Source organism: Lissotriton vulgaris, chromosome 7 (assembly GCF_964263255.1).
Source record: "Lissotriton vulgaris chromosome 7, aLisVul1.2, whole genome shotgun sequence".
NCBI lineage: Eukaryota > Metazoa > Chordata > Amphibia > Caudata > Salamandridae > Lissotriton > Lissotriton vulgaris.
In genome coordinates, this window is record NC_141695.1 from 359,566,927 (window position 1) to 359,711,105 (window position 144,179).

General features: G+C 46.2%; 1 protein-coding gene across 4 annotated transcripts; it reads left to right on the forward strand.

The window, feature by feature from the left end:
• The first annotated feature begins 13,384 nt into the window (after positions 1–13,384).
• Positions 13,385–102,560, forward strand: CDC42EP5 (CDC42 effector protein 5). Of its 4 annotated transcripts, none has more exons than XM_086930258.1 (2): positions 13,385–14,118; positions 99,161–102,560. In XM_086930258.1, exon 2 carries the CDS (start codon positions 99,174–99,176, stop codon positions 100,089–100,091), a length of 918 nt encoding a protein of 305 aa, XP_086786384.1. In that variant the 5' UTR covers positions 13,385–14,118; positions 99,161–99,173; the 3' UTR covers positions 100,092–102,560. The 4 variants fall into 4 exon arrangements, with proteins under 4 accessions (XP_086786384.1, XP_086786383.1, XP_086786382.1 ...); XM_086930257.1 differs by having other exon boundaries at positions 13,387–13,565; XM_086930256.1 differs by lacking the exon at positions 13,385–14,118 and adding an exon at positions 24,792–24,897.
• The last annotated feature ends 41,619 nt before the right edge of the window (positions 102,561–144,179 follow it).

The window sequence follows — 144,179 nt, forward strand, 5'->3', positions numbered from 1 at the left end:
CTACAGGACAACATAGTACATCATTTTCTTACATTGCATTCATTTTACATTTGTTTTTAAGAACATAGTTCAGGTTCTCATTGCAAACAGGCTTTGGATTGTTGAAAAGGATTACCCACTTTATGGAGGCAGGTCTTTGAATTAAGTCAATCACTTGAAAGGGGGCTATTCATCCAGGATTCCTAGCTTCATATTTAACTCAGTACAGTCTTCTTTTCCCTCTGATTACCTTCCTAGTTCTAGCCCCAGATTAGCCCAAGTCTTGCTTGTGTGGCACCTGAGTTATTGATTCTGACACACAGTCGCTATTTCCAGTGACTTAGTTCGGTTAGTTTACCTCCTGGGGCTCTTCTTACACGTTTCCTGCTTCTGCTGAATGGGCCGATTACCTCATGTTACCACAGGGACCTTTGATGACTGCCCGGCCTCCCACACTTTCCCACTAACTTGACACTCGGAGGGTGTGCAGAAGGTCCCGGGGCCTTTGCCAGTCGGGGAATAGAAAGCCCCACCTTCCGCTGCCTTCCTCGGCAAAGAAGGGCCCTTAGCGACTGGCTCGCGGGGGGGGGTTCCGCCTACTCCGACTGGTTCTCCCTGCCCTTCCGCTCAGTCACAAAGGAGGAACCTCCCCTGTCTCTGGCCTCCGGCGAATTCGTCCCGCCTCCCTGTGCCCTTTCCTGACAGCGCTAGGCGGGACCTTCGCTCGATCGCGCTTCTGACCTCCCTTCAGGAAAACCGGGGATGCCTCTCCCTCCCGCGTCGAATCACCTCAGCGGGACAGGAGCTCCGGCAGCTTGCAGCCTCTCTCACACTCGCCGGACCAGAACCCAGGGCACCAGAGGATCCTGCACCCGGGTGTGGAACGGAACCTTCCCCTACCTCGATTGGGCGATGGCTCAGTACTGACTCTCTGGGCTCCGTTGATGATCCCACCGCGTCCCTGGCAACCCGGCATACTCCCCTTTCTCTTTCCATGCAGGAATCGGAAACGAGTGACGGCAAACCGGAAGTACCTGTCGCTGACCCCGGAAGTCCCGCCTATGGTCCCGGACCGGAACCCGGAAAAGGACGCCGCGGAGAAGGAGCAGAGTTCTTGACGGCGGACTCGTGGCAGGAGACAGCATACCAAGAACTGGAGGCGGTGGACGGAGATAGCGGAGACCAAGAAGAAGCGAAGACCGGAGGCGAGGAGGAAGAGATCTGGAGCGAGGACTGGTGGAGTCCCTAGGAGGTGGCTGGAGAGCGGCCGCAACTCGGAGAAGAGTTGCGGCGGGCCATGTGAGTACCCTGTCTCCTGAACTTCAGGTCGACTTGTATAGTAGTGTATATAGACCCTCCCCTCACCGTATAGCACTCCTAGGAGCACTGTATATACGAACACTCCCCGAGACACTGTACATAGAGAATTCCCACACCGGATCCCTCACTACTTCACCCTCTGCCTTCCGGCTTGTATTCCCTCCCGTCTTCGGCCCTTCCGAACCCTCCTCACTCTCTCCTTTCTCCCACCACAAACCGGGTGTTGGTGTCAACGGTCAGAATCCAACGACGAGGTCTAATCTGCCCTGTTTTGTCTCTCTTTAACTCCGAGGGCCACCGGATCCCCAAGCCTAGAAGAAGAAGACGTACCACGCAAGCTCATCCCGGATTATTCCTCCCTGACGACGACCTTCAAGGACCTTCCCTCTTCCATCCTTTGTTGCCTGTACCTCTACAACCCCTACATCTGTGTATAATAATAAAAACAGCTAAGACATAGCTCACTATATACGGCCTCCACGCCTGTTATTCCGGTCCGCCCATACCCAAAGCCCACACCGGGTAAGTCCAATTTCACCACAAGGCTACAAGCAGTCCTAAGGCAACCAGTTCAGGACCGCGTAAGTCAAGCCGGGGTCTAGGGCAGTCTCGGAACTTGCTGAGGAGGGCAAATTCTGAAGAGATTTTAATGAACAGTAAAGAGTCTGGAAATCGGAAGACTCCAGGGCAATCTCAGTGAGGGCGAAGAGGGGCAATAAAAGGAAACCCAGTCCCCTACAGGAGGACGTTGATCTCGCCTCACCTCTCGCCGGATGGTATGCCCTCTCACCCCAGGACCGGTTCAAGATTTCTCCCATAGGGGCTTGAAGGGGGGAGAGATGCGATCTCCCAATTTTAGAACAGCAGGGCCAGGTCTGCTCACAAGGGGAAGTATCGACAGCGAGGGGTAGCAGCCCCAGGGAACAGTTAAACCCTCCTACAGTGCACCAACCTCCCTGCTCAGCAGCCTCAACTCCTAACTGGACTCTCTCTATATCTAAAATGGCCGCCCTGGTACTGACCCTTTTATAGGCTAACCCCCAGGCTTCCAGAACCAGCTGGAAGGTTCTGGAGTTTTCCTATATTGTCCTATGGGTCCATTCCCTGAGGTAAACAGTTATGGCAGTTACTAGCCACCGTTTTGTGTGACTGAGTTTCCACCATTTTTAAGAGTCACCTAGGCCTAAAAAAAAACTATAGGGTCAAGGAGTACCTAACCCCTAGGACAACACTTAAAAATTCCAGTGGACATAAAAATAGAAGGAATTGAGAGGCAGAAAAAAGACGAAAATAAATAAATAATAGGAGGGACCACCCAAAGGGCTGACAGGTCTAACAGTCCTATAATACAAGATATGAAAGTGGTCTGAGGAACATGGTATTTTAGAGCCCTGCCAATTGGGTTTTCGTAGCAAGGTCGGTACCAATGAACAATACCTAAATAATAATCCAATTATTGGCAAATACATCATAACACGGGCTTCGTCAATCTATTTTGTCTTTATGGATTTGACCTCTGCTTTTGACCTTGTCTGTAGGTCAAAGCTCTGGTCTATCCTCTTGGTCTACATTTTGGATGAGCCCCTGGTGCATTTTTTGGCGCACTTTCATAAAGACCTTAAGGCCCGGGTCAGGATCAGTTGCGGGCGAAGTCACAGAATCTATTACGGTAGGCAGGGTTTTAGACAGGGTTGAGTTCTAGCCCCCCTCCTTTATCATCTACATGAACGGACTGAATAAAACATTAAAATCATTGACTCAAGATGTTCCAAAGATTAATGGAAAAACACTCCAAGTACTACTCTATGCGGAAGATGCGGTCTTTATGGGCCGCACTCCGAATTCCTTACGCACTCTAGTGCAGGGTTTTGTTAACCACGTGGACAGTTTGGACCTATGTACTAATTTTAAAAAGTCTTTTATAATGTTGTGTGGTCCTAGGAAACAACAACTTAGTTTTATATCTGTGGGTAATCAGAGGTTGACGAGTACTAGCACCTTCCCTTATCTTGGGGTGGTCTTTGCTGCAAACAGCTCCCGGACTGAGTATATGGCTCACTCCAGGAGCAAGTTCTCAAAGGCCACCAACTTGATTCTCAGTCCCCCACGCCCAAAGAAACAGGTGCCACTTTAGCTATTTTAAAAATGTTTAAATCGCAATGCATGCCAACAGCCACGCATGGCTCTAAGGTTTGGGGCATTGCCAAGAGTTCCTGTATCAAACAGGAAGAGAACAGATTCTGCAGGAAGCTATTATGTGTCCAAATTTAAACACCTCAATATATCTGCCATAGGGATCTTAAACTACATTTTATAGAAGCTTTTATTAGGGCCTGCCCTGCCCTCTTCTAGTTATCCATCTGGAAAATCCCAGCTGCATCCTTAACGAGAGAGACCATTAGCAATTGTATTGGATGCGAGAAAGGTTGGTTCAGGGGTGTATCGGAGCCTATGTAGCAATAACAAGGGAAGTATCTTCTTAAATCCTAGCACAGCAGTGACTATGCATAAAAACGAGCTTTGAGTGCGCTTTATTCGTTATAGAGAACAGAAAGGATTGAAAAGGAATTTTAAAAAAGCCTTGTCCTCAGCTATATAGCCATAGAATACCCTGCGTATCCGCTGGCTAACTACCTTACCCTGTCCATGAGCCATTGGGAGAGAAGCCTTTTATTTCTCCTAATGGCAGGCACTGTTAAATTTGTATTATGTTTTCCCCTCGGTCACCAATCTGACCTCGACCATTTACCCTGCCTGTGTGGCGGTCAGAGCGGTCAATCTATTCGACATTTTCAGTTTTTTTGTAGATACTATTTAAAGTATATTAAGTGGCTTTTAACCCTGTATTTTAAAAATTTTACGCCCATCAGTCTGGAAAATGCTTACCTGAGGTCACTTATTCTGGATGACAAAAAGTTGGTCTTTCACACAGGCACTTTTTTGAGAATTGTTGCTCGAGCAGGTCAGATGATGTCTAATCTTTGAGTCTTCACATTATCCCTATATTAATTTTTTATGAATTAGTAAGACTATTGTATATTGTATGCTGCTAATTGATTTTATTATGACTCTCTTGTATATTTTTTTATCTGTTTCGTTGATGTGCTTTTATGGATAAGACATTATCCAAATAAAGTGTCTCTGAACCTTGAACCTTACTGATTAATCACCAACCTCTGTCTACCTTCTAAAACCGTCAAAAAATGTGTCCCATCTCAACTTATCAATCACATTGAGAAATGCAACTTGCACGACACATTCAAATCTGGATTTAGGAAAGGCTGCAACACAGAGACTGCAATCCTGAGCATCATGGATGACCTTCACATATCCCTTGACAAGGGTGATGCCTTTTATCCTCATCCTCCTGGACCTCTCTACGTTTTTTGACACTGTCAACCACAACACTCTTCTCAACACCCTCGCACAACGGGGCAGGCAACAACAACACCATCCTACAATGGCATCTTACCTGAACAAAATATCGGACCTAATCAAAATAAACAAATCCACATTAACAATAACACCAGTCACCTAAGGAGTCGCCCAAGGATCAATCCTATTCCCTATTCTCTTCAACCTCTACATGGAGCCTCTTGCACGGATCCTGAAACAGCCACAATTGCCTACCATCTCTATGCTTATGACACCCAAATCCATTTCAAAATCGCTTCACTCAAAGACAACCAACATCTCAAACACTCTCTCCCTGATTCTCACCTTGCTCAACAACAACCACCTAAAAGTCCAAACAAAACTAAACTCCTCCTCTTCCAACCTAAAAAATTCCCACTCCATCAACCACTGGCTTGACAGTCTAACTGCAAACTTTCTTCATCGAACTACATCAATTCACTTGGGATTACACTGGACAAAAGCCTGAATAAAGAACATATCAATGCCGCTGCAAAAAGTTCCTTCTACACCCAGAAACACATGAAAAAAATCAAACCTTTTATCCCCTCTGAGAATTTGAAGACTGTAATCCAATCTCTTATCCTAATCAAGCTGGAGTACGGCAACACTACGATCATGGGCATTCCAAAACCCACCTTCTGTCAATGAGGTCCACACTCAAGGAAGAGACCAGACTGATCTCCGGAAAGGGACTACTCAACCAAATCACTCCCACCCTCAAGAAACTTAACTGGATACTAATCAAAGCAAAAAGTATATTCAAAACAGCCTGTGCTACACACAAAGCTCTGTACTCTGGTAATCCCACATACCTTGCTAACAAACTCACTAACACTGGATAAAAAAGGGCCCTACGAAGCTCCAACACCCTTCTCCTCATCCCTCCCAAATTCAAGAACACCAAAATCCTCACTCGATCCTTCTCTGGTAACACCCCAAAAAAATTGGAATGCCCTTCCTAAAGAACTGGGTGACAACCAATCCTACCTTCACTTCAAGAAATAGTTCAAACTTTCTCCTCAATAAATTTCTAAACTAATCCACCTAAGCTACCCTGCCTGACCTTCCAAGTATCCTGTTTAACAAACTCACTGATCACTTGAAACTCTATTTCAACCTCTCCTCTGGACACCCCACCACTGCCATATATTTGCTCCCCTCCTTTATCCTCACCGTGTAAACGAGCCCGATTTTAATGCTTGCTGCCCTATATTGTATGACTTTTCTCTCTCTATACTGTATAACACTTTGCAGTGCCTATTGCAAACGGTGTAAACGATGCACGTGCAATTCTTGTAAAGCTGTATCCTATGGTTATCGTTCTTGTAATCAATCTTTATGTAAGACTTGTAAATCGCTCTAAGGCCCTTGGGTCTAGTTCACACTACAAAAAACTTAAATAAAAATAAATAACATGTTTGGGTACTTGTGATTTGTTCCTGGAAAGACTAAACAATAATCTATTACAGTGGGAAAAAGATGACATGAGTCCAGTTTGCCACTAATCTCTCTACAGCTGCTGCTACATACTGTGCTGGTGAATGGCTATTAAAGAGTAATATTAAAACTGGCCCCGCCCTCGGGGCTTTGGGGCCTCTGCCTGCTTCTCTAGTTTCCTGTCTCTTGATTTCTGGGAGTCTATTCCTGTTGCATGTAGGATTCCATCTACTGCCTGCCCTGCAGATTTTCTGAGCTAGGATATTGAAGGAAAGTCACGAGTTTATTAAAGAGATGCAGGTGAATATTATGAGTCTTTTGTTTAGCCATAAAATATGATTCAAGGGTCCCAACCTTTTTCTTAGGAGCCCAAAGCTGGCGCGACCCACAGCTAGGGATTGCTGGGTATCAAGTCTTCCCAGGCTTGATGAAACCTCTTGCCTCTTTCTTCCACCACCCTACCCTCCATGCCTCTTTATCTCACGCCTGTAGATTATTTTTCAGTTGTGATTTCCCCTTTTAAACAGTTTTTCCTCTCTCGTCCCCTTTTCTGTCTTTCTCTTACTCTGGGTCATAGTCTGAGGATGAAAAATACCACCAGCACTGCCTCTCTCTAATAATAATAATAATAACAATAAATAATCAGGAGTCTTATAAAGCGCATAGCTATTTCAACAGGAGTGTCCCCGCTAGTGGATCAAGCTCCTAGCAAATTTAGTTTAAAAGTTGAAAAATAGGTAAACAGTGCAGGGGAGGGAGAGAAAACAAACGAAGGTGGCTAACACAGAGAATCAGAACAGCAGATGAATATTTTAAAATAAAAAATAAAAACGCAGTTCACTTTTTGATTGCTTTTGCTGCAGAGGGATACGAGTTCCATAACTTGGCCGCAACAAACCCAAAAGAGCTTTCGCCCATACAAATTTCCTTCACCCGAGGGACCTCAGCCAACAGCATCTGGGAAGACCTAGGATGTCTTAGAGGGGAGTACCGTGAAATGAGAGGATGCCGTTTTCCCGAAAGATTCTGTCAGAGGGAGCTTTAAACGCAAAGCGCTTCTTTACCAGAAGCCACAGATGGTTCAGAAGTGCTGAGCCCATAGAGGACCGCTTAGACATACTTAATAACAGCCGAGCTGCCGAATTCTGGACCCGGTGGAGCCTCATCAGCTGTGACCGAGAGACACCCAGATATATCCCAACCAATACTTTACCGACCAAGGCCACAGCTCCAGGCATCAATAACGTAGTAGACTCCCCGCTCACTTTGACCTTCAATAGAGTGACCAGAATTTTAAAGCCAAAAGCAGGGACATTTCACAAAAATAGAAGAGGGACTACCATATTACTTCAAGCATGAGAGCGCTCCTCAGCAGAGAATTACAGAACACGAAGTAAGAACATACATAAAATGCAATTTTTAAGCCCAGTAGCTTGCCTAATAATTAAATTGCTTTCTTGAAACAACTGCTAACTATCTCTGCTTTATAAAACATAAAAAACACCTCCCACCGTTTTCAGTCGACCCTCTCTAACAAGCATTTGCAATGCAATAGGTCTCGCATTATGAAAGTTTGAGCTATTGGTCTTGTAAATGACAATATTTTTATTTATGTGTTGGTTTTGAAAATAGCTAAATTAATAGCTTTGTCATTTACAATGCCAATAGTTATAACTTTCGCAAATGTGACACCTATAGCATTTGTAATGCAACATTTGTATTTACGTGACTTAGATGTATTGATATTACAAATAACAATGGCTTTTAATTTTTTTTAATACTTAATAAAAGTGATTGTAATTTATAATGGCAATAGCTTAAACTTTTGTAAATAACTTTTGTGAAGATTATGTTCAGTGTATTTTATTGTAACGAAATCCAAGAACAGAAGTGAAATATTAACATCTTTTTGTGACATTTGTAATAAAGCTTGAAACATTGAGAGAACATATTTGTGCTGTGGTGGTGCTGAGTGATGCTGTGGTGGTGCTGAATGGGGCTGTGGTGATGCTGAGTGATGCTGTGGTGGTGCTGAGTGGTGCTATGGTGGTGCTGTGGTGGTGCTGTGGTGGTGCTGTGGTGGTGCTGTGGTGGTGCTGAGTGATGCTGTGGTGGTGCTGAGTGGTGCTGTGGTGGTTCTGAGTGATAATGTGGTGGTGCTGAGTGACTGTACTCACTGTCACTCTGCACTCACTGTCACTCTGCACTCACTGTCACTCTGCACGCACTCTGCACTCACTGTCACTCTGCAAGCACTCTGCACGCACTCTGCACTCACTGTCACTTTGCACTCACTGTCACTCTGCACTCACTGTCACTCTGCACTCACTGTCACTCTGCACTCACTGTCACTCTGCACTCACTCTGCACTCACTGTCACTCTGCACTCATTCTGCACTCACTGTCACTCTGCACTCACCTTCACTCTGCACTCACTGTCACTCTGCACGCACTGTCACTCTGCACGCACTGTCACTCTGCACGCACTCTGCACTCACTGTCACTCTGCACTCACTCTGCACTCACTGTCACTCTGCACTCACTGTCACTCTGCACTCACTGTCACTCTGCACTCACTGTCACTCTGCACTCACTCTGCACTCACTGTCCCTCTGCACTCACTGTCACTCTGCACTCACTCTGTACTCACTGTCACTCTGCACTCACCCTGCACTCACTGTCACTCTGCATGCACTCTGCACTCACTGTTTCTGCACGCACTCTGCACTCACTGTCACTCTGCACTCACTGTTTCTGCACGCACTCTGCACTCACTGTCACTCTGCACTCACTGTCACTCTGCACTCACTGTCACTCTGCACTCACTGTCACTCCGCACTCACTGTCACTCCACACTCACTGCCACTCCGCACTCACTGTCACTGCACTCACTCTGCACTCACTGTCACTCTGCACTCACTGTCACTCTGCACTCACCCTGCACTCACTGTCACTCTGCACGCACTCTGCACTCACTGTCACTCTGCACTCACTGTCACTCTGCATTCACTCTGCACTCACTGTCACTCTGCACTCACTGTCACTCTGCACTCACTGTCACTCTGCATGCACTCTGCACTCACTGTCCCTTTGCACGCACTCTGCACTCACTGTCACTCTGCACTCACTGTCACTCTGCACTCACTCTGCACTCACTGTCACTCTGCACTCACTGTCACTCTGCACTCACTGTCACTCTGCACTCACTGTCACTCTGCACGCACTCTGCACTCACTGTCACTCTGCACGCACTCTGCACTCACTGTTTCTGCACGCACTCTGCACTCACTGTCACTCTGCACTCACTGTCACTCTGCACTCACATTTCTATTATGATATAATGCGATTTTAAGTGATATAGTGCCGGCTCATACTATCGATTCAGTATATTATAAAGCGATGAATACAACACTTTAGAATATTTCCGTTCCCCACGTGGCATGTCAAAAGCCTGGCATTTCTTGCCCACATCGATGCCGTGGCTGTCACAGCCTTCTGGGAAGCCAAACCTTTTGTTTCCCCGCCACAGAATGAGATCTGCATATTCAGTGGAATGCAGTCACATCACAGTTGCTGTTTTGGGGTGAGACGTGTTGCCAAACAGCTGCTGCTTTGTCTTGCTGTCCCAGAGGTTCCACGGGAGCGGGCCATTTTTCGGGTTGTGTTTTTTGGACACGCATGGGATACGCTGTGTAAAGGACGGATCTGAGGAGCGGCACGTACACGCGCAAAAATAAACAACATGGAGTGTAGGGGGGTTGGGAGTAGAGTGGGGGGTCGGTGTAAGTGGTGCTGGGTAATTAACATTGAGGAGGGTGCTAATAATGCAGGCTTTGAAGGGGACAAACGCAAACCAACAATCGCAAAAGTAGAAACTCTTCAGCAACACAAACCTCCCCAATACCCTCCTCAGGAAATAGAACGCTACTTAACATTTTGATGACCTGATCATTCTTACAGAGTGCAAGTATCCTTTTCTCTCACAATTACACTGCGATTACTATTCAACTGAATGATACTACTTTTATCAACCTCACAAGGGGGAATGGTTGAATCGGCTATGCTGAGATTCATACCAGTGGCCTACGTGCAACCCTATTATCTCGGAATCCAGTGTTTAATCCGGCAAATTATTGTACTGTGAAATTTTGCTACAAATATGATATCAATTTGTGGCACTACCGATATAAACTGCAATTCAACAGATGTTCTCTATTTTAAATGCACACTGCCTTCTGAGGCGTGCTTTAGGGACTAAATAAATGGAAGAAGATTCATACATGCGATTTTGGCCTCATTACTGAAAATATTGGGGGATGAAAAAAGACTAGCAGCGCACACGGCTATATAGCATAGGTGGTTACCATTTCCGGATGTTTACATTTTAGAGAGCGGTGTTGGCAACAATTAGAATTAACAATTGAAACCCAATAATTAACAAGCAGAACATGTGCCAGTTTACAAATAATACAATGTTCACAACTTCGCTTAAAAAGTGATTCTTTATACCTTCAGTTCTTATTCCCAAAAGAGCATCTAAAACTAAAGGTAGCAAATTTACTATCAGCTGTCCAGTCACCAGTGTACACAAAGACTTCACACGCTGGCAAATACACTTGGATGTCCGCTATCCCGAAGTCCCGTACCTGAAACTGCTTGATGGTCTTGAGCGGCTCTGTGCAATTGGATAGGGTGTCTTTAAGATCGTCTCCGTTAGCTACACCCAGGTCCTGCAGCCCGGAAAACATTCTACGCGTCCGAAGGGCTCCAGCACCCGTCCCGGTCAATTCACTTCCGAGGCTGCCCGTAAACCTTCTTTCAATGCACTGAGTTTAGATCGCCGCTCTCAAACAAGCGACTTCCGGTGTACACCAGACTAATTCTTCCCCTAACTCCTGATTCGAGCCCCAGGTTCCGGTTGTAGGTCTCCATAGGAAAGACTACGTTACATAAAATGAAAAGCTTTGTAATAGACGTGAACGAATCACGTAAATCTAAAGAACAAGTACATCTTTTAGGGCTGCCAACTTAATCTAATTACATTTTTCCCCACTTCAGTGCCTGAATAAAGTAATTGAGAACTGAAAAGTGTTGCATTACCTTTGCAGACAGTTACATGTGGAGACTGCGTTAGAACACCCAGTTCAGCAGTAGAATTCTCCTGCGACCAGGAAGTCAGGCAGGCCGGGGGCGGTACTGCCGGACACCTCTGTGACGTCATTCCCGGGCCGCGCTCTGATTGGCTGCTGGCCCGGGACCTGACGTGCAACCAGGAAGAGGGGCCGGCAGCAGGAAGTGGCGTGAGCATTGCGGCCCCGGGGCTCCCCTGACCAGGAAGGAGCCCTGGATACTGTTTCCCTTAAAGTCCCGGTCCCGAGATGGGGGACCGGGTGAAGACCCGCGGGGCGAAGCGGGCGCACTGAGGAGGCGGGGCTCCCATGTGGAGAGAGAGTCCCGCCGAGCGCTACCGCCGCCCGGCCACAGAGAAGCCTTCTGTCCAGCAGCGGGCCCCCGTGATGTGGGGAGAGCCTGCAGCTGCGGAGGAAGGGAAGGAGCCTGGAGACCCGGGGAGCGCCCGCCAGACACCGGTGAGTGGAGCCGGGAGGAGAGGGGCTGGTGTGTGTGGAGGGGTCTCTGTGTATGCGTGTAGGTGCGGCGGCGACGGGGGGTGTGCCTGTGTATGCGTGTGTATGTGCGCATGCGTGAGTGCTGTGTATGCGTGTGGCTGTGATGTGCGCATGCGTGAGTGTGGGTGCGCGTGCACGCAGCTGAATCCAGCCGGAGAGAAGCTCGTGACAGTTTCTTGTCCTTCATTCCCCCTGTCAGCTAGCTATAAGTCTCCAACCTGGACGCATCCTTCGGATGCGATTTCCAGGCGAGACCTAAAAACCGGGACGTGAGGTAAATTTCTTGAAATTTGCTGGGACAGCTGGTTAAAAACATGGACCATCCTGGCAAAACGGGGACGCCTGGTCACCCTACCTTCAAGCATGGTGGTTTTCTGTGTCCTCCTTCTCCCCTCACTGGATACATAAGTATTATGTCTTTGTGTTTGTCTTTATGCATCCTCATGTAGAGCGATGTTATGCAATTCTTTTTCTTTTCCTTTGTGTATGTAAAGCACTCTGATACCCACGGGTCTAGTTAGCGCTATATAAAACTTTATAAATAAAAATAATAAATAAATAAATTAAATATAAGATGTTGCAGTAATCTAACAGTGAGATGACTGGGGCCGCTGTCTTTCGAGCCGAAACTGGAAGAATGCCTAGGCTGCCATGTGCCACCCCCTCCCGCCTGTGGCTGCATGCTGAGGGTCAGCGTATCCTCTCCGCCCCCATCTGCTCCTTATGTGATAAGGATACCAATGTTCCCAGGTCCAAGCGTGAGTAGTTCACTTAGCCCAATATTGTATTTGCATTCCGCTACTTGTAATTCTGTTGCGCTCGCAAAAGAAGGAACTACAAGTACCAGAATGCCAAGGGAAAATGCGGACCTGGAAGGCTTGAGAGTTCTGATGTAGGTGGCATTCATCGGCCACAAGTGCCTGCTCAGACAAAACTGGATATACCGAGTTACTTGCGCCGGACACTGAGGCTGTGTGCCAGCCCCGGTTCTGCACTGCACACCCTACTTCCTACCTGCCTATTACCTCTTTGCCTCTAAGTGCATCACAAGGCACTTTATTAGCAAGTCAAGTCGGACAAGAGTTAACATTTTAAAAAGCGAAATACACGAAGTATAAGTCTACATGGTAATGGCTGTTTTAGTACCAAAGTAACATCGTAACGCTTTTGGTGACCAGCATAAACCTACTGGACGCATTCTGTGCCGTCCTTGTATACGGCATTTTTTCGGAGGGCTTACTAAAAAGAGTTCCTTTTCTCTCTGCCTCTATCTTTGCGCTTGTCCTCTGGCTGCACGCGTCTATTCCATGCCCTCTCTTCCTGTTTCAGGTAAAATGATCCCTTAGCCCCGCCCTCTGCTCATTCCGAGCCCCATGCCCCCAGGACTGGCGAGGACCCCTCGCTGCTCCTGCACCCAGGGTGAGAGGACCCCTACGGTGCCTGCCTGAAGGATCAGAGGGGCGCCGAGACGGGGGCGGACCCTCTGCAGACAGCGCTCTGCAGACCCCAGGGCAGTATCCCAAGGCTGCGACGGCCAGCTCCCCCGGCGGGAGGGGGAAGGGCAGGGGGTGGAGAGGGAGGTGAAGGGGAGGAGAAAAGGAGGAGGGGAGAGGAGATAGAGAAGGAAAACTGTATTCGGGCAGGACAGAGGAAGAGGAGGACACGGGAGTGCTACAGGCAGAGTCAGGGCAGGCTCCGAGCAGACCGAGGTCTGGCAGCTGCAGGAGGCAGGCTCCTGGAAGGGGAACGCGCCCCCACCCGCAGGAGAGCCGCGGCTTTCACCAGGTGAGCTGACCCGTTCCCAGCCCGAACGTGACCCCTTAGAGAAGATAACGCGTCCACGTGACGGGAGGCAGGCCCACTCCGGCCCCACGACATGCCGCCTCTCCGGTACCCATGGTGTGTGCGGGTCCTGGCAGCGCCCTATCCCCAGGAAACCAACCCACTGGACTGAGCTGCCCGGGATTGGAGGAGGCAGAGCCCATGCCATATATTGTTAAAATGCTATACTTCTTTGAGGCAACAGTAAAAGGGATTTTGAGCAACTCCACGTATATTTGTTGCGCAAAAGCTTCCTGGTTAAAAAATAGTGTTCTTTTGGACTTGTTGATTGTCTAGCAGGAGGCGGCGGGGCGCAGGGTGCCCTCTAGTTTTGGTTGCTTGCACTCTGTGCTCAGCGCTGGGAACTCTGCAGGCAGCAGGGGGGGGGGTTAATGATAATAAACGCTGACGTCAGCTACGCTCCCCCAGGCTCATCCTGCCGGCCCACTTCCTGCCTTCTATTGACACACAGACCGGCTCTACCGATGCTTTGAGGATTGGAGTCTCGGAGAGCGAGGTAAGTGCAGATACTCTACGAACAGCGCCCGTAGTGCGAGCAGGGAACGACTGCAAAGCATTAAATGTAGCGCGCGTGAGTACTCTCCTAGAGTACTCTCTGGTGGGTACTCCAGCACTCCTTGATTGGTGGTGCTCCCAAAATTGCTCAACTCGGGATGTGGAAATCTAGATTCCAATCCCAGCGTCCACACATAACAAAAGTGTGATTTGCTTCAAATTGCTCTCTTTCTCCACCTCTGATGTGTAATCATGGAAAATGTAGCTGTTTCGTCCCAATTTAAATGTTAACCCACGACTTCCTGCTTTTTATAATCCGAACGGCCTTCACGCCCTTTACAGTCCCAAGTACCTAAATGCACATATTGCAATAAAAAAATCTTTGAAAAGGTGCAGCTGTGCGTTTGGGGTTGGGCATGTGTTGCTACAAAACCAGCATTATGAAAAGTACTTGTTCAGGCGCTAAACATAGCTGTGTGGTGAGGGTCACTGATTTCCGGGTGTTTTCAGAGTACTGATTATTTTGAGTATAGAATCGTGGCCTCAGGATTGCTCGGTGTGGCTTTCATTTGTCTAAGAATACAAATTGGTACTGTTTGTATCCTTCTGTACTAATTAACGGTAATCAAACTGCAGAATACCGCATGATACCTATGCCGGGTATCAGGGCCAGCTTTAGCACCGGTGGCGGCCTGTGTGACAATGTTTGTTGGCGCCCCTCAATGACCACATTTACCACGGATTCCCTCACTACCACAATTTAAGTGCTCCTCAAGTCTATATAGCTACTCTCTCTGACTGATTTAGTTTTATAGCGCCACTTATACTAGTGTAAGCTACCACAGACCTTTAAGTCAAACACATTGGCACAATCATACGTTCGTAAATCAGTGTCTAGGAATGTTCTATAAGACACAGGCCTACAAGGTATGAGTCACATGTCATACATACTGGTAGGCAGTATAGTTTGAGTCCATGCACAAATTCAGAATTTGAAACAATATCATTCTTAGAGGTTCTCTTTAATAATATGAATTGATTTCTACCCAAATGAACCCTTTGCAAGTTAAGGATTATGAAAGACGGGGCATAAAGATATATAGCTCTAATACATATCTTGCAGTTTGCATGCAGCGCTTAGATGACAGTTGATAGCTCACTGTGCTTTATTAGGATGTTAACTCATAAACGGCAGGTAACAAAAGGATCCCTGGGACACAAGCAGTAACCCACTGACCTATTTACATGATATGCACTTTGTGATCTGCATGGCATACATTCTTTGCAACAGGCATAATAAACCGTGGCACTGCCTTAAAATGAGTTGAAACGTCCACTAGACAAACCTCGATCTCGCTCCAGCAGGAAGATTAATCACAGAGTCTTGACGTTTTTATTGATGGCTGAAAATTGCTGGCAGCAAGAAACTGGGCAGGAGGTGCTTTTAAAACGAAAGTATACTTGCAAACATCCCTAGTCCAGCGCCCGGTGCGGTGGTACCGATGTGCCCCGCCCGAGAGCCGGCCCTGCCGGGTATCTATTCATATCGATTACCTGGTACCATGGTATTCGTAATGAAGGCTATGAAGCCTGCTGCGGATTGGTAGGAGGTAAAGGGGAACGACTGGGGGGTACTGTTTGTTGAATACTGAAGGATATTGCTTGCAGGATGCTCATTGTTCACGTGTACGTCATGTGATATGTAGTTGGGTACTGACTGAAGGGTACCACCTGAAGGTTAATGATTGCTGGGTCGGTTGGTGCTAGACACCTTTCGTTGGGTGTGAATTGCTGGGTACCAGGAAGTACTAGTTGAAGGGCGCCGACGGGGAGGCAGTAAAAAGGGCACGGCACTGCTGGTGGCTTTGCAAGTTTGCCGTGCGTCGTTCTGTACTGCTGCGAGGTTGTGAACACAGGGTGCGTGTTCAGTGTGTTTTTTTTTTTTTTTTTTTTTTTTTTTTTTTTTTTTTTGGTACCAAGGCCTCTCACCAGTCAGCCAGCTGGTAATTGAAGGGTTGGGTGATGGCTGGTACGTGAGAGGGGCAGCTTGTGGGGTTCAGATGGTGCTGAATGCTGTTTTCGGGGCACTCTGGCTGTGCACTGACACTGGACATCAATGGCGCTGGGTGGAGGGTACTAGAGGTTTACTGATGAGCATGGGAGTGTATGCTGGTTGCCCAACAGTACTTGTTGGAGAGTACTGAAGGGAACTTGGTGAACGGTGTACTCGGGGGCAGTGTTTGCATGGTGCTGTGGAGAACTCACTGTTGGATACTAGGGTACTGGTGGATGCGTATTCCCGGGTGTCGATACCTAAGATTTTATTTCTTAAATTAACATGTACTGATTGGTACTCTTTGTGGGTACCTGATGCGTGCACTGCTAGCTGGGTTTTGAAGGGGTACCATTTCATTTCTGAGTGGTGCCTACAGGGTACTACTGTACGGTGCGTATTACTAGGTATAGAGGAGCACTCTTCGCTGGGCATAGGGTGGAACTGGTAGGTACTGAATGGTACTGAGAGCATGACAGAGAATGAATAAATAGCAAGTCTAGCCTGCACTCAAGGCAACTGATGGCATGGCACTGGCAGCTGTGGACGCCTTTGGGTCCTCGGAGTTTTGAATGTGCACTATCGATTACCCAGAGACCACTTCTGTGCACACGTGGGGACAGTTAAAAAGGAAAACGAAGGCATGTGATGGAGATGCAGGACACTGCGCTGCCTGTTTGAGGTGCAGGACTGTTCGGCAGTGCTTTACAAGGGCCGGTGCGTGGAGAGAACCGGCACTTCTCCGAGACAAGTACGTACTGTGTGGTACGGAGTACCTGCACGTCTATTTTCCCATTCCAAGCACTGCTTGTCGGTACTGTGGTGAGGGGCAGTTCTCCAGAACACCCCGCCCACTGCTTGTGACATCACTGATAACTAATGACCGGTTACTCACCGGTAATATTCATTACTCCGAGTCGTAGCCCTCCCCGTCCCAGTCCTAACTACATGAGCATAGCTCCTCCCACCAGAAACTCCCAAGCAACTTGAAACCCATCCCTTCCCTCCAGGCCACACCCATACCCTGAGGCATATAACCCTGTGACCTGCCAATCAACAACCTGTACCCAACAAGCACAAGAAGCCGAAACAGGGAGGGAGGGATGGGAACCTGGACTGGGACGGGGAGGGCTACGACTCGGAGTAATGAATATTACCGGTGAGTAACCGGTCATTACCTCCTCGTCAGCCCTCCCCGTCCCAGTCCTAACTACATGAGCAGATACCAAAGCAATAATCGGCTTCACTCAGTAGCAAAAAACAGACTTTATTAAAGCACAGAAAGTCACACCACCGGAGTAGAACGCAACACAGCGTCCCCAAACCCAGCAGAATCAGTCCCCCCAACCACCAAACGATAATGGGACATAAAGGTGTGCGGAGAACTCCAGGTAGCAGCTCTGCAGATTTCAGCCATGGAAGCCCCCTGAAAACAAGCCCAGGAAGCCGCCACCCCCCGAGTCGACCTTCCCTGAACAGACCCTGGAGCCAACACACCACAGGCCTCATACGCAGCACCCACAGCCCATCGTAGCCAACGACTGAGGGTAGCCCCAGAAGGCTTAAGACCCTGACCAGCCAGGCCAAAGGTCACAAAAAGGGATTCCACCTTACGAAACGGCCCAGTACGCAACAAATAGATCTCAAGAGCCCTCCGAACATCCAAACAGTGCAGCCGCACCTCAACCTCTGAAAGAGGATCAGGACATAAAACAGGCAAAACCAGATCCGCAGAGCAGTGAAAAGAGGAAGGGACCTTGGGAACAAAGGAAGGATCAGGCCGCAGTACCACCCGATCAGGAAAGAAACGTAAAAAAGGGGCCGAACGAAGCAAGGAGCCCAACTCCCCAATCCGCCTAGCCGACGTAATAGCCACCAGGAACAGCACCTTGATCGTCAGAAACCTCAAAGACACCTCCAGTAGAGGCTCAAAGGGAGCCCCCTGCAAAGCCCCCAAAACCAGAGGCAGATCCCAACTAGGAGCAAAGGACCGAATGACAGGCTTCTGAAGGAAGCAACTCCGCAACAAACGGGACACCAGGGGAACCACCGGGTCACAGACCGAACCCCGAAAGGCCCGAACAGCAGCCCACTGAGCCCTCAGGGATGACACAGCCAGACCCAAGTCAAAGCCGTCCTTCAAAAAGTCCAAGACCAGTACCGGATCCACCTCCAATGCAGACCACCCACGCGCCGTACACCAAGACTGAAAAGAAACCCAATGCCGGGCATAGGATTTGAGAGTCGAAGGGCGCCTGGACCTCTGAATAAATTCCGCCACAGAAGGAGAACACCCCAACGCCACAAGGTTCATCCTCTCAACAGCCAACCCGCCAGTCTCAGGCGGACCAGACACTCCAGAGACAGAGGGGGAAATGACAAGGGACAAGGGACCACCGGCAACCTCCAGCAAGGCCCTACTGCCAACTTCAACAACAGAGGGAACCAAGGCCGCCTGGACCAATCCGGAGCCACCAGGATCACCGAAGCCCGATCCAATTTGACCTTCAGCAGAACACGCGGCAGCAGGGCAATAGGGGGAAAGGCATACATCAGGCCCCCCTCCCACCGGAAGGACAGGGCATCCACCCTCCAAACCTCGGCAGAGCGAACCAGAGAACAAAACGTCTCCCTCAAGGCGTTCCCCGGGGCCGCAAACAGGTCCACCATCGGGACCCCGAACCGGGCCATCAGGCAATGAAAGACTTCCTGAGACAGGCACATGTCCGACAGGGAGGGAAACACCCTGCTCAGGCGATCCGCCTCCGAGTTCAAAATCCCAGGCAGATGTAAAGCCCTCAGAGACAACAAGTGAGACTCCGCCCACAGGCCTATCCTCTGAGCCAACAAATTGAGGGAAGCCACCCTCGCGCTCCCCTGGCGGTTGATATAACACACCACCACCGTGTTGTCCGACCGCACCATCACATCCCTCTGGAGGACCCAAGGCAGAAAATGAGACAACGCCAACTGAACCGCCTTCAATTCCCGCCAATTTGAGGACATCTCCGCCTCCGGCACAGACCAAAGACCCTGCACAGACTCCTGACCCAAGACCGCACCCCAACCCAGTTCGCTGGCGTCGGTCGTCAGGACCAACCTCACTTGGGACACAAAGGGCGAGCCCTGTAAGAGGTTCCGATCCACCAGCCACCAGGACAACTCCCGGGCGATGGACACACTCCCCGGAACCAACAGCTCGTAATTCAGAGAGGCCGGATCCCAATGCTCCAGAAGATGATTCACAAGGGGGTATAAGTGTAAGCGGGCCCAAGGAACAATCATCACAGTTGCTGACATCAGCCCCTGAACACGCAACCACTGGCGAGCCGTGGAAGACCGAGCCCCCAACACCTTCTTCAGTTCGTGCACAAGAGTCAGTCTGCGGGGTTCCGACAGGAAGACCTTCCCCAACCTGGTGTTGAACACCCCCCCAATGAACAACAGTTCCTGAGTGGGGTGAAGATGGGATTTTTCCAAGTTCAGAATCCACCCGAACCGTTGAAGGAGACTGCAAACCTCCCGGGAATGTGACTGAGCCTGAAGGAAAGAAGAGGAAGAAATCAGCCAATCGTCCAAGTAAGGGAAAACCTGTATACCCTTAGCATGCAACAAACCCACCAAGGGCGCCAACACTTTAGTAAACACCCTCGGAGAGGCAGACAGGCCAAAGGGCAATACCTGGAACTGGTAGTGATCCACCCCTACACAGAAACGCAGGAACCTCTGGGAATCTGCGTGCACTGGCACATGAAAATAGGCGTCCCGTAGATCGAGAGAAGCCAGGAAATCTCCCACCGACAGGAAGGGAAGAATCAACTGCAGAGTCACCATTTTGAAGGACCGATGAGGGATACACAAGTTCACCGCCTTCAGATCCAGGACCGGACGGAAGTCCCCATTTGGCTTTTGGATCAAAAACAGGATTGAGTAAACCCCCCGACCCTGTTGTCTCACAGGCACCCTCACCACAGCACCCTTTGACACCAAGTCCCGAACTCCGTCCAATAGAGCACGACATCTTGCCAGAGACCTGGGAACAGGGGTAGCTTTGAACACATCCACCGGAGGAGTCCCAAATTCTATTCTGTAGCCCAGCCGTACCACCTGTAGAACCCACAGATCCCGAACGAACTCCTCCCAGACAGGTAAAAAAGAGGTGAGGCGACCCCCAACCGGCACCTCCAAGGAATCCATCACATAGTCACGACTTGGAGGGACCTGCAGAAGAGGAAGCACCTTGGTGACCCCGGGACTTGTGGAAGGAAGGGACACCCCGGCCACGTCCCCTACCACGAAAGGGCTGAGCAGCCATCTTAGATTGAAACGCCTGCCCAAAAGCCCGCTTATAACCCGCAAACTTCCCTTTCTGAGAAGAGCGGACCGGAGCCAACAATTTTTTGTCCTCAGCTGTCTTTTTAATCAAAGCTTCCAACGGCTCCCCAAACAGCTTAGAGCCCGTGAAGGGAATCTTCATCACGGCCGCCTTCTGAGCAGCTTCCGCCTTCCAAGACTTAAGCCACAACTGCCTTCTAGCAGCAACCGAGGCCCCAGCAGCCGCCGCCGCAGCACTAAGAGAGTCGAAGGACAAGTCAGCCATGAAACGCAACTGCTGTTCCAACATGGACAAAGACTCAGAGGGATCCTCTTCCTGCATGAGCTGCGCAGAAATACCCTGACAGTCCTTAAGAAGCGACTGAACAAGATAGCTGGTGTAAGCAGCAGACCGAACAGCCAGATTGGAGGCTGCAAAGGACCGCTTCAAGGCCCCCTCGACACGCTTGTCCCCAGGATCAGAAGGCACCGCATCTTCAGACACCACCAGGCTCTGAGACGCCATACCAGCCAGCAGAGAATCCACTTTCACCACAGCCGGAAACTCCTCCGCGAAGCCCTGCAAGGGATACCTCTTAGCCAGAAACCGGGGAAAGGCATGCCTGTCAACATCCTTCCACTCCCCCTCCAGCACCTTCCTCACAGACGTATGAATGGGGAGGCTTTCCGGATCTTTCTTCAGGTAATTGGCGAAGAAGTCTTCAGACTCTCCACCCTCCACAGGATCAGGGAATCGCAGATTGTCTCGAACATGCTGCATAACACAGCGAAGGTCAGCCCCTTGGACAAAACGACCCTTCACTTCCTCATCAGAGTCAACGTCCGGATCTACCTCAGCCGAGGCATCCAATTTCTGTCTCTTAGGCCCCTTGGGATCATGAGCCACAAAGGCCGCCGCCACAGCAGCCTCAATCATTTTTTGAATATTTTCCATGGAAGGAGCAGTGGAAGAACCAGCGACCACCTCCCCATCCTCACAGCCGAGTTCACGCACGTCTGCACCTCTACCCTCCATGTTGTAAACAGGAGAACAGAAATCCAGACCCCAAGATATACCCAGACCAATCCAAGCAAAAATCCCCAAGGGCCAACCAGGGAAAGCCACCTAGACCTGGAGCCAATCCCTACACAGGACCGAAGGCCGGCCTTCAAACCGCCCTATCAGAGAAGGCTACCAAACTACAAAAGGAAAAGACTGAACAGGGCCCAACTGTAAGGATACAAAGAAACCCAGAAGACCCCGTCCCAGGAACCAGTGAACCCAGAGGTAAGAACTCCCCAACTCCCCAGCAGAACTCCACAGCAGAGCAGCAAGAGGCCAAGACACGAAATCAAGCCCCATGCAAATCCCTCCAGTAAAAAACGGCAAAAAAGCAAAATTGGACCGCCAGTAGAGGGAGCTCCAACAACAGAAACGCGGGGAAGAGAACACTAACCCAGGAAACAATCATCAAAGTCGGACTGAACCTAAATAACGGGCCCCCACGGACCAAACAAAGGCAGTCCCCCCCCCCCCCCCCCCCCCCCCCCCCCCCCTCCCCGCAACCCCAGACTCCACCAAGGATTGCAGGAAGCATAAAGAAAAAGGGGAAAAACACGGGCTCGAAGAAACGAGCCCCGAGAGTTACAGACAGAGAAGCCAATCCTGCACGCCCTTGGCGCGCTGAAAAAGCCAGCCACACACCCCCCCTTCCTCCCCGGGTGTACCGGCTAGAGCAGGGAACGAACCCGGAAGAGGGGAGGCTGCAGCAGGGAGTCACCACCCCACAGCAGGCAGTCCGGACCCCCAACCCCACGGTCCCGCTACAGCAGGGACTCAAAGCAAATGCCTACAAGTTAAAAGAAAAACAGGCACAATAGGGGTTAAAAACGGGCGCTTAGCATCCCGTTCCACACTTACTAGATAGGAGGCCAATTCCAGTGCCCCCCTCGACGAAGACTGCTCGGAAGTGATTCCGCAGAAAAAACAAACAGGTTGTTGATTGGCAGGTCACAGGGTTATATGCCTCAGGGTATGGGTGTGGCCTGGAGGGAAGGGATGGGTTTCAAGTTGCTTGGGAGTTTCTGGTGGGAGGAGCTATGCTCATGTAGTTAGGACTGGGACGGGGAGGGCTGACGAGGAGGTAATGAATGGGGGGGCGCTGCACTTTATTTAGTGGGGTGGCACCGTAGTGAGTAGAATGTGAATCAGAAGCGTAGGGATTTATTCCACTTTTACGTCTTCTGCAAGTCTATTTTACCTCCTCGATGCGAATTTTAAATTGTCCGGGTTTTATTTACTTCAATGTTGGGGTTTCACGTGTACTCCGGTTTTGCGCGCGGACAGGGCAGTGGGCAGGGCTATTTCTGGGCATTGCATCTTGAAAGGAGTGAGATCAGTGTTCGTGCTACTATACACGACCCACGATTACCTCTCATTGTCGTCACAGAAGCCAAACCCCCTCTGCCATCCCAGAGAACCAGGGCCAGCAGTGTCCACATGCCGCATAATCTGGCCGTCCAGTGCCCCATAATTCACGTAGCCCAGAATATGATTACTTGAGTATCAACTATTTTGGAAATCTGCCCGAGCAGTGACAAAGCCAGGATGCCATGGGCCCTGGTACAGGGAGGGAAATGGCCACCTTGACTGCTGGTATATAGTAGTTGGATACATCAATTGTCATGGTTCACTAGGCGCCTCAGAGCTTTGGGCACCAGTGTCACTGCTCCTGCTGCACTGCCGGAGGAGGCAAGATCTGCCATTTCTTTTCACACATTTCTCCTTGGGTATTGATGTGGGCGTAGTTCCAATACTCTCTCCTTATGCCCTGCATAACACATACCCACTGTCCTGATCTCGACGACCAATCCCAACACAAAACATGCCTGCTTTGAACCCTATCCTAAAACACAGCTGCTGTCCAACTTTTGTTAAACAAGTATACGCTGTACTACCTAGCAGCCCCAATCATCTACATAAGCTATGTAACCTCCTCCCCAACCCCAAATAGTTGATACCCAAGTTATCATATTCTGGTCCACTTGAATTATGCGGCACTGGACGGCCAGATTATGCAGCATGATTGACACAATTTTGCATCTAGGAAAGGCAAATTATGTGGCATACTTTGACAGTATTTATTTTAATTTAAGGGCCTATTATTGGCTAAGTTACACCTTATTAGCAAAGGTCTGATACCCAAATACAACAAACAGCAAATTATGTCATCAGTTGTGCAGATCAATAGTCCCGACATTTATTTTTTAGTAACTTTTGGCCATTTGAAATATAAACATTGTTTTGGAGAAATACGAATGTTATGCAACAGAAAATTGATTATATGGCAAATCCAGAGTAATGCACAAAACTCTGGCTGCAGAATCCTGTAATTCCAGTGCCCATCCTCGTACTATAGTACTTTTGGTTCATTTAGGTTTTAAATGCAAATAATGGCACATACTCTGAACTGCTACATTGGGGTTTAAGGTCGTCTTCCTTTATTGCTATTGACTTCCTAGTAAAGTGAACTAACATTTTTATCAAGATACCCACAAGAAACTGCGTACCAGAATGCATTGCCGGACTACTCGATGTCACCAGGCATCCCATATCTCAAATTATTTATCCTGTAAAATCTGGAACTTTTAGTTCAATTGTTTTAATTGAAGTGAACTAGGACTACAAGCTCCACAATGCATACGCTAGTTAAAATAAAGGCCCAAGATCCAAAAATGGTGGTTGGATGGGGGCATTGAGTCATGTTCTTCTGAACTAATGGTGCCATTGGAGGAGCATGATCAGATGACTCAGGAGAGAAGTAAACTTGGTTTGAGGCACAATCTTAGTTCACCAACACACATCCTTAAATTAACCCGGTTCCCTAAATGAGATGTAGTCAAAAGTGGACACCAGGCTTTTATGAACGACAGTTGTTTCTGACCGCCGCCCAAATCCGACCAGCTGGTCCGAATACAGGTCTCCCTGCTCTTGGCACACGCCAAGAATAGGGAGACCTGTATTCCGGCCAGCTTGACGGATTTGGGCGGCAGTCAGAGACAACCGTCATTCATAAAAGATAAAAGAACTCCCAACAGTGGTATAACTTTACCAGACAGACTAAAACCCATTTTGAGTTGGAAATATCACCGGAATCAAGAAACTGGGTTCCGGTGACGCCATGCACAGCGGCCTGGCGCAGTCTGCGGGCGCTCCCTGCCCAGCCCCGGCCACGCGCTCGGAGCCCGCCCCGCCCGCGCGGGAGCCTGTCAGACCGGTCCCGATCACTTTCCATGGGAAGCGTCGATGGTTTTCATGTGTGCGCAGAGAGCCGGCAACTCCCAGGCCCGAGAGGCAGCCGCCGCGGCGGGGTTAGAGGCCCGAGAGGCGGCGTGTCAACAAACGTTTCCCAGGTGGGATGACGTATTTTAACCGTGGGACTTTTGAAGTAGGCCGCGAGTTCTTTACCAGTCGACAGGCCTGGTCCACACCCCCAGGCCTGAGGCGGCGGCCTGTCGGGGAAGCCCACGATTTGATTTTTGCGACGCAGATTAGGGGTTTTCACGGAGACCCCAAAAAGCGCGAGCCACGCGCAGCTCTGAATTTGTGACGTGGCGCACACACGTACTACTCATCGGCTGAATTTTTTTTTTTTTTTTTTTTTTTTTTTTTATTTGTTCCCTCTTTTGGGGGTGCGGGAGGAAGGAAGGGGAGTTCGGTGACTTGTTTATTTTCCAAAAGTTATTGCGAGGAAGTCAATTAAGCGTGGAGGTGCTGTTGCATCAAGAAACTTTGTTGCCCATCAAACTTTAACAACCAGAAGCAAAGTAACTTATCCTGGCATGAGTGTGTGTAGAGGTCCGATAGTAAATATACACTTTATTAAAGTCTGTGGGCTGTCCTCGTCTGTGCCTTTATGGGTCCATGTTGAGGATGACTCTGCTGGATATTGCTGGTCAGCATCCCATTACTGTGGAGGTCCGTCTTGCTCCTTTATTTATGGGGGGGAGGGGGTGGGTTCATCTTCATTCTGAGCCCTGCACTCTTGTTTGTTGGCGGATCTGTTGTTTCTTTGGTTGTCATTGTTGGGAGAAGAGTGTTGTAGGGATGTAGTTGGGGCATTGCTTGGGGTGTGGGCATGTTGCTTCATTACATAAGCGTTCTTATTGGCTCATTGCGTTGGGTAATTGGGTCGTAGTTAAAATCGACCCATTTGTATCGCTCAAGACTCTAACCATGACCAGGGCCACCGGAATTATGCTTTTCTGTGGCGTTTTCTGAATAATTATTGATTTGCTACAGTTGCCATGCAGACACCATCTCTTGCATAATTTGCAGATTTAAACAAAAAAACATTTTCTAGGTCAAATGGACAAAGAGTTACCAAAAACCTATCAATACGTTGTTCCCTGCATTGGAAGGTCCTTTGCAAAGACTGACTGGTTGTATTTGGGTGTTGGAATAGTACTAATGAAGTTAAACCTTTGCCCAGACATCGTTAACCTGTACTAATGACACAGTAATGAAGGCATATCACAAAATGTGTTGCATCGTGCCGCATATTTGCTTTATGTTACTGCATAATTTGGACCTTCCTGTCATTTAAGTGTAGTCGCCCTGCCGCAAACAGCAGCCTGATTAGGAGTTGGCAGGGTAACCTATAGGAAGCTTGCTTTGAAATGATCTACCGTGCCAAATCGTTTCACTGTAGACAATCGCAAGTTAGGTGCTGACATAAATGCCTTGGCAACAGGGTCTCACCTCAAACTAAAACTTATATATATATATATATATATATATATATATATATATATATATATATATATATATATATATATATATATTTTTTTTATTCTATCCTGACTGATGTAAAACAAGCTGTCAAAGCTTTAATTATCTGGGGAGTGGAATATGGATTTTCCATGCGAGACCGCCCTCCTGATCTCCAGAAATCCCTATTAAAAGCAGTGATCAATACTCCAGCTAGACTGAACTCATATGTATTAATCATGCTTAAATGCTTCCCTCTTCAAGCACCATGTACATTCAGGTCAGCTTATATCAAAAGTGCACTGAAACTCTACATCTCACTAACTACGACAAAAGCTTATATCAATGAAAGGCCTTTGCAGCTACCAATAATATTCGCCTCGAAACTAAACTCTGCAGCGAAACATATGCCTTTTTTTCGCTCCTTCTCCTGCTACTCCCCTTAAATATGGAAACGGATACCCTTTGGGGTAAGGCACGAGATCTTCCTTCACCTCTTGAAAAGCCAGTCTGAAAAATAACCTGCTGCTGACTCTGTTTACACACCCTAAAGTTATAATTATATCGTACCCTCCTTTCTGTATGACCGTATGTATAATGCACAACGGAAAACGTATGTTTAACTTTCACCACTGTCCACATGACCACCAATATTGATCCGCATTTATTTTTTCGAATGTTATGAAGATGTTTCATATCGCTCATAAAATTATTAGGTTTCTTGGTTAAAAAGAAATTGATATTCTCTCCTAGCGTCAAAGCACTTTAGCATCGCTTGGGGCAGTGTCTGCTCGAGACAGAACAACCAAAAATAAATTAAATCAAAGTGCTAAGGGCGCTGCTGTGTCAATCATTTAGGAGTCTACTGGGGCTCAGTTTGGGGGTTCTAGTTTGGTCATTGCTTCAGTAGCTTAGTACTACTTAACCTGCTTGCTACTCGGGCACTGGGTTTAAGGGAGAGTTGAACAGCTTGGGTGGATTGCATTGACTTGTTTGGGAATTGGACGGGTCTGGTCCATCAGTGCTTTGTGAGACCGACTTATCAGGCGTTTATTTATTTATTTATTTATTTATTTATTTATTTATTTATTTGCTCTACCAATTATTGTTGCTAACTCTCCCTGCCCCCCTCAGCCTCCAATGAGAATCTGAAGGGAGCCACTGAGTCTGGGATCATGGTAACTAGAGCTCCTCCACTTACAGCATGTTCAGCTGAAGTTACACTAGGCGCATTGAGGGCACGTCAAGGGCAGGAAGTTGACTGTGAGCGTGGGTTTTTCCTGTGCGTCTTAATTGGTCTTCAAGGATGCTTGGGGTGAATTGTGGGCAGCGCAGGCTTCTATCCTTTATTGCAAGGACAGCACACTTGGCATCCATGGAAGATTCTCTTATGGATCGGTTGTGTTCATCTCTCACACACACACACACACACACACACACACACGACGTACAGCACAGTTGGCAGAAGTGCAAGCTTCAGTCACATCCCTGACAAGTACAGGTCGCATCGGGGCAACATCTTGCCCTCGGTTTTGGCATCCATTACATGGTGCAACACGCACACCAGGGGCAGCAGTGTTCTTGAACACTAGTTTCCAAAGCAGCAGCCAAGCTTCCTAACACCAATCTGTACCAAACAGAACAGCAAAGCAGCTCGCTTCCTCTTTTGACCTTTTCCTCCTATTTTACTTTTTTTTCTTCATTTCTTCTTCTCTTTTCCCTTTTTGTGTTTTTCCCTCTCTCAAAGCATTGCACAAGTAGTAGCGCAAGACAAATACAAGGGCCAGGATTCCTCTCGCACCCTTGACAGTGTACCATGTGCGAAGTCTTGCAAACGTCAGTCATACAGTACACATACAGAAGGCTGGCAGTAACTTGAGTTGTATTCATTTATGTAGTCTTGGACATTTTGATTTAAAAGCCACATCATTCACAACATACATTTATTTTTGTGGCATTTATAGTGCACATTCTGCCATTGGGATGGCTTCCTACAAAGCACGTTAGGCTTCATGGGTGATTATTGATAAAACCGCGAATGTTTTTGACCAGATCTTCCTTAGGTCTCACACCCAAACCCGTAATGTGGTGACCCGAATAGTCCATCTCTGTTGCACCAAATTTGCATTTGTCACATCTGAGAGATAATCCAACCTTTAACATTTTCCCCAGCATGCATCTCGATCTCACATCATGTTCTTCCTTTTTACGGCCACAAACCAACACACCATCTTGATAACATTTTACACCAGTCACACCATTAACAAGTCCTTCATTATCCTCTGAAACACTGAGGCAGCAGAAATTAGGCCAAACAGCATTCTTTAAAATTTGAATGATCCAAAAGGAGTTATAAAAGCAGTTAACTCTTGTGATTCCTTGCTGAGTGGGACTTGATGATAGGGCAAAGCCATATCCAATGTTGAAAAAAACAAGCTCCATCCAATGTTGCAACCAACTCTTCAATATTAGGTAGCGGAAATGTATCCACCACCACCTCTTTTTATTCAACGCACGAAGGTCCACACACACACAAATTTCATTATTGGGCTTCCTGGCAACGACAATGGGGGCCAACCATTCTGTTGCCTCCACATGCTCAATTACTCCAGCCTTCAACAATTTATCAATTTCTTTCTTTACAGCATCTTGCATACAAATTGGAATCCGCCTCACTTTTGCCGCAACAGGGTTTGCACCAAAGTTTAACCTTATCTGGTGTTTTAACCCTCTCAAACATCCAAGTTTCTCACTAAATAAATCCTTAGAATTTTCCACAAGATCTTCTCCTACACCCTCCACCGATTGAACTTGAACAGAGGGTTTAGCATTAGGATTGAGTACCACCCCTAATCCTGCTTGATGCGACCAGCTTAATAAGCTATCGCCTTTTTCAGCCACATACATTTTTGCCACAACAAACCTCCCATTGTATTCTATGCATTCACTAAAACATCCCAACATTTTGATAGGTGTTTCCCCATACCCTGTTGGTTTTACATCAGATTTTTTAAATTCAATCTTCTTGGAGAAAAAAACTTCATAAAATCATGTTTTGAAACCAGTCAAGTGAGAGCACGAATCAAATTTCATTTTTTCCTTGCATCACCCACACTAACCCACTCAGATGGATGTTCTACATTAGTCATTATTTTGAAAGGTGACTTCTTTACTCTCAACCTTAAAATCTCTTCTAGTTTTTTAAACGACAATTCTTCCCAAAATGACCTCTTTTTCCACACACTGCAAATAACTTTCCAGCCCGGACACTCTTTAGCATTAAGCATATGTCCAAATCTGCCACACCTAAAGCATTTACCTTGGAAAAACTCCCGCACCTTTCTTCTCTATTGGTATTTTACCAGCTTAGTTATCACCCGAACTATTTTCTACATCAACAGAATCTTTCCTCCTTTTTTTTTCCCTTCTGAAGTCTTAACTTCTTGACACTGAACCTTTTCACCACTAGTCCCAGTCTTACCCGCTTTACTCAATTCACCCACACACTTGACCATGTGTTCAACCCGCTTTGCTATAACCATGACCTCATCCAAAGGAGGCTCATCTTTCAGCCAAAGCTCCTCCCTAATTTTGTCATTCGAACATCTTAGCACAAACTGGTCACGTATTCTTTACTCAACCGATTCCCCAAACTTGCAGCTCGATGCCAACTTGCGTAAAGCAGTGACAAATTGCTCAACTGTTTCTTCCTTTCCGTGTTCCCTTGAACCAAAGTAATATCTCTCCATAATGTTACTTACTTTTGGTAAGAAATGTAAGTCCAATTGCTTTCTGCAAATCTCATACTCATTTAGCCCCCTTTGATCTGCCTGACTTAACTGAGGTAAGTTCTCCAAAACTTCATGTCCCTCACCGCCCAGACAATGCATCAAAAGTGCATGCTTCCTTTCCGCACTCAGATTCGTTCCACAGACCCTTGCATCATTTTCAAAGATTTTCCTCCATTTTTTCCCACTTAATAAGAGGATCCCCTGGATCAGAAAGGAAGAACGGGGATGAAGTCACATTCTGCTCTTCACTTACTACTAAAAAAAAGTTAAAAAAATAATATATAATTATATCCTCCTTACACCAATATACCTCAGTTAAACATCACCAAAGTTCTAATTGAATTCACATATAGACATGCCTGTCACCGTTTTCACAAGCACCAAACTATATGAATACACTATAAACAAACTTAAAATTGTACCAAGGCTAATGAGTATTCTATGTTACTAAACAAAAAAACATATAAAGTGTGCCTATCCCCGTAAGCACAAGCACATATATCACATTTTGTCTTTCTAGACCAAAACAGAGGTGAATATATTCTTCTTAAACTTGTGTCTACTTCTTCTTTTTTTCAGTCATAAAGGTTTCACCATCCTTCCTTTACCGCAAAGCGTCCTGTTTAATCCCACAAACCGTTCCCGATCTCGTTTTCCTATAATAGTAGAACCTTTTGAGTACTCCACTTCCAATTTCCTCTCAACCGCTATTGTATTGTCACCCTTCTTCCTTATGCAGCAATAACGACAAACAAAATAAAAATAAATTCTCATAAAATGTCCGCCGATGATGTCACTGCCGCATTTAGACTTTTCTCTTTAGACAATTGGGCTTGTTTCCTCCCATACTCCTTTGCCGCTTGCACCAAAACGAGGTATAAAACGCGGTAAACACGCGCGCTACGCTCCCCTCAAACGAGGCTGGACACTCGTGTTTCAATGACTCAGGCAGCTCCAGACTATGCGTCACTCAAGAACGACAAACGGGGCCTTTTCAACACTACTTCCAAATTTCACCTACCGGCTGCCAGTCCCTTACTGCGCCACACCGCTGCCAAGGTAGGTCTAGTTCAAGTAGTTTTCATCTCCCCAACAGCGCTTTTCCCTCGCACAAGTCTGTTTTTCCAAAAATATTCCTCGAGTTTTCCTCGTTGTTGAGGTTGCTTTTCCCTTCCTCCTTTCTCCAAATCACCTTACTTATATGCACACGAACGTCGCCAGTGTAATAAAGTGATTTCGGTAGCCGGTTTAATTGAAATGGTAGGAGGTACTTTATTAAACAACCTCCGCCATCACGGTCACAGCAGTAACTGTCTATCCTTAGAACACCCATATACAAGGTTCCATGTAGGAACCAGAGAACTAGAACTCCGGTACATCACACTTTAACCATAATACCACACTCACTGGGATTTATCCTCCTCACTGAACCATTCACAGCAAGTAATCGAAAGCATTTGGCAGACTCAATATTTAGAACCTCTAACACGTCCCTTTTCATTTGTTGAAACTCTACTAGTATTTTTAGTATTCGCTGCTATGTATTTTAATTATTTCAAATGAATTTCGCCTTATTTTCCTACACATATATGTTTATCTTTAATATGTATCGGGTTTGTTATGCTGTCTAGTGTTTTGCAAACGGCAAATTATCCGACAATAATCTGGGAATAAATATATTTGAGAAAATTAATCCAAAAGCTGTATTCTCCACCAGTATTTGGTTTGGCAACCCCCAGACCATGTATTCTTGGATTACCTCCCAGTGTTAATTTAGCAAACTGGTCATTATCGTGACCAGCCAGAAATGTAGGATCTGGTGCATTGGCGTCTCTTTCGATATGTTGAAGTACCTTGAAACTTGTATAAATATTTAAGAATTTGGAGAGTACAGCTGCAATCGGATGGACAATATACATCCAAGAGTGGTTTTAACTGGAGGGTTGTTATTTTTAAGTGCATTTGCATAGCATGTTACCAGTGTTCTGTAGTCTCAAATCTCATTCGCAATCTGGGCACCCTTCTCGTTCTGGGTCTGTTGTTGGCCAGAGTCCGATTGGTCTGATTAAAGTGTGCTTGCTTGTGCTACATGTTTTATTGGAGACTCGTGCTGGATAGTAGCCCGTGACGTTGGGTAGATTAATCTATTGTTTAGTTTATTGATTATACTGATATGGGTAGCCATAGACTCTGGATCACTTCCTGATTGGATGTGTTTTATGAAGGGCTTTGCTGTTCTGCTTGCTTCTGGTAAGATTTGAAGTAATCCATTGCTTAGTGAGCGGGAGCTTCGAAGTATTTAAGACCTCTTTACACATTTAGGTGCTTTGATGTTATTGTAGATAGGTTCAGACGCCGGATTTTTCATTTGCACACAGTCCATCATTAGGATCCCGCCATCCTCGCGGTGGAAGGGACCGCCCGCCATAAGGGCGGAGGTCACGTGGGGGCTACTGGGATGCGCCCGCCACAGTAGCCGGCGCATCCTGTATTCTTAACATTGCGACGAGCGGTGCTAAAAGCACCGCCCGCCGCAATGGTAAAAATACATGTTGTGCATTTCAAAAGACAATGTGGCCGGCACCACGCGGTGCCGGCCATGTTGTTCTTTGAAAGGCAGGGGGGTACCATAGGTACCCCCCCCATGTGCACATCTCACCCCACCGAAGTCCATGGAGGCCCGCAACGGGCCCCCAAAGCAGACTCCGCATGAAAAATGCTCATACTAATATGGCTGGCGGTGTCTTTCAGACACCACCACCATATAGACCCTTTTTCCGCCCGGTCGACATGCGGCCGACGATCTTTCCGTCCACCGTGGACCCCCCCCCAGCCATTATAATATGGCGGGGGTAATTTTTGCACGGATGGCGGGCGGATCACCCCCGAAAGGCCGGCGGTGGGTCCTATATTGCCTGAGGTTGGAAAACAACTAAGCAGAAACAAGTTTTGAAGGTAGACCGTCAATCACATTCGAATTAAGCGTACCTGCCCATCCTCCAAAGCACGTCCTTCTACGTGGTTCATCCTGGAATGTCACCGTAATGATTATATTTAAGGCTCACTGTTCTCCGTTTTTACTGATTTTTTTTTTCTTTTTTTTTTTTTTACAGATAAATCCAGATAGAACATTCAATTCTTGTCTGTATTTATTTTTAAATATGGATAAAAACGGAAATTGGGTTGCCTTTTGAGTAATTTTCAATACTGTCTGCCAGGCCAATAGATTTGTAGATTGATAGGTAAGGGGGTTAAAAAAGGATTTTTAGTTAAGAAGCTTTAACAGCAGTAGATATGCACACGGTTGATACTGAAATGTGCATATATTCATATAAGTGCACTGATTTATGTTCAGCAGGTGTTCACAGCATTGAAACCTGGCAGACATTCAAGCATGAGTGCATATTTATTGGTTAAATAAATGTGTAAATATACTAATTTCAGCTTTATTTTTCCACAAAATCCCAAAATAAAAATGGATAAACACAGATAAAATTAGCAAAAAATAAATATGGTTAAATATAGACTGATAAAATAAATACCATAAAACTGGGAGCCCTAATTATATTGCAACAGTAACTAATTGAAATTAGTTAGATCCCATACATTATATTAGTTGGCAAACAAACGAAGAAAGTTGGTGAGAAAGGGAATTTCTAGATAGAGCGTGTAAGTGCTTCCCTGCCAAGCATGTGTGGGAATTCTAGCATTTAATAGTCTGGGAGACTAGCACCGTGATTCATGTGAACAGATAATTGAGTTTCAAATAATTGACGCAGAACGTTTAGTAACTGCCACGTGACGATCCCAGCCTGTTCCATTCCATGACCCAGCAGATCCGGATGGGCTAGGCCTTGACTAATATCCGTCTGGCAGCAGAGGTACCACTGCTTCCAAGTAATACTGTTGCAAGGAAGAGTCCAGGAATTTGTAACCTGGTTAGCGAACGTCCCATGATCTCGGCCCTGTTACCTTTGTGTAAATCTATATTTACCACTCCTTCCCAATCACACACTTTGAAATGCCCCAGCTTTGAAAACAACATCCCATCTGCCTTTTTAGGTTTCGCCTTGTCGAAAGCTGCGCACTGCGCAGCTTTTCGGTGCAGGCGAAATCTAATGTTAGAACAGTGTGGCCTTCGTTCCGCCTCTCTTCCATTGGCTAGCTCCATAAATGGAGGCTAGCCATTGGAAGAGAGAACTGTCCGTCATTTCCCGAGGCGATTGGCGATTTCCGCCGATTCTTTCCCTCTCCGCAACGTCATGAAGACGTGGCCACTGTGGGTGTGTTTTTTTTTTTTTTTTTTTCACCGATGTTTGTGTTTATTGTTAGTCTTGTTCCCTGTCCCACTGGCTGTTTCCAGACCACCCTCCCGCTGTCCGTGTGCCTGCCCGCCCCCCCCCCGCTGTCCGTGCCTTTAACCATCCGCCTTGTAGAAAACTTTATATAGGTATATGCTTTATTTCTCTCGCGTGTCCCTCTTCGTTCTTTAATGTCCCTCCTAATTACACTGCCATTGCAAAATTGTCACACTAGATCAATCTGGGGTGGGGGCAGTGGCATCCTCCGCTCACCCTCTCCTTGGACATGCCTAACGGCCCTTCTGGCACCCCATCTGCCGCCCAACTAAAGCCCAATCTCTTCAGGCCCGTACCTTTCCCACTCCCCACCAGTTATCCTCAAGCCCTCTATGTATTTCCGAACCCCCTTTCAAAGCGGTATTTAGTACTCCTTTGTAACAGGCACGAGCCACTTTTCTCTTGCAAACACACTCTTCGTTACATCGCACGTTTTGTTAGTTTGTAATACCTGCACAAGGGGGGGGGGGGGAGGAGGATTCCACAACTCCCTGGCATACCTGGTGAAGCAGCCCCCGCCCACCCCGCACTGACCCAATCCGCCAGTCCGCCCCCTAGGCGACCCTTCCTTTACTCGGACGGCCCGCTTTCCCCTGTCCTAAACCCCCACGCTGTGAATTCCTTGCTGCTCATGTAACTTCCCACTCCCCTTGGTGCCATTTTCTCTCTCTCCCCCTTGCTCTCCTCTCACTGTGCCCTCCCCAGGGCCACTTTACCACCAAACCAATGGCGCTACTCGCGCGGTCCGCACCCCCCTCGCAACGTCCGTGCCGGCTATTAATATTAACCATCCGAGTAGATGCTTGCCTCTGGTCGGCTAGGGGAGAGGTGACCGCGCCATAGGAACCGCAACCATACATACAGAGCAAAATACAACCCCTGGCGTCACCCGCGCGGTCCGCCCCTGCTTTTTAAGTGTCGACTTGAAGGCCTGTCAGGTGGCACCCATACTCCCCGTGGGGTCTCCAACACTGTGTCCCGCAACCCCTTCCACCCCTCCCCCCCCCCCTCACACACAGTGTCCACCCCCACGTCCTGCCGGTAAGGCACTCTGAGCCATACACCCTCCACCCATCGCACAAACTGCATACCCGCATATGAGGGGCGGGGGATTGCCGAGATGAAAGAAGACCTGACCACAGCATAGTGTGCTGGAGTGTGGCCCGCGTCCTGCCTAGCTGCCGCACGCCCTGTGTGGTCCCCGTGACCACCCACACGCAACAGGCTCCCCCTCCGCACCAAGAGCATACACACGCCCCTAACCAAGTTCTCAGTCGGCACCTCCGTGGCCAGTGGTGCTTACACGCGACCACCGCCCGCCTTTCCCGTGCTTCGGACTCCAAATGCTCTCACCCGACAGCCTTCAACAGCCCCAAATCTCCTGCATTACCAGCCATCTCCCGAGCCTCTCTTTCCCCGCAGTATTTATTTTACGCCGCCAATGATGCCCCGTACACCCCCAAGAACACAACCCGCCCCCATCCACCAGACGGTCGACCGCCTACCAATGCATAGTGTATGTATTTTTTTGTCCTAGACCAAAATTAAATTGCTGGCCCTGTATAACGAAGGTCATTTTGAAAATGGAGCCACACATAGCGTATTTAGAAAACAATGGTGTTAGCCTCTGTGGAGCGAAAACTTTCATTGTCTTGGCGCACCATAAGAGGACTTCCTATTCTATTTGCAATACCAGCCATCCCGTAACCTCCTCCTCCCACTACCTGCCGCAGCTCCCTGCCTCCCCCAGATCCCACCCCTCTGACCAAATTGGTGCCCGCCTCATTCGGGCACTCTTTAGGAAACTTAAGTCACGCTCACTTGCGAGGCCCCCCCCCCGCCCCCTAGCATAAGGCCGAAGCCAGCGTTGAAGCACCATGTGCAGCTCCGCGAGGACCCGACAGCGCTTAACCCTCTGCAGCTGCCCGCCTATCGCCCCCGCCCCCCTGCACCTCGTCTGCCTTCACCCTCCTGGGGAAAGCAATCCAAGGATACCCGCGCCCCCCCCACCTCCCATCTTTTGAAGCCCCTTCCTGCAGTCGATATTCATGTTGCATGTAGTGACAAGCCATTTTTATTTCGCTTCAGCCGCAGCCCTGCTTCAGTGCTCGCTATGCCACCCCACTCTTCACATTGCTGTGCTATTGTCTTGAATTGCCCACTATACCCCGCACTCTCTCCCCCTCCTCCCCCCGCCTGCCGCCCAGTGCCTCTCCCCCACCCTCTCTCTCCTTTGCCCACTATACTGCAGCCCACCCCTCCCCACACCTCACCTCACACTGTCAACGCCGCACCTTCTCATGTGTTTATTGAACATGCATACAAGTAAATATTTATGGCAGAGTAATGACAATACATGCAATTTTACCTTGGACACAGTGCAGCTGTTGTTGTTCTGAGGTATTGGTATTTGCGTCCCAGTTTTTGCTTCTCAAAATCTGGCCACCATACTTAGCTGTGTTCCAAGTTTATACCACTGTGTTCACCCTCATTCTTTCTCTATTTATGTCTCCTCTTTTTATTCTTCCCTGACCCTTTCTTCCTTCGCTTCAATCTTCATCCTGCCATTTCCTCTCTTCCTTTCATCTACCATTACTTCCCAGGAAACTTTGCGCCTGTCTATCCTTCAGAGGACATTTATGAGTGGCCTGTGAGCCATAAAGCACATTTCTTGTGCTTCATGCCAAACAGTCAACCACCAACCAGCCCTTTGATAAAGCTCTTGTTGAGCGTAGGTGCTTGTATTGCCCACATTTGGATAATTACTATATATATATATATATATATATATATATATATATATATATATATATATATATATATATATATATATATATAATCTGTGTGTGTGTGTGTGTGTGTGTGGGGCTCTGGGTGTGTGTGTGTGGTAGTACTTGCTGTCTGCTGAGCTCGTCCGTAGGGTACAATAGGTCTCACATTTGCGAGAGATTAAGCTAATGGCAATGTAAATGACTGCCATTTATTTATCTGTTTTCAAAACCAACACATAAATACACATTGTCATTTACAATGCCAATAGCTCTAACTTTTCCAAAGGCGAAACCATTGCATTGTAAATGTTTGTTAAGCTATCTGGCTTTGCTCGAACTAGGTCTCTTTAAATGTGTAACATAAAGGTGATACACGTTGCGTCTCTGCACCCACCATTGTTGCCAACAGAAGAATCTGAGTCACTTTTTGTATTTAAAATCCACTAGTTGTTGAGTATAGCACATTAGTACACCTGTCTGTTAGGATAAAAACTTGTGTTTTCCTTTCTTATGTGAAAATAAGGACTGACAAGTGACGTCGCCTTTTTTTTGTTTATCGATTGTTTTTTCAGAAACTTTACCCAATGTTAGAATTGAGGCAAATGCATTTTTTTCTATTTTTCTGGCTGTGTAGTGCTGGCCTACTGATGCAAATGTTTGCTCCCGGTCGTATTACAGGGGAGGTTTGCTGTGGGTAAATGTGTATTTCTTATTATAGCAAAAAGTGTGAAATCTTTATGGGGCGTGTGTTGCCCAGGTGCATACACTGGTAGCCTCTTAACACTGTCACACAAACAACAACAATGGTATAAACACAATTGTGGTGTGTTTATTTATTTATTTTGCTCCTATAGTGCAGGTACTTAAGATTCCCTCGCACACACAATGGATTCAGTGCAAGGTTCACTCCATGCAGGTTTCCTGAGCTCTGTGAAAAGAGCAGAACCAGTGCAAGCTTTGCTGAAGAGTAAGCACAATAGATAAAGCACAGCTTTCCTAATATATAGGTCACTTCGACAGCATTTGACAAAGCAGATAGTTATGACTTTTGTATAGTGAACACTTCTGGTGAAGCTGAGATACACCTTACCTTTGGCTCAGGATCATTCAGACCATTATCCCTGAACCATTTCTAGTGGTGAGGGCCTTGGATAAAGTACTGGTCCAGCTCATTGATCTGGGTAGATTGACGTTTGGCATAAGTAAGATGCAAGCACTGAATTACAGTGCGGAGAGCTGGCAATGAAGGCAGGATAAGGTGCGGCCCTGGTGGCAGTGAAGAACTAACATTGGTAGGCCACACAGAGCTGGTAGTGGTCTGTGTGAGGAGTTGGCACCCAGTAGACCAGTAGGCTGAATGAAGAGCTGCCTTGGTGAGACGTAGTGCTTGAAGTGGAAATCTAGGAGTGCGGGTGCTTACTATACCAGAGTACCTCTTTGGTACAGAGAAGCTTGTGTGCTGTCCTTTCCAGTTTAAAGATGTGCACGGACTTGGTACCGACTCATTTGAAGCACTTATGCTCATTGTGAGGAATGGGCAATGGATGCAGTATGGTTTATGATGCTTTACAGATTGCAAATCTATCTACTCCCAAACTCAAAAGTGTTTTCCTTGCTCTTTCCACCTACAATGTTATAAACCTCAAAGATCCATTACATCCACTCCTTTTTTGCTGTTGAAAGTAAAATGCGGGAAATGTGCCCTATGCTTTTATATAATCAAAAGATTAATGTAGAATGCTTTTTATGGTATGAAAATGACCTTCAATTACAAATACCAGTAGCACTGAAACTGTGTCAATTTAAACCGTAATTTATTAATTTAACTTGGTGCTTTGACCTAGTACCATGCAGAATAATCAAATAATGCTGGTAGGTAGTCTTAGAGGTTTGCAACTGTTTAAAGTGATCTCTGTGTAGCACCCTGGCTGAGGTCAGGAGTGGTTGGGTTGGTTTGGGTAATACCAAGGAAATCTACTTTGTGGGATCTTTGCTGGTGCTTGCATCATTGAGTGTATGAAGATCAAAGGTGCTCGGCTAGTCTAATTGCACTAATTGTGTGTAGTATGCAGTTTTCTTATACACTTTTATATGTTTCGAGACAATGATGCAATCCAAGCTGTACAAACAAGCTGTAGGAAATGGCCACCTTTTGCGTAATGTATCCCCCTAGATTTCTTTACTGTTTTTGCTGGCTATAGAACACTGCACTCTACCACTGCTAATCAGTGGTTAGGTCCCTGTGACCCCCACCCCCTTTCAACATGTGATGACATTGATACACAGCTGATTGCTATATTTAACTTAACTAGAAGTCCCCAGTGTATGATACAAAGTGTACCCAGTGCCTGGAAGTTAAATACCACCAGTTGAACGGAGCACCTATTGTAGCATCTAGATCAGAGGCAGTGCAAACTTCTCTTTAGGCCTAGCAATGTAGCCTGGCTCTCGCATTGAAAAAACAGAAATTTGGTCCGTCAAAATAAACCCTTTGGATAAGTCAAACCCCCATTTTAAATATTAATAAATCACTCCTATGTAAGGCTTGAGGCACACCGGCAGGGCGGTTTGTAGGAGGAGGGCAACTCACTTGGGGATGCCTTATGAAAGGGTGAGTAGGCTGGAAAAGGGGGTAGCAAACAGACTGCACTCGGCAGCCCAGAACCGCTGGCCGGCATGGCACAAAAAGGGACAAAAATGGTAACGAGTTGAGGCCGAACTCCGGGGATAGGCTACCACCCTCACGCAAGTAGCGTGAAAACCAATAAAACACTTTTATGACCCCAAACCAGCAAAAAATGATTTATGCCTACAAAAAAGTGGAACTATGATATGATAAAGAAACTTATACAGCGCACGTTCACCAACGGTTTCTTGGCGCTTTAAGGATAGGCAGGGGACAGGACTGCAGGGACGCGACATTAGTCATAGGCTTGGGCATATAGCCAAGTCTTCAGAGCTCTCCTAAATTAGTGGTATGAGGAGCTAAGACGAAGATCAGAGGGGAGGGCATTCCAAAGACGAGGGGCTTGAGAGGCGAATCTTAGTCCCCCGAACTTTTTGCGCTTAAAAGGGCAGGCAGACAACAGATTAGAGCCTGAGGAGCGAAGAACTCGAGAAGGAATGCAACGGTGGAGACAAGCAGCAATGAAAGCCGGGCCTTGATGGGAGAGGGCCTGGTAAATCAAGCAGCCCACCTTGAAGAGGCTGCGCTGGACTACAGGGAGCCAGTGAAGGCTCCTCAAAAGAGGCTTAGCGGAACTGGTCCTAGGTTGTCGAAAATCAGTCTGGCTGCTTGATTTTGGATGAGTTGAAGTTGATGGGACTGTTAGGCAGGGATACCAATATACAATGAATTTGCGTAGTCAATACGAGAAATCACTAAGCCCAGCATAACTTGGACTAGGGCATTACGAGTAAGAAATCTACTGATCTTTCTATTGCGGCGAAGATGGTAAAAGCATGCCGACATCCCAGATTTAATTTGATGTCTTGTGGAAAGATCCGTACTGATGGTAGCTCCTAGACTCTTAACCGAGTTAGCCGGGCAAGGAGCACTGCTCAGTGAATGTGGCCAAAAATTAGAGTTCCAGGGGTTACCCGTGGGCCCAGTGAGAACCAGCTCAGTCTTATCCAGGTTTAGCTTGAGCTGGTTCGCGTTCATCCAACTGCTGATATACGTTCTGGTCGACTGAAAGTTGTCAATGGATGTGGGAGAAGATAAGCTGGAGGTCATCAGCGTAGTTGAAGATGACCACCGGTCTTTTACGCAGTTCGGAAATGAGGGTATGGATGTAAAGATTAAATAATAACGGGGAAAGGGAGGAGCCCTGAGGGACCCCACAGGTAGGGTCCTTTGCTTCAGACATAAAGGTAGCAAGACGAACCGCTTGCTTACGATCTTGTAGAAATGAGGCTAGCCACCTGAGCGGGGTGCCCCGGATGCCGGCGTTCTCGACCCGTTTAAAGGTGGCATGATCAACGGTGTCTAACGCCGCCGACAAATCGAGGAGCACCAGGGCCTGAGAAATGTTTTGATCAGCCCCCTTTCTAAGTTGGCCGTGAACTGCCACGATCACAGATTTGGTGGAGTGCTGGGGCCTAAATCCCGCCTGATGTGAATCCAGGAACTGTGAACTCTCTACAAAAGAACCAAGGCAGCTGGAAACATGGGCCTCTAAGAGTTTGCCCAGGAAAGGGAGCAGGGATATTGGACAAAAATTGCTCGGGACCGCCGGGTCCGCCCCAGGTTTTTTTGAGGATGGGCGCCACCACAGCGGATTTAAATGTGTTAGGGACCACCCTCAAGCAGAGTGAATTGTTAAGCAAGGAAAGGGGTGCATCAGGAAGATCAAGAAAGACCTCGTGAGTGATGTGGGCGGGACAGTTGTCCGCAGGAGAACCAGAACGGACTCTACTGAGGAGTGAGAGAAACATCTCTTGTGTGATCAGAGGGAAAGTCAAGAATGAAGAGGGATTAGTCGGGGTACTGCCTGGGTGAACACTCGGATCAGGTTTAGGAATACTAGTTTAAATTATGGCTATCTTCTCCACAAAGTCGTTGTTAAGGGAATCACGGAGAATCTGAGAAGAAAGGATCATCGTGATGCGGTCAGGTTTGGCAAGTTCGTCAACTATGGAGAAAATATCTTTTGATTTGTTAGAGGAATCAAGAATTCTGTCCGAGAAATACTTGGTTTTGGCCCCAAGGATAGCTAATTTATATTCTTTCACGGCTGCAAGAAAGACCAGTTTCTTAAGCAGTAATCAGATCTCCACTTGCGCTCAGTTTGTCGAAGAGCAAGCTTCATATCTATCAAATCTTTAGAAAACCAACGCTGAGCGTCGTGGGGGCGTTTGTTCTTGAGCTTTTTTTAAAGGAGTAAAGGTGTCCCGAACTTCAGCAGGCCAGGTGTGGATGTTATCAGCCTGGACATAGGCAGGCAGAAAAGAGCCCGACGGCATGAGCGAGATAGACGTAGTGGCCAGCGAGTGACCGAGAGAGGAGATATCTACTCGGCCCCACTTACGGATCAGGGGAGGATCAGTAGGGCAGGATTTCATGGCCGAACTTTTAGATAAGGTGATGGAGAAGTGATCCGACCAAACACATGGGGAGATCTGTAAGTTTAGAACATCCTGATTTAAAGACCAGAGCTGGTCCAAAATGTGACCCTTAACATGGGTAGCAACATTGATATGCAGAGAAAAATTGAGACCAGTTAACAGGTCTGTGAACTCCCTAGAGGGAGCACTTTCAAGCTGGGCATTGGGCCAGTAGTTAGTCTCCTATTATGAGGATTTTGGCATGGTTAATCGCCAATTCAGCCACCATTCTACTAAATGAGTTGAGAAAGCCAGGCAACTGTCCGGGAGGGCGATAAAAGAGGGCAAATGTGAGGGGGAAGAGTGTCCGACTCAAATTTAAAAAGTGAGTAATCAACCGATGGAATGGGGGGCATGGTAATAGAGTTGACTTTATAGGAGTGGGAGATAATGGCAGCAATACCCCCCACCCAACTTTCCCCTGAGTCCGATTTGCCTGAATTATGTCGTAGCCGCCAGGGAGGGCGGCCAGGATGTCAGGAGTAGACTCTGGTGTGAGCCATGTTTCGGACAGCTGAAGCATAGCTGATTTAACTGTTTCTAAGAGATAGAAAATCTCTACTTGGTGTTTGACCAGCAAACGGGTGTTCAAGTACCAAATAGACAGGTAGTCCCGTGCCCAGACAATCAGAGGAAGGGATTATTAGTGATGAGTCCGACTCTGGAGTTAAAACGTGGCGGTGGTGAGGCCCTTCCGAGGCAGGGAGGGATGTGAGTGTTGCAATAAACCAAAATGAGTAGTTAGGAGATGCTTGGCAATGGGCTCCTGGCCACGCAGGGATAACAGCTCCTCTGGAGAGTAGGCACAGGTTGGGAAACCTTGAACAGGGGAACAATACACTGTCAGGGTTGTTTTATGAACCTTGTTGGCCACGAGGCAGGGTGCCTGATATACCTGCATCCAAACAATGTGTGAATTGTATAGGTGGATGCCCCAGTGTAGATAAAGATGTTTTGGGGGTGACCGTTTCCTGATAACTGAAAAAGCAGTGCGTGATGAAGTGTGTGAACTTAGTAATAAAAAATTGGAGAGTAGAGAGGAAAAGAAATTTAATAGGTACCTCTCTTCCTTCCAAAGATTAAAACCAGTGTGGTCACCCCCCAAACAACTTTATCTACACTGGGGCATCCACCTATACCATTCACACATTGTTTGGATGCAGGTATATCCTCCTTGGTTTAAGTGATGACAAGGGTGGTACTGATCGATAACTGATGGGTACTTACACACTAGGGAAGTATCCAGTTAAGTTAATTCACTTATCTTTGATATTATGCACACCACTGGATTCAAGCAATCCGGGCTGAAGACGGCTGGAATGCCAGTAACCGGTCCTCGGAAGCTTGTTTTCGATCCAGGGAAGGTATGGCTTGGCTGTTCGGGCTGGACTGTTCCCATGAGGCACAGGGTCAGACTGATTTGCATATGCCATGTCTGAACTGGGGTGGTGTGGAGTGCAAAAAACGATTGATTTAGGCCAGATCTCTGTACTGGGGTGAATGTATAATGTAAGTAACAAGGACCCCCTGATAAAATATGATACTTTTGTACTTCAGGGAAAAATCAATCATGTGTATAAAATAAGAGGAACAAAGGGAGGGTAGTTGCACAAAAAGGAAGAAATTCAACCAAATATATTAAAAAGATTATATCTCACTTTTAATCGATATGACAAGTTAAAATCAACAGACTTGTACAGAAAAATAAGTCCATATGACACTTAAACACATTACAATCAATTAATAAAATTGTTACATAAAAAAGAATATATCTTAACTCATAATATAATGTACAGTAATTAAAAATTGCAAAGAAAAAAGTGGCAATTAATATTCGCGCGTTTCGGCGTTCAAAGCAACGCCTTCTTCAGGAGCCACAAGATTAACCTAAAAGGACACCTAATAACAAAAACATAGAAAAAATATATATATATATTAACATTAATGTCTATTTATACATGTATAATAAAACAATACATTCTATACAATAATTTCTTCCATCTATAGACATACTAATGCAATGGAACCTCCCTGCATGTTTTAAGCAATGTATCATTTGCAAAACAGGTTACAAAACTAGATACATGTATCTGAGCAGTTGTAGTAGCTCCCTATTATATTAAGGGAGAAACTAAGGAAACCAGTATTAACAAGTAATAACTCACAGATATGAGATAAAGACCTATTACTACTCTCAGTCAGTGGTGGCATGGTCTTACCACTGATGTTCTTTCCTATCTATCCGGGATAAGGCTTACACCTAAGATGACCTGTCTAGCAATGAGCTGATGGCACATTTTTTTTTAAAATATATTGTGCAAATTGAAACCTCGAGGAGGCCAATGTGGCCTAATATATATGCAGAAATAACTTCCAATAATAAAAACGCTTTCTAACATTATGACTTTAATGCAATTAGATAAAACAGGCTATTCTGAGTATTGCACACATTATTATCCATAGTTATGACGTTCTGGCTTACCTCTATGTCATAGAAGCTAAAGCCGAATACAGATTATTCTGGTATATTTGTTGAGTCGGCTTATCAGCGAATGAAACTACAAGATATGGTTCACTCCTGGCTTCTCAGTTAACCTTGAAGTTCTAGATGGTATCAGAAAACTACAAATAAACCTTCATGCTATGTAACCTTTTACGAATTGCTACTTTTTTGTTAATATTTAAAAAGCTATTTTTGTCGCATCTTACCATGATTGAGTTTCAGGAATATTTCTTTGACAGATAACGTATGTTTAAAAATTCTCGTTACACGATCCCACTTTATGTTTGTTATTTCGGATTCTTTTTAGCAAGTTACTACGAAGAAATGGAAAGGGTAGAGGTTTTTAGTTATCGAGATGTTTTCAGCGATAAACCTTTAAAAAGCCACACTAGAAGGGAGCTATACATTCTATAATAGCTTTCATTCTTATTTAATAAATTGCTGCATCAGGAAACTATTTATATCCTTGATAATCTCGGACGGCAAGCTTTTGACATCCCAGTAATGCCAAACAGCCGATATTGTCCGTTTTTTTCTTTTATATTTAATATATGGCTGCGATTTTAGACAAGGTTATGGTAAAAAGCGATAGCGTGTGGGGCGATAGCATATATCAGACAGTCATGCGAAAATAATCAGAATGTGCTCACCCACCTCCAAAGATGTGCTTTTAAAACCGCTTTTTGCGCATAGAAGGAACAGGAATTTAAAGGACAGAATTGTCCATTCTAGATTTAGGAAAACTGATGTTGCATCTGGCCCAGCTCAGAGATCCTTGACAAGTAACTTACCTGTGCGAGGTACGGTTAAGTGTTCCTCGTGTAAATCTTGCAATAACATCATCGAGGGAGAAGAGTTTATACATAATGGCTTTGTCTCCAAAGCAAGAGGCATGTGGAATTGTAAAACTACAAATGTAGTCTATTTCATCAGATGCGCTTGTGGCCTTGGCTACGTAGGCGAAACAAGCAGGTCCATACAGGTGCGTTTGACAGAGCACAGATCGGCAATCAGGACAGGCAAAATAACAGCACCACTAGTCAAGCATTTTCTAGAAAGTCTTCACCAACCGGAAGATTTCAGCTGGCGCATTTTAGAAAAAATACGCATTGCTGATAGTAAGGGCGGCTGTGCCGTTAGAAAGAAAAAAAGTTTTTGGGATTTTCGTTTTTAACACCTTTAAAAAGGGTTTAAATAGCGAAATTCCGTGGGAGAATGCGATAATCTGAATCATTATAAGCAACCTAATATCTATGCCGGCTGGCGATATTCTTAGGTTTTTATTATGCATATATGTGGTATTATGCTTTAGGATACCGTTTGAATACGATAGCAGCATCTAATAAAGTAGATCTATACCTTTAAGCTGGTGAAATGGGTAATCATACACCTTGTAAAATGGGTTGATTCCCTATTGGACACTTAACATCACGTGTCGTAGCGTATTTAAACTCGACATGTGATCGGTGCAGGTGTAACACTTTCCCAACGGTCCCTTATTGACGTCAGCGGCTATCACGCTCAGCGTCCGTGATTTTACGGTAAGAACGAACTAAAGACTCTTTGGTAACCGTGCTAGATCTCCCGGGTTAGCGCAGTATATTTTTACTAAGAGCAGCTTGCATTTCTGTTTTATTTTTCTTCACGTGGCTATCCTTATGTAAAAAAGAGCTTTGAAGGACAAGCCAGTGAGCAGTAAACCGCCAAGAAGAGACGATAAGCTCTGCAGTTTTATTGATGGCTCCGAGACGCTAGCAGTTTCCTAACGCGGCGTTCATTTATACATGGTGAGCACATTCTGATTATTTTCGCATGACTGTCTGATATATGCTATCGCCCCACACGCTATCGCTTTTTACCATAAACTTGTCTAAAATCGCAGCCATATATTAAATATAAAAGAAAAAAACTGACAATATCGGCTGTTTGGCATTACTGGGATGTCAAAAGCTTGCCGTCCGAGATTATCAAGGATATAAATAGTTTCCTGATGCAGCAATTTATTAAATAAGAATGAAAGCTATTATAGAATGTATAGCTCCCTTCTAGTGTGGCTTTTTAAAGGTTTATCGCTGAAAACATCTCGATAACTAACTAAAAACCTCTACCCTTTCCATTTCTTCGTAGTAACTTGCTAAAAAGAATCCGCAATAACAAACATAAAGTGGGATCGTGTAACGAGAATTTTTAAACATACGTTATCTGTCAAAGAAATATTCCTGAAACTCAATCATGGTAAGATGCGACAAAAATAGCTTTTTAAATATTAACAAAAAAGTAGCAATTCGTAAAAGGTTACATAGCATGAAGGTTTATTTGTAGTTTTCTGATACCATCTAGAACTTCAAGGGTAACTGAGAAGCCAGGAGTGAACCTTATCTTGTAGTTTCATTCGCTGATAAGCCGACTCAACAAATATACCAGAATAATCTGTATTCGGCTTTAGCTTCTATGACATAGAGGTAAGCCAGAACGTCATAACTATGGATAATAATGTGTGCAATACTCAGAATAGCCTGTTTTATCTAATTGCATTAAAGTCATAATGTTAGAAAGCGTTTTTATTATTGGAAGTTATTTCTGCATATATATTAGGCCACATTGGCCTCCTCGAGGTTTCAATTTGCACAATATATTTTTTTTAAAAATATGTGCCGTCGGCTCATTGCTAGACAGGTCATCTTAGGTGTAAGCCTTATCCCTGATAGATAGGAAAGAACATCAGTGGTAAGACCATGCCACCACTGACTGAGAGTAGTAATAGGTCTTTATCTCATATCTGTGAGTTATTACTTGTTAATACTTGTTTCCTTAGTTTCTCCCTTAATATAATAGGGAGCTACTACAACTGCTCAGATACATGTATCTAGTTTTGTAACCTGTTTTGCAAATGATACATTGCTTAAAACATGCAGGGAGGTTCCATTGCATTAGTATGTCTATAGATGGAAGAAATTATTGTATAGAATGTATTGTTTTATTATACATGTATAAATAGACATTAATGTTAATATATATATATTTTTTTTTTCTATGTTTTTGTTATTAGGTGTCCTTTTAGGTTAATCTTGTGGCTCCTGAAGAAGGCGTTGCTTTGAACGCCGAAACGCGCGTCGAATATTAATTGCCACTTTTTTCTTTGCAATTTTTAATTACTGTACATTATATTATGAGTTAAGATATATTCTTTTTTATGTAACAATTTTATTAATTGATTGTAATGTGTTTAAGTGTCATATGGACTTATTTTTCTGTACAAGTCTGTTGATTTTAACTTGTCATATCGATTAAAAGTGAGATATAATCTTTTTAATATATTTGGTTGAATTTCTTCCTTTTTGTGCAACTACCCTCCCTTTGTTCCTCTTATTTTATACACATGACTGGGGTGAATGTATGACATTGTTCTGCATTCTGTCCATCAACTGTGGTTTTTGCATTTGTCACCCCGAGTGGGATGGGTATGCTCAGACGTGAGTCCCACGCTCTCCACACCACCGGATTCAAGCAAGCTGGGCTGAAGACGGCTGGAATACCAGAAACCGGTCTTCCGAAGCTTGTTTCCGGTCGAGGGAAGGCATGGCTTGGCAGTTCGGGCTGGACTGTTCCCATGAGGCACAGGGTCAGACTGATTTGCATATGGCCATGTCTGAATTGGGGTGGTATGGAGTGCAAAAAAAACGATAGATTTAGGCCCAGATCTCTGTACTGGGGTGAATGTATGACATTGTTCTGCATTCTGTCCATCAACTGTGGTTTTTGGTATGGAGTATGTTGTCAGACTTTACCCAACAACCTGTCCTTTTTTAGACCCGCAGTTACCTTCTGTTTTCTAACATAGTGTTTTTTGGGGACTGTATCTGTGCCCGGTCTTTAAACTTCCCTAGGACCCTTGTTCCTACTGCTTCTGTCTCTATCTGGGTTTGGATTCTACTAGCGCCAGGATGCCTGTAATGGTGACAGTCGCGCTTTACAAGTTCTTAAAATAAATAAATAAATAAATTCCACCAATTTGTTCTTATTGAGGAATACATTCGTTCTTGCGAGACTCTAGCAGAATTTTGATTAATTTCAGGCCTGAGTTGAACGTTACTAAATAATTATGAGATCCCATACTGGTGGGGCTTGAATGCTAGCCTGCGTAACTGCGATCAGTTAATCTATATATTTGAATTGTTGTATACACCCCTGGCGATCAACAGATTGCCAGTTCGTAGTTGTTTACATTTTACGCACGCAGCAGCTCTTGATGATCACTCGCCCTCATCCTGTGGGGGACAGGCTGGCACTTTCCCTGTACAGAGGCCACATGACGGGTAATGCATTCTCTCTGCTTGTTGGGGCTGTGGCCGGCGCCTTTCATGTACACGCTGTACAGGCCGGGCCTTTGCAGATCTGGCCCTGCGAGACTCCAGAGGGGAATCTAACAGGGTTGTTTTTAGCTCTCTGGCAGGAAATGGGAGTGTAGAGGGGCTGGGTCCATGTGCAGAGCACATCCAGCTGTGCGGGTTCTAGAGGTGCTGGGGGAGGGCAGGAAGTACACCGCCAGCCCTTCCTAAAGCCTGCATCCCTTCTGCTCCCGAGGGCTCAGTATTGTAGCGGCAGTACACGGTCCGCGAGCAGAAGGACAGCGCTGCCTAATTGCATACGTGAGTATGTAAAGTATTTTTGTCTCATGAGCACTGATCGTTTCCGGGCTAATATACGTCTATCCTGTTAAGGCCCCAATGCCTCTTTTGGGCATTTCCTTAGATTTATTTTGATGCACTACCCTCTGTTTCCATCAAGGGGCTCTTATCGTGGGTGCGATATGTGCTCTTCACAATGACTTATGCATTGCATATTTAATGTGGGTGTTTGGAATAAGTTGTGGTGAAGGGTGAAGTAGGGATTGAGCGACTTTCTCCGAGTCGGACGCTGGCAGATCCTGTCCTGCACAAGGTTGTGGTTTAATCTAGTACCACCCCTTTTCCCCTTAGATCTTTAGCACACATTTGAGGCTGGCATGGTAATACCATGCTGTTATGATTTTGGGCATGTGCTGTTACCACCTAAATTAGCATGATCTTATCATCAATGTAAAATAACGGGTAATGCTGTCTTTCAGGAGTGCTGCAGAGCTCCGTGTGTTCTAATTAGCACGTGTGTGTGTACGCCTTCTACCGCTTTCTCATGTTGTAACGCTGATATTCGGTTGTTCAGGGTGTATAATTATGCAAACGCTTTCATCACATGTCGGAGTCGGGTTCAGGTTTGTGGAAGCAGGAAGCCAGCAGGATGAGTGTCAGTTTTTGGTGCATCAGGCGAGAGTGCTGTGCCAAATTTCTTACGTTTCCTCAGTTGGTAGGAGTGCATGTTTTCCGACAAATGAAGTTGTGTTGTATGTATTGGCCTGTAGCAAGTTTTTTATTTTTGGATGCTTTAGCAGACAATAAATTGCATGTTCATTCTGTGCTGAGTGGAATTTTAGAGTTCTGCCTTAATGTGTTGTGTTGTAGAATGGTGTGTGATGTCTTTGTGGGCAGTACTGTTGTAAGACGTGCAATACGTGCAAGTAAATTCTTGTTTAATGCCTGTTCTGAGACTGTGATCTATTTTACCCCATGTTTGTGGGGTTAGTGCTAGGTTAGTGGATGCGTTAGGGTAATTGTAGGACTGTTGCCTGGGTTGGAATACTGTGCAGTGGATGCGTCGGTGTCATTGTAGGACTGTATTCTAGGTTAGTGGATGTGTTAGGGTGATTAGAGGACTGTTGCCTGGGCTATGATACAGTGCAGTGGGTTCGCCAGGGTGATTGTTAGACTGTTGCCTAGGTTAATGGATGCGTAAGGGTGATTGTAGGACTCTTGCCTGGGTTGGGATACTGTGCAGTATATGCGTCCTGGGTTAGTGGATGTGTCCGGGTGATTGTAGGACTGTTGCCTGGCTTAGTGGATTTGTCCGGGTGATTGTAGGACTGTTGCCTGGCTTAGTGGATGTGTCCGGGTGATTGAGGGCTGTTGCATGGGTTAGAATACAGTGAAATGGATGCTGTAGGGCAGTGGCATTAAAATATAGTGATTTGTTGGTTTTAGTATTTGATCTTTTGTTTGCCTGTGGTGCTATGGACCCTTTTATTGATAGGTCACCGTTGTTAAAGCCAATGTGTCTTGACTTTTTGACCTATTGGCATTGGCAATGCTTTTTAGTGGTGCTCTACAGCATTGTTATAGACCATTATGTTAATGCTTGTGTAAGCATCATGACGCGGCTGGTGGACATTTTGTTGTATGCACATACATTAGTTACTGCGCCTGCACAGACCTACAGAATGATGTGGTCGCCATTGTTTTTTTTAATCTAATCTTTTGAAGATGGAGAATTCCACTTTGAGTAGCAAATTAAAAACAAATATATATATTTTTTTTAAATGTAGAAACGAGGATTTGTGTGTGTGTGTGTGTGTGTGTGTGAATGGAGCAGGACAGCAGTAAATGGCAGCTTCTGGGCCCTCCAGGAGCAACAAAGAAGGGGGTCAGTAGGAGGGGACAAAGAGGGGCTAAGTGGATTGAAATTTCTAGGAAGGAGGAAACCTCATATATGGTGTTGGGGTGGCAGGTATTTGAACTGGTCTGTGCAGCGCAAAATAAAAGCATGGTGAAGAGTAATTTAATTTAATTGCGGGTTTATATAGCGCTAGGAATCGACTCCTGGAGGAGTATCTCCGCGCTTCGACCGCTGGGGAACCCGTCCTGGCTCACCCTGAGAGATGGTCCCTAATGGGTATCTCTAAGGTGCGACCAAGCATCCCCGGCGGTCTGGGGGGGGGGCGTTGTGAAGATGAGGCAAGCTAATGTCCAGAGTTGCAGAGTGTGGTCCCTGACTGGAGTAGGCACCAAGGCGAGAATTATCGAGCCCGCTGACCATGGTCCACGACCCTGCCGCGTCGGGAATCGAACCCTGGTCCCGGGCCGTCCTCTGCTTACAGGTCTGCCGCCTCTAACCAGTGAACCACACCACTCCACTATACAATAGTAACAATAAATGATACTCATATGGAATGTTGATAGCAAAAGAAACTAGCATTGGCAGAACCAATTTGTATCCCTGTGAGACCCATTGGCTTTGTCAATGTGTTTTAACCATGTTGTACACCAGGGTGGCTGCTGTACAGCAGGACTAGTAAGTGTAGCTTTGTGACATAGAGGGTTGTGGTATAGAGCGGAGTGTTATATAGTGAAGGACAAAATAAATTCACACACAAGGAGTCGTTGTTGGACAATTGCTGTCCACTACAAAGCTCCCGGAACTCTGCCCCAAAAATTACATGCTAAAATCAATGAATATGACACTGTGTAATGTAACTTGTGCGCATGCAACGTACTGTCTGGTCGAGTTGGTGCTATAAAAAATTGGAAAAATAAAAATAGTACCTCCATCACGGCACCATCAGCGAATGGACACTGATTGCGAGAAATCAATTTATACTTTTATCTATGTGCCGCTCAAAGAATGGAAGTGATGCTTGAATTGATATCTGCAACGCGCTGGCAGTTAAGAGTGATAGTGATGCAAACAAATGGTCAGTGATGGGCGAGCTCCAATCCCCCTTTTTATTAAACAATAGTGTATCACAAGCGAGAGCGCCTGGCTCGCGCAGGTCGACCTTAAAAGTAGTCCTTTGACTAGATGACTTGCATCCTTCCACTGCTCGCAATGAAAAGGGATACTCATCGAATGTGAAAGGAGCTGAGTGACAACTACAGGGTGCTGATGCAAAGCCAATGTAAGTTTGTGGTATGGTTCACAAGCCATCTTTTGTAAACAAGCAGTTTAAAACTGTCTATACGCAAGAGCAAAAAATGGCATTGTTTCACCAGTTGGATTGGCTATGGAAAGAGGTTTGTTAAGTTGGACTCATTTGTGGAGTGCCTTGGCTGTATTTCACGTTGTCCAAGCAACCTGGGTATACACGCAATACACTTGCAAACTTTTAGTAGACCTCGAACTTGTTTAATTTGATATGTGGGAAATGAGGCAAAGTGAGGTGGGGCCGATTGTTAGTGGGGTTGCAGGGAGGAAGGCGGTAGAACGTGGATATGGCTGAGGGAGGAGATGGATGTTCTTTGGTATGATGTGACCAGATGTGACCACATGTGACTTATCTTTTATCACTCTTAACCCTCACTAAGCACTTAACCCTCTCTTCACCCACGCTTCCTTTGGGCTTGGAATATGTTTTGTACAAAGAATGCATAATACATTTATGACTGAGGATGTGAATAAATAACATCACTCAGGAAATACAACTCCATTGTCTTTGATTCTGTAATTTAATTATGTGCTAATTAATTCTACAACTGGGACCCCTTTATATGTACCTCTCAACGACCCAGGTCCCAGTACTGTTGGGTGAACCCTTATTTTGTAACTCGTTCAAATAGAGGTGGGCGAGCCACTGAAAGCTTGAGCCTGGGCCGGCTCACCGCTAGGTTCTGTTGGAACCTCGAGCCCATGCCGAGCTTTAGTGTGGCATCTGCCTGCCCCTCCCCACCTGTGGCGTAAGGGCCGGCACTGTCGCCTTTGGACCTGAGGAAGCAGTTTCGGGTCTCCGCGTCGGCTCAATATTCTGACTTTGGGCAAATCACTTGATCTCACCATTCCTATAAACAATGACGGATAATCTTGTATAATGTAACTGGTTTCTGTGTAAAGCGCTTTAAAACCTTTCGGATCGAGAACGCGCTATTTTAAAAACTGCCAAAAGGTGCACAAAGAGATACAAACAAAGGAATGTTGCTCTGTAGTAATCCGGGCCACTGCAGGGTTTACACGACCATTGTCTTGCATTTTAGTTCACTTGAAGTATATGTTAAAAATACAACACACTTTTAATTAAGTACTTCTCCATGCAGTGCTATATTTTGAGATACTAATGTCAACGCTTCCACATGCCAAAGAAATAGACTTCAACTTTATCATCTTTTGTGTGATGTTTGGGCTATGATTTACATAGCAAACATTTTCTGGGCCGGACTCTTAAGATCTGAGCCAAACCCTTGGCTCGGCTCGCCCACGTCTAATTTTGTTGAGAGGAGGCTTGACTTCAGCAGGGCAAAGCAGGAAAGCATACGGTCAGATTCCACAGGAATGGAACTCGTTGTTACGCGTGTCAAACCCAAATCACGTCTTCGAGTATTTTGGGGATGGTGTTGAATTCAATGAACAAGGGACTGCAGCTGATGCTTCTGCAGGAGAGGTGCTTCCGGTAGATCTATTTGACTCCTCCTGACTGTTTAAGGCGAGAGAGAGGCCCGCGGAAACGCCTCCCCCAGAACTGGGCCAAGGCAGCTTGGATAAAACCTCCATAAAGCAAAGGGGTGAGCTGGCGATACTGCCGTGCCGGAGGGGCCATCGGGCGACGATGAATCTACTTCCTGACAACAGGAAGTATTTTGTAATGTTAGAGCTGTTCACACTGGACTCATTCACAGGTGGGCCTTGGGGGAGGGGCGGTGGTAGAGGCTGCCCGTGACCAGACTTCTGAGACTGCGCGGAAAGCACCGTATTTTCCTATGTACACTGGAAGCGAGATTGTATGCTCGAGGATCATTTGTAATGTGGATTTGGTGCTTGCGAAAGATGCTAGCGTTAGCATTGGAGATGCAGTGCTCCAGTAGTAGGTTAGCGCTCTGCCCACCTCTGCTCTCCACCCTAAACTCTCCACCGCCCACTACCTAGGCATGCCACCTTTCTCGGCAAAAAATATGGCCATTTATTCGGGTGCTCTGCAAGGCCAAAACGCTGGTGTGTGTAAACTATATTCCTCTTGACCATTGCGGTTCTGGCTCTGCTTTATTAGTCTTCTAGAAAGATTTAGCTAAGGGACAGCAATGCCTGTAGTTGGTATGTTATATATGTATACGTAATTTATTTTTACCGATTTTGACCAGCAAACTGGCATCGCTGTACAATTTGCCTTCTTCCTTTGTTGCTGCCAAGGAGTGTTTGAGTTACTAGCAGAGTGGGAATCAATCAGGCGCTAGACGTTGGAGCCAGTAAGCCAAGATTCACGACCAGAAGCCAGGCAGAGTAGCAGGGCCAGGATTAAGAGGAAGACCCGCCCCAAGCTCACTCCCAGGTTCTTGATAGGACTGGAAGCACAGTCCTAAAAGAAACTGGGACAGTGCAGGCTCTTATTGGCCTCTGGGATGAATCTACGTGCGCCCTGACCACCCCATTGCGTGGAAGGAGGCTTTTTAGGTCGAGCCTAGTCAGCACACATGTGCTGCTCTAGGGGAGACTTGTTGTAGTGGAGTATGTAATGGAAGCTCTGCCCAGTCTCTGGCCATATTTGCCATTGGCTTGTGTCCGTGTCCTTCGTAAATGGTGGCGTCAGATTTGTAAACCGGCTTGTTAGTCTCTCCTTCGTACCTCCTTGTCTCCATTTATACCCTCCCATAGCGACTGGACCTTTTTACTTTGGTTGTTACGCAGTACCTCTTTTTTTAGTCTGTGAGCACTATTTTCTTTATTCAGTTTCTCTTATTGCAGGCACAGCTGCTTTGGTGCCTTCTTTACCACCCCCCCCACACCCCGCCGCCCTTAACTCCCGTTGTCGTGCCTTGTTTAAACCCACCCACCACCTCCCTCCCGGTCTCCGTGCCTTCTCCCTCCCCACCATCACCCAAGACAACAGCACATTGCCTTTCTGGTCAGCCATGCAGCACGCCAAAACATTGCCAGAATGCTGTATTTGTTGTGATCATGTGTGCAATCACACAATCCCTCGGCGGGCAGCATGCTGCCCGCCCAAGATTTCTCTTCAGCTTCCCATAGCGGTGTAGTAAGCGCTATACAAATGCTAAAATATCATTATAACCGTAATGCAATTAAAATATTGGCACAGTTTTCACTTGTGAGGAGATGTTTGTTCACTGTGAAGCCAGGCAAAAGAAGTAGGTATGGAAATATTTAGCAACTGTGTTGGTTTTTAGCACACATCACAAACGGATTTGCTTCTAGGCGCTTGAATAACATGCTACTATTACCGCACTTGATGGAGCTCACTTTATTTCCTGCAGATGGATGAGAAGCAGAGCCAGGCCTGTCCGGACTTTTGGGCTGCTGAGGACTCGCAGATGTTTGCTGCAGGCACTCAAATCGCCTGAGGTCTCTCTGGAGGCACTGAGACTGCAGTCCTTGAGATTGTTGACAACATTAGGCTCACACTGAACAGAGGGGAACCAGCAATTTTGGTTCTCCTTGATTTGATTGCGGCATTCAATACCATCTCCCACAGTATCTTGAAACATAGACTGTGGGAGTTTGGTATCTGAGGGAAGGCTCTGGACTGGTTCCAGAGCTATCTAACAGACCGTTTTACCACCGTTCATGTCGAGTCATTAGTCTCATGCAGTCGTCCTGTCACTCTTGGGGTCCCACAGGGCTCTCTACTCAGCCCCAATGCGGTTTAATTTGTATTTAACGCCATTAGCTCATATCATCAGATCGTACAGTTTTGAGACTGTGTCGTATGCCGACGATTCACAACTACTTGTCACCTGTGGGTCTGATTACGTTGCCACACGTTCACGCTTCAAAGGTTGTATGATCATTATAAATAACTGGATGAGTAGAAACGAGCTACAATTGAATGGCAGCAAAACCGAAATTATTCTTTTTGGTAAAGCAGAAAAAGTTTGGTAAAGCAGAAAAATTCTGGTCACAAGATTGGTGGCCTTTGGAATTAGGCTCATGTCCCTCTCCTAAGTCAGCATTATGAAACCTAGGAATTATAGTCGACTGTACTTTATCCATGAAAACCCATGTCAATCAGGTCCTAGGTATCTGCTATGGGATTATGCGCAATCTCTGTAAAATCTTCAAGTGGCTACCCATTGAAGCAAGGAAACCGCTGGTGCAGGGTCTATTCATCAGCCGTCTTGATTATGGCAATGCCCTGTTCCCAGCATTAAATTAAGCTCTTCTTTCCAAGATTCAGACCCTTCAGAATGCTGCGGCCAGATTGGTCCTTGACCTTTCCCACAGATCCCCAGCTGCCCCTAACCTTAAAAATCTTCACTGGCTCCCAGTGCGTCAAAGAAGCCACTTTAAAATTCTAAGTCTTACCCATAAGACGATGTACGATACCGGCCCTAAGTATTTATCAAAAAAGCTCCAGTGGTATATACCAAAGAGATCATTAAGGTCCGGCACCAAATCCTATTTGGTTCAGCCGCGTGCACGTACATCTCGTAATGGCTGTTTCTCTTTTTCTTATCTTGCTCCTATGCTATGGAACAAACTGCCATCACACCTTGTATCCATAGTGGATCATAAATTCTTTCGTAAAAATCTTAAAACTTGGCTTTTTCCTAAGTAAACACCTTCCTAAATAATGACTTGGCCAGGTCAGGAGTTGCGGTCTGTTGTCGCTGTTTGTTCTGCTTCAAGCGCCTTGAGACCTTCCGGTGATAAGTGCACTCTATAAGAATATTTAACTGCATCTCCTATTAAACTGGTGCCAGTAACTCAGGCAGCGCTGACGAAAATGAATTCTGCTCTAGCCATGGGTAAAACACCTGCATTAAGCAAGAAAAATAAAAACAGAAATCTCTGTTCTAACCTTTCACAAGCGATTACTCCCTTACATGAGTGGGCGGGTCTCCAACGACTGCAGAATTCCGTCTGGAACTCGGCAAAAAATAAAAAAACAATAGGGCACCTTTTAATTTTCTAAACACGTCTGCGCATTCGCACAACAAAACGTGCTTCAAAAAGGACATTTCATAAAGCCAGACACAGACCCCATTTTATTTTTTCAATCGCTTTCGTTAGTAAACTGTAAATGGAAAGATTGGGGTAAAAGTTACATCGCTAGCACAAGGCAGCAGGTTCCCAGAGGACTCTTCTTTCGGGAGAAACCCTCTAATTTGAAAGGTTGTGTTCAACTTATATTTTACTGTTTTTAAATGTTTTTATTTTCTGTGTTACTTTTTCGTTTATTTATTGCTCTTGTCAAGGGGAGCAGTCGAAACCTCCTAAAGTCCCACCGTTCTGCCTGCTACTCGTCGGAGATTTAAGAGCATGAATTCCTCTTTTGAGCTTTTTTTTATTGTAAAAATATATTTATATAAATAACTAATTCTGTTCAGTAGGAAACTGGTCCTCATGACTTCTCTAGTCTTCCTCTGAGAAGGTTCTAGTCGGTCCTGGCACGGCGTGTATTGCACAGCATCGCGCATGCTGCCAACTTTTTACAGTTATAATTAATGGTTTCAATGTTTCTGTAAATGTTCTCTAGGGGGAAAAGAGATGCACGTTGGCTGCTCCAATGTTGTCAATTAAAAGAAGTTTCCCGTGCTATGAGGAATGTAAAATGATTACATTGATAAAGAGCACTTTTAGATTTACCAGTGCAATTGCTACACAGATCCATACATTCCAATTATTATTTATGCCATGAGATATATCCTTGCCGATGGTTGATGTGGCACATAGCACCTCCTTCAGTTCCAGGGCAGAAGTGGTATAACAGCCTGCTCTTAAACCGGGTAACCATGTTTAAGTCCCTGCATCAACTGTGATCTTCGGCAGGTTGCTTGACTTTCCCTGGAAATAAATTCATTAAAATATTTTTTTTAAATCCCCAATGCCTCCAAAGGTTATCTTTTCCTGGCATCCCACTGTCAGCTGTCCAGGGGGAGAACAGAGCGACAACAACCAGATGCTGTATGATGCCTGCCATGGGTTACTGTGACCACAAATTCTAAGATTCTGTAAATGGCACAGTATAATTGCGTGTGGCTTTTATGTCCCGGGCCAGCGAGCTTGACTCTGCGGATAGATAGATGAACTGAGTCTAGCACGTATGTATATATAAATGTATATGTGTATGTACATATACATTTACACCGATCAGCCCCTCCAACCCATCACATTTATAGTCTTAAACCAGCATTTGCAATGCAATGGGTGTCGCATTTTAGAAACTTTGACCTATTTGTATTGTAAATTGCAATGCCTTTTATTATTGCAGGTGTTTTAAACACATAAATAAAAGGTATTGTCATTTACATCGCCAATAGCTCAAAATCTTGCAATTGCGAGACCTATTGCATTGCAAATGGTTGTTTTACTACTGCTCCCAGCTGTGAGTTCTAGTATCCCTTGGCATTTCCAGATTCCCCGATTTTTGTTTTGATGGGCAGAGGTATTTTTTGAGGTGCAGGGGGTGGTTTTTGTTTTTTGAGATGCACTTCGGTGGCCAGGACTTCTGACTGTCAGGCATTTGTTTAATTTGGCGGTGGTGTCGCCTACCCATTTATCCATACAACAATGGGTTTGAAGCCATTGCTTAGAATTTCAGATTCTTTGGGACACACTGCCACTCTAAAATATATTGAGTAACTTCGAGCCCATAATGGTAACTTGACCCCAGCGGGTCCACGATATCATGGAACAAATGGACCAATCTTGGGGATCAATCGAGGACCATGACCTAGTAATAAATGAAGATCCCTCATTTCAACAGGACACATTCTCTCCTGAAAGCTCCCCCCCCAAAGAAACACCACAAAATCTGCAAGACCAGTTTTACATCAATAGGGCCCAACAACCAATTGAGGTAGAGGTAAAAATCAACAAGCCCTCCTCAAACGTCTTACAACAGGCGAATCAATACAATGCCATAAGTGCAGCTGCCCCCAAAACACAAAGAACAACTGATACAGCATTGTCACAGAGCACACAAGACATTGTAATAAACGAGGGACCAAGAGAGTCAAATAATGATGGGGAGGGAGCTGAAGCCTATGACTGGCTGAATCAGATCCCGGAACCTACAGTTCCAAACAGCAAAGATAACATACTAACTTACTCGACTCAGTTGATAGCTGAAAGTGTAACCTTTCTTAATAACTCTCCAGCAAGGGTTAACCATGGCCAAAATACTGAGACCACACACTCGGAAGCAATTACAGATGCAGGATCAATATGGGACATCTTCTTTAAAAAATCTCAACTCACACTAGAAGCATTGAATTACCAATCAAAAAGGTTGGACGCCAAGTGGACCTGTTAAACTTTATGGCAACAACAATATCAGGGATCGACCTAAAATTGGCTAACTTGAATAAGCTGAAAACACGATCCCAAGAATATGCAAATTCCTTAAATACAGACTGTGCTTGTGGGCCAACAATTGATAAACTAGTATCCATCCCAGAATTGCTCACCACTCTAATTTGAAGATTTAAAATTACAAACAGCGCAAACAGTAAGCAATAGAATAAATGGGACAAATAAACAACGCATCCAAGAAAAGATTACAAAAACGGTTTTTACAAATTTAATTCCAAATATAAATTAGGACCTAACAACTACTAATAATTGAAATTACTGGAACCCTTGACAAGGAAAAGAACCAAGAAAACATTACAAAAATAGTTGCACAAATTTAAATTCGGACCCAACAAACCCAAATCAAACCATTGAAACTACTGGAACCCCTGATGAGGAAAGGAAACAGGAGATTTTAACTAGTAATACAGAGTCAAAGCTCTCGCGACGTATGAAGATTTAAAAAAAAAAACCAAACAATTAAAACGTCAAAAGTCCATACAAAACACGAGGAGCACGCATGTCCCTACAAAGGTTACAAACAATTCTCCTCAAACACAGGAAAGGCTAACAGCAAGCCCATTTTATCTGATATTTACTAAAACCCAAAAACAAAATAAATCCTTGAGTGAAGACGAGCAAATAAACAAGGTTCCATCAAGCCCACCAATGCTGCAGGTCTTAACACGCACCAAAAATGGTAGTACAAAAAGGAAATCGCACAAATAATAAACGGCTTAAAGATAAATCTGACTATGGGTCATCTAAGGAAAGAATAGGATTGGGAACTAAAAATCAAAAAATCGAGCTTATTAACTCGGACAATGCAACAGAGGAGACACACAGTTCAAAGATACAACATACACCGAACCTCAGTCTAGAACAACACCAGCTCCCCTCTGTTAGAAACCGCTTTAAAACAATTATTCAACCGTAGTACAAATCAAAGGGGAGACACGATATTTTAAACAGAGGAAACTTACTACGGCTCCTTCAACACATACCCGCATTGTCTCACAAAATGTGAGGACATAGTTCGGATCCAATTTGAATCAAAAAAAGGATGATTCCAATAAAGAAGATACCATAGTTACCTGGTTAAACCAACACATAGCGGAAGCTGTGCTCAGAGAAAAAGACATCTTCAAAAACTGAGGCATTGGGGTGAGTGCACCAGAACAAGAAAAGTACCCTTCAATTCTTCAGGAGCCAGCAAATACAACAACAATGAATAGGAAAGAGTACTCCCAAGGGATACTCCGAGGCACATCAAAAATACATGTAGGCAAAAACAAGAAATTAATCATATCAGTCAGGAGACAGGAGGACACGACTACAAGTAGGAGTGTAAAAGATGAAGGGTCACCAAGAATGCAAATAAACGATCAATTCAATAGGATAAGCAGAGAGCCACAAAGAAGCACTCAATATTCCTGATGTCCAAGGGGGCACACTAGATACCGTATGGTGTCAACAAGGGTCTCCAATTGTAAAACTTGTAACACCTGAATCGTTCAGAATATTCCACATAAACTACAAATAGTTCTCCAATCCCAAAATAATCTCGTGGAATGTGGCAGGAATACGCAAAGCACTTCAACATGAAACTGTCACAAAAATACTGCAGGAAGGAGACATTGTATGCCTACAAGAGACCTGGGCCACAGAATATGTACACCTCAAAGGCTATGCTGGCTTTCACAAACTAGCGACCAAAAACAATCGGTTTGGTAGGCCCTCGGGGGCATTCCAATCTATGTAAAACATCTAAAACAGATGACCGTAAAGAGGGTAAAAATAGAGTCTGATGCATTACAGGCACTCATAATAGAGGGTGACCGGGTCAGAAAAGATAGTGCCCCTATCCTAGTTATAAACTTATATCTAAATGCACAGGGTCAGAAAAAACTGGACCTAAACTTTGGCTTGTTAAAGAGGGAACAAGCAGCTGCAATATCGCAGTCAACAGGGAATGAAGAACACACTCTAGTTAAAAGGCTAAAATGGAACAAGCACCAAGCAAAGCGGTTCAATGTTTGGAGAAAAAAAAACAAGAGTGCAAAGAGAAGAGTCCGGGAAATCAACCTAGTATGGAAAACTGGACAAAGTGGATTGGAACTCTAAAAGCCATATTGGTTAATAACCTCAATGTCAGTGCAACGGTAACACAACGCATACCCCACGATTTAGATAAAACATAAAACTAACCACAATAACACGTAAATTAAAAAGGGCAAAAAGACTACACCAGATCGGAGGAACCCAGGAAACAAGGAAGAGGTGTAAAGACTTATCTAAGATGCAGAGAGATTTGTTTTGGTCGCTTAAACAAGAAAAAATAGAGAAAGATTGGGTAACAATACACGAGCTCTCAAAACGACCGCTTTGGCAATACATTGCAAACTTGGAGAAAGGTATAGTGGACAGGTGCTACTCAGTACAGGCAGATGCTTGGCTGAGGCACGTCGCTTCAATCTATACTGAGAAAGCAATTTCCATAGACTCTGAAAACTATGAGGTCCATCCCGCACATAGCGAAGACCTAGACATGGAGGCCCCTATGGAATCACTGGGCAACGATCAAGATGGTATCACAGTTAAACAAGTAATAAAAGGGATAAGACTAGATGGGGCACCCGGGCCCATGGCCTCCCAGGTGCCATCTTTGGAGAAGATCCAGCGTCTGGGGTAAAATTCTCTCTAAACTTTTAATTGAATGTAGACTAAAAGCAAAAGTACCAGACTCGTGGCGAGGGTCTTTCTTGCATCCAATCTTTAAGAGAGGGGACAATATAGATCCAAAAAATTATAGACTAATTGCCCTCCTGGACATTGAAGGGAAAGCCTATGCTAGCACCTTACTGAAGGAACTAAATGGATGGATTAAAGGCCACAAAGTCCTCCCCTACTATCAGACTGGATTCCGTAAGGGCTGCTCTACAATTGATAACATCATGGCTATGTCATATCTGAGCCAGCAAGCTAACTGCAAAAACAATAAACCAGTTTTTGCATGCTTTGTTGACTATTCATCTGCCTTTGATGGGGTACCACGACATAAGGTCTGGGAAAAATTGAGTAATTGGCATATTCCACAGGTCTCCTTAATGGCATTATTTCACTATACAGTAACACCTGGATTAAAGTAAAGCTAGCAGATAACACCATAACAAAGAAGTGTCTGACAAACCGCGGATTAAAACCGGGATGTGTAATTGCCCCCACGCTGTGTAATCTATACACCGCTGATCTGGGAAAGAAGCTTCTTCCTGCCAGCCTCGTAACCCCGAAAATCGGGAACAACAAACTGCAAATTTTACAATACGCAGACGACTTAGTGGTAATGGACCACACAATAATCGGGCTACAAAGAGGCCTAGACACCCTCAATAAGTACAATGAAAGCTACGAGCTTACAATAAATGCTCAAAAAACAAGTCATTTTTGGCCACTTCCCCTAAAAAGCTTTACTGAAATGGCATGTGGGTAAGGAAATTATCAATACCACGAGATTGTACAATGATCTCGGGTGCTGGCTAAGTGAAACAGGTAAAGCAACATCACACATGCACAAAATGAAGGCCAGCGCACAGGCAACAATCTTTTCGCTACGCAAATTAAATGAGGTAATGCACAGTCCAACGTCCACCCCCTATTAGAAAAGTAATACAAGCCAAAATTAGGGCAACTGCAGGTTATACACAGCAGGCATTTCCAGGCAAAATGGACGCAATGTTGGACAAAGTGCAATGCCTAGCCTACAAACGCATTTTTAAACTTCCCAAATACACTCGTAACAGCCTAATTAGTTTGGAGTTCGGCCTAAGGCAACAAAGTAATGAATGCTTGGGAACGCATTCAAAGTATTACTATCAAGTGTTGACCGCCCCAGCCGGAAGCTTAAAGTATGCGTAAGCCAATTTATGGAGAGACCACCAAACCGTGGTAAGGTTACAAGGAAAAAGCGGTGGAAACATTGGGGTTGGCAATCAAACTGGCTGGAAGGATCGATAAACTACCTGGCAATTAAAAACAGAATAAACAAACAATGTTTTCAATTGTCGGGCACAAATGACCTTGCGGAATATGTAAGGGGACCCAGCAGAATATGTAACAGGAAGAGGGCCACCCAGGTTGGTAACCTCATATACTGGACATATAACCCAGCCCTATCTTAGTCAAGCACTGGGAAGGAAAGCACTTAAAAACATTATATTGGCCAGACTAGTGCCCCTCCAAATCAAAGAATTAAACCCTGGGTGGAAATCCCTTGAATATAAAATAAGATGCAGACTCTGCAACTATAAACACAAATCTCTGCTACACATGATTTGTTGCTGTCCCGGTATGCTTTTGCCTCGTCAGACTCTTTTAAAACAAATTTGGCTGCAAAACAGGGTTCGAACAGTAAAAGAAGCCGTTTTGGTACTTTTTTCTGCACTCTTCTGTCTGACTTGGCCATGTTCGGGAAATACATGGCCGAGCTTCGAAACAGGCTTATAGAAGAAGAGGGGTTAGGCAAGATGAAAGACAATTTGGCTTAACAAGTAACGTGCCTCCACTAACCAGTCAGTGAAGATCTCATTCTAGCTAGTAAAATTTTAGATCATGCAAGAAACTTCACAAAAAGGATGCACTGACAGTTTCTTGTCTTTTTACATACATATATATATATATATATATATATATATATATATTACCTACTGGCGGTCGCCAGTAGGTAGTTATAGTTAGGATAATTTTCAATGTTAAATCTCAACATTCTATTTTGAATAACTTTGGCGCCGGTTGACGAATCTGCCTGAAATTTTCAGGAAAATGGTCTCATGGCGGTCCGGTCCTTCCCTGAAAGTTTGGGGGGGGATTCGTCAAGCGGGGGCCGAGATAAAAGGGGGGTCCCAAAACGCGTTTTCCCCATGTTAATTTCCATAGGGCGGTCGATTTCACTTTTAGCCCGAACGGCTGAATGGATTTCCACCAAACTTGGCAAAATTGTAGGGACTGGTAGCCCGATGTGCCTTTGCTATGTCTCAAGATATGTGCTCCAGTGGATTTTGAGTAATTTAGGTTCAAAAAAATATATATATCTATAGGCGCTCTCCCGTGCGCGCACGGGAGTGCGCTCCAGGCGCGACACGCGACTTGCGCGCAGGAAGCTGATTGGATCTCAGTTGTCTGTAAACATTCTAAACAGTGCGGAGCGGCCGCCATCTTGTGTCTCGGTAAAATCGAGACACAAGGGGTTTGAAAAAAAAAAAGGGGCAAATGACCATAAGGGGGAAGAGTAGACCCCCTCTGACCCCCTAGGTTTGATGTAGGGACTAAAATAGGGTCCTGCAGGGCATTAAAATTTTTTTTTCGTTTTGCGCGGGGGAAGCGCATGGTACGCGCACCGGAAGCACGGGGAAAATCCAGGACCATATTTATGAAGGCCTTGCGCTGTTAGTTTTGCGCTTCCTGTGCGTCAATTTTTGTGACGCACCAGCGGTGTAAAAAAATGCGCATTGTTATGCAATATTTAAAAAGTGACGCATCTATCTAGATGCGTCACTTTTTAAATATAGTGCAACGAGGTACATTTTATTACACTGCTGGTGTTATGCGTCACTTTTCTGTGCGCACTCCTTATGACATTCCAGATGTGTCATATTTAATGTATGACGAATCATGTTGCAGATACAATATGGCGCAGAGTTTTAAAAAGTGACCCATGTACCTAGATGCGTCACTTTTTAAAAATAGCGTCAGGTATAATGTATGCAGAGGGGGTGTTCTCCCGCAAAAAGCTTTGTAATAGCGACGCAGTGAAATCTTTGAGATTTCACTGCGTCAGTTTTAGGATGCTGTTGCGTCAAAATCTTGTGCCTGCTTTACAGCAGGTGTTAGACTGAGGCAAGACCTTTCATATGCTGCTTTCCCCATTTGAAAGGACACATTACTGGAGTTGCGTCACTTTTGTGACGCACTCCAGCAATGCGTTACTTGGAATGTCATAAGGAGTGCGCACAGAAAAGTGACGCATTGCACCAGTAGTGTAAAAAAATGTGTTGCGTTGCGTTATATTTAAAAAGTGAGGTATCTAGGTAGATGGGTCACTTTTTAAAATCAAGCGCCACATTATATCTGCGTGAGGTATAATGCATGCAGAGGGGGTGTTCCCCCACAAAAAGCTTTGTAATAGCGACGCAGTGAAATGTTTGAGATTTCACTGCGTCACTTTTAGGATGCTGTTGCATCCTTTAAATATAGTGCAACGAGGCACATTTTATTACACTGCTGGTGTGATGCGTCACTTTTCTGTACACAGTCCTTATGACATTCCAGATGTGTCATATTTAATGTATGACGAATCATGTTGCAAGGAGTTACAGATACGTCAGTATTTCTGACATATGTGTAAACATAAAAGTGATGCGAGGCCGGCGCAAAATTTTGACGCAATAGCATCCTAAAAGTGACGCAGGGAAATCTCATAGATTTCAGTACGTTGTTATTACCAAGCTTTTTGCGAGGGATTGCCCCCTCTGCATACATTATACCTGATGCAGATACAATATGGCGCAGAGTTTTAAAAAGTGACCCATGTACCTAGATGCGTCACTTTTAAAAAAATAGTGTCAGGTATAATGCATGCAGAGGGGGTGTTCCTTGCAAAAAGCTTGGTAATAATGACGCAGTGCGTCACTTTTAGGATGCAGTTGCGCCAAAATCTTGCGCCTGCTTCACAGCAAACCTTTCACATGGTGCTTTTTCCATGTGAAAGGACACATTACTGGAGTTGCGTCACTTTTGTGACGCACTCCTGCAATGCGTTACTTTTGTGTTTACAGATATGTCAGAAATACTGACATATCTGTAACTCCTTGCGAATTGATTAGTCATATATTAAATATGACATATGTGGAATGTCATAAGGAGTGCGTCCAGATAAGTGACGCATCGCTATTTTCACGTAGCGATGCGTCACTTTTCAGAAATGAGGCCTCCAGTTTATTCACTGTGTCATAACTTTCTTTTCTAACACTCACCTTCTTTCAGTCCTCCTACTTCACTTCCTTTCACCTCTCATACCTTTCTGTTCTTTCTTACTCATTCTCCTTTCAATTATCAATGCACTATATTTCACTTACTCTTCATTTTTTTAGATTATAGCTCTTTGATGAGAATTGGAGGTAGTTCTGAAAAGAACTTTTGGTTTTCTTCTTTTAACTGAAGAGGAACAAAAACAGGGAATAGAAACTGCTCAACAGGAGCAAAAAGAAAAGAAAAAAATTAGGGGTGGGAAGGGCAGTGATGGTTCTCTAATGCTCGAACCATGAGCAGGACACTTTGCTCCCCATAGGTGAGGAGTTGATTGCAGTATCTGCATCTGACGACCCCATGGTTGAATGCAGGTTGAATGTTTGCTACCTGCCCCTGAGATTGTTCTCTTCTGGAAGAAGTTGCTCCTCCTGTTGATGTAGAGGCCCCATCTCTAGGAACCTCCTGTGCCAGAGCCCTGACACTTTCCCCGGCAAAATTCTGGGGGTGCCTGGTCTCCACATGGCGAATCATGGTGAAGTTGCCAAAAGAGTATTTTTTTAGGGGGTTACCCCGTGACAGGACCTTTTTGCAGATCCTGCACTCTACTTTTGGTGCATTCACCTTCTTCTGGCCTTCTGGAAACTTAAAAAATTTCCAGATGAAATGTCCCTTCACCTTTGGGGTAGGAGGCTCTTCATCAATGAAATCATTGGAGTCATCTTCACTGCTGGATGGTCTGGCAGCCATGATGAATCCAGGAATATGGAGCAGCAAAAAAGGCAGGTCTTTCAGTCACAAAAGTGAAAGAAGAAGTGAAGGAAATGGGTGGGGATTTCATTCATTGTAAAAAAAAACTGTTAGCAACCAATGAAAAGTGTTATTTTAGGGTCACATGACCCGACGCGCTTACGCTGCGCGCTCAGGTGCACTTCCGGGTGCGTTTACGCAGCGCGATCGTAGGCGCTTCCGGGGCGCAAACGTGGCGCGATCGTAGGCGCTTCCGGGGCGCAAACGTGGCGCGATCGTAGGCGCTTTTGCGTGCGTTTAGGAGCCGCGCACGTAGGCGCTTCCGAGGGCACGTACGTTGCGCGCCGAAGTGACGTCATCAATCTTTAATAGAAATGCATAATCATTTTCCATATTAAAAAAAACAAATTTTATTTGTATGGTACGAAATGTTTTGCATTATTATTAACTTTTCATTCATATTTTTTTTTCACGAACGACAGTTGCGCTCTGGGTGCGCTTTCAGATGAGCGCACGGAGAAGCTTACAGGAGAGCTTAGCTGAAAGCTTCCCCGAGCGCGCACCCAGAGCGCAAAAGAAAAAAATTATTAAAAAAATGAATACTTTAAAAAAAAACAGCAAATTGTAAAAAAAAAAAAGGTTAGAAACTCGATATACAAAGGAATTAGCATTTAAATAACTTTGAAATTCACTGAAAAAACCATAGGTTTCACACCAGTTATAGTTAGGAATTTGCATTTAAAAAACCTTTGAAATTCACTGAAAAAACCATAGGTTTCACACCAGTTATAGTTAGGAATTAGCATTTAAAAAACCTATTAAATTCACTGAAAAAACCATAGGTTTCACACCAGTTATAGTTAGCTGGAAATTTTACTGATATAAAACCATTGAAATTCCCACGTTATAGTTAGTCGGACTCACTATAACTTGCGCGTGCAATGCACTGCTGATGACATCACATATTACATCACTCATGACATGGTCAGTGACATCACTCATGACATCACTGATGACACCATCCAGTGAATGTCTGTCTTTCTGAAAAATAAATATGTTTTATATATGTATATGTTAAGGTCGATGGAAGAATAAATGTTTAAATAAGTGTCTAAATGGATGTTTTTAAAAAAAAATTGATTGGTTAACTGGCTTATTAAGTGTATCTTAGTGAATACATATATTAGCGAGTAATGTTTTAATATTTAAATATATGTATCCGTGTTTTACTTTGTGTATAAGTGGCTGCATGGGTTGGTGAGTAGCTACATGTGTGTGTATATGGGTTATTAGATGTTTTTTTAGTATCAGTATGAGTGTCTGTATGGTTTGGTGGGGCTGTTACTTAGCACATAGATGCATCAATGACTGACTCACTGTTTGTATGTGTTTTGAAGACAGCATATGTGCAGGACTGTATGGGTGGATGAGTGTGTATATGTGTGTGTTAGTGAGTGAATGCCTCTCTCACTAGTGTCTTTATGAGTAACTACATATGTTTTAATCTTGTATATATGAGCATTGATGTATATAAGTAAGTATGTGTGAGATTGAGAGATTGAAAGAGTTCCTGTTTAAATAAGTATGTGTTTCTATAAGTGATTGTTTAAGAGAGTAAGTATGTGTAAGTTTCCTTAGAAGTAATGTGCTAATGTGTGTATAGTTGTATATGCAAATAAATGGATGTTTATTAGTTTATTTGCATGTGTGAGTATATGTATGAGTAAGTTTTTGATGACTGTCGGTGTGTAACAGAATGAATAGGGGTATCACTACATATGATGAGTGAGTATATGTATGAGTGAATACATAAAACTGTTGGTGAATGTGTGAAGTTGTATATAGATGGTGAAATTACTGAATTGGTTGTTGTAACTGGTATGGGTATATGCACTTTTTTGAAAATGTTAGTTTCTATTTTTCAATATGTGTTTGAAAGGTTACTTTACAGTGAGAGGAGGTCTGTCACTGTGTCACAAGGATGGTGTCATCAGTGATGTCATGAGTGATGTCACTGACCATGTCATGAGTGATGTAATATGTGATGTCATCAGCAGTGCATTGCACGCGCAAGTTATAGTGAGTCCGACTAACTATAACGTGGGAATTTCAATGGTTTTATATCAGTAAAATTTCCAGCTAACTATAACTGGTGTGAAACCTATGGTTTTTTCAGTGAATTTAATAGGTTTTTTAAATGCTAATTCCTAACTATAACTGGTGTGAAACCTATGGTTTTTTCAGTGAATATATATATATATATATATATATATATATATATATATATATATATATATATATATATATATATATTTTTTTTTTAAATCCACAGTGGGTAAAAGGCACAACTCCCTTGTCAGCCTGCCCCGCTTTTCAGTAACTCAATACTGCAGCGCTCCAAGACGTTCGTGTCCACATGCTCCTCTGTAATGAAGAGCTGGCTCCGCATCAGCAGCAGGTCACTCCCAATCTGTTGGATTTGTAACTGCCGCCCGGTCGTGGGAGTGACCTGCTGCTGATGCGGAGCCAGCTCTTCATTACAGAGGAGCATGTGGACACGAACGTCTTGGAGCGCTGCAGGGGTGACTCCTTGAACACTCCATCAGTTACTGAAAAGCGGGGCAGGCTGACAAGGGAGTTGTGCCTTTTACCCACTGTGGATTTATTTGCATCCATTTTGCTGAAACACATCCAACCTTTAACAAAGGACTCCAGATCCCAGAAACGTCACTGTTTGCTGATGCCCAGAGGGCGGGGATTGATTACTAAGGGGAGAGCTTCAGCAGCTGAATTAACTTTGCCACTGACGAAGAGAGCCCTTGCTCTCGAATTGCATTTGGCGTTTGATTTTATAAGAGACCTCACCTTTGAAAGCCTGCTGGCAAGTACCCGAAAATAAAGGAGTTCATTATTGAGTTTGTTGTGTGGTTGCTCCCAAAAGGGTTCCTGTGCTTCTGTTGGATATAGTTATATATATATATATTCTCTTAAAAAACCATAGGTTTCAGGCCTTATATAGTTAGGAATTGGCATTTAAAAGCCATTGAAATTGCTCCTACATGGTTGTACTAACTATATTTCGTGCACCCGCAATCCACTGCTGATGTCACATATTACATCATTCATGGCATGGTCAGTGACATCACTGATATCTCATTTGACATCACTGACATCACTGATGACATCATCCAGTGACTGTGTGTTTCTGTAAAGTTTAAATATGTTTTACATATTGAAGAATGAGTGGATGTATAAGTGTCTGGATGAAGGATTTAGTAGGTGCATGACTGACTGTATGAGTGAGTGATTAAATGTGTCTTACTAAATGCATGGGTTAGTGACTAAACTTTCTGAATGTGTGCATCAGTATCTCTGTTGTTGTGTAAGCTGCTGCATTTGTTGATCAGTAGCTATACGAGTGGCAATATGGGTTATTGATTGGTTGCCTAAGTATTTGAATGGGAGACTGAGTGTTTGTGGGTGGCTGGGAGGTGTGCGAGTCTGTGCATAGATGTGTGAGCAGTTGATTCACTAGGTGTATGAGTTCAATAGTGCATGTGGAAACAGCTATATGGGCAGTTGACTGTGTGCATGGGTGTGTTGGTGAGTGAATGGATATCTCAGTGCTACATGTGCAAGTAAGTACATATGTAAAACACAGTGCAAGTGAGAGTTGGCATATATAAATTACTATACATGAGAGCCAGTGAATGTGCGAGTGGCTATATGGATCATTGTGTACTTGTATCAGTGATTGTATAAGAGAGTAAGTATGTGTTAGTATATGTTTGAATAAGTAAGGTGTTGTGTGTTTGAATAAGTAAGGTGTTGTGTGTGTATAACTGTATAGTTGAGGAAATGGATGTGTGATTGATTCTTTGCATGACTGACTAGGTGTGTGAGTAACTCCATGTATGAGTGGCAGTGTGTGAGTGTCTGTATAGGTGTATGAGTGTTGTATTGATGAGTGACTGTGTGTATGAGTGATTCTATGGGTGAATGAGTGAATGTGTGTGTAGACCTAGGAATCAGTGAGTGCGTATGTAGTAACTGGTATTGGTGTGTCAATGGTTTCAAGAATGGTAGTCTGTATTTAACACTGGGTGTATCAAAGGTTATATTGGAGTGTGAGGAGGTGCATCGTATTATCACATGAATGATATAATCAGTGATGTCATCAGTGATGTCATTTGAGATGTCATCATGTCATCAGTGATGTCACTGACCACGTCATGAATGATGTAATATGTGACATCAGCAGTGGATTGCGGGTGCGGTAAATATAGTTAGTACAACTAACTATATAGGAGCAATTTCAATGGTTTTTTAAATGCTAATTCCTAACTATATAAGGCCTGTAACCTATGGTTTTTTCAGTAAATTTGCAAGGTTTTTTAAATGCTAATTCTTAACTATATCAAGCGTCAAACCGATATTTTTTTTCAATAAATTTCAAAGGTTTTGTAAACGCTAATTCTATTAGTGGATAACGTTTATATATGATATTATCCTTCTGGGACCACCTGAGCAGCCATCTTGTTTCTTAGGAGAAGTGAGGCACAAGAGAGCACCAAACAAGAGTGGAAAACGCGAAAAGGGGGCAGGGTTGAGACCCCCTGACCCCCTAGCCCTTCTCAGGGGGTCCCAGAAGGACCGCCAAGTGCAATTTTTTAAATTTATTTATTTATTTTAAATCGCGGGGTACGCGTACGGTGCACCTACCTGCGGGTTTTTTTTTGTTTTTTGCCCTTGGGGGTCCTTTTGGGACCCCCTGAGAAGGGCTAGAAGGTTGGGGGGGGTCTCTACCCTGCCCCCTTTTCGTGTTTTCCACTCTTGTTTTGGGCTCTCTTGTGCCGCAGTTCTCCTGAAAAACAAGATGGTGGCCAACACTTCCTGGTTTGGAATGTTGACCGTCGACTGCCAGCCAATCAAACTCACTCGCGCACGTAATGGTACGCGCACGGTGCGCGTACGGTGAGCGCATATAGATATATAATTTGATCAAATTCAATTTTCTCAACTACTGGAGGGATTTTCACCAAATATAGCGAAGGCACTACTGCATACCTGTCCCTACCATTTTGCCAAGTTTGGTGTAATTCCGTTCAGCCGTTCGGGCTGTAGCCGTGTCTAAAGGTCCCTATGGAATTTAACATGGGGGAAAACACGTATTGGGACCCCCCTTTCGGCCCCCGCTTGACTCCCCCGAAACTTTCAGGGAAGGAGGGGAGCGGAGCTGGCCAAAATTCTGGAAAATTGCACAGATTCCTCAATCGGCGCCAAAGTTATTCCCAATAAAATGTTGAGCGCATATAGATATATAATTTGCTCAAATTCATTTTCTCAACAATTACTAGAGGGATTTTCACCAAATCTAGAAAAGGCACTACTGCATACCTGTCCCTACCATTTTGCCAAGTTTGATGTAATTCCGTCCAGCCGTTCGGGCTGTAGCTGTGTCTAAAGGTCCCATAGAAAATGCCATTTGAAAAATGTTGAATTAAATTTTCTCAAGAACTACTGGAGGGATTTACACCAAACATACAAAAGGCACTGCTGCATACCAGTCCCTACCATTTTGCCAAATCTGGTATAATTCTGTTCAGCCGTTCGAGCTGTAGCCTTGTCAGAATGTCCCTAAGGAAATTAACATGGAGAAAACACGTTTTGGGACCCCCCCTTTTTTCTCGGCCCCCGCTTGACGAATCCCCTCGAACTTTCAGGGAAGGAGCAGAGCGCAGCGAGGCAAATTTAACCCCTTAGATGCTGATGACGAGCTCAGCTCGTCATCACCCACGGGGGTCGTGTGCTGATGACGAGCTGAGCTCGTCATGGTGCCACTAAAATGGCATTTTCCAGCACACAGCGGGAAAATGCCTAGCATCCAAGTGGTTAAGGAAAATTACAGGCTGATTCCTCAATCGGCGCCAAAGTTATTCCCAATAGAATGTTCGGAATTTCCTATGGTAACTAGGTCCTAACTATATATACCTACTGGCGACCGCCAGAAGGTAATATATATACTTTTTTTAATATAATGCTTTGAGAGTGTTGCAAACAAATATTTTTCTTTTACAATTGTCTCAATTTCCTTTTAAACTGGATGTAAGACTTATTACAAATGGTTTTAAGTAACTGTGCAATATAAATAAATCATTCATTCATATTTGAGTATCTCCCAGGTAGGAGTGAATTTTGAGATAGTCTAGCGTCACAGGTCCATTATTAGTTTTTATGTAAATATTTAAGAAAGAAGTGGATAAAGGTGGCACTCTATTGTCTGTGTGTGACTAAGTGGAGGAGAGAACTTTCCCATTTTCTGCCTTTGTGTGCATTTCTCTAGATCAATTTGAACTATCCTGGTAGTCTTTGAGATGTAGGCCTGTCATGTAGCATTCAGCCATACAATATATGCCACACCCATACCATTTATATGTGGTAATAATGTAGGTTTATCAATGGTGCGTATGTGGCACCATCACAGCCCCTTCCTACTTAGTTCTCTATGCCCGCTGATGGCTGCTTTAGTCTCTGCAACACCACATATAATGGGCACTCCCTCTCACTTTATGTTGCAGAGGTTCGTATAGCAGACTCCCTCCTTGATGGACTGGAACCTACACCCCTCCCCCAGTGTCTTGAAACCCTCACGCGCGAGTAGTTGCGCGTTAACAAACACCTGATTGATATAGCACTGTTTGTATTACTATGACTTCACAGCGCTGTCGGGGTTCAAGTACAGTCGCACCCTGGTTTTAAGCATTCCATCACAGAGGGAAGTAGTCTTTATGGTCTGGCATGACCGTACAGCTGTCGCCAGACGAATATGCGATCAGCGCTAAAGAGGGGTTTTGGCTCCGCCCACATGTCTTAGAGAAAAACATACATTATCTAGTTCTCTGTTGGCAACACATTATTCTACAAGTCTTCTGAACAATTGGATATCTATTCCCATGTTTACTTTTAAAGCTTCACATGACCATACAACAGTCCTTAGATGCCAGACCTATTGGCATTGCCAGTGCTTGTTTCTACATCTTAAAGGGCCCCATAAAGACTTGGTTCTACTGCAATCTTTTATAGCTCTTATGTCCTTCTTTGAGTAAGTTTTCTCCCTGTTCATTCCTCCAGTGTACTTTGAACAAGACCTCGGGTGTCAGTGTGAAGACATGGTAGTAGAGCCTGCTCTTCGGAACTACAGTTAGAGTGGACATGGTGCCTTTCGCAAAACTGTCCGTTGTCGTGCTTTGGCTACATAATAAAACTCTCCACCGTTAACTTTTTAAATAAAATTGCAGCAGATTTGGTGCTCAGAGGACGGTGGGCATACGATATGCGAAGGACTAATTGAAAAGCCAGCAGTGCAGACCCAAGTTGCTAACGTGCCTTACGTCATCCACATCCCCGGCGGCGGAAGCATTCACGGACCCTGTCCCATTGTACACGAGGAGGAAGGAAACTGGTGGGGCCGAGGGGGGCGAACCTCTGGAAGCACGTAGTCCATAAATGGGTCGCCAAAGACGCTGAGAGCGGGCAGCCAATTAAGAGGCTGGTGGTCAAGGGCATTTTGCACGAGAGCCTGGAGGGCGTCTTCACGCCTAGCTCGCGCAGAATGTGACGTCCAGGTAACGGAAAAGGAATATTTAATGCTAAGCACTGAAATATGTCCTCAGAGATGGGTGTGAGCTGAAGGCCACAGGCTCTGATCTCAGCAGTGTTGACTCCGTTTTTTATTCTTTATTTGCCGATAAAACGAGCACCATTAACCAGATAACTTCCATCATTTAATTGGCAAAGGATGATTGAATTTGTGGAGTATGGTGTATAATTGTTCCGTATTACTCTGGTGTGTATGTGTCCTGTCTGTTTTGCTCAGTCCTGTGTGGGGAGTTATCGAGGGTGCAAGTCCAGCGGTACAATGCAATCAATATCCTTTACAAGGGAGGGAGCCAACCCTTTCTGGGTTGCATAAATGTCGGAGCCATGATGGGGAAGCCTGCCATCTGGCCTTTTCCTTTCAATTCGTAATCTCCGGTATGGTGCTGCCCTCTCTTGTATCGGTGCTGGCCGCCTGAATGTGTTATTTTCTCTGGCATCTTTGAAAGGAGCAAGTTACGACGGTCTTGTAGGTGAAACAGTCGGTTTTGACGTTGATGGGGGTTTGTGGCCCTAGACAGTATATCCCTTCGGTGTGGGTACCCCTCAGCTGGTAAAGGTACACAGTGCCGGTCCTAGGCCTTCTGAGGCCCTGGGCGAAAGGGAAGATGTGAGGCCCCTCTAAGTGACATCACAGAAAGTGACTTCGCAAATTAATTGGTGAGAACGTACGGCAAATCACCAACTACCACTCAATTAACTATACTCTCGGCTCTCAGCATACGTGCTTCTCGAAGCAACATTTCAGCACAGTATGGCTCAGGTGCGAGCTTTATAAAACGCTCTGCGTCCTGAAATGCAACCCGCGTGTGCTATTGTATATAAATGACTGTGCCAAACAGCTAGCAATTACTGTGCCAAGTAGCTAGCATTGGAAAATAAATGGTCCTTTTGCCAGTAAAGAACTGGATAGAATCTGTATAACCCTGCCCAAGTCATGCACTTTTCCAAAGATTACCAGCACATAAACGTACACTGATCCCTGCGGTGTAGCCCATGGACCAACAGATTGTGAGAGTCTGTTTTTCACTTTTGTAAGGGCACATGAGTTCCCCGGGAGGCTCTGGCACCAGAATACATATGTCTATCAAAAAAAAAAACGAAACATTTTAAATATCATGATAAAGAAACTAAAAATTAACAAACCAAGTAGGCTTGAATATTGGCACATGCACACATAAAGCACGCAAATATTGGCACATGCACACATAAAGCACACACATATGCACAGACACGCCAAAACACACACACAGAATTTTTCTCAAGAGCCTAAAGACACAAATTCACTAATGCACACACCCCAACAGTCACACATAACACTATACAGCTGAAATCTCAGGGTGTTGTGCCTCGGGGTGGTACTGAGTGATGCAACTCAGGCCACCACTAATTGATACGCCTCCATAGGACACTCGCTGCTGTGCATCTGGGAAGCAGGATAATGTACATTTGAGGGATAAAAGGCTATTTGGCTAAGGAGGGACTACAATGATGGGAACCAGAGGGCAAAGAGTTATGTAAAGTAGTGGCCTATGGAAATGTACTATAAGGGCACACTTATGTAAGAAGCAGGTGGGTTCATGTTGGTGTCAGAGTCCTCCCATGTCAGGGAAGAACAGCTCCTCCAAACTTCTTTTTGGTGAGACACCGCAAAGCCCTTTTGTTTGTGACAAATGACACAGAGAGGGCTTTTGGGTCAGCCTTCTTTGGATTTTGGTTGCTTTGGACCTTTTTAGGTCTCGGCTAAAGACGCGCGGAAGCGCGTCTCCGCCGAGATCTTATGTCACCGAGCGTGCTTCCCAGGAGACACTCCTGGCCGCGCGCAGGCGATTCTAAACTGGCACGCGCATTAGTACGAGCGCTGCGCGAGGCTCCCACACAACACACGCATACATAGAAACAGAAGCGCTCACGCATGCACATACATACAGAACACCCCCACTCACACACACACACACACACACACACGCGCGCGCACCGGCCCCCCCTCTCCCCTTTAACTTACTGTGGCAATCTGGGGGACTCCGCTCTCTGCACCGGCAGGGAGAGTTGACGCTGCGGCTCCTATCCCGGGACTCCCGCTTGGTCAAGGGAGCCCCGCAACACGCGTGCAACGTCCTGTTGTCGGCCCCGGGGGCTCTCCACGCTCGCAGGAGCCCCGGGCCGCTCCACGCATTTCCTCCGCCTGCCTCCTCTTCCGGTCCGGACGCGGCTCCGCCCCCGTCACAGGCGACCTTGCCTGACTTCCGGTGCGGCCGCGGCGGAATTCCGGGGGCAGTAAGAGTTATTGTATATTTGGCTGCTAAATGAAAGCGTGTCCATCTGCCACTGACATTTAAATTTACTAAAAATATGTGAATATGCCCTAAATCCAAATGTAAATTTAATTTAGCTAAAAACTATTATTATTTTAAGTGAAATTAATGTTTTCATGTAAATCAGAACCCATGCTGAACAGTTTGTTTCGGCATTACTGTTTGCATGTCATATTTTTATCTTTTTGAAGGAAATGTACTACTTTTGAGTAGAGAAAGTAGTCTAAGCGTGATTTAACACATGCTGCTCGAAATGTGAACTTGGCGTGGTACAGACAGTTTCAGTGTGTTTCCTTGTTTTCTCTGTTTTGACATTATGCACTAGTTCTAGCTGTGGAAGGAAGCTGTAGTGAGTGCAGAGTAGTGAGTGCAGAGTAGTGAGTGCAGAGTAGTGAGTGCAGAGTAGTGAGTGCAGAGTAGTGAGTGCAGAGTAGTGAGTGCAGAGTAGTGAGTGCAGAGTAGTGAAGAGTGCTGTGTATTGGCAATGTAAATGACAATGCCATTTATTTATGATTTAAAGAAAAAAAAAGAAATGTCATGAGCAATGCCAATTGCTCTACCTTTAACCCCTTCCATGCTGGGCCGATTTTCCTCGTGTGCTAGGCTTTTAAAGAATCAATGGCTTTATGACGGCCCCCAGCCGTCATCAGCACACGAGCACTGTAATGCATGACGGATGGGGGCCGTCATCAGCATGGAAGGGGTTAATGATGCCGAGACCATTGCATTGCAAATGCTTGTTTTAAAACGGTGTCATTCACATCTTGGTGGTTTTGGACAGATCGGGACTGTGCATGATTTTCATTTTCACCTAAATTGGATACCACACTTATGCATCTTTTGTGTCTAAACGTGCTTCTGTTCCTAGAAGGGATTTTTGCTCCTAATTGTGCTTTCCCCCCTAAATATTACAGCACAATTCTGCTAATTTTGCATGCACATGTGTCTGTGTACCTGTATTGATTTTTTTACTCCTGTATATGTTTTTGTACCTTAAAGTGTCCCCACATTCTAGTTGATGAAGTACCAAAGGTGACTAGTCTCCTAACTCTGTTTTTTGCACCTAAATGCATTTTGCACTTAATGTCTCCAGGTTCCTGCTAATGTTGTGCCAAAAGTGACTAAGCATCTTGAATCGTATGTCTGAAACATTCGAAGTATTAATATAAATACGAAGCAGGTCTCTTACCTTAACTGCTCAACGATGACTCAACGAGGAAGCCGGGGCCCGATCGACTCCTGCCTGCAGCCTGCCCACGTGGCCCGATCCGAGTAGTCACTGACTGCTCATGAATGGCGTGTGCGCATGCTGAGTGCGTCACACTGAGCGGGGGCTGGCCATAAAATCATGTCCAGGGCCGACATTGGTAGCGCTTTCGCGCGCTACCAGATTGACGGCCCTGGGACCCACGGTCACCCGCATCATGAGCAAGGCCGGCGCCACGTCACCACCACTAAGGCACCACCAAACTAGGAGATGGGGTGCGTGCGTCACGGTGCGTGCGGTGCTTGCGCAGACAGTGTTTAGTTCCCGGCCTCCTTCCCTGCCTTACTTTTACTGCCTGCGGCCCGGGCCCCTGCGCAAGCGCGACGAGAGTGCTGTGCGCACTGCGCAGCGCTTTTCCCATGATTATAATTTATTTATTCCCGCTGCCCGCAACTGCGGGGCCGGCGGCGGGGCCCCCCTGAGCGCGAGGCCCTGGGCAGTTGCCCATACCGCCCATGGCTAGGACCAGCCCTGAAGGTACATAAGAAACGCATGCAGTAGGCTTCAGCCATTCGTAATCAATGGGACGCGCAGCCTTTTACCTAGATTTTAAACTGACTGTATTGCGTACGTTTCATCAGTCTCCATGGCGCACAGTGTAATGTAAACATGGGCTCCCCGCACAGGTATTTGATGCTTAAGGTCTGCCGCTTCCTTCCCTGCCACGTCACGCCCGGAAGTGACGGCGGTCTGAGGAGCAGAACGTGGCTTACAGAAGTGCGAGTCCTTCCTCAAGCTGCCCACTGTGGGAGTAGTGGGCTAGGGCTACGAGGAAGTTTGCCATGGTGGATAACTGCTGACACTGGCACAGCAATATTCAGCCCGGTCATGTCGAGCAGTGCCTAGATCTCATTGGCACGCATCATCGGGCTATTAACTGCCACCTGTGTTTTTGCGCTGCTCCCCTGGCATTGGGCTGCTCCCCCATCTTTTTTCGATCTACTCCTCACATTGAACATCTGCCCTTGTATTTGGCATATTGTGCGTTTATTTAGCTCTGTGTCACATTGAGCTACCGCCCTGGCTTATTTTGCGTGACCGTGGCATTCTGACATCACGTGGGTTAGGTATATGGAGTATTCCCCTAGTACAACGTTGACGACTACCTTGTATATATTATGGCAGCAGGCTGGCTCCTTGGGTAGCAATCTGGCACATTAGCAGCACCCATGGAACATTACCATGGGGCTTGCAATGCTGTACCCTCCTGCCAGTATCACGCTGGCTTTTCTGGCAGTTATGTGTTTTTATTACCAGGACACTGTGTTATTTGCGCAGCAGTCTCTTGCACAGCAGGTGCACTGTGGTGTATTAATTTGCACCGTGATTAATACTGGCAGCGCCTTGGCATCGGAATAATGAAATGTTGATCTTCCATTTTCCTACACTGGAAGTATTCCGCAGCAGAGGAATGGTGAGGGCCACCAGATCTCCTGACACTGCATTTAAACAAACCTGTTCTGCTTCCATCCACCACTTCCAATTCACATTTATTGGGGCACAAATATATATTTCCAGCTGTGCAGAAGTAATGGCCTTCTGTGCTTTCAGGCTTTATATTGGCAAGTGTGAAATTAAATAAACAGATTGGCACCATTTAACTGTTGCTTTGCCAAGAGACTCTATACCCCTGAGCGTTATAAAGTGATTTTACACATTTACTTGTAGTTTTAATAAGGGATACCAGACAGGATTATCACAGCGCTTTATCACTCCTTAAATTGTAGAGCTGTTTTTAGGTCGAGCCTAGCAGCGCGCAGACGCTGCTCTATGAGGCATGCTGTAATCTATTCTATGGGGTTTGGCTGACCACGCCATTACTGTCGATTTGGTTTAAATGTGTGTCGTTCTGAACAGCTTTCTTTTACGGATATTCTTTCTTGGAGTTTTTTTTCCTTTTGGGTTTACACACTCTTTTTTTTTAGGTCGAGCCTGAGCAGTGCATGAGTTGCTCTGCGGGATGCTGCATTGGAGTATGGAATAGAAGCCCCGCCCATATTTGTCATTGGCTTGTGTCATTGTCCTTCGGAAATGCTGGTTTTTGATTTCTTAGTAGGCTTGTTAGTCCACCCTTAGTAATGCCTTGTCTTCATTTGTAACCTCCCAAGAGGACTGGACCTTTTACTTCAATTGATACAAGGTATGTCTTTTTAAGGCTGAAAGCAATATTTTCTTTAATGAGTTTCTCCTCCTGCACGTACGACATGCTTTCCTGCAACAGTCAGTGCTCCATGCGCGCTTTCACTTTCCGAGCAGCTCGGGTTAGTGGCGGCTACTTCTTTGAATAGGTCTCGCATTTACAAGTGTTTGAGCTATTGGCATTATAAATGACAATGACTTTTATCTATGTGTCAGTTGGCAAAACAGATCAATAAAAGGCATTATCATTTACAATGCCAATAGGTTAAACTCTGCGAGACCTATTGCATTGCAAATGCTTGTTTTTTATGTTGGAGTGTATGTGCACACTGCTTATGTTCCACTATCCGTACCCATACAACTCCTGCTCCGTTTGTTCCAAGCCCTCCCTGGCCTCTCTCCTGCCATTCAATCGTGTTCTTCCATTCCGCCCCCTCCTCCTTCCACCTACCACCCCCCCCAAAACCGTTGTTCAGTTGGCGCTGCCACCTGCCATCAGTTGCACATGAAACGCTGTGCTTCATGTAATGTTCTTTTAATTATTATTGTCATTGAGCACCTCTTCGAAGTGCCTGCACCTTTAAAGTAGGGGTGGGCGGAATTTGCGTAATCGCGTTTCGCAAATCTTTGCGAAACGATAAAGCTCTGCGAACACGCAGAAATTCCGCGAACAGGTGGAATTGCTTGTTCGCGATGTTTTTTTACTGTCCGTGATCGCTGTTTGCGTGCTCGGGGAGAAATATCTTGCGAACACGCTTTTTGAGAACGCGAACATGCAAAAAATGTTGCAAAGTCGCGGAACGCAGAATTTTGGGCAATATTGTGTTCTCTGCGGAACACGAAATTACCCAAAATCCGCGAGCGGAACAGAATTTGCCGCCCAGGCCTACTTTAAACGCTGGCTTGCATTTAGCTGCGCGGCTTTCGCCCTTCCCTCTTGCCCTCTCCCATGCTAGATGTGCCTCTGCTTGTCTTCTTCCACAATGGCTACCAAGGCGCCACATTTTGTTCTTGAAATCTGTTGTCCGTCAACTCGGACAAAACAGTGATTTGTAAACGAGGCGCGGTTTCATTTCCCGTGTACACGGGTCGCTGTCATTACTAGCAGAGCCGGCTGCAACTGTTTTGTAAATATCAAAAACATCATATCATGTAGTAATGTGCCTATTCACGTGTCAAAACATCCATGTTAAAGAACAGTAGATATTGCAGCACCCAGAATAATGTGCTGCTTGGCTAAATACTTATAAGGTCCCAAAGGTGAGGTCTATTGCATTGCAAATACTTGTTTAAACCAGTTACAGCAGACCCTCTTCAGTAGCTGATGTCTGGTGTAATCTTCTTCGCAAGGAGCAAATAATGAACAGAATGCTGAACAATGCAAATATTCACCCCCATTCACAAGGATCTGGGTTTAATCAATCTTTCCTTTGCTCACCACACCACCCTAGTTTCGACCTAGTCATATGCAAATCGGTCTTGACCCTGTTCCTCATGGGAAGAGTCCAGCCCGAACTGCTGGTGCAATCTTCTGGCACAGTCAGAATGTCGGTGATTTTGGTCAATCCTATTCCGCCTGTTATGACATAGACCTCCATAACAGCAGACACCCCTAGAGAATACCTGACCCCACAGCCGCTCGTGGCTTGTGATCATAGAGCGCCTGTTGAGTTGGCAAGAGTCCCCAGTCCCATCTGGCCTCCAGACCATGCAGGCGTCGCAGGCCTGGCCTGCCAGCGCTACGCTGAGCCGCCGCCCAGCACACTGCGACTGCTGCACCTCTCACGGCTACAGGCGACTGCTAGTGAAATAATCAACAGAGCGTTACACAACTCGACTTTATATGAAAACATTGGGGCCAATTAGAATTACAGTGCCTAGGGTTACTAACTGCAGTAATTGTATTAAAATATAGCCCCTTATCTACCTCTGACGAGACTTAGTTTTTTTTAAAATAAGGAATGCTGTCCATAGAATAGTATACGTTTAGGCGGCCTCGGCTCACTCCAAATAATTATGAACGTGCCTTATTTGGACATGAATCCACAATCTGATGCATAATCTGGCGATTTCAACATCAAAAAAAGTTTCTTGCTCAAATGGATCAAACGTTATTAAAAGAGCGGTGACGTGTTGCTGCACAGTGGAAGGCCACCTGCAAAGGTTAACACCCACAGCAACAGTGACCAGGTACAGGGTACTTAAGGTAAAACCTTCTCCCACATGGTACTAACGTGAAAAATACCCATGAAAGGCGACTGGATCAGAAATCTGATCGATTGTAAAGAGCGGGCGGAGATGTATGCAGAACTGCAACCCCTCACCCTCCATGGCCAGGGATGGATGGGACTTTCTTCGGGCATGTTAGGCGAGAGCAAATGGGTGGATTGATTGACGGATCGGAAGAGTCAGATGTTTAGATTCTTGCTACGTAAACGAGGAATGTCTGGAGAAGTCGCGCAGAAGTGGAACTGGGGCAATTACCCCTATTCTATCCTTGCAAGGTTATGCGAAAAGCACGTCAATTGTATACTAATGTGGCATTGTTTGCATGTTTGGCACTGTGTTTTACTGGGTATGCTGAATTTTGTACTGAGTATGAATAATTTACAATAACATATTAAGAAAAATATTTTTTAAATAAAAAAATGACGAATAATTTGGCTTTTCTTGTCTCAGAATTTAGTCAGCCAGCTGTATATTTGGCTTCTTCCCTGCTGCATAATTCCGGTGGCCCTGACCTTAGGTCTTAGGTCTCAAGCCTAACAGCTTGAAGCCCTAATGGGGATCCGCCACAGTCCGTGTTCATTGCATTTAATGCAAGGTATGAGCAGGAGAAGGGGGTGGTAAACGGACATTATGGTGTTGCACTACAGCAGAGCCCTCTTGGTGTGGTATTGGTTTGCATAACTTTGGCCCATCGAGTGCAGGTTACATACCTGCCCCCACGCCTGCACATGGCACATGGGCTTCACGCTTCATTCGCCAGTCCTCTGTTTGGAGCCTGTGTGCTCCATACGACAAACTGTAATCTTATGATCAGTGGCTACAGACAGGTAAGTCACATTATCATTTATGTGTGCATTCCCCCTGTCCTTTGGAACAAAAGGGGGAATGGATTCAAGCCACTTATTGCTGAAGTTCTCGTCGGACACTAGGCCTCCTACTAAGTCCCCCCCCCACCCCCCCCCCCCCCCCCCCCCCCCCCGCGATGCGAACGTAAAACTGATGCCTTCAAAGCCTGTGTAAGGACAGTCTCTCAGGCACCACGGAGCACCTTGAAATACCTTCAAACCCCCTGGGGCACTTCAGCCGAGACTGGCAAGGTTCCGAGCTATTTCACTGCTGACGTCGCCAGCAAAAAATTGCTAGTTACTCCAAGTGTACCTGCCAGACTGTTGACTAGATACATATGGGCTGTGCGTCAAACAGGAGCCATATATATTTTTATAAACAAAGAGTGCTTCAGTTGGCCGCATAGTATCTCTTTCATTACGACAGGTGAGGAGAGGCGGGTTTCTAGATTTACTTTTGCTCCTTAGTTCTAAACAATGCACAGGTTTAGTATGTTGCTGCGTCACGTTGTTCACTAGGCACATTGAGTATTTCAAAGGAGCACGTTCTTCTGGTTATTTGCGTGGTGTCTACCTGGAAGTTCTTGCTTCGCGTTTGTGACTTATTTTTGCATTATGAATTTGAATCTGATTTGTCATGTGTAGGTGGCCTTTAATTAAGCAGTGTATTTTAAATTGCATTTTAAGTGCAGCACACACATTAAAAGGGTCGCTTGGCGCTAGAAAAGTGGAGGCTAACGAGAAACCAATCCCACCAATAGAACTCTTTTACCACCCCATGTGCAGCTATGATGCGGAGATTTGCCCAAGATGGCACGGTATTTAGCACTTGAATGCAAGAAAGGTGCAAACACCCGCCTCTACTCAGCCTAATGCTGGTGGAACATTCTGGACTTGCGCAGAGTTCCACGTGGCCTGCCCTGGCCTGTTTTCTCACCGGCGGATTCCACGCGGAGATAGTCATGCACGAGAACAAAAACCGCGATATGGAGAGCATTCCAGCAGCGGCTGACTGGCTGAGTCACCTATAGCTTTGGGGTAAGTCGGCAGTGGGAGGCCCCGCCTCTTGTAGCAGAGGTGGATGGCACCAGTCCGCCCTCCAAGGAGACATTTCCAGACAGTCCTCTGCGCCTAAAGTATGCTGCGGCCCAGTGCATTTGGCTGTTCCCCAGTACTACCAGCTTTTCCAAGAACTTGCCACCAGGGGCTTGGCTGTCAATGGCACGGCAGATGCAGCGACGCTGGGGAGCCAGGGGCTCTCTGCACTACAGCGAAAGCGGTTTTATTTTCCACTTCCAAACAGGGCGATTGGGCCCATATATTGCATTAATGCACGTGGCACCCTTGCTAATCTTCTGATTCGAGTTTATACTATAGTGGTTTGCTGGGGGGTTCTGTTGAAAAGCTTTACAAAGCAAAGTAACAAGGTACAAGAACACTGGACACTCGATTCAAGACAGCTTCCTTGGCATAGTAATGCATGGGTCTTAGTAGTAGAATACCAAGAGCAGGGACGGTGGAATAGTGAGATGCTGCGGTGTTTCCCGCATAACTATTCACTTTCCACACAACCAGTCTCCTGTATAATTAGTATATTTTACGACCAAAAATGTTGCTAGCTCAAATGAGTCCACTGCAAGTAACGCTCATACACATGCTGACATTGGGTGATTGGAAGGCCCTTTGCAAAAGATGACTGGTCACCTTTCAGTTACTTATTGCTCTGCTAGGGTTTTAAACTGGTACTAATCGGTTTAAATCTTTGTCCAGGCAGTCTTAACACGTGAAAACGACAAACGAAAGAAACGTGTTCCCAAAATGTACTGCATTGGGCCTGCTTAATCTGCTTTTTCTTGCTGCATCATTTATTCAGATACACAAGGGGTGGGGGGGGGGGGGTTAATGAATGTCCAGTACCTAAGTTCCTAAAATGCATTCACTAAATCAAGAAGGTACTATTTCTGTTGAAGGAAAGAGGCTAGGTTGAAGATTCCCCGGGGATCCTAGTGATTATTTCTTAGTGTCCTCTTTTGAGCAACTCTCGGTGCCGTCATTGATGAATTAAGCAGATTGCCAGCGTAGGGAGTTGAACAGAAAAAAAACTGTTTGATATTTCCTTAAATCTATGCATATCTTGCTATATTTGTTGTATAATGCTAGTATTTTAAAGAGATGTATTTTATTATATTTGATGCATGTCAGGTTTCCCATTAAATAGCCAGAGTATAAACCAATCAATCAGGATTTTTATACCGCTGCTAACCACCCAGTAGGGTGCCCAGGTGCCTGCAGGTCCCAGATGGTTCATTCTAACAGCTAGGTCTTGAGGGTCCTTCGGTACTCTAGGAGTGAGGTCATGGTCCGGAGCTGCTCAGGAGGAGGGTTGGCTGTTCCAGGTCTTTTCTGTGCTGTAGGAGCGTTGCCCTCTTCTGCTTTAGTGGATGTAGGGAATGTGGGCAAGTGATAAAGGAGGTGGAGTGTAGTATTTTCGGCGGTTGGTGGAAGTTCAGGCAGTGGTTCATGCAGGCGGGGGCCCTTGGTTATGTGGGTCAGCATCTTGAATTGGCATCTCTTTTGTACAGGAAGCCAATAGTTTCCTAGTGTGGGATGTGATGTGGGTTCTAGGAAGGTCGTGGATGAATGTGGGTGTGGTGTTCTGTATGGTTTTAAAGTCTCTGTAGGAGGTGTGCAGGAATTTCTCAATTGAGTTATCATAATCCAGTCGGCTTGTGTCACCGTGCTTCTCGTGTAAAGGGGTAGCCGCTTGAAGATCTTCCGTAGCATGCGTAGAGTGAGGAAACGTGTGGAGGAAGGAGACTGTGTTTATCTGTGATTTAATGGTGAGCTTGTTATCAGTTGTAGGGTCATTGGTGAGTTAGAGGATGACTTGGGTGTCATCTGCATACAATATTATGTTGAGTCTGTGTGCTCTGACTATGCAGGCCAGTGGGATCATGTATGCATTGAAGAGAGGAGGGATGAGCCCTGGGCAACTGTGCAGACGACATCCTTGGGTTCGGAGGTGGTAGGTTCTATGCCCTACCGATGAAGGAGGAGGTGGTTCATCTGAGCTCGCCCCCCTTGGATACCGATGTGGTGGAGTCTTTCAATCCGCGTGTTGTGGGCTGTGGTGTTGAAGGCTGCTGAGAGGCCCAGGAGGATAAGAGTTGCTGTTTCTCCTCGGAGGAGTGTTCGGATGTTGTCGGTGGCTATGATTAGGGCAGTCTTGGTGCTGTGGTTGCTGTAGAAACAAGATTGGGGGGACACTGAGTAGCTGGTTCTGCTCCAGGTGTGTTGTGAGTTGCTGTGTGCATATTTTTTAGTTAAATGTGGACATATACAACTTACACATTTTTCGATTCAGAAAACACAAAATAAATATGGCTAAATACCAATAAGATGTCCACAAAATAAATGTTTTAATGCAGACGGAAATCTTAACCATATACATGCCATAAAATTGGGAGCCCTGTTTACAGAAATAGTAGGGGCTGCAGGAGGGAATTGAGGTAACATGTGAGAGCAGTACTAGAATATCTTGGTGTTCTAGGCGTCGAGACCAACGTTTGCCGATAAAGCTTGTTTCCCGCATAACTATTCACTTTCCACACAACCAGTCTCCTGTATAATTAGTATATTTTACGACCAAAAATGTTGCTAGCTCAAATGAGTCCACTGCAAGTAACGCTCATACACATGCTGACATTGGGTGATTGGAAGGCCCTTTGCAAAAGATGACTGGTCACCTTTCAGTTACTTATTGCTCTGCTAGGGTTTTAAACTGGTACTAATCGGTTTAAATCTTTGTCCAGGCAGTCTTAACACGTGAAAACGACAAACGAAAGAAACGTGTTCCCAAAATGTACTGCATTGGGCCTGCTTAATCTGCTTTTTCTTGCTGCATCATTTATTCAGATACACAAGGGGTGGGGGGGGGGGGGTTAATGAATGTCCAGTACCTAAGTTCCTAAAATGCATTCACTAAATCAAGAAGGTACTATTTCTGTTGAAGGAAAGAGGCTAGGTTGAAGATTCCCCGGGGATCCTAGTGATTATTTCTTAGTGTCCTCTTTTGAGCAACTCTCGGTGCCGTCATTGATGAATTAAGCAGATTGCCAGCGTAGGGAGTTGAACAGAAAAAAAACTGTTTGATATTTCCTTAAATCTATGCATATCTTGCTATATTTGTTGTATAATGCTAGTATTTTAAAGAGATGTATTTTATTATATTTGATGCATGTCAGGTTTCCCATTAAATAGCCAGAGTATAAACCAATCAATCAGGATTTTTATACCGCTGCTAACCACCCAGTAGGGTGCCCAGGTGCCTGCAGGTCCCAGATGGTTCATTCTAACAGCTAGGTCTTGAGGGTCCTTCGGTACTCTAGGAGTGAGGTCATGGTCCGGAGCTGCTCAGGAGGAGGGTTGGCTGTTCCAGGTCTTTTCTGTGCTGTAGGAGCGTTGCCCTCTTCTGCTTTAGTGGATGTAGGGAATGTGGGCAAGTGATAAAGGAGGTGGAGTGTAGTATTTTCGGCGGTTGGTGGAAGTTCAGGCAGTGGTTCATGCAGGCGGGGGCCCTTGGTTATGTGGGTCAGCATCTTGAATTGGCATCTCTTTTGTACAGGAAGCCAATAGTTTCCTAGTGTGGGATGTGATGTGGGTTCTAGGAAGGTCGTGGATGAATGTGGGTGTGGTGTTCTGTATGGTTTTAAAGTCTCTGTAGGAGGTGTGCAGGAATTTCTCAATTGAGTTATCATAATCCAGTCGGCTTGTGTCACCGTGCTTCTCGTGTAAAGGGGTAGCCGCTTGAAGATCTTCCGTAGCATGCGTAGAGTGAGGAAACGTGTGGAGGAAGGAGACTGTGTTTATCTGTGATTTAATGGTGAGCTTGTTATCAGTTGTAGGGTCATTGGTGAGTTAGAGGATGACTTGGGTGTCATCTGCATACAATATTATGTTGAGTCTGTGTGCTCTGACTATGCAGGCCAGTGGGATCATGTATGCATTGAAGAGAGGAGGGATGAGCCCTGGGCAACTGTGCAGACGACATCCTTGGGTTCGGAGGTGGTAGGTTCTATGCCCTTCCGATGAAGGAGGAGGTGGTTCATCTGAGCTCGCCCCCCTTGGATACCGATGTGGTGGAGTCTTTCAATCCGCGTGTTGTGGGCTGTGGTGTTGAAGGCTGCTGAGAGGCCCAGGAGGATAAGAGTTGCTGTTTCTCCTCGGAGGAGTGTTCGGATGTTGTCGGTGGCTATGATTAGGGCAGTCTTGGTGCTGTGGTTGCTGTAGAAACAAGATTGGGGGGACACTGAGTAGCTGGTTCTGCTCCAGGTGTGTTGTGAGTTGCTGTGTGCATATTTTTTAGTTAAATGTGGACATATACAACTTACACATTTTTCGATTCAGAAAACACAAAATAAATATGGCTAAATACCAATAAGATGTCCACAAAATAAATGTTTTAATGCAGACGGAAATCTTAACCATATACATGCCATAAAATTGGGAGCCCTGTTTACAGAAATAGTAGGGGCTGCAGGAGGGAATTGAGGTAACATGTGAGAGCAGTACTAGAATATCTTGGTGTTCTAGGCGTCGAGACCAACGTTTGCCGATAAAGCTTGTTTCCCGCATAACTATTCACTTTCCACACAACCAGTCTCCTGTATAATTAGTATATTTTACGACCAAAAATGTTGCTAGCTCAAATGAGTCCACTGCAAGTAACGCTCATACACATGCTGACATTGGGTGATTGGAAGGCCCTTTGCAAAAGATGACTGGTCACCTTTCAGTTACTTATTGCTCTGCTAGGGTTTTAAACTGGTACTAATCGGTTTAAATCTTTGTCCAGGCAGTCTTAACACGTGAAAACGACAAACGAAAGAAACGTGTTCCCAAAATGTACTGCATTGGGCCTGCTTAATCTGCTTTTTCTTGCTGCATCATTTATTCAGATACACAAGGGGTGGGGGGGGGGGGTTAATGAATGTCCAGTACCTAAGTTCCTAAAATGCATTCACTAAATCAAGAAGGTACTATTTCTGTTGAAGGAAAGAGGCTAGGTTGAAGATTCCCCGGGGATCCTAGTGATTATTTCTTAGTGTCCTCTTTTGAGCAACTCTCGGTGCCGTCATTGATGAATTAAGCAGATTGCCAGCGTAGGGAGTTGAACAGAAAAAAAACTGTTTGATATTTCCTTAAATCTATGCATATCTTGCTATATTTGTTGTATAATGCTAGTATTTTAAAGAGATGTATTTTATTATATTTGATGCATGTCAGGTTTCCCATTAAATAGCCAGAGTATAAACCAATCAATCAGGATTTTTATACCGCTGCTAACCACCCAGTAGGGTGCCCAGGTGCCTGCAGGTCCCAGATGGTTCATTCTAACAGCTAGGTCTTGAGGGTCCTTCGGTACTCTAGGAGTGAGGTCATGGTCCGGAGCTGCTCAGGAGGAGGGTTGGCTGTTCCAGGTCTTTTCTGTGCTGTAGGAGCGTTGCCCTCTTCTGCTTTAGTGGATGTAGGGAATGTGGGCAAGTGATAAAGGAGGTGGAGTGTAGTATTTTCGGCGGTTGGTGGAAGTTCAGGCAGTGGTTCATGCAGGCGGGGGCCCTTGGTTATGTGGGTCAGCATCTTGAATTGGCATCTCTTTTGTACAGGAAGCCAATAGTTTCCTAGTGTGGGATGTGATGTGGGTTCTAGGAAGGTCGTGGATGAATGTGGGTGTGGTGTTCTGTATGGTTTTAAAGTCTCTGTAGGAGGTGTGCAGGAATTTCTCAATTGAGTTATCATAATCCAGTCGGCTTGTGTCACCGTGCTTCTCGTGTAAAGGGGTAGCCGCTTGAAGATCTTCCGTAGCATGCGTAGAGTGAGGAAACGTGTGGAGGAAGGAGACTGTGTTTATCTGTGATTTAATGGTGAGCTTGTTATCAGTTGTAGGGTCATTGGTGAGTTAGAGGATGACTTGGGTGTCATCTGCATACAATATTATGTTGAGTCTGTGTGCTCTGACTATGCAGGCCAGTGGGATCATGTATGCATTGAAGAGAGGAGGGATGAGCCCTGGGCAACTGTGCAGACGACATCCTTGGGTTCGGAGGTGGTAGGTTCTATGCCCTTCCGATGAAGGAGGAGGTGGTTCATCTGAGCTCGCCCCCCTTGGATACCGATGTGGTGGAGTCTTTCAATCCGCGTGTTGTGGGCTGTGGTGTTGAAGGCTGCTGAGAGGCCCAGGAGGATAAGAGTTGCTGTTTCTCCTCGGAGGAGTGTTCGGATGTTGTCGGTGGCTATGATTAGGGCAGTCTTGGTGCTGTGGTTGCTGTAGAAACAAGATTGGGGGGACACTGAGTAGCTGGTTCTGCTCCAGGTGTGTTGTGAGTTGCTGTGTGCATATTTTTTAGTTAAATGTGGACATATACAACTTACACATTTTTCGATTCAGAAAACACAAAATAAATATGGCTAAATACCAATAAGATGTCCACAAAATAAATGTTTTAATGCAGACGGAAATCTTAACCATATACATGCCATAAAATTGGGAGCCCTGTTTACAGAAATAGTAGGGGCTGCAGGAGGGAATTGAGGTAACATGTGAGAGCAGTACTAGAATATCTTGGTGTTCTAGGCGTCGAGACCAACGTTTGCCGATAAAGCTTGTTTCGCCTCACCAGGGCACTGGTTCGAATAAGATTGAGGTGCATTAGTTCACCTCAGTGAGAATCTGGCACTGCGACAACAGGTGAGCCACAGTTCTGGACTTTGGTTCTTTGTTACACAGACAACGCTCTGAGGCTTTCTGGATGCTGGATAAATGCCAGGCCACTCGTCAACAGTATGGCTGCATTTGGGTAATAGGCACCTGCCCGTTCTCAGATACTCCTGTTTTGCACATTTTGTATCCTTATTCGTGCAGCGTGATTTTGCGACTGGCATGTTGAGACAGGGCCGCTGTTTTCTCTACTGTAGCTCGAGTGGCAGGAGGGGCGTGTTCCGAGAGGGGGCGGGGATGGTCTGGTGGTGGAGTCGGACTTTGGCATGCACCCGGGCTGTGTTCAGCAGTTGATAAGACGTGACCGGACAGGCAGTCTTCGAGCCCACGCACTGCCTCGCCTCATTTTGGGTTGGAGGTTGTGGTCTAACACTTTAAGCAGGTGCAGCATATGCCTGGGCCACAGTGTTTCAGATTTGCATTACCTCGACGCGTGTATGCCAATAGACTCTATTCAGACTGGAGACAGTCAAAATAAAACCATTTTGGCTTCAAACATCGGCAATCTCCCTCCTGAAATTGCCTCGTCTTCAATAAAAGTCAATGGGAGAAATACATTCTCCCGATTTTTTGATTTTTTTTTTCTTCTTTTTTTTTATCTCGCTTTCCGCTTATAGTGCCGTCCGCGCTCAGCAGTCTCTAAACAATGGGAACATAGTTCTGACCTGGTTCGGCTTGCATCGGGCTGCACAATTCGCGTGGCCCATGATGACCGGATAAGGCGTTTTCTCGAAAGACCGACTGATTGCTGAAGGTAGTCACGTTCCAAGCTTGACCGCTTCCGACAGACGGGCATGATTGAGGGAAGAGCAACGGTACTACTAGGGCTTTAAAATGGGCCGGGTCCTACTGGTGCTTGGCACCAGCAGTTTTTAAAATCAGGTGCAGGTGCCGAGACGGGTCCCTACCGGGATCTCCATTTTTACCTTCGGGTGGGAAAAAAGCTTAAATCTGAAATAGTACTACCCATCACTGCTTTTGGTGTAATTTCAAAGAGAATTTTTTTCAGTTTTATATAATGGAAACTCGTAGCAAACATCCGCACCAGTTACATTATACAATGTTTTGAATCACAGGATGTTGATTGAGCCGACGGGAGGCTCGATCCTGCTTTCTCAGCTCCAAAGTTGGCTCCAGCCTACGCCACAACCTCCCACCCAAAGGAACGGAATCCTTTTCAATATATTATATACAACAAAGTCCTAGTTATTGCGGTTTATCTTACGCAATTTACAACAATTGACAAAGCCAATAGTCTTGGCTTGGTAGTGGGTGTAATGTTTCTTCTGATATATATATATATCTGGCGCAGCTGTGCGAGCCCATGAAGGGGAGACCTCCGCCTTTGCAGACCGTGTATTGGTAAATACTATATGTGAGCTAGCCTATGCATAATGGGTAACTGCATTATATGGTTCAGTTTGCCATTGTTTGTGAATGTCACCTGAACCCAGAGATGCCAATATGTTCTCTTGGGGGTCCTTTCGACGGGTAGGACTATCACGCTCTGTGCCCCCTACAACCAACTTCTCAGAAAGGTTAGTTGGCACTTGAGAAGGACCAGCCATGACTCCTAACGAGAATACCAGTAACAAATGGTTATCGTGGGTGTCCTTTCGAACAACTCGGATGTAAAACAGTATTTTTAATTAACCTGCTAAAGTGCCGTTCTATTTAACACTGGACATGTTTGGATGCTTTTATTATACAGACATAAAAAAACTGATACTTAACATGGAATCATGAAATATGGAGAATATTGCATCGTTCTCCCTCAAACCTAGGTTTAACCCTTTCGATGCTGATGACGAGCTCAGCTCGTCATCACCAAAAGGTGTCGTGTGCTGATGACGAGCTGAGCTCGTCATGGTGCCACTAAAATGGCATTTTCCAGCACAGGGGGGGAAAACGCCCAGCAGCCATGTGGTTAATCATAATGACACAACCCCCGAATAACTCTTCAGAAACTTCACCATTGTCGGCGATTACCATGACTAGTAAGATTAAGCAGCAAGGGTTATCTATGTTATGCATTAAAGCTATCGAAATTCGGAAGCAAACAAATCGTTTTAGCAACACGTTCTCTCGCGGAAGTATTTTCATCCATGGCTCCGAAATCACATTTTTTGACAAATATGACACCTGCCTGTCAAATTTTGTGGCAAATGCTGTGACTCCATAATTATTTGATAATCCGGGCCGCCCAAAACTTGCATAATGCAAGTGGTCCCTCTTAGATGTATGGCGGGGCTGCCTTTGAAAGGGCCTTCCTGTAAATGATTCCAGAATATGCCCTGAAACCCAATCAGACCTAATCAAAGAGTATTTCTTGAATCCCTTCTTGTGATGATAGTTTGGTGATGTAGGATTGAGTGAAGTGAGCTAATTGTCTTTCTTTTCACCAGAGTGCCTCTTTAAGCTGCGAGTTGGAAGAAAAAGTGCATTTTAAAAGAATAGTCCTTTTTTTAGGCCGAAGCCTAACAAAATTTTAGGGACATTTGGAAAGCCTAACAGTGGATGCATTCCACCCATTGCTTACCATTGGTTTTGTGGTTTGTAACTCCTATTTGCTGGCTCTATTTTTCAGTCGAGCCTGGGCAGCGCATGCGCTGCTCTGTGAGGCATGCTGTATTCAGGTATGAACTTGAAGCTCCGCCCATTTTCCGCCCATCTTTTCAATTAGCTCTATTTTAGCAGGCGCCCGCTTTTATACTTGTACTATTGTCCATTACTATTAGTTAGTGTTTTTTAAAATTACATTTTGCAATGCCGCATGTAATCAATTATGGCTTACTGGGAAACTAAATAAACAATGACCCAACTTTTATTTAAACCGAGCTGCTTGTCTGCTTTTTTTTTTTTTTTTTTTTTAACACTGGCTTTAGGTTGCAGCACAGCACCCGCTTTTCCACTCTGCTGACTGTTACTCATCGCCTCCTCCACCTGGTGCCAAACTAAACTTTGAGCATTAACAGCAAGTTAGGCGCCATGCGTAAACATTTTAGAAGGTGCCTGCTTGACCTGCTGACTTTGACAATGCTTGCTCCTCTGTTTCTACAGCTAATATCTCTCCCACGCCTCTTTGCTCCATTTGCCCCTCCCCAGTGCTGTCTGTGCTCTGATTCTATTCGCTGAGTACAAGCATTTGCTGTGCAATAGGTCTCGTAATTGCAAGATTTTGAGTTAAATGACATTGTAAATGACAATGTCTTTTATTTATGTGTTTAAAAAACCTGCAATATTAAAAGGCATTATCATTTAAAATACTAATAGGTCAAAGTTTCTAAAATGCAAGACCTATTGCATTGCAAATGCTTCTTGTTTCCAAACGCCCTAATCTGCGCTTAGACGTTGAGGCCACCCCCCTTCCTTTAGACAAGCTGTGTCTAAAGAAAGGTCCACGGTTGCTATTAAAGTGAAAGCGCGGTATGGGGTGCTTTTACCAAAAAAAAGAATTTGAGGGCTCATGGTGCACTGAATGTTGCAGGAAAAGCATGCTGTGCCTGCAGTAGTAGAAACTCATTATAGAAAATAGTTCTTACACGTACCGTGTAACAACCGAAGTACAAGGACTTGTCCTCGTGGAAGGTTGCAAACTAAGATAAAGCGGTACTAATGAGGGATTAATAAAGCTATTAATGAATCAGAAGCCAACTTTTATGAAGGACAATGACACAAGCCAATGACAAATATAGCTGGAGAGTGGGTGGGGCTTCAAGTCAATACATTACAGCATGCCTGGCAGAGCAGCGCATACGCTGCCATGGCTCGACCTAAAAAACATTGTGATGGTCTCTTCTCATCACATGTACTGAAAGCAGAGCCGGGTGTTCATGAACACCGTGTCCTCCCTGCTCCACAGCCCCTCCCTCCACTCGATTCCTGCTTCCCGTCTTGCTGCCCAAGATACCGTGCAGACATAACCATTTGCAATGCAATAGGTCATTTAAGAGATTTTGAGGTATTGGCATTGTAAATGACAATGCCTTTTATTTCTGTGTTTTTGAAAACCTGCAAGCAACCACTATGTACAAAGTGCACATACATAAAAAGAATTGTCATTTGGAATACCAATGGGTAAAAAATTCGAAAATGCAAGACCTGTTGCATTGCAAATGCTTGTTTTCTTTAAACTATCCAGCTTGAGTTGGACCCTTTTTACTGTATTCCACCAGTGCTCGATTTCTGTAAACAGGCCTTTAAATCTAGTTCTAATTGTGTCCCATTTGCTGTGCATTAAAAGACAGAGGTCAAATGTCAGGCTGTCTTGTAAGGGAGGGGGGTTGGTTTTTACTTTTCTTTCGCTGACTTTAAAGTGAAAGGTTTTACGCGAGAGTAATGCTGACTATTGGGGGTATGCTGAGGAAGGCTGTACATTGTTAATTATTTCCTAGCACACGTCTGGAAGTGAACTGTGCAGGTATTTCAAACAAATAAAACATGTTTCGATAATTCTGAAGTGTGGTAGAAATTTTTTTTAGTGCGATGAAAACAAATCGATACACTAAAGTGATGGCATTTCCGCACATTGTGTATGCGCTGTATACTTTTGTCAGTAAACTGGCGGGGCAACTGTAAATTTTCAATTAAATATGTTTTGTCTGTAATGGCTGTAGTCTACCACACCATGCATACTTTACTTTATCTCACTCCCTCTGGACTACCCTGCACTGCACCACTACACTCTACTGTTACCCTATCCCTCTATACTATGTCAGTGCACTCTACACCACACTACCTTACTATGCACCACTCCACTCTGTGCCACTCTACTCTGCAACACTGCTCTCTGTGCTAGTGCACTCTACTCTGTACCACTCCACGCCTGTGCACTCTGCCAATCCACTCTACATCACTCTAATGTACTCTGCACTCTGCACTCTACACCACTGAACGCTACTGTGCACAACTCCACAACCATGTACTCTATGCCTCTGAACTCTGCGCCACTGTATTTTACTGTGCATCACTGTACTCTATGCCAGTGCCCTCTGCACCACTTCACTAAAATCCAATTCTTTCTACACCACTCCAGTGTACACCATTCTGCTCTTTGTGACTGCCCTCTAAGCTCTACACTCTCCTCTAAACCACTACACTCAGCACCAGGGTAATCAACACCACTTTACTCAAAACCAATGCATTCTACTCCACTGAACTCTACTCCACTATACTCTACAACATTCCGTCATTGCACACTGTGACACTCTACTGCGTTCTATGCCTCTTCGCTCTATGCCACTGCACTCTACGCCACTCATTTCTACTCTGCACAACTGCTCTCTCTACCACTCTACACCACCGCACTCTATGCCACTGCACTTTAGTTTACATCATTCAACACTACAGCACTCTACTGCACTTCACACCAATTCACTGTATGCCACTACACTCTGCTTCACTCCATGCCACTCTAATATATTCTGCATCATTGCACACCACACTATTGCCCTCTACACCACTCTACCCTGGACCACTCCATTCTATGCCACTCCACACCACTCGTAGCAACTGCACTCTACATCAATCTACTCTGCACCTCTGTATTTACGCCACATCACTCTAGGCCACTCTGCGAACCTCCACTCTGATGCTCTACTCCATTAAACTCTGCTCCACTCTTGACAATACTACACTTTGTGCCACCCCACTCTACAGCACTCTATGCCACTCTGCAACACCATTCCACTATGCTCTTTTACCACACTCTACTCCCTCCACAACACTCTATGCCACACCATGACACTCCACTTTGCTCAATACTTGCTACTCTACACCACTCAAACACTCTCTACCACACTCCATAACAGTCCACACCTTTCTCTTTTACCCCCTTTCTCTTTTACCCCACCAACTTTTAGCTGTTCTGAACAACAGCCACGCTGGTGTACAACATGACTAATACATTGGTAAAGCCAATACCTCTTGCATTGGCTGGCTATGCCAATGCTTGTTTGGAATTGAAGGAATGAGGCATCAGTGGTAATCTGAAGGTCCTCCATTGATCTACTCGCAGCCAGGACATGAATGATCAAATCTATTTCTGAGTGCCCATTGCAGAGCCTCCCTTTTTTTTTCAGTGCGATGATTGTGTGCTTTCTTTAGGGATAGACTAAATGCTCCTCTTTGCCCGAGCCTTGCACCCGCTGACACCCCTTCACGCCCCACAGTTTGAAGACTACTGGTTAAGCATGCCGTCTTCCATTGCTCACCTCTGAGCTCTCCCTGTAAGATCCAAACTTGCTCTTTCTGTTTGGGTGGGTTATGTGCCTTTTTATGGTGCCTCAGTCTCTCATCCACGTTTCCCACGCAGCTACCACCCACCAGAAGGAACAGATGTCAAGCTCTAATACCATTCACTTAGCCGGCTCCTGACACACTGTAGTAATTGTCATTGCAGTATGAAGTAACCTAACTTATTTGGCTTAAATGTGAAAAATGTATCTCCACCAGCTTGCCCACAGTACTGTAGGTATCTGTTTACCACACATTTGCGTCAATGATCCATGCTGCACACGGTCATTTGCGTCTCGTATTTGGGATTCCGGGCAAAGTGGACTTTCAATTTTCTGTAGCTGCATGTTTTTCCCATATTCTCCCAGCTTCCTTCACCTTTCTAAATAGTTCTTCATTTATGTTCACTGCTGAAGACGTTCACCTCCAAAGACGCTTGAGCAAGTCCATTATTACTAACCTGAATTAAAGACCTTTTTAATGTCCTTAGTGTGGTGAGAGGGTGCACACTTCGGTTCACAGGCGGGAAGAAGCTGTGAGCAAGAGATTGTCGAATTGCCCTCATCCAGTCTTTTATATTAAAAAAAGTATTTTTAAAGTATTGTTGGCAGGGTGTTCAGTGTGTGGGAGAAGGTACAGGGGCACACTGCGAGGTGATCATGATTGTTCTATCTAGGTGCCACCTCAACTAGAGAACAGGTTATGGTGAGCTTGTGCTTGTCATTTTAAGTGGTGGTCTTAAATCTGCATCCCTTTTATCCCTGTCTGCCCAACTCTTACCCCATCATTGCGTTACTCATGTGCTTTGAATCACGTCAGAGCTTTGGTATTAGTATTATGCCTAAAATCCTTCAGGCTATAAATGGTATTTAGCACAGACTATGGTAAGAATCTGTGAATGTGACCGTAAAGGCTTTCAGGATGAAGCCTCCAGTAGCTGACATGCCAGAACTGCTTAGCTTTTATTCGTATTGCTCCCCTCTACAAGAATGTGATATTATTGTTCCAGTTCATTGTACTTAATGTGAATGTTTCTCTTTCAGGTTGTGGGCCAAGATGCCGATCCTCAAGCAGTCTGGAAAGAAGGGTTCCCGCATTGAGCGCCCGACGATCAGTGCCCCTCTCAATGACTTTAGACACACCATGCATGTTGGCAGAGGAGGTGATGCGTTTGGTGACACCTCCTTCCTTAGCAACCACGGGCCTGCTCAACATTCTGAGGTTCCATCTTCACCCAAGGAAAATGGGGCACCAAGACCGGTTGCCGAGGATCGGAGTTTCCCAGATGGCAATATTAAGGTGGGCTCTGCAGGCTCTCTCAGCCAACTCTCACAGTCCTCTGGGATTGAGTCTGGGACAGGGAGCTGGACCTCTAGCCCATTCAACTGTGGGTCACCCAGAGGGGACACCTCTGAGGCCTGGAGCATGAATACGAGTAGGGGAGAGGTGGAGCACATAGACTGGCTGTCACCAAGCAGTGACTCTGGCATGAAGCACGCAGAGTCCATCTTGTCCTTTCATCTAGATCTGGGCCCATCTATCTTGGATGATGTACTTGGAGTGATGGACAAGGGCGTCCCTGTAGGAGGCTGGAGCACCATTGACAACCAGTATGACTTTGGCTTCAAGTTAACCAACGAAGATGTTGATTCTTCAAAAGGCACTACGCTGTCACCTGCCCCTTGTGCTACCACAGAACCTCCAGCTGTCCAGAATGGTCTGACACCCCCAATGATTATTGACAGAGTCCTGGATTCTCCAGCCAGCTCGACATCTGGGACGCTAGAGAAAAACCCCTCCTTCTACGATGGGGACAGTGAGGAAGAGAAGCGTTCTGTGTATGAGGGCATCACAGACGACCCTGGGCGGGATCATGTTGACGGGAGTGGCAGTGGCCATGGTGAAGATTATGATGAAGAGATTGGGCAAGGCTATACATTTGATGATGACTCTGATGATGAAATCGGCTTGTAGGGTTGTGAAGATCACCATCTTCCTATGCTGCCATCTTCCTGTGAATTTTTTTTTTACTCATTTAGCACACTCTCGCTAAGTCCCAGAAGGATCATAATGGAGAGACTGAGGCAGTCGGCAGGAGGGAGGCAAGGTTCCGAAACCTGCTGAACTGTGTGTGCGGAGAACTCCTTTAAACAGATGTAAATTTTAAAAAACTATTTTGTGGGGATAAAGAAAGTTTGGATTCTGTTTGGATGGCATGCGAGAAGTTGTTCTAGACTGCACCTTCGATTACCAGTCCTGGGTAGTAAAGGGAGGTGGGCTGAAATTGAACTCAGCAGAACTAGTTTGAAAAGCACCAGAAAGTTAGCCCGTCATGAGTCCTCTTCAGAGATCTTCCCTCCACCCACCATTGGATGCACCCCAATCTAAAGGAGGTATTTGAACTTCAGAGCCTGTTAAGGCCTAGAGAGAGAACTGTAGTTAATTTACGCAGGGGAGGAGAATATTTTTGCGGGTGATGTGAGCCCTGGGACTTTCGGGCAAAGCCTGAATAGGCCTTGTGAATATTCCACCATATAGAAGATTTCAATGGTGCCTCCTAAAATCACCCCCAGATGACCAACATGAGCCAGTGAGCACCTAGAAATGTGTTGCTGCTTCTTTCGAGAATGGACAGTGTTTCCAAATGGAATATGAAGCCTGGTCACATCAGCTAAAATGACTGTGGAATGCACCAGATATTTTATATATTTTTATAACTATGTTAATAACGAGAGTTTTTTTTCCCTTTTATTTTCTTACATATTTTGGGGAGCACACAAGGTGATCCCTGCTGGTATGCATGCCATGCACTCAAATTATGATTATTGTTAATATACAGTGAGTAAATACATTTGAAATATATACAGATTATGTAAAAATGTTTTGTGGAAACTTTGGCTTTTTTTGCTTTCTGTGGGTGGGGAAGAGGCCTCTGCTCGGCTGTTGCCTGAAGTTGCCGAACAGAACTTTCCTGTCCTGAGCTCCTGTCTTGTGGAAATTTCCCTGGACGGCATTCCTGCCCCTATAGACTCAGAGAGACCCTGTAGGAACGCCCTTGGCCTACTTTAGTCGCAGTGGTAAACGAAACGCGATTTTTGGAAGCGGGTGAATAGATCGGTGATGTTTTAGAAGAGTTAGCTTGTTGTTTCTTGTATAAAAAGTGCCATTAGTATGCCTCCTCGCTCCACACCTCCAACGTCACTCGGAGTCGGAGATAGTATTATACTTTGAGATTTGTGGCGTGGATACCACTATTTTATAAAACCATTTACTCTGTCTAGACTTTGGTAAATGTTAGCTTCACTGATCTAAAAAAAAAAAAGCGAGTTGTCGCGAATGTCGCTAGTCCTTCCTCCGTTGCAATCACCAACAGTGCTCCAGGCGAGGGCGCGCTCCTGGAGCTCAGCATCTCTGTAGCAGTAAAAGGTAACGATCCCCCAATCCTATTGGCTGCCCAGTGAACAGGCATACGCACTACGCTTCTGATGGGGGGGGGGGGCTGGGACATTTCACGGCTTCAAAGTCCCCGGCCGGGATTGGGAGCCTAGTCGGCCCTTCCATCCGTGGGCCAATCAGCAGCCCTGACACCTGTCGGCAGGAGGAGACGATTACTCCGAGCACAGCTGGTGGAAGGAGCGCGTGACTGTGGAAATACGCTCCTGGTCCTTGTAGTGGACTGTGGAAATATGCTCTTTGTAACAAGGGACGTTACGTTCTGTGTTTTGACATTGCTTACTGTTTTAATCGCCTGTCTTTTGGTGATGCTTCTGGGATTCGGGTGACCAGGCCTTCGAGGCAACTTTGTGACGTGCAGACGTTTTCTGAAGCCCCAAACTCTGCAATTAGAAGAAGTGCATAGTTTTCCCAGCAGTGCCCTCATAATAGTGTTAACAAGTCGAAGGGTGACTCGCTACTTTTTTGCCCCTTCTCTTCCACCGCACCTTATTTTACAGGCATTTTCAGCACATACACAATTGGTAACAAAACAATACAGACAACAGTACAATTCCCCCATGGAAACCCAAGTCTTGAGCTCACTGGATTAATGCCAGGGTGCATTATGCGAACCAAGAACCCAAAAACAAAGAACAAAAAAAAGCCAACACTGCAAACACCCACTGCAGCATCGAAACCCCCCACCGCATTGTTCTGTGTAAGGGTACCCACCTCGGCACCACCCAATAGGTACATGTATCTGTAACTCCCAACAGCTTAATAGGCACCGCAGTCTTGGAAGGTAAAGCACAACCAGGTGGCAATATTTAACCCCTGCTAGATGCTAGTTGGCTCGAGGTAACGCCACTTAAGGCCTGGTCTAATTTATACACTGCAAATTTCACGTGGGCATGTATATATAAATATTCTAGCATATTGTATATTTTCGACTAGAATAAGGTGTTATGTGTTTGTATATAAATATAAAGCTGTATTTCTGCATTTAAATCGTGTTTTGGTCTTCTTGGAAAGTAGGAGTCTTACAACAGAAACGTACGCCGCTATAAACCTCTCTTAGCACTCAGGGCAGTAGCATGGTGGTACATTTGCAAATTTAGTTGGATCGACATAAATGCTGGGATTTCTCCCATCTGACATTCTTCATAAACTGTTCAGTCCTTCAGTAGAATGATTCTCTGAAGAGATCTGAATTTAGGAGCTTCTTGACATGCATTCAGCAAGGTTTTATTCATATGGGGGTATGGAGTTTGAGGCCGTGTAGTTCTCCATAAGGACTACCACGCTTAGCTGATGGAAAGGATATTTCTGGAGCAGGTGAGAAGATGCTGAGTGGAGATTCCTGGTAGGTGTGTTGATGGTGCTGCTCCCTGTGGTACTGGTACCTTTGCTCTTGTTTTTAGGTTTTGCCTGGCGAAAGATGCGCTCTGCGCATCTTTTTCGCGCAGGCGAAAACCTAATGAGTTTTGTACGGGAGACAGGAACGGCCCCCGTCTTCCATTGGCTAGCTCCATAAATGGAGGCTAGCCATTGGAAGACGGGCCTGTCCGTCAATGCCGGACCAAATTCGGGGGCGTTCCCGAGATTTTTTTGGCTTTTGGCTACGTCACGCTACGTCAGCCAAAAGCCCTCGGGAACGCCCCCGAATCTGGTCCGGCATTGAGCCGGCACCCGCCTTCCTGCTTGCGTGAGTGCTGTGTTTTTTTTTTGCCTTATGTCCGTGTGTGCCCCCCTCCCGCTGCATTGTAGGAGACGCACTTTTTGTTTCAACTTTTTTGCTTTGTGGGGGAGATGGGATTTCTTTGAGTGTCACGGGTGTGTGTCTCCTGGGAGCAGGAAGAGGGGGATATCTGTTGTTTAGACTTCATCTGAGGGGGCGTCTATGAGAGGGGGTGCCCGAAGTTGGATTCAGGTGAGAGGCCACTCAGGGGAGTTTACAAGACGTGATTGTGTTTATGTTAGAGACGGCGCATCTCCTGAGGGTTCGGGTAGGAGGAGCCATGGGTGAGGGTGTGTCCCGGCTTTGGTGCCTCTGGGCGTCTTTCCGAAGGGACGTCCGAGGCCAGACATCTGCGGCTCTAGACGACCTGCTCGTGTTTACACAAATTCACTTGTAGGGGGTCAGGTGTTATTGATGACTGGGGCCTCACACGCCCCTCATTTGGGACACACGCCTCATTCATTTTAGTGCAATCGCCAGTCCCCTGCTGTGAGCGTTCATACGTTTCCCCCCCAATTAAGTTTGCAAGTTCAAGTGAGTTCCTTCTTTTCTTAGAACCGATGGTCTGTTTCCTGGTGTGCGGGGGTGGGGGGGCATCGGGGGTGTCTGCGTCTTCTGAGCAGATTTCAGCCAGTGAATTTTGCAGCTTGCACTGGTTAGTGGTCAGGATTTTCAAGGAGACACCCATTTTCTTTCTTTCATTTAAAAAAAAAAATAAATACAGTTTTGTTATTCGAGGTCTCCTGTTCCAACACATTCAATTGTTTTACTACGATTTTTGAATGTTTCCTGCAAACGCCCAACTTTCCCCAGAGGGCTTTCGGAGGTGGTCCGAGCTGGTCTGTACGCGTGTTTACAGAAGGGTCTGTGGTGTGAGCCGGGCTCTTTGGGGGTACTGTGAGCTCTGGGGCGCGGTATGTCTGTGTGTGTGTGTGTGTGTGCCGTCTGTGACCGACAGTTACCCCGGGAACAAGTTACTTTCCATGAATGGAACCGGCGCCAAGGTCACCCTGCCCCCCTCCTCGCCGCTGATTGGTCGGTTCCTCGTCATGGGATGCGAATCACACCACAGCCGAGCCCAGGGTGCTGTGGAGAGGCTGGGCTGAGTGAGAAGGGTCGAGGCGGGGAGAGGGAGACGGGGGACCTTTGGAGGGAGTGCAGAGAGGGAAACGGAGAGAGGAGAGAGAGAAAACAGAGTTCGCGCTATACAAATCTGCAAAAAAAACAACAAAAACGCAAAGCACACATAATGGAAGAGAAAGGGAGGGCGGGAGCTTCCGCGAACAGAAGGATTTGGATTGTGCCCATGTGTAATGTAACTGGTGCTCGTGTAAAGCACTCCAATGCCTTAGGGTCGAGTAAGCGCTATATTAAAAAAAAAAAAAAAAAAACAGGATAGGGAGAAAAACTGAGAGGAGGTTATACTGAGGCGGGGTGAGGAGGGGAGCAAGAGTTACCCCTACCCTACAAGCACCCCCGCCCCCCCAAAAAGTGATAATTCTATCCATGCTCTCCCCTCTCTTTCTTCCCCTCAACTACTCTCCCTTTTACTGCCTACCTCTGCTTCTCACTCTTGTTTATCTCCACCCAGTGGCATCCTAAGAATTTGTGGGGCACCGGGCAAGAAATAGTGGAACTATTTTTGTGTTGCCCCATTTCCGAAACTTTAAAAAATATTCAATTCTCTTCGGGTTCAGAAATGCTATAAATGGCAGAACATGTGTAATAAACTTCAAAGTTCTTCTGAACAAGGGGCACCAAAATATGTCTTGCCCGGGGCCCCAACAATTCTTAAGATAACACAGCGCCTAGAAAGCATGGGGCCAGAGCCCCGAGAGAGCAGGAACCAATCACGTTAGAGGAAGGGAATACCTGAAACCAGCAACAACAACTGGGGAGTGAGCAAGACGGAGAGAACTCTCAGGTGGGGAGGGTGGAGGAAAGGCAAGAACATCGTGGGAGAGGTGGAATAAATGCAAGAGAATGAACTACTGAGAAAAGAGGGAGGCAGACAGCAGAGACGGAGATAGCAAAGGCAGTGAGGAATGCAGAGCACAGGTTCTGCTGAGATAGTGTGGAGAGTGATGCTCACTTCCAGCAAGAGAATTATTGCTAACAATTGGACCTCTGGGTACAAATGTTTGGTCTGACTCAATCCTAAAAACACCACCACCAGCAAGTGAACAAGTGTTACATGTTCTGTGATATTAAAAGTGCTTCGCTAACCAACAAGTGCGCCCTGGTGCTGCACATTAGAAAGAAAACCTGAAACTTAACTGTGAATACCTCGTTGCCATGAGTTATTACCACCTAAATATAGCAGGCCCTTCATATAGATGGTTTTCAAAGGTATACTTGACTTTCACTAGTGTTTGAGCGTTTCTAAAGTTTCTGATAGTCGCTTGAGGTCCATCTTCGGATCCTTCTAGAAACTGATGTCAAGTTTCTCCATATAGATGAAAACAAATATATGTGAGAGTAGAAATACTGATGAAAAACATGGAAAAAGGCCTCTGTGGGAATTTACTGTTGAGAAGATCTGTTGACAGGAGCCTACTAGAAATGTGATATTACTCAAAGGAATGAAAACGCAATATGTGGTGCAGACCGCCATACTAAAGAGATTGTGCACCGCAGAAGACCGCCCGGGAACTTGGTGTCAAATCATGGCCATGTTATAACTTTCTTAGCTCCTGAATCGTAGCCTGCGGCCACAGTGTTATCGAAGACAAATCTTTCTTCTTGTAGCAGTGTTTACATAACATTGAAAGTAAAACCTCTAGCTCCCAGTACAGGGAGAAGCAAAAGTTGGAAGAATAGCGTTTAATTTTTAGGTTTTGCCTGGCGAAAGATGCGCTCTGCGCATCTTTTTCGCGCAGGCGAAAACCTAATGAGTATTGTACGGGAGACAGGAACGGCCCCCGTCTTCCATTGGCTAGCTCCATAAATGGAGGCTAGCCATTGGAAGACGGGCCTGTCTGTCAATGCCGGACCAGTTTCGGGGGCGTTCCCGAGATTTTTTGGCTTTTGGCTACGTCACGCTACGTCAGCCAAAAGCCCTCGGGAACGCCCCCGAATCTGGTCCGGCATTGAGCCGGCACCCGCCTTCCTGCTCGCGTGAGTGCTTTGTTTTTTTTGCCTTATGTCCGTGTGTGTCTGTTCCCGCTCCCCCCCCCCCCCCCCCACCCTCCGCTGTCAGTGTGTGGCCGTTCCCGCCCCCTCCCACTGCATTGTAGGAGACGCACTTTTTGTTTCAACTTTTTTGCTTTGTGGGTTAAGTCGTGGAAATGTAACCGCCACTGTCAGTGACCTATGTTTACATCTGCAACATACTGCCCAGCTACAATTTTTGCGGTCATAGGAAATATGGAAATAGCGAGATGTATGCTTCCCGGGAAACTAGACCCCTGCCAACAATAAGCTGGTTATTTTAGTGCGAGCCAGGCTGACTTAGCCGTCCTTGAGAAGCATCAGGCGGCGTTTCAAAACTTTAATAGATTGCGTTTAGAGTTTGTGGTGCTTGGGACAGGTTTGTCACGTACAAAAAAGCCTCCTGTGGAAATGATTGCGAGTGCCATTCAAACAGAGGACTTCGGGTCACTTTTCTAAGCGCTATTATTTGCCCTAATGTCAAATGAAATCTATTTAAGTACAGCTGATTTTGGGTAGAACGCCTCCTTTCTTTGTCTATTGTGTATTACCCCCACACCTAGTCCTTTTTAGTCGACGAAAATGCGTCTCTAAGTTTTTTTTTTTTTTTTTAGCTCAAGGGAGTCTTGCAAACATTTCGCTGCTGCCCCTGTCGCGCCTGGGTGTTCGCAGTATCGCGTTCTCCCTGGAGAGGAGAAGGCCCCCTCCACCTCACAGCTGGACCGTGGGGTGTAGCGCCTATTCTCGGCAGGCGCAGACACGTGCACAGCACTAAGTAACCCACTGCTGCATACAACTGTCACCTCTCCTGTTCTGGGGGGAAAATGCACCTCAAATCCCTCATAAAAACGTTGAGGGTGTCGTGTCCAGCATGAGACCGCAGCCAGGGCAGCCAAAGTGTGTGATTATACAATACATGCACTAATACTGAGACACCGCGCTGGCAACAACGCTGTGGTATATGATTTCATATCCGGGGTTGGCTGTCCCAGAGTATTCTCCAAAACTCACTGCTCTCTGTATCATCCTCCCCCCTGCTGGGTGTGTGCCCTTGGGGTGCCTGCCCCATGGGCTGCACTCTAGAAAGACCGGACTGTCCTAAGGTGGGATCTGGAACCCACTATTCTCAATATATCCCCACTCAGGGGTGGTCCGTCTGCCGGGTGCCCTGCACTCTGAGAAGGGCACGGTGTTCCAGATAGTCACCCACAACACCCAGTCCCCCTTATCTCCCACTCTGAGGTATGTAACCCTGCAGGGACGTCTGCCACTGTGGTCTGCACTCTAGAAAGGCCGAGCTCTTCTAGAGTTTGATCTAGAACACATCGCCCCACCCCCTTTATTGCACGCTGAGGTGTGCATCCAGAGTAAGGACTCCTATCACCGTGTGCTGTCATGTAGAGAGTCGGCGGTGTTTGGTTCCTGATAAAATGCTCAGTACCGCCCGGTAATTGACTGGGACACACGCACACACAGCCTAGGATCGCTGCATGTCTGGAGTCCGGAGGAAGCAAGTGAAAGGTACAACTGTTTGGGTACGTAATGCTTCTTTTTTTTTCTGTGCAACGTAATTTTAATTCCACAACGGGGTTTTAACTACACGTCCTCTTCACACATGCCCTCTCCCAAGGAGGGTTTCCCCGTCGTCAACCTTGCTCTCTCTAAGGGTAGCTGTCCCATCTGCATGTCGACCTTTCGCAATGTTTACCAAAGTGGTTCGCCTACCTGATTTATCCTTCGCCCTACATTGCCAATGCCCGTTAACGTTGTCTGACACCTCCATACAGTTCTGGCTATTCAGCTAGCGGCAGATTGGTTGCTCTTCAGAATTGGTGCTTAATAGCTTGAATAGTCTGAAGATGACTCTTATGGTATGGATAAGTGACAGTACTCTCAGAATTATTTCTGTAATTCACCCAAACTTTCATCACTCCTCGCTCAGTTGGAAGTTGCCAAAACCCATTTTTTAACTTTAGACACGCAAATATCCGGTTGTATATTATTAGATATGTTGAGTAGCCCATCGAGTCTGTTTGTGTTTTTCCTTTTGCTTTTCATGTTAAAAATGCGAACTCGAGCAGCGGAAAACCCAGAAAAAACGTGAGCAGGCGGACTACTCGCTTGTAAAAAGCTTTCTGAACTTCCTAGTCAACTGCTATTAAACGCGTAAAGTGTATGTGGTCGTTTTTAGGGTGTGCAGGCAAAAATGAGTATTGGGGTCTGCAGTGCTACACGGTGAGCTCTCCTAGATATCAAGTGTGTATGTTACTGTTTTAAACACATTTTTGTTGCCTGCTTGTGCCTCCGTGTGCCCCTGTTGCCTGCTTGTGCCTCCGTGTGCCCCTGTTGCCTGCTTGTGCCTCTGTATGCCCCTGTTGCCTGCTTGTGCTGTGTGGGTGTGTGTGGAGGGCTGTGTGTGTGGGGGGCTCTGTGTGGCTGTGTGTGTGTGGGGGGCTCTGTGTGGCTGTGTGTGGGGGGGGCTCTGTGTGGCTGTGTGTGGGGGGCTCTGTGTGGCTGTGTGTGGGGGGCTCTGTGTGTGTGTGTGTGTGTGGGGGGGCTCTGTGTGTGTTTGTGTGTCATTTGCGAGAGATAAAGCTAGTGGCATTGTAAATGACAATACCATTTATTTATGTTGAAAAAAACAAATAAAAATAATGTCAAGAGCAATGCCAATAGCTCTAACTTTAACAAAGGCAAAACCATTGCATTGTAAATGCTTGTTCTGATATGCCTTGTGCACGACTACACTTTGAACCAGTGGAGGGCTCCAGGGACAGTCTTGATGTGATCCTGTTCCATAATGCGAAGACGCTCATAGGCAGCTTGCTTCCAGAGTCTCTTGACTCGTGAGTACCTGTTTTGGGAAGCCTGTGTAGATGACACGGCTGTAGTCTCATTGAGCCAGCACCAGGCTTCGGCTGAGCTCTATTCAGTGTGATATAGGAAGGAATGGGGTCTTTCTTGACGCTTGGACACTTGCATATTGCCCCGGCCCCAGCAGTGATTACGGCTATCAACAGGTTTTTATCAATTTCCAAAGAAGGGAAGGAGGTTCAAAATCAAATTGATTCAGTATTCTGTTTTTTCTTTATTCACCCCCCCCCCCCCGCCCCCAAAAAACTTTCAAGACCAATAATGAAGTTCAAATAATATTTTTCGTTATTACATCGCCTTATTTCAATCTAAAAACAGGACATACGAAGCCAACGTGTGTTTTAAGACTATAACTGTAGTGTTGCCACTTCAACGGGGCTAAACTATTTCATTTACCAATTATAAATCTTGAGCTGATATACTCGCCACTAAATTGAGTTATCCTTTTTTTAGGTCAAATTTCAGGTGGCTATCAGAAAGGCATGATCATCTGCCACATATACATTGAACTGAGCCAGAAATAAAACTTGACTAAATGTGATTGCATTGAGGTGTGCCCGGTAAGCACTAGCATGTCTTATGTGGCTTATGTGGGTCTGTTCTGGCTAAGGAAGCATTCTCTCGTCCCATGGTGGTGCTTATATGGAAAACAGTCTGCTTTATGCTAATTTCTAATTAATTAACCATTGGACACAATAGGAAACAATCCAGTATCCAGGTTGCTCTGGTGACGCGGACTGGCTCTGCTCAGGGCACCAGAGACAGCACTTGGCCCTAACAAGATAAGGGTGTCTAGCAGTGGGGCTGGCTGAAGCCAAACCAGCTCCCCTGACCTCCAGCTCACACAAAAAGACGTCAAGATTTGTAAACAAACGCAGGATGTATGGGAGGGTCCGAGGGCCAGTCTGTAAAGACCGTACCATCCTCCACCCGCGCCCTAGTCTCTTCTGGCAAGGGGGCCTCGGGGTTACGATTCCTGGTCTCTTTTACCACCCCCCCGTAGCCATCACACCACAGAGCCACAGGCAGAGTGGGATCCTAGAGACAGGCCATACCCGCGAGTAATGAAAACTAAACATTTTATCTTGGCGCAGGAGTATTCCATCGGAGACTGCAACCTTTAAACTCTATGGGTCTACGGCAGTGTTACTCAGCGGCCTCTCCCGTAGACCCATAGAGTTTAGGAACTTTTCTTTTTCAGTTTGGGACGCTTTTAGTAAGCGTGAACACTGCCGGTTCATAGCGTCTCTCTTTATAATGGATTGATCGGGAAAACAAAATGGCCAAGGAGCTTGTATCCTTCTAAATTCCCGTCTACATCCGTAACCTTTGGTTTACATTGAAGGGGAGCATCTTGGTCTAGAACAAAATACGATTCCATGGTTCTTTAAAAATCATGTATTCTTTAACAGGTTCATGGCCTTTTTGTTCCATAGTTGGGCCCCGTACGTGTCTGGTTGGCCTTGGCTCCTTTCAAGGCCGAATTTTATTCTGACTACATACTTAAATACCATCGTCCACAATGAAAGGTCTGTCAGTGTGTAAGAAATGTTTTCAAAGCTGCTGGTCTGCCGTCCGTGCTGCACAGATGTCTACTGGGGTTAAGATGGAGGAGTCCTAGAAGCACGCGGTGGGTAGGGTGAATGCATTCAGCCACCTGCCTGACTGATGGCCAACTACCTTAGTCTTCGAGGGGGTCACTCGGGAAAGGTCATGGGAGAGAGGGAGATGTCTGCAGGTGCACCATTGCCGGAGCAATTGGGATCGGAGGTTGAAGGAGTGGAGCAATCTAATGGCCAGTGGTCCGGATTTGCTGATCTTGGGTACATTCTTGGAGAAGGATTATATATTCTCAAATTGAGTCGTATGTAGGCCCCTCATGCAGGAGCCCGCGGAGGTGGTCGGTCTATGCAAAGATATTTGTGCAACATGATGTATGTTTGGCTGGCAGTTTTATTAATTCAATAAACCTCTCTGTTGGGAGCCATTTTAGGGAGGAAAGGCCTGGTGTGATACGGTCTTAATTTGCTGAAGTTTGAAATGCGGGTTGTTGCCGATGCAACCTTAAGAGCCACCAGACCGCTCGTCACAAGTTGAGAGAAGTGCACTGCTGTAGTCGAGGTGGCAAGGGACTTCTAGCCCTTGTTAATAGTTCTCGCGCTTGACCTGCGTAACTCCACCACTGCCTTGTGGGATTGATAATTTTACGAATCACGAGGTCTGACTATTGCGCACATTAGCAAACTGTGTGCATTTATAGGACACACAAAGCCCTTCTTTTGCATCTGAACTAGGCAAGCCGGGAGAACACGTCCTGTTGCTGGCTCCGTAAGAAGGAACATTAAAAACTTGTTGAAAGCACTGGGATTTCGGGTGCTAATAAGGCGTTAGCACTGAGGCTTGATACTGCAGCGCTAAAAGGAAGGAGGCTGCCATTGCAATAGTCCTGCAGAAGTGACGCAGTGGCTTCATATTGCGGCAGTGCTAGTGTGGGTGATGCGCAGGTGTTGACGCTTTTACGTCATTGCATCACACTCCTTTACAACGCTGCCACGTATGGCCACTGAGCTATCGTGCGCCGCAGTACCGGACCACCATATTAAGCTGCTTCACATTCCTTTGCGCTGATGCAATGTCCAAATCTACATTAAACTTGTTAGAGTTGGAACTTCTGGCTGCAGCAGTCCATGGCTGTCCTCCGAGCCCTACAGTGTCTTGCACTGGAGTAATAGTCATGCACACTTCTGGGACATCAGCCTCTTGTGCTAACCCCAGTCACTCTCCTACATCTTCATGAAAGAAGGCTGGTGCAACGACCCGATGTTGCAATGAAGTGTCCCCAGGAGCGCGACAGTGGAATTTAGAGTTGCCCCTGCTGGCTAGTTTCACTGCCGTGTGTCCGTTTTACACAGGTGATTGACAGCGAGGCAGTTTGCAGAAATGCTTAGCAGCTTCATTTTGGGATGGTGTGTAGGAGTTTGACGGGGTTCCATTAACGTTTATTTTCTATATTGTGTACATTGCAGAACTGCTTGCTTTCAGGTGCCGGAATGTGGAAATCGGTACTCCTGCAAGAGGAGTTACGTGTGAGTAGTGCCAGACAGTTGTGCTATGTGTACAGCACAGCATACATGCGTTTGGGTAGGATTGTGCGTGCAGTGACCAGGGCCTTGCTGTCTGGGGTCTGGCAGTTGCGCGGCATACTTCTTTACATTGACGATTGCCAGTATACATGCTGGATGTTTTAACAGGGTTAGAGCCGATGTCTGGATTGCTCTGGGTAGGTTGTTTCAGACGTCCAGTGCGTGCCTCTGGTTCCAGGGGTCACCGGGAGATGCTCTTCTGCTGAGCCTCGAGTGGGCACAGAGTGTATTGACATTTTATTTTAATGTTTCTATCCCGTATTTGGGGTTGAGAACTGTGCCTTCACTGCATTAGAAACTTTCGCGTAGAATCTTGAATGCGATTTAGTCGTTTACTGGGAGGCAGTGTAGGCTTCTGAAATTTGGTGCTATGGGTTATATTCCTTAGCCAAAAATTAGTCTTTGTTCTCCATTTTTTACCTTCTTTGTACACATTCAGTAATTTCGTAGTCTTAATTTAAGAAGCAGCCGGTATCAAGTTTTGAGTTGATGAGGGCCCCACTGCCAGGGGTGATGTTGGACAAACTCAACATGTTGTTGGAGTTGGCGAAATGCCTCTTTTTGTAAGGTTAGTCCCAAAGTTTTGGACAGATGCTGCTGTTTTTTCGACTTCAAAAGTGCAGTGCGGCCTGCTAACCAGACCTCTGTACCAATGCCCTAATCTTTAAACATGTATGTTTGATTGGCTCATACCCAATTTTCACCACCTAACTCACTCCTAAGATCTTAGTACATGGCGCCAGGGGTACCCATGGCCTATACGTTAGAGGGTCTCCTAAAAAATGTTGTCGAATTTGCTAGTGCCGGGTTACTATTAATTGATGAATCCGGATTTGTTGTTTCTTGTAAAATCTATTTCCCTGTGGGAGGTTTTCATTTTGGTGTCCATACATTTTGTAAAATATAATCTATTTTTATAAATGTCTGATTTTGTAAGTATTGAGTTTGTATCTTTTTCAAGTGTTTTGGTGCTGTTTCTAAATGTTTTACACTTTTTCTTTCTGTACGCCTGACTGCTCAGAAGCATAGACACCCAGGGTTGGCCTAAGTTTTAACAAACTTAACCGGACTGATCCTATTTATTTATTTATTTATTTTATGCAATTTTTAGAGTGCAACAAATGCCCATACGGGTGTCTCGGCGCTATTGTTACAGATACTCACTACTTGTAAGGGAAAAATTAGGATGAAAACAACCAGGTTTTGAGGCTCTTTCTGAATTTTAGTAGCGTTGGGGCGGTTTTAATGTGGAGTGGTAAAGTGTTCCACAGTTTGGCAGTTGCGATGGTGAAGCGTCTGTCTCCCCAGTTGGTCTTTCTTGTCCTTGGAACTTTCAGCAGGTGGGCTGAGGCCGATCGTAATGTCCTAAGATGTTCCACTGGACAGAGGGCTTTTTTTTGGAACATTGGTCCGGTATTGTTCAGGGTTTTGTAGGCTATGCAAAGAGCCTTAAATTTGATTCGGCTCCTGATAGGGAGCCAGTGTAGCTTTTTGATGTAAGGGGAGGTTGAGGTGAATTTGGGGATGGATAGTAGGATTCTGGCCGCTGCATTTTGCACCGTCTGGAGCTTAAGGGGTTGGTAGTGTATGCATGGTGAGGTCACACAATATAACTTATTACACCCAACCCAGTATTAAATTTGAGCCGATGGTTGCCAGTGGGGGGCACCAGCACTTATTTTTGGGGATCGGCACTTACTATGCCGCATCACATTTCCCGAGGCCAACGGAGGGGAAAACAAACTAAACAAAAGACTGAGGAAAAGAAACAACGAAAATCCATCACCAAGGAAGAAAACGGACACCTTTAAGAGTGCGATAACGCGGCAGGGAGTGACTGTCAGTGAATTAAAGTAACCCGAGGTGGATTCGAGAAAGTGCTCGCTTGCTATTCACACTCTTGACGTTATATAATGCCAGCCGCTGTTGTCTGAGCACAGCTTTGAGCACGAACACCTATAGTTTGACAAATAAACCACTGAATACACCCCAACATTTTTTGGGGAGGTAGCAGGACACAGCAACATCATGTAACGGCATTGAAGATTCTGACATCGCACAACAGCAAGGCACTTCAAATTTGTTCAAGCCAAAATAGCAGGGCTCTGCGTCCAGTTCCTTTGTGTTGCTGCAACATTAAGCCATTGTCTTAGATTCCTCGTGCCATTCACACCATTAAGGCACTATATTAGGATACTTGACTGCTGCAGCTGGAAGGAATGTGATGAGGCGGCTTGATATCAGTTTTTCGGAGGAGATAAATGCAGCATTGTGTTTTGGGACAGTAGTTTCACATCACAGCAGCATGTGCAGGTTTGATGCCGGTGAGGGACAACTTAGTGGTTTGAAGTAATTTGTTTGGATGCCTTGAGGTTTCAGCAGCATTGCAGCCTGCCAACAACTTTCGCTCTAGGGCCTAATGGGGTAAGTATTGTAAAGTACTGTGCAGCTGCTTTATAGCACAGATGAAAAGAATGTTGCTCACCTGCAACATCAAGTAGATGCATCAAACTCCTTCCCAACACTCCTGCTTTAAACTGATCGGATCAAGTTCTCTGCACTTTAAAACTAGATTCCCTTGTTCCGCTGTAATCGCAACTTGATGATCCAAATTACTAACCTGCTGTTAAGTGTCATGTGCTTGCGCCAAACTCGTGCACACACTCCAGTGACCCGAAACCAGTGCCCCAGATTCATTCTCCAGTCCTCAACGTCAAGCTGATCTTCTAATGTAGTTTGTTGCAGGGGCTTCATATCATTGTGATGCAAATGCACCTGACACAGCAACATGGTGTTGCAGCAGTGCAAAGGACCTTAATGCTGTCACTTGATTTCACAGAGCTACCAAGTAGTGTGCTACAGCTTTTATAAGAAAGCACTTCTAAGGAGTGTGTAGCAGTTTGATGATTTAGTGGTGGAAAGGACTTTGACACTGGTTTCCGTCTCGAGAAACGACGGTTTATCTCCCGAGCTCACCCTTGATCTCTCTTCTGTGAGCTAAGCGACGCGTCCAAGCAGCCATTGCCGCTGCCGTCCAAGCCACGCTCCCCTTTGACACTGGTTTGATATCTTAGCAGAACAATGTTTGTCACAGCAACTTGAATTTTCAGTAGTACAAAGAAGTTTGACACAGTTGCTTGATGGCACAGCAGTAGTAATGCATACAAGCAGTGGTTTGTTTCAGTGCTATATAAGAGTTTGACTCAGCATTTTGGTGTTGTAGTAGCACATAGGAGTTTGAAAGGGCAACTTGATCCGCCAGTAGAACACTGGAGTTTGATGCGGCAGTTTAATGCTTCAGTAGATGCAGTGACTTGAAACACCAGTTGAACAGTGGAGTTTGATGTTTTGACTTGAAGCACCAGTAGAATGGAGTTTGATGCAGAGGTAGAGCAGTGGATTTACACATAATATCTTGATGCTGCAGTTGATCATTGGAGTTTGAAATGGTGGTTTAAAGGCTGTAGCATTGGAAAAGGTGTTGATGCAGTGGCTGTAACAGTGCAGCAGTGCAGGGAGTTTGGCTCAACAGTTTGATGGCCTAGGGGAAAAAAATGAGCTTTTCAGCACAAGGAATTAGATGCAGCAGCCAGGGACATCTTGAGGATTTTGAGGGCCATATGCCACTCTGAATGTATTATCCCCTTTAGGCTCATTCACGCCCTCAGCGACTATGGCCTGATCATGAGCCCTCTTCTTTGGCCTGCACAGGTCGTGGCCCTACCTTTGAGCAAACAGCCTTTCTCCGCACCAGAAGCAGAAAGACTAGTGGTGTAAACAAGCCTGCTGCAAGTGGTGCGTGGTGCTGTGGCCGGGTGTTTCACCCTTTTGGACTATGGATATGGAGGCTGCTGTTAGTCCCTGCTCCGTGAGGAACAGGTACTCTGAGCCAGGTGGCACTAGGCTGTGAGTTCACCAGCTTCTTCATGTGGACAGTGCAGTCACGGAGGGAGCAAACGATGCCCCTCTGCACTGCACAACGGCTGATGGTCTGTCCTCCAGCAACGGCTTATGGTCTGTCCTCCAGTAACGGCTTATGGTCTGTCCTCCAGTAAAGCAGAAAGACTTTTGATCCGACCACGCTTTCTACCTTCAATGTGTGTTTTAGTTCGTGTGACATCACCATTTGGGCGTACAGTGCTGATGGGTGTTTTGTTTACTGCACTGCCTGTGCTGCGTGAGACATGTATTCAGACTCTGAAGGCAGCAGGTTGTGTATGAAACTGGTGGCAGCAGCTTCACAAGGAGGATGCAATCACACAAGGAGCACGCTGTGCATATCTTTACTTTACACACTTGGCACATGCTGAATAAAGGCAAAGGCCTGTGCACCTGGACTGGGCCTGTGCACTGTAAAAGGTTAGAACATTTGCTGAATAGAACCAGATCAAACCGATATTTTCCAAGAACTCCCTCTAGCTCTCGGGCAGGGGGTACTATTTTTCTCGAAAGAAGAAAGTAAACAAACGGGATGTAATGAAGTTAGCAGTCTAGTAGTTGGGGGGGGGGGGGCGGGCGGAGCGAGATGGGTGGAAGGGAAGAGGAGGGGGTCAGGACAGGAAGAGGGCAGTTAGAGTAGGGACAGGGTGAGAGCTGGACATAGATAATAAAGGCTCCAGTTAAAGTATAACCAGCGTCTGTGGTTATTTGTAGCACAATGCTACAACTGGCGACGAGGATGGGATGTGCATGATTGCAGCCCACAGAACTTCATAATAGTGCCCTGTCCCCTGCAGCGTCGAGAAAAGGAATCCGCTGCCGTGTGGTGCTGCTGCCTGAGGAAAGAGGTCAGCAGCAGGTGACCCTGCCCCTTCAGTGACCGTGGGGAGCCCAGAGGGAGCCACTGCAACGAGCGCTGAAACGCTCGAGAAAAGAAGCTGTTCGCGCCGAAAGCGAGATTCCCGCTGAATGCGTGCAAACTGGCACCCTTAAAAGAACAGGAGTCGGGAGCCCACTCCGACCCTGTCTAGCACCCCAGAGCGAGATACAGGTACCTCGGTGTGGAGGGCGCTGTCCCAGAGAGTCTGTTGGCAAGCGCCGCTGAGCGCGCTGGAGCCCGGGTGCCGTTGGAGGTCGGAAAACCTCACGCCCGATGCGTGAGTTTTGGCACGCTAGCGGTGAAGAAGAGCGGGAACGTGAAAAGTAAGGCGGGAGCCCACCCCGACCTCACCTGGTGGTAGCAGCGGCCGAAGAAAAGTGAATCCTGATGTGTGCTGCCCCTGAAGTCGCCGGCCGGTGAGTCCAGAGTGAACTGGAAGTGAATGAATCAGGAGAGAGAGCCTCGTGTGCCTGCAGTGACGGAGGCCATCTTAAAGTCAGGCGCCTTTCAGGACAGACCCCTTGATTGTGACAGAGCGGCCATCTTGAAGTCAGGCATAAAGAAACAAGCACTGACTAGAGCAAACAAACGAGCATTGGAAAGAAGAGATCAACAAGCATTGGTCAAAGCAAATAAACAAGCATTGGCAAGAAGAAATAAACAAGCATTGGCAAGAAGAGATCAACAAGCATTGGTTAAAGCAAATAAACAAGCATTGGCAAGAAGAAATAAACAAGCATTGGCGAGGTGAAATAAACCAGCATTGTCAAGAGTAAATAAACAAGCATTGGTAAGGACAAATAAAGAAACAAGAGCAAACAACAGGGTAAAAGGGAAACAACAAAATGGTGACTCCCGACAACTCACCACAGCGGAAACCCTCTGTCGTAGGAGGATCACACCTGCGAGCTCCGGAACCTCTGACCGTGACCACGGGAGGGAGTATGGGCCCCAAGTGGCAAGAATGGTTAGAAGACTTTAAAGATTATATTGAGGGATACAAAGTGACTGAAGACAAAGGGAAGTTAATTGCCCTCCGCAACCTAGCAGGCCGGGATGTAAGCAAAATCATAAAGGACCTGTCCCCTGCAGATACTGGAACCTATGACAAAGTGCGCGAGGCACTAAATAAGAAGTTCCTCCACAAGAGAAACGTGGATTATGAGCGCCATGCGTTTCATCAAGCGCGTCAACCAAAAGAGGAAGCAATGAGTGCATTCATCACCCGGTTGCGACGGCTGTTGAGACATTGTGAATTTGAAAATTACTCGCCTGACGCTGCCATCAAATCGCAAATCCTAGCCGGCTGCCACTCAGAGACACTCAGGAGGCGATTGCTGAGGAAACCCCACGAATTGGAGTAGATTGAAGAAATGACTCGTATATACGACCAAGCGGAGGAACACGCCGCCACCATTGAAACAGGACACAGCGTCAGTCATGAGAAAGCACACCGTGTTCAAGAACAGCCTCGCAGCAGAAGGAAGTATTCGCAGGAGAACCGATGGAGACCCAGACCGTCATCGCACCAACGACGCCCAGAGTACCGGAGAAGAGAACCAGGGCGAAGGGACCGAAAGCCAGAAAGGACTAAGCGATGTTATCGGTGTGGATATGACTATCCTAATATAGACACCTGTACAGCCATGGGTCAGCGTTGCAGGAAATGCGGGCGATCCAACCACTTCGAAGCAATGTGCAGGGACTATCACAAGGAACGGCGAAGTGAAACGACGAGCTCGTCCCGCTCAGACACAAAAAAACATCACATTCGAGCTGTTAAAGGAGAGTCCATGCGGTCACCAAGCTCATCACATTCCAGCCGAGAGTCGCGCAGGTCAAGATGGGAACGCAGATCCCCATCTCGGGGCTCGAGATCATCGTCCTGCAAAGACTCGACTTACACTGTGGAATACTTGAACATGATTGCGGACCCTGATCAGCTAAAAAAGTATCCACGTCTTGACATCAGAGTGGGGAATCACAACACCAAATTTGTAATGGACAGCGGAGCCTCGCTGAACTATATTCCAGTTACGGAACACGAGAAAATGATCTCGAAACCACCACTGACTTTTGCACCAGTCCGCGTCTTTACGTGGATGTCCAAGAAGCCACTTCCTTGTCTGGGTAAATTCCACACAACACTTACCCATGACGATTTCACCATACAGGCGGTCATACATGTTATCAAAGGGCCTGAAGCCGACTGCTTACTCAGCCTCCCCACCGCAGAGCGTCTTCGTCTGGTGGAAATCCTATTCAAAGTCAACGACAATCAGGACTGTGTTAGCAAGTTTCCCAAATTGTTTCAAGGCCTAGGCAAGCTGAAAGGGTGTCAAATTCGGCTGCACATTAATGAACAGATCAAACCTGTTGCGCAGCACCCACGACTGGTTCCATTCCATCTTCAAAGTGCCGTCGAGGACGAACTTCAGGAACTCCTAGCTGCAGACATCATTGAGTGCACGGATGACCCGACCCCTTGGGTATCGCCGGTGGTCATCTTGCCGAAAAAAGGGACTCCCAACAAGGTGAGACTGTGCGTTGACATGTGCCTACCCAACACCGAAATTGAAAGGGAGCGACACCCTGGACCGCACCTGAGCGATATGATCGCTGCACTGAATGGTGCTAGGGTCTTCTCAAAGCTGGACCTGAACAAAGGTTATCACCAGCTAGAATTAGACACCAAATCTCGCTACATCACCACGTTTGCTACTCACCTAGGACTTTTTAGGTACAAACGGCTGAGCTTTGGTGTCTCCTCCGCCGCAGAAATCTTTCAGGAGGCAATCCGTCAAATCATTCAGCACATCCCTAACACCGTAAACTACAGCTACGACATCCTAGTCTACGGATCTGATGTTCGTGAGCATGACCTCGCTCTGGATCGCGTTTGCCATGCCCTGTTGGATGCGAACTTGACGCTGAACAAAGAAAAATGTGAGTTTCACCAGGCCACTTTGAAATTCTTTGGCCACATTTTCTCAGATGAGGGCATGAAGCCTGACCCGGACAAGATCGCGACTCTAAATAACACCAAGAGCCCGCAGGATGTCAATGACTTGAGGTCCTTCCTAGGGATGGCCAGCTACTGTGCCCGCTACATCCGTGACTATGCGACCATCAGTCACCCCCTTCGGATTCTTACTAAGCTTGGCCAACCGTTCAACTGGACCGCTGAGTGTGAGCGGGCGTTCAAGGACATCAAGCGTGCTGTAGAGTCAGCCGACAGCCTCTCATACTTCAACCCTCAACGGAAGACTGAGATCACCGTAGACGCCAGCCCCGTTGGATTGGGGGCCATCTTGGCTCAATATGATAATGACTCTAACCAGAGACTGATTGTTGCCTATGCCAGCCGCAGCCTGTCTGATCCTGAGAAGAAGTACTCGCAGCCAGAGAAGGAGAGTCTTGCTGTGGTGTGGGCATGCGAACACTTTCATGTTTTCATATATGGCAAACACTTTACCCTCATCACGGATCATCAGGCGCTAGTCACCATCTATGGCAACCCGAAATCCAAGATGCCTCAGAGAATTGAGAGCTGGGGTCTCAGACTTCAGGAGTACACTTTCACGATTGTTCACAAACCGGGGAAGGACTACATGTCCCGCCACCCTCAGCTGTCGTCCGAATCCAAACCATCGATCGCCGAGGAGTATATCCACTTCGTGGCTGACCAGGCATTGCCACCTGCCATTCCCATGGACTTCATTCGGGAGGTCACCGCCCAAGACACTATCCTTCAAATGGTGCTCCACAGGATCCAAACTAACAGATGGAGATATGACCCACAAGAAGAAGACACAGACTCAACAATTCGGAAAGAAATACAAGCATTCCGGCACGTCTGCGATGAACTGTCAGTCACCACCGATGGAGTCATCCTGAGGGGTCAACGACTTGTCATCCCCAGTCAATTACGGCAGGGAGTTATCAACTTAGCCCATGAGGGCCACAGAGGAGTAGTATCCACGAAGCGAGCTCTACGGGAACGCGTCTGGTTCCCCTTTCTGGACCAAATGGTAGAGTATACACTGAAGGATTGCCACCTATGCCAATTGACCAGCAAAAGTAATCCACCGGCACCACTACAAATGACCACCCTACCCAGTGGAGTGTGGCAAGAAATTGCCATGGACTTTTATGGACCACTGCAGTCTGGAAAATATTTGGTTGCCATCATCGATGAATATTCACGATTTCCCATTGCACAAATAATATCGTCTACCAGCGCCTCCTGCACTCTCAAGGTGCTTGATGAGGTATTTGCAACTTGGGGTGTCCCCAAAGAGGTCAAGACGGACAATGGGCCCCCATTCAATGGACACAAATTCAGTGCCTTTGCAAAACACATGGACTTCAAGCACAGAAAAGTTACACCACTCTGGCCCCAAGCAAATGGCACCATTGAAAGATTTATGGCTACGATCAAAAAGACATTTCAGCAAGCCACTGCTGAGAAGAAAGAACTGCAGGCCGCTCTGAATGAAGTTCTCAGAGCTTACCGGTCAACTCACCACTCTACCACCGGACAGTGTCCTGCAACCCTCATGTTAGGACAGCCAATGAGAAACCGCATCCCGACATGGGAAGGTGCCTTACAAGCGGTATCGCCAAGTCATATTCACCAGGAAATGGCTGTGACTGACAAGCATAACAAGGATAGAATGAAGTCATATGCTGATGCTAAAAGGAGGGCGAGGTCTCCCTCCTTGCATGAAGGGGATCATGTCTTTGTCAAACAGGAGCAGCAGAAAAAGACTGACTCTCGATTACGTGACGAGCCACTGCTAGTCACCCAACAGAAGGGCACAATGTTGACGGCGGAATCGTAACAACGCCGAATCACCCGGAACATCTCCCACTTCAAGAGGTGCCCACGAGACACAAAAGGACCGGAGATGAGCACGACTGGCACTCCTGCACTTGAAGAACCTGACCTTGGTGATCCAGCAGGCAGAGGTCAGCATGATGAGCCCATGCCGAGTATATCCACCGGGAACATGTCGTTGCGGCCACGTCGTGATATCCAGCCACCCAAGAGACTCATTGTAGAGATGGACTGAAGCACTGTTTGTTTGTTTTATTAAGAAAGGGGGAGATGTAATGAAGTTAGCAGTCTAGTAGTTGGGGGCGGGCGGAGCGAGATGGGTGGAAGGGAAGAGGAGGGGTCAGGACAGGATGAGGGCAGTTAGAGTAGGGACAGGGTGAGAGCTGGACATAGATAATAAAGGCTCCAGTTAAAGTATAACCAGCGTCTGTGGTTATTTGTAGCACGATGCTACACGGGTATTTTAAAATTCTCGACGGTCTGGGACGCTTGAAATTGTGGGGCCCTGTGCCAGAGCCCACTTTGCCCGTGCCTTTAACAGTCTCTGGCAGCTTCTTGACTTTACTCCAGCGCAAATAAATTAGAGCTCGGAGCGGCGGTGCGAAGGAATTTCACGTTGACGGAGAAGGGTGTTTTGGCCCCCGTGGCTGCAAAGGAGCCATCTGTGCAAGAGAAAGGGATTAGAGGGCGTGCGCGTGAGGGTGTGCGCGGATTACTGCCAGCCGGGGTGTGCTGGCCCCCGGGATGCAGCCAGCCGAGACCGAAAAAAGACGCGCATAATTGCACTAATGAGGACGGCCTGAAGTGGGACCCACCCAGGCCACAGCCGGCTTACCTCTAACACCGAGGCATCCTTGGGAGTAATCCTCTCAGCTCCCCGCACATTCCCCGCCGGCTGCCTTCACAGACAGGCCTCCGCCATGTTAGCTGGCCACAGAGCCCCTGACTCAGCCAGGGCTGGTCTGACGGGGCCTGCTGGAATTTCTTTTAGTTGAGGCGATTATCCCGTCTTTGAACCGTCTGACCTGGACTACAGGAATGGAATCTATTTGTGTGTCTTGGTAGGAATGTTGCCTTCACCTCTTGGCGGTCTGACCTGGGTGATAATGAGGAGATTGCCTACATGCTGGTGCCACGGACAGGCCTGGAGGGGCCGAGGTAGAGTCGCTACAGTACCTCGCAGGAGCTGGAGGAGTCATTTACATATGTGACCTATTGTCCCCTCTCAGCGGCCGCTGGCAGGCCTGCTATGACATTAGCTGTGGAGCCTTTGTTTTATCAGCCCTCGCAGTGCAGCACCTGAAACGCGTACTATACGGACTAATGATAGACACCTTTTTAGGAAGAAAACAGCAGCCATTGGTTTAGTTTTTGCTGCTGTGGAAGTGGCAAGAACTAGCTGGTATAAACTAGGTATGCAAAGTTCACAGTATTCTTTGGTGATATGGCAATTATCATTCTGCTTGCTTTAATAATAGAAATCATTTAGACAACGGACACATTTGTATAGGTGTCTTTGTATTATAAGAGGTCATTCTCTTTAACTGACATGTTCATACAATTTCAGACCGGGCTTGTAAAATACCCGGCAGCTGTACCATGCCAGACATAAAAGTGAGCTGGGGCAGAGGGGCGCATTGCCTCGTGTTTCGAGTTTAGACACTCAGCTGATTCTCCAAACGTCATTTTTTGGAGAAATGTTTACATTCGTTAATTGACATTGGACAAAGGCACCCAAAAATCCGCCCTTGTGCTCTTTCCAGTGCACTTTAATCTTCAATTGTGTGCAAAAATAAAAGGATAAAAAAGAAACATAATTGTAAATCTTGCATTTCACAAAGAAGCTTATGTGGTGGATGACGCGATTCTATCACCAGGCAGTGTTTTTCAAGCACCAGCATATTGCATTGTGGGGCTTGTAGTTTTGCTTTTTAGCATTAGGCTAAAAAGCTAGACTTGGTTGACTCTATAACTCGACTTGGACCAACTTGACAACTATGTTTCTAAAATTATACATTGGTCTAGTGTACTTAATTCATACCTAAAACAAAAGGAAGACGTGCAGACATTTTGTGAGGGTTCACCCTTTCATTCATGGCATTCGTTGAAACAAGTATTGACCATGGCGTTTTTGGCTCTTTTACAGTGAAAAAGGTTTATATGAAGCTTCACTACCACCCATCAAATACAATATGGCCAGCAGCAGTGCAGCCTTCCCTATCACAAAGGATAGTTGAATGGCAGGAGAAGCAGCACAGTATTTTGCCGCATCCCAAGGACAAGTGCAACCCAGGTAGCAACTGTGCAAGCTTCCTCTCTTCACAGAATAGGTACAACTGGAGCAACAACTTGCAATTGCCTCTACCTTAAAGAGCAGGTACAGATTGTGCAAAAGCAGTGGAAAAACAGCTTTTTGCAGCCTGAATCTTTTATGGATTCACATGATCAATATATTCCGCTATCTTGTGGTTAGGTCTGGAATTCTCCAATATAGTAGAAGTTCTTCTCTTTTTAGGTCTCACCTATTATATCCCGCAGGGATAAATAGACGAGATTATAGTAAGCGGAAAAAAAAGTCTACCTAGCCTGCGGATCGGGTACAGTTCATGTGAGCTATGCGCGGGCACAGAGCCAGCCACATCACACACCACCATTTGTCTGTGCCTCGTATCAGATTTCAAAGGCTGCCGCTCCCCCGCCCCGCGTACACATCACACACCAACATTTGTCTGAGCATTGGCATCGGACTTCAAAGGATTGCGCTCCCGCCCCCCCCGCCATAGCAATGCCGAGAGCTTCTTTGCACCTTTGTAGTTTTTTTTTCTGGACGAAAGTGAAAGCCACCGTGCTTGTTTACAGTAGCCATGCTCCTCAAATTATGTTGCTGTGTTGCCATCTCTCTAGGGACACTCAGCTTGAAAACACTTGACTTGCTAGCTGCAATGCTACATCCGCTATGCTTTGCCTCTAGACACGTTGATCTTTCGCAGACTGTGATGACCATGCCCCTCCTGATACTGAAACTGACCAACGCAGTCACCACACAGTCTCTTCTCTCTGTCTTATGATGTCTGCCCTGCCACCATTTACGTCGGACCCTCGCACCTCCTCACCCTCTCACACCCTCACAACTCCCCTTCACTCGCCCCCTCCCACCCCCATCATCCTCACACACCCCCTCATCCACCCCCTCATCCACCCCCTCATCCACCCCCTCATTCACCCCCTCATCCACCCCCTCACCCACCCTCACATCCCGTCACCCTCACATCCCGTCACCCTCACATCCCGTCACCCTTGCACCCCCTCACCCTCACTCACCCTCTCACCCCACTCTCACCCCCCCACACCCTCACAGCCCCTCACCCTCACAGCCCCTCACGGCCCCTCACCCTCACCTCCCTCACCCTCACCTCCCTCACCTCCCTCACCCTCACCTCCCTCACCTCCCTCACCATCACCTCCCTCACCCTCACACCCCCTCACACCCCCTCACCCGTACACCTTCACACCCTCACACACCCTCTTTCTCACAGACCCTCTTTCTCACACACCCTCACTTACCCTCTCACCCTCACTTACCCTCTCACCCTCACTTACCCTCTCACCCTCACTTACCCTCTCACCCTCACTTACCCTCTCACCCTCACTCACCCCCCCACCCTCACTCACCCCCTCACCCTCACTCACCCCCTCACCCTCACTCACCCCCTCACCCTCACTCACCCCCTCACCCTCACTCACCCCCTCACCCTCACTCACCCCTCACCCTCACTCACACCCTCACTCACCCTCTCTCACCCCTCACCCACCCTCTCTCACCCCTCACCCTCACTCACCCCTCACCCTCACTCACCCCTCACCCTCACTCACCCCTCACCCTCACTCACCCCTCACCCTCACCCTCACTCACCCTCACACCCTCTCACCCTCACTCACCCCCTCACCCTCACTCACCCCCTCACCCTCACTCACCCCCTCACCCTCACCCCCTCACCCTCACTTACCCCCTCCCCCCACACCCCCTCTCACCCCCACTTACCCTCACTTACCCCCTCACCCTCACTTACCCCCTCACCCTCACTTACCCCCTCACCCTCACTTACCCCCTCACCCTCAGACCCCATCACCCTACCCCTCCCTCTCACACCCTCACCCACCCTCACTTACCCTCTCACCCTCACTTACCCTCTCACCCTCACTTACCCCCTCACCCTCGCACACCCCCTCACCCTCGCACACCCCCTCACCCTCTCACACCCCCTCATACCCCCTCACCTCCCAGACCCCCACGCCTTCACACCCTCACACAACCCCTCACACACCCCCATTCTCACACACCCTCTTACCCTCTCACCCCCACTTACCCTCTCACCCCCACTTACCCTCTCACCCCCACTTACCCTCTCACCCCCACTTACCCTCTCACCCCCACTTACCCTCTCACCCCCACTCACCCTCTCACCCCCACTCACCCTCCCCCCTCACATTCACCCCCTCACATTCACCCCCTCACCCACAGACCCCCACACACCCCCTCACCCACCCTCACACCCCATCACCCTACCCCTCCCTCTCACCCTCTCACCCTCACACACCCCCTCACCCTCATGCCCCCTCACCCGCCCAGCCCCTCACCCGCCCACGCCCCTCACCCGCCCACGCCCCTCACCCTCACGCCCCCTCACCCAGTCACCCTCCCCTCCCCCCCTCACACCCTTACCCTCACAACCCCATACCCTCACCTTCACAACCCCACTCTCACCCTCACACCCCCTCACCCTCACACCCCCTCACACCCCCTCACCCTCACACCCCCTCACACCCCCTCACCCTCACACCCCCTCACCCTCACACCCCCTCACCCCCTCACACCCTCACACCCCCTCACCCTCTCACTCCTCCTCACCCTCTCACTCCTCCTCACCCTCTCACTCCTCCTCACCCTCTCACTCCTCCTCACCCCCCTCACACCCCTCACACCCCTCACCCTCACCTCCTCACCCCCTCGCCCTCACCCCCTCGCCCTCATCCCCTCGCCCTCATCCCCTCGCCCTCATCCCCTCGCCCTCATCCCCTCGCCCTCATCCCCTCGCCCTCATCCCCTCGCCCTCATCCCCTCGCCCTCATCCCCTCGCCCTCATCCCCTCGCCCTCATCCCCTCGCCCTCATCCCCTCGCCCTCATCCCCTCGCCCTCATCCCCTCGCCCTCATCCCCTCGCCCTCACCCCCTCGCCCTCACCCCCTCACATTCACACCCCTCACCCCCCCTCATCCCCACATCTCCTCATCCCCACACCCCTTCATCCTACACCCCCTCACCCACCCTCACCAGCATAGCATAGCAAAACACAGCATAGCATAGCAAAACACAGCATAGGATAGCAAAACACAGCATAGGATAGCAAAACACAGCATAGGATAGCAAAACTAAACATAGGATAGCAAAACTAAACCTAGCATAGCATACAGCATCACTCCGCACCACCACAGCATCACTCTGGGGCACCACAACATCACTATGCGCTACCACAGCATCACTGAACGCCACAGCATCACTCGTTCGCCATCACAACATCACTCCGCGCCACCACAGCATCAATCTGTGCAACCATTTAACAACACCTGGTTCAAATATGTTCTCTCAATGTTTCAAGCTTTATTACAAATGTAAGAAAAAGATGTTAATATTTCACTTCTGTTCTTGGATTTTCGTCACAATAAAATACACTGAACATAATCTTCACCAAAGATATTTACAAAACTTTAAGCTATTGCCATTATAAATTACAATAACTTATATTTAAGTATTAATTATTGAAAACAAATTAAAAACCATTGTTATTTGTAAAATCAATACAAGTAAGTCATGTGAATACAACACATATTGCATTACAAATGCTATAGGTGTCACATTTGCGAAAGTTATAAATATTGGCATTGTAAATGACAAAGCTATTAAATTCGCTATTTTCAAAAACAAAACATAAATAAAAAATGTGTCATTTACAAGACCAATACCTTAAACTTTCCTAATGCAAGACTTATTGCATTGCAAATGCTTGTTTGTTGTTGGGAGCCAATGGTTCTACCATTTGGTGCCCTATTCAGCGTCCTATGATGTAACACTGTTGGGCCTGGCAGCATAGCTGAAGGCTCTCCAATCTGCAAAAACAAGAAATATGGACAAAGTTTGTCGGTGAAAATTCGGAAGAAGAGCACTGACTAGAGATGCCAGAGGGGATTTATATTGGCAACTGAAGATTTTGAGAATATTTCGAGTAATGAAACAATAGGAGGTTCCTGTTCCGCATGATGGAGAAGACTCCTTTCCATTTCTGCTCAAAGTGCCTCCATGAGTTTTCTCAGAAAGGTCAACATCAGATGTGTAACCTCTGTCTACCACTCAACCATAGGAGTGATGACTGCGAAGCCTGTGGGGTGTTCAAGATGAAAACTCTGAGGGCAAGAGACCAGCAGAGACAGGCACACTAAGTGTTGCAAAGTCATCCTGTACCCTGGGCACCCCCCCCCCCAACTTTTTGCTGACTGGAACTGGTGGTAACTGACTCTGACTGACCCTGTTTAACCAGGCCCAGGGCCATTGCCAATCTAAAAGGAACACATTAGAATACAGTTAAGACACCCAACCTACACTAGGGTACACTATGGTATGGTGGAGTACCCCTGTAATTAGCATGACCCACCCAATAAGCCGCTAGTATGTAATAGGGCAGGGGATTGAAACTACCTAGAAGTCTCCGGTATCCTGGGGAATGGCAGTTTAGAGGCCAGCAGATTTTCTGCACTAGCATGTGTGCAGTTCTGAAGCCTGAGGTCAGTTTAAAAGCATCCCTGGTGTCCAGGACCGCTTTTAAACCTTAAATTGTGCCCAAACTCAACTTTGGGGGTAGGGCCCCATAAAAATAAAAAACCTACCATGTGTTTGCATATTAGGGACCCTGAGGGTCACCCCTAGGTATCCCGGGGGGGGGGGGGGGTGTCATCTATAAGGTATGCCCTTATAAAATGAGTTTTTATATGCCTGGGTAAAGTGACATTTTACATGTCACTCCCCATATTGTTGAAGAGCTGCTCAAATTCAACTTCAATGCTAGAAGAATTGGGTAAGGATAATCTGCATGATTTCTGCAGATTCAGATCCCCTGAAGTCTCCCCTAGTTGCACAGGGGGTGGTTGGTCCTGTAGAAATTAGGGAAATACTTATTAAATATTGTTTTGTAAGCCCTGATTCTTGAAAAGTGACAAGTCATTTTCCTCATTGCAAACCCCATGGCCCATAGGTTAACATGGTAGGAAGTTATTGATGAATAAATATTGATAGGAGAGGACTAGCCGGACCCTTCAAAGACTTCCCAGAATGGTAGTAGTAAATCCAAAAATATTATATTGTTAAATTTCTCCTCAAGTGCACGTACAATAAGTTGTGAGACTTTCTTGTTTGTAAGTCCAAATTCAGCTGTTCAATGGTCAGGCCTGATTGGTCAGAGTTAAGTGGATTAGCCAGGTTGCTGAGAGGGCAATGTGCTGGTCTATAGGAATGCCAGGCCAGGAGGTGGCGCCGTAAACTATGCTCTTCAAAGGCAGAGGGGAAGCCTGGGTTTCAGTCCACTCTGACAGTCTTGACCCAGAGTCAGGACTAGGCTTAAGGAAGGTATGTGCAGATTGTAGGGTGAGAGTCCATGGGAATAAGACATTCCAGGGGGTGTGTTTATCCAGTTCTTACCTCCTTGCTGGAAAATCAGCCATTATGGATTTGGAAGAATGATGCACTCTGGGACAAACTAATGCAACACTCCACAGGATGTGGTCATAACTATGAGGAGTTGCCCTGCTCTCATTGGTCAGCAGTGACCTGGTGCTTGACCCAGAGAATTTTGAATACGTATCTGAGAGGGGCAGAGCCCTCCAGATCTGCTGCTTGAAATTGAATGAAGCAAGAAGTGCCCTGCTGATGATTTTGCTGTGCAAGGAACTCGAAGGCCTGACCTCTGCAGACTGCACCAAGTGAAACTGCAGCCCTGTGGATTACCTTGCTGCCAATGGAACTCCCTGCAAGCTACAGGTTAACAGAGCTCACCTGGACAGCCCCACAAAGAATTCAAAGCCTGGAGTACAAGTGGATTTGTAAGGGTTTTGTTCAAGTGGATTGCGGAATTGAAGTTTCACACTTTCAAGGACTCTCTTGGAGATTCCAGAACCTTGGATTGTGTGTTGGATACTATGGGATCCGCAAGCAGAACGCCAGGAAGGTGTTATAACTGGACCCTGCTTGCTGAAGAAGGTGGCCCACTACAGTGGTGAGAATTCTTCAGAATAATTTATAAAGGTGTGTCACTGACAGAGAAAACGAAATGACTTAAAAGGGCGTTGTTGGTTTCTAAGCACTAGAAAGTGACTAATCTTTAAAAATTCATATCTCTGATTCCCTAGCGTGGATTATTTTTGTTTTGGTGTCATTTAAAAGATAAAAATATTACCTATTTTTATAAATTGGTGTTGGATTTTTATTTTTGTGTTGTGTCTTAATTATTTACTGAAATGGTGTTTTTGAATGCTTCACATACCTTTCTTTGAAGTTAAGCCTGTCTGCTCACAGCCACGTTGCCCCAGTATTGTAACTTTCATAGATTCCCATGCTTTGTATCATTCCCCGTCGTCGGAACGGGAGCCTCGGTAGTACAAAAACCATAGAAACAAAAGAGAAAAACAGGCCTAGGCCTCATCTCATTTTGTATCCTATCACTCTCTTTGTGTAAAAGAGACCAAACTTTTGCCAGGACCAATCAGAGCAGCCTCACCCCCTAGAACCTTCCTGAGAGAGCTCAGAGCCTCAGATTTTTCTACCGCACGTTGTGCTAAGGAGTCTCCACTGAGCTCTGCTCAGTTTTTTTTTTCTTCTACAATCCTATTGGATTTTTGATTACTTCTTCGATTTCTTCAACTGCTATCAAGATGTCTGACGAGGAGAAGGCCCTATTCAGGTCCTGTGCCTCTTGTGGGAAAAAACTACTTTTTGTGGAAGATGAGCATGACAACTGTATTTATTGCTTATACCCGGACCACAAGGCCACCTACTGCAAAATTTGTAGAACATTCTCTACCAAGACTCTCCGTGACCCGAGGGTCGACTTTTGACCTGGCTTCAAAAGATGAAGACTCGGAAGGAGGTGCTTTCATCAGATGAAGAGGATTCTACATCTCTAGCGTCCTCTCACAAGTCCAGGAAGAGGGGTAGGTCTCCCCCTAGTTCTTCTTCTTCAATTGAGCCCCCTCTTAAGGCCCCTCACAAGATCTCTGATAGGTCTGAGAGGGCTGGTCCCCCTTCAATCTCCTCACGGAAGTGAAAAGGAGAGGCAGGGACAGGCTACTGGATTGGCTACAGCCTCAAAGGACAAAAAGGAGGTTTCCATTACTTCTCCGTCCAAAAAAGACAAGACCGGTGACAAACACTCTTCTGTCACTCCTGGAACCGGTCCGGAGAAAAAACAGCGTCCGTCGACGACGAAAACGTCAGGTACGCCGACGACGATTACTTCTGTGAAAGTTCCTGCTGTTTCCTTGGCTCAGTCGACGGGCTCGTCGTCGGTAGCGATCTCCACGTCGACGTCTTCGTCGTCATTCAAGGTTCCAGGTTCGTCGACGATTGCTTCTTCCACGTCGACGACGATGAGCTCCGGTAAGGTGCTGTCGGCGGGCTCGTCGACGACGAAAACTACGTCGACGACCACGACAACTTCGTCGACGCTTATGGTTCTGACGACTAGTTAGTCTACGAAGCCGTCGACGATCATCCCGTCGACGACCAAGACTTCGTCAACGACGGCGGCTGTACCGTCGACTATCATCCCGTCGACGACCAAGACTTCGTCGACAAAGACGGCTATGCCGTCGACGACTGCTGCTCCGTCGACGGCGGCTCCGACGACGAGACCGTCGACGGGTCAAAAGATGCATTTTCCACTGAAGAAGATGAAAATTACGCCTGAAATGACGTCTCCACGACGAGTGTCGTCGCATCCACCGAATATGCTCCTGGATGATGATCTGTCGGAGGATGAGGAGGATGAGTTTGGCCATTATGGAGACGCCTTCAGTCCCTCAGACTTGCATGTAAAACTGCAGGGCACTGACACGGAGGAATATTTCGAGCATGCTGGAGAGCAACAGTTGCACTATGTTTCACAAGAGCGACTGGTTTAGGACAGGACATGGTGGCCATGCCCGCCTCTCTGCTCTTCAGCTGATGTTGCAGGACTATAGAAACAGGTTTCCTTCGGAACCTTCAACGCAGTCTGCACAACCTCCGCCTCAGGGGTTGCCACAAGCACAGTCATTTACTGGTCCGCCTCCTTCGCCGGTGGTGCCCCACTTCCCACCTCAGGTTATACCTCTGGTCCGATCTCGGACACCGGATCCTGAACCAACCAATCCTGTCCAGCAGGATACCTCTTCGGACAATGATGCTGTTCAAGTGGATCCCTTTACTGATCCATTGCAGGACCCAGATCTGGATCAGGGGGACAGTGGGCTACAAGACCCAGACGCCACTGGTCGTGATACTTCTATATCCCCTCCTGTGGACATATGGGGGTTCCATCACCTGATGGAGAGGGCGTCAAAGAGGTTTGGACTGCCGGTTATGAGAGAGGAGCCTGAGTGCTTCTTCTATGGCTTCAAGAAGCAATACAGGAGATCTGTCAAGTGCATTCCGATAACATGTGTGGGAGGAAGGCATGAAGATCATGCAGAATCCAGCCTCTGTTATTCCAGTGCTTCCCAGACTGGAAAAGAAGTATAAGGCTCCGGAAGGCAGTCCAGCTTGTCTTCTTGGACAGCCGAAGCCTGATTAGGTGATCTCTCAGGCTGCCCAAAGCAAGTAAAAAAATCCAACGACACCTTTGACTACGCCTCCGGACAAGGACGGTAGACGTCTGGATAACGTGGGGAAGAGGTTTTCTTCCATGGCCAGCTTGCTGGTTAGAGCAGCGAATTCTCTCGCCATTCTAGGCAGATACGATCGCCAGATGTGGTGTGACATGGCACCGTTTGTGGAACAATTGCCAGACGCGACAAGGGATGAAGCCAAGAGTGTGCTGATGGAGGGAGAAAAATCCTCCTCCGAAGTTATCGACTGTGCGATGGATATTGCTTCCACTGCTTTTCGGGCCTTAGCGGGGTCAGCAGTGCTGCGTCGCCAGGGCTGGTTGAGAGCCACCTCGTTTCGTCAAGAGGTCCAAAATAAGATCCTAGACCTCCCATTTGATGGAGAAATGCTTTTTGGTAAGCATGTTGATGCCCTGCAGAATATAAAGAAAGATACCGACACGGCGAAGTCACTGGGATCTCTCAACTACCGTAAGGTCCTGTTTAAAGGCGTTCGTGGCAGAGGTTTCTCTTCGTATAGAGGCAACGCCCAACTGAGATATTCATCACAATCGTCCCAGTCTTATAAGACCCAGTACTCCAATCAACAGCAGGGACAATCGGCGTCTTACTCTCGCCAAACTCCGCGAGGGCGTCAAAACCGTCAAGGACGTGACCGCGCCAAGCGGCAATAGCGGCCTCCTGGCTCTACCTGCTGTTCCTTCCCTCCCAGTCACATCGGTGGGGGGCAGGATATATTTTTGTCTGAACAGCTGGAGGTGTATAACATCGGACCAGTGGGTCCGATGTTATACACCTCCAGCTGGCCATACGTTGGAATTCCAAGATCTTCCTCCAACAAGAGCTCCGGGCGCCATCCGCACAAAACATCTGGGACTGCTCCATCTAGAAGCCCATCAATTGTTCCTCAAGGGGGCAATAGAACCGGTACCCCTCTCTCTCAGAGGGGCAGAGGTTTTTATTCCAGGTTCTTCCTGGTGCAGAAGACGACAGAGACTTGGTGCCCTATTCTAGACCTACGAGAGCTCAACACTTCTCATTAAACTCTCTTTCAGGATGGTCACTCTCCAGGAAATTCTTCCTCTTTTGAACCCAGGTGACTACTTGGCTTCCCTGGATTTAGAAGATGCGTATTTCCACATACCGATACACCCAGCTCACAGACAATATCTGCGGTTCACAGTGGGCAAGAGCCATTTCCAATTCAAGGTGCTTCCGTTTGGCCTTCGGTCTGCACCTCTGGTGTTCACCAAGGTGTTGGCACCAGTGGCAGCTTTTCTAAGAACACATTCCCTGGAGGTGTTCCCTTACTTGGACGACCGGTTAGTCCTCTTTCGAGGAAACTTCTCAGGCTGTTTCGACTTGCATTCAGTTGTTCAGACACCTAGGCCTTCAATTAAACAAACGCAAGTCAGTTCTGCAACCCTCCAAGACCACACGATTTCTGGGGGCCATTTTGGACACCATGCAGTGCACGGCTCGTCCTTCGGAGGACCGTCAACGAAAGTTCAGCTCGCCAACTGTTCCACAAGAAATGCCTGTCAGTCCGTCAATACAAGTCCCTTCTAGGGACGGTGACATCCTGCATACCATTAATACCGCATTGCAGGCTGCGAATGCGCCCTCTGCAGGAAGAACTAGACAAACAATGGCGCCAAACAGACGGATCATTCAACGACAAGGTGTTGGTGACTTCAACAATGAGAATGGCATGCGAATGGTGGCTGGTACAAGAAAATATCGCACAAGGTCTGACGTTCAGAATTTCACCATCCCCCCCCTCATCAATCAATCAATCAATCAGTGACACTTATAGAGCGCGCTACATACCCGTAGGGTCTCAAGGCGCTGGGGAGGGGGGGTGCCGCTACTGCTCGAACAGCCAGGTCTTCAGCTTCTTCCTGAAGGTGAGGTGGTCTTGGGTCAGGCGCAGGTCGGACGGGAGGGAGTTCCAGGTCTTGGCGGCCAGGTAGGAGAAGGACCTTCCTCCTGTAGTCGCTCTTCGGATGCGGGGGACGGCGGCGAGGGCGTGGTTGGCTGATCGGAGGTGGCGTTTGGGAGCGTAGAAGTTGACTCGGCTGTTGAGGTAGCTCGGGCCTTGGTCGTGTAGGGCTTTGTGTGCGTGGGTGAGGAGGCGGAAGGTGATTCTCTTGTTGATGGGGAGCCAGTGAAGGTCTCTCAGATGTCCGGAGATGTGGCCGGATCGTGGGATGTCGAGGATGAGTCTGGCTCATCATAACCACGGATGCCTCTTTCGAAGGCTGGGGAGCGGTGCTCGGCGAACTTCAAGTCAGCGGACACTGGAGCCCGGATCAACGCCAGTGCCATATCAATTTTTTGGAGCTGACGGCCATTCGGTTGGCTTTGCAGGCTTTCCTTCCCAGAGTTCGCAATCATTCAGTGCTGGTCCGGACGGACAATACGACGGCAATGCACTACGTCAACAAGCAAGGGGGAACGAGGTCGCAAACTCTGTCCACAGAAGCTCAGAGGATCTGGGATTATGTGATCCTTCACATCAGTCTGAGAGCCGAACACCTGGCAGGCTCGCTCAATGTCAAGGCGGACGCCCTGAGTCGACAGACGGAGGTGATGCACGAATGGGAATTGAAACAGTCTATTCTGGAGAGGGTGTTCTCGGTTTGGGGTACACCTACCATCGACCTTTTTGCCTCACCAGTGAACGCCAAATGCCGGTTTTACGCAAGCAAGGTTCACCATCAGGGGTCCCTGGGGAACGCCCTTTCGATGGCCTGGTACAGGGCATTCTTTTACGCTTTTCCTCCAATTCCCCTCATTCCTCGAGTACTCAAGAAAATGAAGGCGGAACCGTGCAAGATGATTCTCATTGCACCAGCGTGGCCCCGGCAATTTTGGTACACAGAGCTCCTGCGGCTCTCCCAGGCTCCTCCAATTCGCTTACAATCAATTCCGTCCCTGTTGTCCAGGAATCAGGGGCAGGTTTACCATCTGGATCCGAAATCGCTCCACTTGACAGCGTGGCTCCTAAACACAGAGAGTTCCGTCATCTGAATCTTTCCCAGGAATGTCGAGATGTTTTGTCACAGGCTCGAGCACCGAGCACAAATAAAACTTACAAGGCAAAATGGAGAAGGTTCTGCCTATGGTGTCAAAGACAAGGTCTCCATCCTTACAAATCTCTGCCTCACCAACTCTTGCCATATATACTATCATTGGCTAAGTCTGGGTTGGCACATTCGTCTGTGAAGGTCCATCTTGCAGCCATTTCAAGGTTTCGGTGTACTTCTTCAGGCCCTTCCTTATGGTCCTTTTGGATTGTTAAGCAGTTCTTGAAGGGTTTGTTCCGGATGTACCCTCCAGTTCGACCTCCTCCACCAGTTTGGCAGCTCAATCTTGTCCTGGCTCAACTCATGCAACCTCCGTTTGAGCCTGTGCACAAGGCGGACTTGAAGTTCCTCTCTTGGAAACTTGCCCTCCTCTTAGCTCTTACTTCAGCAAGAAGAGTTGGTGAGCTTCAAGCCCTCTCCATAGTGCATCCATTCTTTCAATTCAAAAAGGAAGTTCTTATTCTTCGCACCAATCCGAAGTTCATTCCGAAGGTGCCGTCTGAGTTCCACTTGAATGAACCTTTGATTTTAAAGTCTTTCTTTCTGCGCCCTTCTACACCTGCGGACGCACTTTACATTCTTTGGACGTTCAGAGATGCTTGAAATTCTACTTAGAGCGAACACAACCCTTTCGGAAATTATCCCAGTTGTTTGTGTCCTACAGCGTACCACGGAAGGGATTTCCTTTGGCAAAGAGTGGCATTTCCCGCTGGATCTCCAGTGCGATTCAATTTTGCCATCAGGAGGCGGGCAAGCCATTGAACAGTACAGTTCGTGCCCATTCTACAAGGTCTGTGGCATAGTTTGTGGCTCTTTTCTTTGGAGTCGCCATTAAAGATATATGCAGGGCAGCAACGTGGAGCAGTACTCATACCTTCACAAAACATTACTGCCTAGAGTCTGCAGGACGAGACGACACGGCTGTTGGTCAAGCAGTTCTGCGGAATCTGTTTCATTGAGAGGTGAGCTTTCCCTACAATCCCTCCATCCTGGTGAGCACATTTTGCTTATTTTTCTTACTTTACTATAAGTATTACTATATGGTTATGTGATGCCATGTTTTTTACAAAATGTGTCTTGGTGATTTACTGCTAGCTACTCTGATACAAAGCATGGGAATCTATGAAAGTTCCAATACTGGGGCAAGAAAGTGGTTACTTACCTGTAACTTTGGTTCCCCAGTATTGGTAACTTTCATAGATTCCCATGGGCCCACCCGCCTCCCCTGGGAAGCTCAGTCTTTTCACATGAGATAGTGGCGGTTTGCACAACGGCTACGAAAATCTGAGGCTCTGAGCTCTCTCAGGAAGGTTCTAGGGGGTGAGGCTGCTCTGATTGGTCCTGGCAAAAGTTTGGTCTCTTTTACACAAAGAGAGTGATAGGATACAAAATGAGATGAGGCCTAGGCCTGGTTTTCTCTTTTGTTTCTATGGTTTTTGTACTACCGAGGCCCCCATTCCGACGACGGGGAATGATACAAAGCATGGGAATCTAAGAAAGTTACCAATACTGGGGAACCAAAGTTACAGGTATGCAACTTGTTTTCTTACCAAGGGTTGACCAAAGGAATAATTTTCTAAGACCTATGCTGAGCCTTATTGCCAGTGGCATACCTACATTTGCCCCTACCAATAACCCACTTTCCAACACTAAGCCACTCTGGGACAGAAGCAAACTCCATTGTTAAAAGACCTGGGTTTGTCGAGCGACGATGAAAATAACATCACCGGAGGGACTGAAGAAAGCTGGGATGAGGGAATTGCACAAGAAAAAAATATCCCAGGTAAATCCAATAAAACATTCATGGAAAGTCTCAAACACAGAAAGGGGCCTAAGAGTTACAGACTACTGATCAAAGGCAAATCAAAACAAACAATCCATTGGCAGGGACACTGCAGGAGGCAAAGCCTCCGAAACGATGACAATGTCAAAAGACGATCATCGTCAAATGAGTCCTAGAAGAGAAAATTGACGCTTATGAGCGACCACGTTGAATGGTAGATTGAAGTCAAGAGAAAGAAAAAACTTCTCCAGGCAGAAATGACAGCTTTAATTAGAAAGAAAAGGAATTTCAATGCTTCCCTTTGGTAAATTCCGAATCCCACAAAAAGCTTTGACGCAAAAAGAACCGGCCGAGTAGGAGGCCTAAGATTTTGATCCTCATATGATACCAGAGCCACAAGAAGATCAAGAATTCTTCTTGGAAAAGGATAACCCAGAAGCCCTTGGTGTGTTTCAGGAGTTCTGCCCATAAACAGAACTATGTGCATGATTATAGAACCTCTGTGTATAGGGACTGAGTCATCTTGCCACCTCAGTACTCATGAGCACAGGAATGACTAGCCATAGTGTCTCACTTGCTCTCCTACTCACTCAGAGAAACAAATGATTAGACACCCCTGAACACAACACTCCCAGAGCTCTCCGGAATTGCGGTAACAAGATACACCCTTTTGCTCGCACTCTAGTGATTGTCCACAATAAGATCTGACAGAGACATGAAACAATTAAAAATATTTATTTTAAGCAACATTTCCTAACATGCAGTATACATGCCACAACAAGCAGGAAAATTCATAGTCAAGTCAATAAAGCTTCATTTCTGCAGTTTTCAACCATAAAAGCAGAGTACAAACACAATATAAAATCTAAAATTTTAAACTGTTGATCCAAAGGATTATATAAAGCTTTACATGAGACCAGATTAAAAGTTGGAGTAAAATCGAGATACAAATATAATATATTACAAAGTATTAAAATTAGAATTAAAAAATAGGGAGGGTGGCGAGCACCAGATGACAAGATTATTTAATAGTAAGAGATACTTATCATTCCTAAGGGTTCACCTAGCTTGGGAGACTTTATAGCCTTAATACTAGCTCTGCGAGTGCACCACATTGAAAACAAAAACCTTGAGGTGGCAAACGTTATCAATGGAGTGGAGTCATATTTCAATATCCTGTAAACTACTAGGTAGTTCCTGAAACCCAAATTATTACATAATTGCCGAATCCACCTTACTCTGGCTTTTTAATGAAGGGGGCAGAATAACACAACATGGAAGTCCGACTCTTCCTTTTCAGTACAGCCAGGGCAACCCTGAGGAGTAGTAGATGTACCTCTCCATTTATTTGTTAGAGCCCTTACTGGAAGTGTTCCATGCCTGAATTGTATGTAAAGTTTCTTTGCCATAGGGGGCTGGAGGGTGTCTAGAATCTGTTCAAATTTATAAATGTGTTTGACCTCCAGAAAACTATTAGTTAAGGCACCCAGTCGATTGTTCTCTATTAGACACCCCAAATTGTGTTCCTTTAATGCCAGGGAGATTGATTTCTTGGAAATGAGAGGACATGAATCCTCCGGAGAGTTCCAAATATTAGGTCTCCCCAATTTAATACAAAGATGTCTAATGTGCCGGAGCCATGGTAATTTCCCCGCACCCAAGATAGACAGGACATTCTTTAGTTCCTCCATGTAGGTAGCCAGTTCGGGGGTGCTCCAGAGTCGTCGCCAAAAGAGGAGAGGGCGATTGGCAATTATGTCCTTTATGGGATCCACTCCCAGATCTAACCTCAGGGGGATAAGTGGTGTGCCCTTCGGGAGCCCCAAAAGGCATCTAAAGAAATTGTTCTCAGTCAGAACCAGTAAATTCTCAATGCGGTGGCCCCACAGTTCGGCCCCATAAAGGGCCCCCCCCCCCCCCCCCTGGCTTGGGTCTTATAAATTTCCACCGGGGGGCCCACCATTTTCAAACTGCAATTGTTATGGACCTTAAAAATACCACTGGAGGATTGTATCAATTTAAGGTTTGCTTTTATTATTTGCGGCCCCAAACCATTTGATCATTGATACTGACCCTCAGGTATTCAAAAGTAGGCGTTCTCTCCAAATCTATCCCATTCATTTGCGGATGAGGACAATTGAGAGTCTTTGCATGAAAGACCATATATTTGGGCTTAGCGAGATTAATCTCAATATTTCTATTTTTGCAAAATTTACAAAACTCTATCAAGGTCTTGTGCAATCCCATAGGGGATAATAAAAGCGCGTCATCTGCAAACATAAGTGCAGGGGTCTTGCGGTTCGCCAGCCGGGAGGGAGTCCAAATCTTTTGTGTCCAGTAAATCAACAATTAAGCCATTAAGGAAGAGAGAAAAGAGTGTTGGGGCCAGTACACAGCCCTGCCAGACCCCCTTCTCCACCGGGAAGGGGGCTGTTAATTCCCCTCTTTTCCCAAAGCGTACCCTTGCAAATGTTTCTTTGTGCAGGCGTTCTATCTGGTCGCATAGATAAGATGGCACACCCATGGCTCTCATTATGGCCCAGAGCTTTTCACGCCGGACCATATCGAACGCAGATCTTAGATCGACAAAAGTAAGGTACAAACTACCCCTTTCCATAGTGACAGTCTTCCAGTAAACCATTTGCAGTCTGAATACCTGGTCGATGGTAGAAACCTTCGACCGGAATCCTGCTTGTAATGGTGTGAGGATCTGATGTTCCTCCATCCAAGACTGCAGTCTTGTCAATAAAAAACGGGCATATAGTTTCTGGGAGACATCTATTAAGCTGATTGGGCAATAATTCGCCGGGTCTAAGGTAGAGTCCTTTTTAAATATTGGCACGATTTCTGCTCCCAGCCAGGTTGGAGGTAGCTTCATGCCCTGAAGGAGGGCATTAAAGAATACCCATAGATAAGGCGCCCAAACCTTGCGTTCGCTACGATACAAGTCGCCAGGGATTTTATCCAGACCGGGGGCGTTCGCTGGCAGTAAAGAATACAGAGCCATCCCAACTTCTTGCATAGTACATGGAGGGATATTATCTGTACTGCTGGATTCAGGAGTAGCACAGGGGATCGCAGGAGCAACAAGCGGGTCTGAAGGGGTATCTTCAATGTATATGGAGTATAATTTCTTAAAATGACATCTCCAAACTGCTTCACTAACATTAGGCTCAATTGCTGGTGCTCCTTCAGTATTACCAGACTAAACAAGATTCCAAAAAGTTCTTAGATCACGGTTATCGAGGGCAGATTTAATGTTCTCCCATCTGTCCGCCTCCCATTCCCGCTTCGCCTCGGCAATGATTTTCTAATAATGGGCCCAAGCAGCTCTTATGCTCAAGGGAGTTCCCTTTTTAATTTCCACAAGTAGGGCACGGTTGGCTAAGCCCCTTGATTCGTTGTGCCATTGGTTTTTACTATGAGATCGTGCCTTAGAGTCCGAGATAGTATAAAAGAAACCCGCTAGTTTACCGCATAATTCTTGATGGATATTCTGAAAAGAGGAGAGATAAACCTGGCTAAAACTGTCATATGGTATGTTAAAAGCATTCTCTAGAAAGGGGATGGCGAGATTATATAGTACAGCAACCTTGTCCTCGGCCTGTACAAATTTGGTCCATCTCACCCTTCGCCCTCCATTGGCAACAGTTAAGTTGGAGTGGGAGACTAACTCCTCAGAGGGATGTTTTTTATTATGTCCCAAGAAAGATTTCAGTTCCAGAACCAGTGGATTATGGTCACGTTCAGGCCTAGGGCTTATCCAGAAGTTTTTTTATACAGCTCCAAAATTCAACACTAACCATGATGTTATCTATGGCGGAGCTGCTTCCAGGCCTGTTGTAGGTGATGTTCCCAGGAGTATCCAGAAGGAATCTACCATTGCATGCTCTGAGTGAATGGGAGACTGTAAGCTTGTAAAGTTGCACCATTAACGGAGTCCAACCACGAGCAGGATACATATTGCATTCTGGGATGGCACATACCGAATCTTCATCGTGGGTAATAGAGTTAATGCCAGGCAATGGTTCGTAATGAGAATTAAAATCCCCCCCTATAACTTTATATACAGAGGTGGAGAGGGAAAAGAGTAGGGTGTCAAGCAGGGCCAGAGTATGTGAAGTCTGCGTGATTGTAGGGCGAGAGTACACATTGATGAGGGCTACCTTAGGACCATCCACAAAAGTTAAAAGGAGACACAGATGGTCTGGAGATTGGGTGTCGATCAGTTTCGCAGAGCAACTTAAGTGGGTACCCACCCAGATGCAAAGACCCCCAAACGGTCTCTCCCTAGAGCCCTGGGAGGCGGGGTTTACAAATGAGTTGAATCCCGCTCTATAAGGGCTTGTCAAAGCCCAAGTTTCCTGGAATATTTACAGGTCGAACGGATCTATGTTTTGCCCCCCAATCAGGAATATCTAGGTTTGAACTGATTCCTGTGATGTTCCAGGATAGGATCCTAATATTGGGGCACTCAACTACCGTGGTATTAGGTGCAGAAGTGGAGCTCTGAGCTAGCTCAGCTCGGGTAGGAGGAAATTCATATTACAAATACAGTCCGCATAGCAGCTGGTCCATAAATCTTAAAGGGAGATATCATGGAAAGGCAAAAGAGCCTAACCTCCTCCCCTTACTAAGAAGTATTATTATTGTATATTAGAAGATCTCTGGGCTTTGTCAGCAGACCCCATACATTAGCCCAGTGGTTCCCAAACCTTTGACTCCTGAGGACCCCCATTGAGTGACCACTGGAAGCCGGGAATTCCCCCAAGCAATTTGTATGATTTTAAATTTCAAATATTAAAACTAATTTTTAAAAAAACGTGTGCACACAAAACAAATACTCAAATTACTAAGGATTTTGGGGCCAGATGTACGACCATTTCATCTAGCGCCTCGCAATTGGCAACACATTGCGAGTGGCAAATTGTGAGTCGCTGAATGAAATGCACGACAGTGTGTTTAACACTGTTTGGGTTTCCCAATGGAGTCGAAAATTGCGGGGTTCATTAATATTAATGAGCCTCTCGCAATTTGCGAGCCCATTGAGAATGCCATCCCTCCCAGGGATGGTGGCCTGCTGAACTTAGCAGACCACCATGTCTGGGACTGCTTTTAAATAAAGCAGTTTTCTTTTTAAAAAATGTAGCTCGTTTTCCATGCATTTAAAAAAAAAAACAGAAAATGAAACGTTTTTGTTTCATTTTTGAAGGGCAGGCATTGGTCCCTAGGACCACTGCCTGCCCTTAAAAAATAATTTTGCATGTATTTGCAAAGGGGAAGGGGTCCCCGGGGACCCCTTCATATTTGCAAATGCATTACCATCTACTTAAATTAGGTGATAATTGCGAGTGTTTTGCGAACGCAATTGCGGTAGCAAAATATTTATACATGGTTTTGAGACTCGCTATTTGGAAAGGAATGCCCCTTTCAAATAGCAAGTCGCAAAACCTATTTAGCGAGTCGCAAAAAAATTATGACTCACGAAATGGGCTATGTACATGGCCCAATAGGTATTTGCATGCGCAAACGGGTGAGCGAACCAGTTTGCGCATATAAAAGCGAGTCGTACATCTGGCCCTTAGTATTGTATATTGAAGGAATTTGCAAAAAAGGAAAACATGTAATGGAAGGTTGGTGATGCATTTCCATGACTAACTTTTAAATTGTTGGTTTTATTTCGCAGTACAAAGCTCCTGCCAGGGCCAGACTTGAAACCCAAAGCAACCCTGGCATATGTTCTCAGACCAGTCCCCACACGGCGCACCCACGTGCGGGGAGTGAGCCCGACCACTACAAAGGGGGCTTTGGGAGGCTCTCCCCCTCAAAATATTTAGAAAACAATGGTGCATTCTACAACACATATTTCGTTATATATTGAATGGTATTAACTTTTAAAGAATAGTAAATTAAGGTCTTACTATGCACCAGGATGTGACAATCTTTGTTAGGGTTCTTAAGTGATTCCCTTATGACCCTCCAACAGTACCTCTCATCTCTCCATAGCCCCTCTGTCACATGTATTGTATTTGTTTTATAGCATCTCTCATACCACTGTAGGATGTCAGAGCACTTTGCATCACACACATATAGAGACAATGAATCATATATGTAAATCAGTGTATAGACTGTTACATAAGGTAATGGGGACTACAAGGTGTTCTATTCACATGTCAGTCATACTGGTAGGCATTTTAAAGAGTGCTCGGTCTGGAAAAGCACAGACTCAGGATTCAAAATATAACACAGTGGCTAGCACTGGCTTTATCATATATTTAAAAAT

Coding starts and splice junctions, on each gene's coding strand:
- CDC42EP5 (XM_086930256.1), top strand. CDS start 24,800: ATGTGTGCGCAGAGAGCCGGCAACTCCCAGGCCCGAGAGGCAGCCGCC. Junction 24,898..99,160: donor TGTCAACAAACGTTTCCCAG/GTGGGATGACGT, acceptor TTTCTCTTTCAG/GTTGTGGGCCAAGATGCCGA.